Here is a 128,069-nt window from a genome sequence, read left to right on the forward strand (position 1 = left end):
ATGTTTCTTCTATCCATGTCTAATGTGTTTGATGCAGCAGGGAAATGTCACTAAAAAGTATATTTGATTTTGGTAAGGTTCATACTCTCTGTATATTGTGATGGCATTTGCTATCTATGCTAATGCTTATAAATATGCACATATACAAAAAAAAAAGAAAAAAGGTCACAGCATGAAATATGTATAATTATCAAGTGCACCAGCAGATCTAAAACATTGAGTTTCTCACATGCTGGAAGAAATGATATCAGAGAGATTGGGCTCTTCCTGTGGAGGATTAATCATATTTAGTCCAGTCTCTAAAACTACTGTTGCCTGTAATGACTGTGGGAGCTTATTTCGAAAAGGAGCTAACTTGGCATGTGTCCTGATTTGCAATGAATTATGCTTTTGAAATGTAGTTCACTTAAATAGAGTAAATTGTTATACAGGCATTGTCAGTGAGTGTTGTAAGTTTACTTCATTGCAGCATTTCTCTTCCAACAGATGTCAACAGCTGGCTAGTGACGTTTGGTTTCCAGCTATACAATGTCATCCCTGGCTACCACAAACCTGTCACGGACGCCATGGAGCCGTCTTACGAGCTCATTCACACTCAGATAAAGACTCAAGAGTGGGATAGCACCAAGGTAATTTATCCAACAAATTTCTCTGTTTGTTTGCCCACCTCTTTAAAAACACACCTGGCCTTTGACTTTAACTTCAGACTTTATTTGCAGTAACTTGACCTTTCAGTTTGCCACCTCCCTGTGGAGTCCACAGCAATCAACCCAGATGCTCGCACGAAAGAGCTTGGCCTCTGCTCTGGCTCCTCGAGCCGAGGGAAAAGGGGTCAAGCTAAAGAGCCCTTGTAATAGGACTGCCATTAGGGAAATTCACTCCAAATTTCCTCCAGCAGCAACCATTGATTTCATCTCAGTCTTTCACACTCTTTAGCTCTTTAAAAGATGTTGTCTCCCTCTCTTTCCTCTCTTTATGCTTCTTTGTCTCAATGCTCTCTGTTTTTCTCAGTCTCAGACATGCACTGATTATCGAGCCTCCTTTAAGCCATCTGAATAATTGAGAAGCTAGTTGGACACGGTGGCGGCTCTTTTGGCGGTTGTTAAGGACACCTTACCTCTTGAGCTCTCCTAGCTGAAACGAAATTTTCTTCTGAAAGAATAACGGGTATATAGAGCTGGGCTGATTTAGGTGACAAATCAAATACTTTTTGGGAAGTTGACATATCCTTTGGTTTGACAGGCACACCATCTAAAATTGTATATGGAAAGTCCAGTCCCCTTGTTGATAAGGGCTTCCATTCCAATGTGTCAAACAGTATACACAACCTCAAGCTATCAAGCTCTATAATAAGGGAGCATTTGAAGCTGAGCGCCATGGGTGTGCCTCAGACATGAGATATGAGATTTTAAATGTACTGTGATGGAGCTATTTGAAGCCATCGGCCTGCCAGGTTTCATGTGGCTTTAATACATTCAAGGAAAAGTGAAGTATCCAAAAAAAAAAGGACTTTCATTTTTCAGACACCCCAGATTTTGTTTTTATTTAGTTGAGTTGTGAGGGGAAAACTCTTTTTCGAGAGTTTTGTTAGATTTTCTTGGCAATGCAGACCTAACTCCCAAAAGAGCCTTTCTTTTTCTCTTTCTCTAATAAATTCTCTTTTGGGAACCAACCATGATAATTTAATCAAAAGCACAGAGTCTTCTCTCGTAGTGTGCTCTTGCATACAAAGCTGTTTAAATTGTCAGGGCATGCGTTTAAAAAGTCTCAATTAATGCAGCACAAAAATATTAGGTCTCAGTTACTTGTGGCCATTGGATCCAACCTTCAACTCCAGAGTTTAGCGATCAAAAACAAGACTATGCAAAATGTACAATGGGAAAGTAGAATTTTCTAGTGTGACCACTTCCCAAAAACCTGTGAAACGTTAAAAGAATTGCACGGGAAGGTTTGTTTCTCTGGGAGTGATGTGGGCTGACTTCAAATCAACTTGGACACAATGCAAAGATGCAATGATGGACTGGGCAGCAATCTCAGCCCTCCAGGGAGACTCCCCCTCTATCATGTTCCTCGTAGGGTTCCTCTCCTATGGGAACCTTAGAAGTGCATCCAATAGCTCTTTCAAGGCACTTTTCAAAAGAAGAAAGAGCCCAATTCAATTCAAAACCCTAGCCTGAATTTTCCATTTCAAATATGATATATATATATATATATATATAAAAAAAAATTCTCAACAACACAGTATACACTTTTGAATGTTTACTCTGAGATTGAATCTTTACTGTGAAAGTGAGACCAAAAAAGAACTGATTTACCCATAAATCAGCTCTCTCAGGCTCAACCCCACAAGCAGATATTTTCCCCTTTTATTAGGGTGCAGTAAACAATTCTAATTGCCAACCAATTTGCTTTTTTGGCAATGTAATCGTGGGGTCATTAATGGGTTTTTAAAGCAGCTGCATAAAAAAAAAAATACTAATGGGCTTGCAGCTGCACTGCTGTTCTTTTAAGAGTCTAAAGTGGGTTATTTATACCATAATGCCCATGTTACAAAAGTCCTGCAGTGCAGAGTATCTAAAGGCATAGAGGAAATGACCCTTCATTACAAATAGCCTTTTCACCGCTGAATTTCTTTTATGGGTGAAATTTGCTATTTTGCAACTATTAAGAAACCTACGACCTACACAGTAACAACTGAAGGAGGGATGATCAAGTGAATCTCACAAATAACATGATTCATGTTTCACCCATGTTTCATGAAAAAAGAAATTATATTTTGCGTACAAAAAAAATTACTGTTTTTGAGACCAAGTGACATTAATTTCATTACAATTAAGCACATTCATTCTAATTAAGTTCCCATTAATATGATGTACTTACCAAATTCTAATGCTGATTAAATAATTAAAGAGAGTACAACCGTGGTGTATAAATTATTTTTTTGCAGTGTTAAAAGGACTGACATTTTCAAGCTTCTAAAAGGACAAAATCATATCATAAAAGTATCATAAATGTGGTCCATACAACTCATGCGCAATGTTCATGTCATACAATAGTTTAGTTAAAATTTAAAATAGTTTAGTTCAAATTTAATTTGTTATTCACTGAAAAACACCTGACCGAGAACCTCTGCAAACAGATCAGTTGAATTAATGAACAAATCTTTAAGATTTGTTAAAAAACTAACTTTTTTTCTGAACTGGATCAACTGGTTCATTGAAATTCTTAAACTCAAATGATTCCTTCACAAATCAGACATCACTACTTCTATCAAGGAATTTAGGATTTAAAAATTAGAATAAAATAAGAATTTTTTTTTAACCCTTTAATGTGAATTTAGTGGAAAAAGTGCTTAAATGTCATAACGTCACAATGAAATTAATGGTTGTAAAATGATGCCTTGTTGGCAATTCAAAAAAATACAATTTAATATAAATATGATGTTTTGGCTGAAATATGACCTTGACTTTATGAAGTAGTAGCTTTATGAGATTCACCTGCCAGTGCTGTGTTCTTACTCTTAGCCAGCACTTCTTAATTCAATTGGAGTTTTTTTGGAGCAGTTCTGCTTCTTACACCAAACATGATGGATTTAGTGCTCTGAAAATTTCCAGCGAGGCTGGATAGTGAGTGCTGACTTTTTACTTAGACTCCCAGGGTTTCGAAGACCTGTGTGGTTGAGAAGTGATGTAAATGTGCAGATATCCGCTGGATGTCCACAGACTGATCTGGACTTATATCAGACCCCTGCACTGATAGGCCTCCGTGCTGTCAGACTGCCTGCCCAGTGCTATTTGAATGATGGAGTATTTTTTATTTTATTTTTTAAAGTCAGATTGGTAGGTTACAGCATAGACAGCCAGCCGTTTATCTCTCTGTGCCCTGTGAACTGTGACCAGAATGAGAAGGATGGTGGAGTAAACAAACATACTGTGGCGAGGTCTACGGTATTATACCTCTAAGCCAGGGATTTTATTCACTTTTTTGACAGCAAACACTTTTAATACTTAAAATATCTACTTGAAGTACCCTTGAGATTTTAAGTTTAAAAAAAAAATTACATTTTATTTTTATTAAGTATTTTATTTTAAATATATATTAGTGCTGGGCAACGATGAATTGCATCCAAAATAAAAGTTTGTGTTTACATAATATATGTGTGTGTACTGTGTATAATTATTTTGTATATATAAATACACAGACCAAGTGTATAAGAGCATGTATATATTTAAGAAATAGTTGCATGTAAATACTGTATATATATTTATACATAATTTATATTATATATAAATATAAATATTTAAAAAATCTTAAATATTACATTCATATTACTTATATACATGCATGTGTGTGTATTTATATACACAAAATAATTATACACAGTACACACATATATATTATGTAAACACAAACTTTTATTTTGGACATTTGGACACTAAAGATGCTTTGAAGAGAGAACTTGACCTCCTCATCTTGACATCTGTTATCACAATCCAATCTACTTATAAAAATCCCTCCCTGCATTTTTATTCATAAGTATTGTTGAATACTTCACGTTACAGAAGTAAAATTCATGGTTTGTGAATGCTGTTTAAACCACAGCTGATGTTCCTTTTTAAATACTGCAAATCGTCTGCAAATGATGCTTTAATAAAGAGAACTCCAAGCCCTCTTCGGAAGCTAGTGGGAGGTAAAAATCACGGGAACCTGTTTACTCCCTACAAACTAAAAGTTTTTTAAGTGTTGAAGAGTCAGATGGAAGATCTTCAAAATAAATCACACGATTCACACCTGAGCATAAGATAGAATGAGTTCTGCCACGTACAGTAGTTATATCAGGAAAGGTGAACTTTGAAGTGATAATGAAGCAGCATGATTCTTGGTTGAGGGGAAAGTTGAGCAGCTGAACGCGGGGGTAGGATGAGTTTCCCGCTGAGATCACCCATCCTGCACAAGCCATCAGGAAACGTTACTTACTCCCAGGAAATAGCAGAAGCAGCAGCGAAGGCGGTGGGCGCAATGACGCCTGCCACTGGAGGAGAGAACATAATGAATGTGAAAATCACACGCAATGATTTACAACGTACAATGTTTTGCTGAGATGAACCATGTCATAATATGTCACATTTCGATCAGTAGCGCCAATGTTGTTTTGGAGATGCAATAACATATGTTTAATTTGATCGCTCAATGAAAGTACACTACCAGTCAAAAGTTGTAGATCGGTAAGATTTGAAATGTTTTTAAAAGAAGTCTCTTCTGCTCTCCAAGTATGCATTATTTGATTAAAAATACAATACAAAAAAAACAGTAATATTGTTAAATATTATGACAATTTAAAATGACTGTTTTCTATTTTAATATATTTTAAAATGTAATTTATTCCTGTGATCAAAGCTGAATTTTTAGCATCATTATTCCAGTCTTCAGTGTCACATGATCCTTCAGAAATCATTCTAATATGCGGATTTGATGCTCAAAAAACATTTATTATTATTATCAATGTTGAAAACGGTTGTTTTCAGGATTCTTTGATGAATAGAAAGTTCAAAATAACAGCATTTATTTGAAATAGAATATTTTGTAACGTTATAAATGTCTTTACTGTATCTTTTGATACATTTAATACATCCTTGTTGATCAATAAAAGTATTGATTTCTTTTATTTACTCCCCCCCCCCCCCCCCCCCCGACCCGACCCCACCCCAAACTTTTGAACATAGTGTTTAATGTTACAAAAGCTTTCTATTTCAGATAAATGCTGTTCTTTTGAACTTTATATTCATCAAATAATCCTGAAATAAAAATGTAAATAACTGTTTTCAACATTGATAATGATGAGAAATGTTTCTTGAGCAGCGAATCATCATGATTTCTGAAGGATCATGTGACACTGAAGACTGGAGTAATGATGCTGAAATTTCAGCTTTGCATCACAGGAATAAATTACATTTTTAAATATATTCATATAGAAAACAGCTGTTTTAAATTGTAATAATATTTCATAATATTACTGTTTTTGTTAGTTTTTTTATCAAATAAATGCAGCCTTGGTGAGCACTTTCTTTAAAAACATAAAGAATGTTACCGATCCAAAACTTTTGACTGGTAGTGTAGTCATCCATAATCACAGTGAAATCCACAAAAGGTTGATGTCAGGACACTCACAGGGTTTTGTTTGTCTCTTTGCAGTCCATTCTGGGGGTACAATGTGAAGTCCAGAGGCAACTGAAGTCTTTCGTCCGACTGGAGCGTTTTGGCCAGATCTACGGAGCGAGTGATTCCGGCTGCCCCCAAACCCCTCTCTATACGCTCTTCGCCACAGGGGGGTCCCTCTTCGGGAAAGGGGTGAAAGTAGCCATCCGGGAGGGCCGCGTTTCTGCTGACATCATCAGCCTGGCCAACGAGGACGGGCGGCGAATCGCTGCAGTCCTAGACAAGGCAAGCTACCTGCAGGATTTACACTTCACCATTGCGGGACTGGACACGCACTACTTTGTCAAATCGGGACCGGTAGAGGGAGACCTATCTCTTCTGGGAATGACGGTGGGCCAGCGCACGCTGGAGACGGGCGTCAACGTAACCGTCTCGCAGGTCAACGCGGTCCTCGGCGGGCGTTCGCGCCGTATAACCGACGTCCAGCTGCAGTACGGGTCACTGAGCCTCAACGTCCGCTACGGCAGCAGTCAGGACGAAGAGAAGGTGCGCGTACTGGAACTGGCGCGCCAGAGGGCCGTCGCCACCGCCTGGGCTCGCGAACGCCACAGACTTCGGCAAGGAGAAGAGGGCTCTCGAGTCTGGACGGACGGCGAGAGGCAGCAGCTCCTGAGCGTGGGACGCGTGCAGGGCTACGAGGGCTTCTACATAGTATCGGTCGATCAGTTCCCCGAGTTGGCCGACAACGTAAATAACGTCCACTTCTTGCGACAGACTGAGATGGGTCGCAGGTGACATGAACGCAAGGGGAACCCGTGCTCGGACTCAGCGTCCGGGACTTCTTGCCAAAGACAAGTTTCGTTTGTGACCATATTATGTTACTTTATTTTTATGTTGACTGTGCCAGACTTATTTTTTTAATACATGACGTACATGGTTGCAAACAGTTGCACTGTTTCGACAGCAGAGTGCCCTTCTCTCTTTTGGTAATTCTTAAACCCTCTTCGTCCTGCTAGAAGACGGCGTGTGGCAGTGTCCGCGGTTTATTCGGTTCTGCCTTCGTGTTTTGTGGGTTTGCTCAAAGGAATATAGGAAGAAGGCTGGTAATGCATTATGCTCACTGGCTCAGCCTGCTGCCAGACGAGCAGATTGTTATTCACGAGCTTCACTCCACTCTGCCTTTTTCCCCCCCGCGCCTCAGCCAAGGAGAGACCTCTTTTAATCGCTTCTTTTTATACTTGAAAGCCTACCGGCTGTGTCATACTTAAACAAGGACATTGGTGTTTGCGGTTCAGATACCTAGCTGAATCTCATTTTCAAAAACTTGCTGTGGTGTCTTGTAATATTTTGGGACTGGGTGGCTTGCTGGTAACATCCATTTTTATTATTATTATTATTTCTACCATTTTGACCAAATGGCTTAAAACACATTTAGAAAGAGAAAAGACGAATAAAGAACGCTACTTAAAATCTGAAAAATGGACAAATTTAGTAAATAAATAGAGAATAGGTAGCCCCATGGTCTTTAAAGATGCTTGTGAAAATGAAATCGACACTGTTTGGGAAAAAAAAAAAAGCTCCAAAACCTAGTGATCTGCCCACCTAGACAACAGTTTAAGGGTTGATCCTGATGCAACAGCTGTTCTAATAGGCAGGTAGAAAAAAATTGTTCTTCAAGGCATCGAAGCAAGTATAAAAATCCAATGAGGTGAGAGAAATGTTGACATTTCTTTTTATTATTATTTTATTTAGTGCTCAAAAGTAGTCTGAACTAATTGGGCACTTACCCAATATTTTGTGCTATGCTGTTTTATGCACTGTGCATTTAGCATATCAACATGCTAACATCAAACTCTATTGGAATTGATTCTCTGCGCAAAGCGCAATTTGTGTGCACATCAATCACTTATGAGGTTACATTTTGTTAGGATGCCTATGAAGGCAGCTCCCTATGAAGGCGGTACACAGCACGGCAGCTCGCTAGGTTTTGGAATGGAGCTACTAAGACTTTATGAAGAAGGATTGTTTTTTTAATATAATAGTTTGAGATCAACATGTTATTTTATGGAAACATTCACAATGCACAGTATAATAACAGTTGTGAAAACATACAAAAATGTGAACATTTGTCCCTTTTATTGCTAATTGTTGTACTTGAACAATGTTTCAACACATGGAATAAAGTCCAGAGAGTTGGTCGATTCGGTTTATTTGTTTTCATGGTTAAAACAAAGAGTTGCATATGGACCATTCCTAAGAATGACAGTATTTATTTTAGTGCTGTGTTTTTTAGAGGAGTATACGTCCTCATGTTTGTCGGTGAAATAAACGCTTCAAGCGTAAAGCGGCATGAATGCTTAAAAAAAAAAATAAGCACATTACTTAAACGTGCACTCAGACTCCTTTTCTTTCTTTTTTTCTAAGAAATGTACTTGGTGCTCCAAGCACTGCACATCGTGGTAAGGAAAGGTGACAACCCCTGTGAGTAGCCTTTGCCCCGAGGATCTCCCAAGCATGAGGTGACGTTGAGAGTGCTCTGAATGTGAAAGTCTGCAAGCTGCCTGAAATGCATTAAGGCCTGAAGGTGCGTCATTTAGAGGTTGAAATGCACGTCAACCCACCATCTGGATATGTGAACTTCAAAGAGCATCTATTTCTGGTTGGATGATGTTAATATGTCGGAGATGATGGCGCTTCACGTTAGCGTTCGGTGTTCGCTGTCGCTCTTGGGGAAATCACTTTGGAATGGTCACCAAGATGAATAGATCAAGTGTTTTAAGCTGTATAATATTGTCGAGCATATTTTGGTTTCTTTTACTGTCATTGAATGCAGTGGCATCATGAGTCTGACAACACCGCTGTATTTAAAAAGAACAACGCTGAATGAAGGAAAAAAAGCTATTTGTGTTCAATTGCACTGAAATGCATTGCAAGGCTTTTTTTTTTTTTTCTAAACTTTCGGACTTATTTGGACTTTTCGTTTGTTCTCAACACTGTGTTTCTAAATGCTTCTCTTTGAAAATGTAAATAAGATGAGGAGTAGTGGGCTGTAAATAAAATGCAAATGTAGATACCTTTTAGAGCTACAGCAGTGAATCTGTGTAGTCTAGACGAAAAAAAATAAAGAATATTTTGTGTTTACATTTATTTCACGTCATTGTGATTTGCACCGCAATTTTTCTTTTTTTAGAAACGGGTTTCCCGAACACTCCCGTGTGTTTGCATTGTTTAACTTATTTTGTGTGAAAACTATGGGGAGCAAAAACCTCCCTTATTGACTTTATATTTCACAATTACAGCAATTCTGTCCCCTAATTGCAGCTTTATCACAGTTATGTCCTGCAATATGACTTAATATGGTCCACTTGCGACTTAGTTTCTTGTAATTGTGACTTTAGATGTTGCTATGACTTTAAACAAGTATATAAAAACTGAGACTATTTCTCATAACTTAGACTTTATTTTCATATTTGAGACATTAAACCTCAGAGTGTGCCTTCATTTCTTATTTTAACCTTTATCACATAATTACTGTTTTACATTTTTACTCTAAAGTGGACTTTCATTCTCTTTGCACTATGATCATATAATGAGTCAATAGAAAGATAGGCTACAATAATTGCAGTTGATATTACCGTTTGGGTCAATGTCACACTAGAATAATATGTTATTATGATATAGTAGGCCTACAGTGCACATTTTAGATATGGTAAATGCAGTGGGTCATCAAGATATTCCATGAATGCAGAAATGTGCATACTGTATGCTACAAAACTATAGAGATTAGCATGTTAGTACTAGTATGGTTCAGAATTCACATCCTTTACATTTAATGTTCCTGGATTACTCTATTTTACCCGAGAGCTCCAGCTTGAAGGATTTCTGATGCATGCAAACACTATAAATCCAAATATCGCCAAACAAAGTGGCACACAGGGGGGAAAGTACACTGTCTGACTCTATTTCATGTCAATTTGCTTCCAAAGTGGAACTGCAAATTAATGCCTTTAATGTGGAATGTGACGTTAAGTGGTTCTGGCATCTAATTGTGCATTGTTTAATGAGGTGTTTACAATTTTCGGAAGTTTTGCACAAGTGATTGAAATATTCATACAAAGCAATGAGGTTGGGGAGGAGGAGAGAGTTACACAAAAACAAAATAAAGCACCACCACCAAGTAGTTGTCATTTTTATAAGCATGAATGTATGAGTCATAATGTAAATGTGTACAGTGTTTTAGCACTATTGCAAAAGATGCATTTTGAGTAGACTACTTCAGAAAGAATACCAAAAGTTGGATTAATATGTCTTGATATACTTGTCAGATAGCCTTAGAATCTAGCGAGCATCGGTTCTGAAGACACGAGTCGTTTAGGCATCTCAATGTAAACCATGAGAAAGCGTTACACTCAACAGCAGTGAGAAACCATAAATAATAGATGAATATCTTCAAACATGTCCAGATGTATGTGTTGCTTTATTTGTTCCGTGATTTCTTTTAAAGTAATTTTTCCAGCTTTGGACTAGAAAAATGAATTTAAAAAATACCAGAATAAAACTATTTATACAACTACTTGTACTGTAAAACAACCAGATTGCAAGCGATGCTAGTGGTGGGTGGCAAGACCTTTTTGAGTATGTAGTCAAAGAAACAACAACAAAAAACATAGTTCTAAGTGTTTTTCTGATGCAAGACTTTGAAAGACGTGCGTGAACGAACGCTGTTGAATTTCTGTCAGGTGCAGTTTAGGTAAATTGTGCCTAAGAAAAAATATTTCATCAGTTTCACAGATAAGGCTTAAATCCCAGTATAAAAAACACATTTGAGCCGTTTTAACTGGAAGTAAAGCTCTGACATATCTTAAAATATATCAGTGTCATTGTTTTGTCTCAAGATGCACACCAGTAATGTTTGATTCTAGGGCATGGTATTAAAAGTCCTAATTGAACTAAGGTCTAATCCTGGCTTAATCTAAACCCTGTCTGTGAAACCAGGCCTTTATCCTGATTCAGTATCTGCTGTCAGATGAGATATTGTCAGGCTATATGTCAGTTTTATTATTCTAACATTATTTTCGTAGCTTGTTACAAAAGAAAAAGTCTCTCACCTCTCACAAAAACTGTCAGATGTTACACTGTGCTCGCGGCGCTCACTCACGCATGCAAATGTGGAGGCATATAACTTCACTATATATAAATATAAATAATTAATTAAACAAAGAGCAAATTTAATTACGAGCATATACAATGTCGTAGTTAAGTTGTCAAATAGTAAGTCATGAAATAAAAGGATTTGCATGCAGGATCAGAGCCGCCTTTTACAGTTCCTCTTGAACCGAAACATCAAGCTTATGCTGTGTTCACGCCATGTCATAACCGTAATTACGAGATGGCAACTAGTGACGTTCTACCTGAAGCTGTTCACATCCTCAGACTCAGATTTATGTGTATCTATGTCAACACTATCAACACTGAAATGAATCTGCAGCAGTCAGGTGGTACAAGTCAGAGCTCTGTAAGTAGTTTACGTTCATTATTATTGTAATGTCATGTGCTTTGAGACACGAGGTAGTTTAACGGCGTCTCTCGTGACGCTTTGCAGACTCTGATCTGACTGTACGCGTTCATGTGTTTTGGAGGAGGCGTGGTTTTGGAGACGCTCTGAAGGGAGGGTGGGATCTTATGCTTTCAAAGCTAGCTTGCTAATGCTAGCCTCTCCGAAATTGCCTACCCTGCCTTTAATGACCATGGGAAAATGTGGGTCCCATGGCCAAACCGTTTGAGAACCATTGCTATAGAACAACCATTTTAGCTCCCGCAAAGAACCTTTGAGTGAACAGTTCTTAAAAGAACCATTTATTTCTTGTTGTAAAGAACAATGTAATAAAGAACCTTTAGTGCATTGCAATGGAAAGCTTCCATGATTGTTAACCATAGATTCCATTAAAGAACCTTTATATTTAAGAGTGATAAAATGCAATTGTAGATTGCCTTATAACATTAAGAATGGATAAGGTGTCACTTTCCATATTTATATTAAATATTGCCGTATGTGTCTAAAACGATAAGTGCAGTATTCAAGTGATTGACAATTATTTCTGAAGCTCTTAGCCAGAAACCTGTTCATAAATGAAATGATTTTGAAGTCCTGCCTCAAAGCTGAAATATAGTATTACTCCAGGACTTCCTCTTGCTATCCATCTGTTCCTACTTGACTGTAAATTGAACCTTGAGAGAGTGTTGAGAAAACATTAGACAAGTGGGTACTATTAAAATCAGTGAAGAACTGATTCCATATGCATGCATTGAGAGGCAGTCATTTATTTTTCTCTATAAATACAGAACTTGCATAAACCTGATTTGTTCACTTTCAAAAGAAAGTTCAAGAATTTGAAGTCAACATGAAACAGTGTTCCCCAGCCATTTTATTTCTGTAATCTAATTCCCGAGTGTAGTGAAACAGTCCGCAAGAAAAAGTCTTTATCCATAGGGAATTGGTTGAATTGTAGAGGTATTCTTGACACCATTAGAAAGAGGCAAAGCAAGTTATTTCGATTTTGATTAAATATTACAAAGACAAAATTTTTCTTTGGAATAATATGCACTGGTTAATCTACAATAATTATGCGTATTAAGTACTAGAGTCCATTTTCATGTTGACTTGATAAAAAAATATTTCAAATGTGATGCAAAATTTTCAGTATAAAATTCAATGACCTACAGTATAGTATCCTAGATAAGGAATCTGGCTTATAGCCAAGTCATAGTCAAGTTATAAGTCAAGTTCTTATCAGAGTAAACTACTTTGAGAACATTTTCCGTTACACATCAAATACATCTTCCCTTTATTGCAAGCGTTTGATGTTTCCTATAACCACTGCTGTGCTGTCCCACAATGCACTTGATGAAATGTAAACAGAAATTTAGTGAAACTTAAGCAGAAACATAACAGTTTGAAGACAAAATGTAACCTGAGATCTTTGAAAGCCAATCAGCCACCTGTCACTGAAAAGCACAAAGCCGAGAGAGAAAAGAAAGAAAGAAAAAATAGAAAACCAAAGAGAACTTGTGTTTTTGCTTTGTGTCCAGACGAGTAAAACAGGAGGAAGATGGAAGGAGGGAGGGAGATGTCAACACTAATTTTCTCTCATCTCTTTATTTCTCTTGTTCCTGCTGTCTAGTTTTCACAGGTCAGCATGAGGTCACATGATGTTCCTGCAAGAAGGGACACGTTTTCCCTGACAAAGATGTTGCCTGAGGATTGTCTGCGTGAATGTCAAGAGCACTGCAGGATGCAAATTATCTGCATATCCATCATTATATCATTAAATTGAGCCCTATTATGCTATTTTAAATGTTTTGGAGATCTCCTACAATAGATTTACATGCTTGCAATGGCAAAAACACTTTAACTTTCACTTTAAAGGTGCTCTAAGCAATGTTGGGTGACGTCACTTCTTGTTGACGTTCGAAGTATTGTCAAACAAAACTAAGGCTAGCTCGACCCTCCCTCCTCCTCATCCCGTCCCCTCCCCCTCCCCCTCCCTTCCGTGCTTCCTGAAACAGTCATGAACGAGTTGGAGGCTTTCCCAATGTAAATTCAGGACTTTGGCCGTTCCTTCTCCTTTTACCTCTTCTTTGCTATTTGTTCATCGGAACGTCGTCAATTTGGTCGTGTGTCGGAATACAATTTTAACGTTAGTCGTTGTTAGGACATCTCTCCTCTAGCTAACTTCCCTCTTCATGCTTCTCTCCCCTCCACTCCCCACACCCCCCTTCATGTGCACACGCACTAACCCCCCAACCCCCACCCCCAAATCATTCTTGTCGGTTATTGGCTGGAGCACTGTTTGTTATGTTTCGTGGTCCAGGCTGGGCCAGTTTGTTTTTCTTGCCGTTTGTGGAGCCTGGGCTGTCTACAGAGACCGCGTTTGTTTACAATGTGTTCAGGGTACAGGCAGCTAGCAGATAGTGAGGAGATGTTTGCTGGATGTGACAAAAAATGTTTTGGCCTAAAAAACGCGTGACATCGCTTAGAGCACCTTTAATATACATTGCAGCATTACCTCTTTCCTCACAGAGTCTGAAACAGTTCTATAAAGGATTCATTCTCTCTAAACCCCTCCTTTCTGAGAACCTACTCTGCTCTGATTGGTCAGATGAACCAGTCTGTTCTGTTGTGATTGGTCGACCGCTTATTAGGGCTGTCAAATAAAAATGCTAAATTTGAATTTCCGTTGAATAAAAAAAAACCTGCACATTCGAATGCAAAAACCGTGCATTCGAATTTTGGTGTGTCAAGATGTGCACGAGACATGATGATGACGTAACTGACACAGTTTGTTTTTGTTAGCTTATGCAATATCCTGCGCGGTGCGGCTGCGATGTTAATTAGAAAAATGCCGGGAAAAGGCTTCCTGCTGATGAAAACCCTCTCAGTTGGTGGCAAAAATCGTGCAATGACATACTTGACCAAACCTGCACATCTGTCAGAGCTGAGTGTGTGTTTCATCAGCTGGAAACATTGTCAACAAAAGGCGCTCAGCACTCGCTGCAGATCAAGTTGAGCGCCCGGTGTTTTTGACAATGTGTATTGAGTAGAAGTGGATTGTTTCTGAATGGCAGTTTGCGATCTTGTGTTCATGTAGTACATTACGCTGTCTGTTGAAGCGTGTTTTCTCAGGTTACATGTACACAGTTTTATGCACTATTGTAACCTAATTTTCCTTGCATGCACATTAAGGAAAATTATATTTTATTTAAGAACAATTGCTTCAAAAGTTAATTCACTTAAAAAAAAAAATGAATGTCATTTCATTTCAAATAAAAGATGCAATGCTTGATTTGGTTTATATTTGCTCATTGCACTCGCTTGCGCCCTCTTGTGTGCATAGGAGACAATACAATTCTATTTTCCTCTAACAGTAAGTATTGCCTTTAGAATTCGAATATAATTCGAATTATGCTCATATTTATTTAGCAAATTTAGCTTTTCAGCCATTTTGACAGCCCTACCGCTTACAGTGCATTACCGTATCTGAATTTCATCTCCGGAGGCTTCCTCAGCGCTTGATACACACTGATATGAACAGTAACGATGGCGTCAGATGACGTCGTATTAATTCGAGTGCAAGTCCTCATTCTTTAGAAGTGCAGCAAAGTGGATTTGCTTTCACAGCGCAGAAAACAGCATCTTCTCGACATGATGAAAATACGAAATAAACTCTTCCACTCCTCAGCTATATAACTACAGTGTTTGAGGGCGGGTCAAAGTAGACGTTGTTCACTGGCAGCTAATGAAGGCCATAGAAGGGAATTATCAACGCTATCTTACGACCAATTTGTACGAATTCGTACGAGTGATAAAAAGGTGGCTAATTAGTACGAATTCGTACGACCTCACTCGTACGAATTTGTACATTTGTCTAAACCCACGTGATGAGTAGGTTTAGGGGCGGGGTCAGGGGTAGGTCATTCATATGAATTCATACGAATTGGGCAATTCATAAAATATGTACGATTTAGCAAAAATCGTACTAATTCGTACAAGTGAGGTTGTATAAATTCGTACGAATTGCCGTGAGATCAGGCTGGAATTATGCAGACCAGAATTACTGACAACTCGCATCAGGCAGTTCAGAATCAGTTCTTTGTTTTGGAAGACAATGGCTGCATCCAAATAAGCATTCTTCTCTATATAGTCGGCGAAATGTGATAAAAGAAGTGTGTCCGAATTCACAGTACTCATTATAGAGTAGGCAAAAAATAGCCGGATGACCCACTACTTCCGGTGAGATTCTGAAATGTGCATTCGATGGACACTTTACTAGGATTTATGAATGGCAGTAAACCAACGCAACTGACACTGTCACATGATAATGCACTCTCAGAAAAAAAAGGTACAAAAGCTGTCGCTGTGGCGGTACCTTTTCAAAAGGTACACTTTTGTACCTAAAGAGTGCATATTAGTCCCTCAAAGGTACATATTGATACCAAAAGTGTACATATTAGTACCTAAATGTTACATATTATAACCCTTTTGAAAGGTACTGTCCCAGTGACAGATTTTGTACCTTTTTCACATGGCGAATGTACGTCCGAATTTCATTCATACTACACACATTAATATTATATAGAACATACTTTTTAGCGGTTGCAAAGTGATTACTTATTCAAAATAAGTATCTACTCGAAAGTATACAATTTTGGACCCAGCTAATAACTCCATTCATCGTGCACTTTGCACACTACATGAAAGGTAATATCTGAATAAGCATAATAGGGCCACTCACCCAAAAAATGATTGTCATTTACACACCCTCATGTCGTTCCAAAACCTTTTAGATTTTCTTTCTTCAGTGGAACACAAAAGACGTATAGTTCAGCAGAATGTGGAAGAAGAAGGGACGAATAGTGTTAAAGCGGTTGTTGATGTTGACGGACATCTGGACAGACGGACAGTGAAGGGTCCTCAGCTGTGTCTTATTGTCCCCAATCCCCCCACATTCCTCGTGACAGGTGCGAACAACGCCAGGGCCCCGAGAAATGTCTCTGCGCCATGTCTGTAAACCCAACTGACACTGTGTGTGTTCGCCAGTAAGACCGACTTCACACATTATGCAAATCATATTGACAGCATAGCTAATGCTTTTTATTAAGCTAATTAGCCTTAAGGTCATTTCTGTTTTTGGCACCAAGGCTAGACTCTAGTAAAGGAGAAAACTAGTTTGGTAAGAGAGACAATGTTAAGAGCCTGTACTTTTAATGAAGATCATTTTATCATTTATCAATGTTTAATTTCATTTTGTTGGTACTTAAAGGGTTAGTTCACCCAGAAATGAAAATTCTGTCATCAGTTACTCATCCTCATGTCGTTCCAACCCCGTAAGATTTGTGTTCATCTTTGAAACACAAATGAAGATCTTTTTAATGAAATCTGAGAGATTTCTGTTCCTTCACTGATAGTCTATTCACCCAAAACTCTGACGGTTTAAAACATTCATAAAGAGATCTTAAAATAAATCCAAATGAATCGAGCAGTTTAATCTTCTGAAGAGACTCGATCGCTTTATATGATGAACAGATTTAATTTAGGCTTTTATTCACATATAAACATTTATTTCAGCTAGTGGCCTTTTTCTTTTATTACTAAAATAACAGGTTGGTTTGGTTCACATTATAAATCTCTCTAAAAAAAAAAAAAAAAAGACATTTTGAAGAATGTTTCAGCTGTTTTTGTCATAGACTGATAGACCCCAGACTTTTCATTGTATGGACGAGAAAAAAAAGAAGAAAAAAAACGTGTCAAAATATCTTCTTTTTTGTTCTGCAGAAGAAAATGAAATACGTGTTTGAAAGGGATATTTTTGTGCGAACTTTCCCCTTTAATGTTTTTCACCTGCTCGTAAGTGCTAATCAAGATGCTGGATTTCTTTTATCTGAAAATGTAATAAATGTGAAGATTTTCTTCTGCTAACCTTTTGTATAAAATGAAAATCCAGTAATTGTGTGCTTTAAAAAAAACCAAGCTCCACTCTTGATCTACTTCCGCATCTAAATGGCTCCTGGAAAATGAGTCCAATCTTTGCACCGGCTTAACAGGATTCTTGATGCAACCCTTTTTTATTTTCAACAGCTTTCTACGTGACTGGCATGATAGGCATAAAGTGAGTTGCATCCAGTAATGCGCATTCTGAATCCAGTAAGACTACCAGAATTACATTTCTATGTGTGTAATTGCCATTCATTTTTACACTCTTGTCCACTTAGACATGTTCACTTGTCAGGGTTGGCATGCACTAATTTCCAGAGGTTTCAGAACAACGTAACAGATATTGCGTCAGGCAAGCACAGCATATTTGAGAATATGCATAGGTCAAAAATCATGCGTAGTTTGGGAAGAAAAGCTGTCCGTGATCACAGGGGTTTCAAATACCCATTACGGTCATATGATGCACCAGTATGAGCGGTTTGCAACTTCAGAGCTGAGTTCAGTGCGTACGTGAGATTAAAATATGATACTATTAATACAGTCCTATCAGTATTAAGCTCAATTTCTATGAGCATGAAAAAGATTCAGACACACACTTTTTTTCCAAGCATAGCATATCCTTTATTATATGCTATAGGATAGGGTTATTTAAATGAATAACTGTAGCAAAGACCTTGAAATTTGATCTGATTTTTATTATAGAATATATTATCTCAGTTCTAATAAAATAATATAATATAGCTAATAAAAATACGAATAAATAATAAAGCCTTACAAGGCCCCAGGCGGCTCTGGAGTTACATTCTCTGTCATTTAAATGGTTTCTTCTAAGTATTAAACCCAGTTCTTCTGAATTTTAACTGCATTTGGGCTCTGATCCAAAACCTAGCGAGCTTCCCGGCTGTCTGCTGCCTACAGAGGCATCTGTATTCTTACAGAGCAACTCATCTATCACCCACACATCACACATCACACAAATAGTGCTCTTCAAATCAGTCACACAAGAGACTCACAGATTTCAGTTGAGTTGGTGGTTAGCATATTGCTAAGCTAAAAACATTTTAAGTGTAAATCACTAGTTCACAAGGTTTTGGAAATAAGCCTTATTCAGATTCAGACATCACTAAGGTTGTTCCTCTCATTTTTCTATGCAAATTTGATTGGGCTGGTTTATTATGTCAATAGCGAGCCACAAAATGTTTTTTTCAGGATTATTTTTTCAGGGATTTTTGTTCCAAATCTTATTGTACAGGAACGTGTGCGCTCACCACTTAGGGTGTTTTAAAAGGTACAAAATGTACAAAAGACATTCATAGAGGTTCAATATAGTTACAACATAGACTGCTATACCCAAATTTGTATGTGCGATCTATTTTTATGCTTCTTAGATTATCATGTTAGCTTAACAACAGGCTAACGGCAGACTCTATAGAGTGCTGCAGGGATTATGTATTTTTGTTGGCCAAAACCTGGAAACTCGTGATTTTTTAAGCTTTTATATGTCTTGAAAAGGCGGTTGCTGACAAATTGCTAAATGGGATTACAGTGGTTGTTGTGTAGTTCGTTTATAGCCTAAGGTTAGCTTTTTATTTCTGGTGATTGTATTTGGGCTTCAAAGGTCATAAAAGAGCTTTTTTTTATAATTCAAAAGATAATGGAAAAAAAATCTATTGGGTTTTTGTTGAGGGAACCAGTATGATCATGCAAACTTCCGGGTTGGCCTACAAAAAAACTCAATCTCACAGGAAAACACAACTACTTTACGAGGTGGCATTTTGGATGAATTTGTACGATGTGAATCATGCGAAAATGTAAGATTTTAATTTTTAAAAAAGCATTAAGCTCCTCCCCTAAACTTAACTGCCACTGGATTTAAGCACATCATAGGAAAACATACGAACAACATTGTATAAATTCATATTCGAATTAGCCAAATGTAAAATAGCTACGATTGCCATGATATTGTGTTGAACACAGTAAAAATCTCATTAATTTTCTCCATAGGGGAATTGATTTTTAAAAATGTTTTCAACAAAGATTGTTAATTGGTGGTATATGCTTTTGTTGAAGTCATCAGCCTACATTCTTGAAATGTATTCTTCTTCTTTAAACTGTTTAACAGCATCATTTCTGATGAAAAACTATATTATCCATGGTTCTGCATGACAACTTCACCAATCAGATAATCAAAAGAAGCAAATCACATCAAATGAGTATTTTAGATCCGCCCACTCCCATGTCTCCCCGACCATTGAAATAAACCAATTAAATTTGTATGTAGGCTAAATGCATATTTTGCAATAAACATAAAATATATATTGTTCCTAAAGTCATCATAAAATTTCCATTGTTTTTATTTGTAGTTCACAATGCTTCTTTTCCTCATTAACACCATTATACAGAGTCTTTAACCTTAGTCTGATTTTCTAATAATTTTTTTATTCAAATCAAACTTTGTAATGTTGTAATTAACCTTGTAGCTTGTTGGTTTGTTTTGTAGCTTGTTAGTTTGTTTTGTTTTAGATGCCTTTGGGAGCCAAAGTCTCTAGAAAGGTGGCCAGGCACTGTTGCACTCGACTGAAATCTGTCGTAAGTCTTCTTCTTGTGCTTCGGGTGAGGTGAGCCATTTGTATGAACCTATATAGAGCGTTCCAAATCAGTCACTTGTGTTCCAGTTCAGTTTGGATGTTTCTTAGAAAGCTCACTAGACTTTGGAACAGAGATTGATTCACTACACACACAACACTTTCAATTATAATTGAATGAATTACTGTTCTATATATATATAATATATATATATATATATATATATATATATATATATATATATATATATATATATTTGTGTCTATATTACTAAATATAAAATTGGGCCATGCAGTTTTGCCAACAGCTCTACCTTTAGTTAACATATTTCACATGTGTATTGAGGGTACTCTTCAAATTAAGCTCTGGTGAAGGCCAAAGCTCTGTAATTTATATTTGGGCTAATTAGTGAGGTGTGGGTCTTGTCTTATAAATAGAGGCAATTACTCATGAATATGTGTGGGGCTGTCCACTGAGGGTGAGCACTCGGTATACATGATGTTGCTTACTGTGTGTGTGTGTGTGTGTGTGTGTGTGTGTGTGTGTGTGTGTGTGTGTGTGTGTGTGTGTGTGTGTGTGTGTGTGTGTGTGTGTGTGTGTGTGTGTGTGTGTGTGTGAGAAACATCCCCACAAGGATAAAACCTGAGATCACCTACATTGTGGGGACCAGCCAGCGGTCCCACTGGGGAAATGGATCAATAAACAAACCAAATTATGTTTTTTGAAAACATAAAAAGTTTTCTGTGATGGGTAGGTTTAGGGGTAGAGTTAGTGTAAGGGGAGATAATATACAGTGTGTACAGTATAAAAATAATTATGTGTATAATTCTATGAAAATTGTGTGTGTGTGTGTGTGTGTGTGGTAGTGGCCTCAAAAAGCATTTGGGCACTGCATATATACTCTTAAAAATGAATAATGAATGTCAGTGCATTAGATAACGCAATATCAAACCAAGTAGCCGATAATTTAGGGTTTGTTCACACTTGTAGTTCTGTTCGCTTGGTTCATTTGGTCCAGACCAAAATAATAGGCTAATAATAATAATGTAGCCTATCGCTTAGTGTTCGCATGGCCATTTTTAACACCGAACCTAAAGGCATAAGGATATGTTCAGAACCTGATTGATTGGTCGGATTTTATTACATATATTTTGTGATAGAACAGAACGTCCAAAACAATGCTGTGTGCTGGGTTAAATTAACTCGCTGTATGTGCGAAGCCTACATGGAATTTTGACCAGCTGAGAACTCGTGAAGAGCTTATAAAATGTGTAAAGGAGTCAAAACAGCGGCAGGAATTCCTCCGTCACACACACACACAAACATAATATAGATCTGATGTTGAGGAGACGCGATTCTGATGCCTGTACCAAACTATGATCAACATTGCGACTACAACAAGAAAAAAAAAAAAGGAATGCTTGAGCATTCTGTCCTTTTTAGGCTCTCATCTTGTAACATCAATGTTTTTGGTTCGTTTACATGTCTGTGGTGTGTTGCTTTCATATTTCATTCGACCCGCACCAGAGTTTGTTTGGAAGCGGACCGAGACTCATCGTTTCAGCGGTCTCTCTACTTGTTTGGTATGCAGCAGGGTTCGTTTTAATCGAACCAAACATGCCAAGTGTGAACACACCCTTAAGTTCACTGTAAACAATGATCGTAATTTTAAAGGTAAAAGGCTGTAAAAATGCTACAGTGAAAAACTGTTAATAGGTTAACAGAAAGTTTCCGTACTATATACGGTAAATAACTGTGATAGATCTAATGGTATATTTAATGTAATTTTACTGTAAAATACCATTAAATTTACAGTTTTTGAAAGTGAAAAAGAACAACTTACGGTGAAAAAACGTAAATTGACATTCCCACAATTCCCTGCGTGCACTTCACATTTGATGTATTTTTGTTGAAATAACTATGTTTCTTCATAGTTTTCTTCGTTTTTTTCTAATCAGTTATGTACATTAGGTTTTTATGTTACATTTAATGTTGTTAAATTAATGTTTATTGCATTTTTAAAATTTCATGTGTTACCATGATGGTGTTTAATATTTGTGTGCATGACTGGGCACCTATATATTAGTATTAACTTTCTAATGGAAGAGCTGCTTGTGATGAGCTTTGATTGATCATGTGACTCTCATCACTGCTGTGATTGGTGGTTATCAGTGTATTACAATTGTACAAAACAGATATTAATGCTTCAATAGGACGGTAAATTCACATTATATCAGATAATATAAAATACGGTTTATTACTGTAAATTTTAAGTTAAGTCTGTAAAACCAATAACGTTGCTACCGTATTTTTGACGGTAAAGGTCTGGCAACCACAGCTGCCGTTTTTTTACCGTAAAAATCACGCTTTAATTTTTTACAGTGTTCCCCTGCGGTGAAAATCAAGCTTTTAATGTTGTTTACTAATATATGTGGTGTTTTTAATATACTTTGTACAAACCATGTACAAATTCATAAGTCAGCACCATTGCTAAATATTTCCTAAATATTTTTATATCTCCTTAAAGCGACAGTGAACCAAAGATAGTCTCAAAAACGCGGTTTGAAATACGTGTTTCTGACGTCACAAGAAACCAATCAGATCAACGAGTGATGTCAACGAGTGGATCTCTGGGTGAGTGGAGAGGCGGGGCTAATTTGCATATTCATAGAACTGCGTAAATGAGGCAAGGGTGTAGAGTTACATTCAAGCTATTTTAAGGCATGCAGATTGAAGGAAAACACGTTTAAATATGCCATTTTGGTGATCAAAGATGAGATTTAAGGGATACGATTATTGACTACTGGGGAACTTTAAGGGAAGCAGGAGTTGTCTGTATGGAAGCTTGTTTTTGCCTCGGAATAAAAAAATAAAAAAGGAAATTGACATTTTATCTCACAATGACTTTTATATATATAAACGCACAATTATTACTTTATTCTCGCACTTGTTTACCACAATTTTTAAAAAGTCAGAATCATGAGATCAGAATTGTGAGATTAAAAAGTAGCAATTACATTTTTTATGTAGGCTATTTATTTTGTGGCGGAAACAAGCTTCCACAGGCGTGCATCTCAGCCCCTCCTGAAATCTGCAATATTTTTCCCCTTATCAACAAAGAGAAATGAATAGTTCTTGCATCATTTATAATATTCTAATTGCTTTGACGTTATTGTTGTGACCTTGTTATCTCGGCGGCTTTGTTTCTAAAGGCGTTGTCTTTTTCCTTCACCTTAAGACCTTGCTCAAGCTTTCCTCTGCCAAAAGCTCACAGAGCGTTATGTACGGCATATTTTTCCCAGTCTAACACGAGGGCATATGGCCTGCTTTATGAGCATGATGCTGCTGTAAATAAGAGCAATGCCACAGTACTGTGCTTTAAGCAAACCGACAGCAGCAACAATCTGTTCTTTACTCTCTGTGAAGGGCTGGCAGCAGCAGACGCATATGTTATCTTGAACTCCTCTGAAATGTTAAGAACAACTTTAGCTTTTCAGGATATAGTTTTTCCCAATCAAAATGCAAATTTTAGCCAGCCTCTCCATTGGATGAATACAGGCTCACAGTGATTGGTAATGACCTGACCTTGACATAAAAGTATAGGTCACCCAAATAATATTTTTTTTAAAACTCTGTCATTAGTTAAAGGGTTAGTTCACGCTAAAATTAAAATTAAGTATTACACTCCACTTTGAAGTGGCCTACACTACAAGTGAAAATTCAATACAATTAAGTGGACTTCTTTTTAACAATTGTCTGTTTCAATAGGAAATTCAGGAAAGAAAATATATCCATCAAGGCACTTCAGTAAATCTTTAAAGCCTCAAAACTTACATTTGTTAGTAATAAAAAAGAGTATTTTATATTCTGTGACTTGCTACAGAGCCAATTACTGAACTACAAATCCTGGACGAAAATATAGTTCTCTGTCAAATTTTTATTTTGAAATAATGCAATGCTAAATTAATTAAATGTGGCATTGATTAATGCTCGTTCACAAAATTATACAGTTTTAATTCCAGCGTATAATTTTAGTTAGAATATAAATCAGCGCCACATTCAAATAATTTTCCATTTCAGTCCTCTTCAGGAAATTGAATGCTATTTTACATTTATTTAATTTAGTACAGTTTTTTTTCTCATTATTTCCAGCATAACAGTCCATTGATGATCATGTTCTCCAGAATCATTTGAGAAAGTTTCAAAGAGCATCTTGTGCTTCAGTGGAACCAAGAACATCAGACCTTCGGTAAAAACATCTATCACTAATTTACATTTCTATAGTGACCTAGAAATCTGAAAATCTCATTCAATTTACACAATAATGTTGCTTTGTTTATTTTATTTTTTTACTAAAACTTTTGTACTAAATTTCATTATAGGCTTTTGAACCCCTCTGTATACCATTTGCTGTTTGTGAAAGTATTTTGTCTCTGTCTTGCAGAAGGACTGCTTTCGCACAGATGAAAGATTGCCTTAATGAGGGTACAGTTGCCTTACATTTGACCTCTATTTGTGAGTTATTAAAATAACCATCACAGTATGATATAAAAAAACTAAGTTTTGAGGTCATTATAAAGGGTGTAACCTGCAGGAAAACTGTGAAACCGAGAACTGAAGAACATTTGAAAGAAAATACCAGAACTTCCACAAAAAAAAAAAAAGATCTCAAATGAGACTTGTGAAAGGTCAAAGGTCACTCTTCAGGATCTCCAGAGAATGGAGTAAAGATGCATCAGTCAACCATATCAAGAGCTCTGCATAACACTGACCTGTCTGAGACGGCGGCACAAAAGAAGCCAGTTCTCAAAGAGATCCATGTGAAAGCATAAGTAGATTTTGCATAATAATGACCAAGTTACGTGGGAAGATGTTTTGTGGTTGGATCAGTAATATGCATCATGGCACAAACCCTGTCCACACTCTGAGTACTAAACCTCCGTCCCATGATATTTTGAATAACAAGCTGATTTGAATTTTACCACTCTTTCATGTAAAAGATGTTTCAAATGCTGTGGGTTAAAACCCATGATAAAGTGAGCTCGATCCAGCTATTTCCGATGATGAAAAGCTGGCAGGAAAAAGAGCAAGATGCTGCAGAGAGAAAGCAGTGTAATCGGCAAATTGAAGTCCCACTTTCCCTTATCAGCTTCTCGCAAACAAAAGGGACAAATTGATATGTTGGAGTTAAGGTGCTGCTGTAAAGATATTGGGCCGCTCCTGAAGGATTTGTCCAGTTAAGCTCATGAAACATTAAGCAGTGACAATTCCATAAGATCAATAGAGCGCATCGCTGTTCTCTGCTGCCTTTGTTATTCTTTCCTTTCGTTTCTGTCTCAGGATGTTTGTTTTTTTTCCATTTTACAAAAACTTCCTTCAGAACCAAGTCAGATCTCAGGTAATTTTTATTAAAATGCATCTGAGATATCATCTTTTTTATTTTTGTATATTTCTGATTAATTTAATCTAATATAGAAACATTCCTATAATGTCTTTGAAAGAGGTCTCGTATGCTCATCAAGCCTGCCTTTATTTGATCAAAAATATAGAAATATTTCTATAAAAATATAGAAATAAGATATTGTGAAATATTATTACTGTTTAAAATAATGGGTTTTCTATTTGAATATACTTTAAAATATAATTTATTCCCGTGATCAAAGCTGAATTTTCATCAGCCATTAGTCTTCAGTGTCACGTGATCCTTCAGATATCATTCTAATATTAAAAAAGTCACAATTACCTTATACTAATATACTTTATAAACTTAAAGTATAGTTTTGTATAATTTTAATATCATTTTTATATACAGTAATACAGCTTTATCTGGTTTAGAAAGAGTAAGTGCACTATCCTTCTGAATTCAGCCTGGAAAGATTTTGTATTTGCTTTCAAACAGAAATTGCAGTTAAAGAAAATGATGTTTGTCAAAAGAATAAATCATTATTGGGTATTATTATTATAATGACTGTATATTTGACTATAAGTATGTCAACTAACTCTCATTAGTTGAGTATATGTCTGCTAGGTTAAGATTAGAGTTAGAATAAGTTGACATGTAGTTGCAAAGGAGAATGTCTGTTGGAGGAGCATCATAATAAAGAGTTAGCAGATATGAAGCAGACAGTCTACTAATACTCTAATGAGAGTTAGTTGACATGCAGTTTCATAGTTACCTATATAGTCTGTAGAATAGTGGACTATCGGGATAAAGTGTTACAACTTTAACTAAGGAATTAACAATGAGCAATTCATTTGTCATAGTAGTATTTATTAATCTACTGTATTAACATTAGTTAATAATAATACAACTGTTAGCTGAGATCCATTAAATAATATTATTACATGGCTTGGTTGAATTCTAATGTAGAATGCGGTCTGTTATGTAAGGGATAATGTATAGCGAGGCGGTTGTTAAAAGGAAATAAAAATATTGATTTAAAAAGGAGTTTATTGATTTAAAAACGACTGTATTGCTTCCGCTAAAGAAAATAGTCCGTTCCGTCTCTACGGTTAGAATCCTGCGTCCATAGCAACGCTCTGTTTTTCATGGCAACGGTGTGTTATACTTCGCAGCGGTCTGTTATCAAGAAATAACAGACCGCATTCTACATTGGGATTCAACCAAGCCATGTAATAATTCTTGATAACAGACCGCTGCTAAGTATAACACACCTTTGCCATGAAAAACAGAGCGTTGCTATGGACGCAGGATTCTAACCGTAGAGACGAAACAGACTATTTTTTTTTTTAGCGGAAGCAATACAATCGTTTTTAAATCAATAAACTCCTTTTTTAAATCAATATTTTGTGTCAAATTATTGATTTATTTGGTAGGTAGCCATGTAATAAGCGGGATAATGTAGAGCGAGGCGGTTGTTATAGCGAACACAACCCCTTCAGGCTGATCAGGACCCTGACGCGAAGCGGGAAGCTCTATGCGAAGCTCTACATTATCCCTTACTTAACAGATACAACTTTTGTATCCACAGTATCAATGGCTTTTTAGATTAAGTCATTGTAATAATGGCATTTGATCATGCTAATGATAATATCCAGTTTAATATTTAAAAAGAGAAACACTTTTCTGGTTGGGTGTCGGTGAAGGGGTTGCTTACTTAAGACATATTTTATGTGGTCGTGGGGATTGACAAACAAAATTTGACAGACAAAAAAGTTGGGAAGCTCATATACATGGGCTGCATCTGAAATACTTCCCTACTATATAGTTGGCGATAACAGTATGTGACAAAAGAAGCATGTCTGAATTCACAGTACTCATAAAAGAATAGGCAAAAAGTACCCAGATGACGTACTTCCGGTGAGATTGTAAAGTGTGCATATGGACACTTTACTTTCCCATGAGGCCACGGGAGAGGATTTATGAATGGCAGTGAAGTGACCCTGGTAGGTCACATGATCATGACAACATGTAGTCTGTCCAGATTACATTACTACACAGATTCATACTATTTAGAGCATACTTTTTTAGCAGTCGTGAAGCAATTACTTATTCAAATGAAGCACCTATTCGAGAGTATGCGATTTCGAACGCAGCCATGGTCTCAAAGCTGACAAAACTGCAGTTTAAAACTTAAAACTTCAATCATGTAGTCATTGATTATGTTATCACTACTACACATTCCTTTTTCTTCTTACTCTTTTTGTGTACACATTTTTTGTGCTTTTGACAAAACTCTCCGACTCGGTGTCAGTGCAGTGGACAATAGAACATCATCAAACGCTGAGGTTACAAAGGCTTCTCTCGGCAGGACCTGTTTTGATCACTGTCAGGTTTGGGGCGAGAGGCATCTGAAGTCTTTCCCTCGGATGACATCACCATTTTGGCTATATCAGAAGTAAACGAACAGCGTGACGTGAAATCAATGCTGCTTACGGTGCACATGCATATCGTGAGCTCCGCAGGAATTGATGATAAGCCGCTTGAATTAAGGGTCAATACAGCTTGTAGAGTCAGTCAGGAGAGAGGCGAGGACACTGCTGAGCTCCCAGCTTTTAAAACAAGATCCATGTTTGTGTTGGTTAATCACATATTGATTCAGGCCAAGAAACAGAGAAATAATGATGCCCTGAACTTGACTACACAATGTCTCTCTTTATCATTTGCATATGCAATAAATACAGAGATAATATTACCTAGATGTTGGAATTTGAAATAAACAGGCCTGTTGCTGAAAGGAACGAACAGCTGACAGTCACACAATCCTTTTCTGTAGGTTAAACTTTAGCTAATGCATCACAGATTCATCAAATCTCTGTCAAATTGAATAGCACCAAAAAGCAAACAAAGGCTCAGATAAATACAATGATATCACATGTTGTAAAAATAACATTAGCATTGCCTTTGGTGAGATGCAGTCCTCAGAGACGCTAAACATGCATTAATAATTCACTGCTGAAGATGCTGAGCTAATAAATAAGTAATTAAATAGATTTGTCTTGTGAATGGCTGCTCTTGTAACTCCCTGCATAGCGGACTGATGGAGGTACAGCGCCATCGTGTGGAATAGAAATGGTTTCGTGTGAATTTACAGTCATGTCTACTACACAGGAATAAGTGTTAAGTGCCATTTAATGATTTTAAATAAATAAATACATACAAAATAGATTCAATAAAACCTGAGTAAACCCATAGTGATTTGTATAATTTATCGCTAATTTACATGGAATGGCTTATGATGCACCATTGTTTGCTTTTTTTATTTGTTATGATCAATAAATTGCCATGACCATTCCAGTATTTTATGATTATTGGATAAGGATTTGAAAGACATCAAGCATACCTGGAAAAATTATATTCACTACAGAATTTTTTTTTTTTTTTTTCAAGTGTGCAGACTTTTAACATTTACAATTAATCTTACAAGTAAATGTGCTGTTTTGAAAACATTCAGCCAGCTAATGTGAACTTGGATAATCTCGGATAATCCCCCAAAGTACCTGATGATGCTTATTTAGAAGCTTACATCACAGCTGCACTTACCTTTACAAAAGTCTTTAAAAGATTGTTATTGTATGACTTAAGGCCCATTCACTGCAAGCAAGAACCATAACGGGTGTGAACGGGGGTTTAGGTGTGCTGGGGTATTTAAATTGTAATTAATTTTAAATTGTAATTCCTGCTAAACATGTTGCTATAAAGTATGTATGCCTGAGCTTCTGTTACCTTCTGAAATTCATGATTTTTGTTTTGTCAGTCGTGACATTCCTAGGACAATAATCACTGTAGGCCTATTATTAAAACCTTTTATTATTAAAACAGTCATATGTGGCTATGGCGTTACTGGAACGTAATGTAATTCATGTAACAAAACAATCCAAAGGTGTGTTTTTTTTTTTTCTTGCTACATATTTTTTGAAATGGTTCTTTTAAATGATTCTTTTAAATGATTCGTGGAAATGATTCGGACACTTCACTGCGCATGTCCGAGTTCAACCAATGGGATTCTACGTACATGTTTCGTTCCCCATGACGTCGATTCGATTTCAGGAAGCGCATGGAGAGCAGTGAATGTCAAAAACAGAGACCGACGAGACTAACCAGTCGAGCTGTTGTAGAAGTGCATGAGTTTTATCACCACACATTAACAAAAATAACATCATATCCCATTTACAGGACGTGAACTGCACTATTATTCAAAGCGGAAGAGGCAGAGAACATCAAGCTGTGTTGAATCTCTCGCTCATTTGACATGCTGTCGCTCACATTACCGCGGATTCCTGCTTTCACCACATCATTATTCTGCAGATGTAGCTCAAAGTTCCTTCAGCGACACTGCAGTCGCATGTTGTCCGAGAAAACGAGAGTATCCGATGCGCTCGCAAGCAAAGAGACAGGATCACATGTTAGAATACAGGTGAGAAGAACAGTAGGCTACCCGAAATTATTAAGGTGTTTCTTCAATTTGGGTTCATTTGAATTTAAGATAACAGTTTATTTTTTATGCTCTTTATGTGAAGATCACGTTAAAATTATCTTTGAAACATTTTTACCATTCTCTCATTTATTTTCGCTATTTTGACTATTATGCATCGATTTTATTGTAATAGACCCAGACTTTACTTTTTATTATTACAATATTATTAATTATTTCATATGCATGCACATACAGAGTAAATCCATTTCGATATTAATTGTGTGAATGGCTGTTCCTTCAGTCTGTTTCATTACTACCATAAATTTGGTCCTAATAAAGTATTTGATTTATTTATTATTATTTAAAAGTTGGTGTACTTGTTAACCAAAGAGACAGAAGGATCAGTGAAGAGCAGAGATTAAATATTAGATGAAGCTAAATATTATTGTGAACATAATATTATATTATTTCCATTCAAACTGTAAAATTATGCAAAAATGTAAAATAATATGTGTGTGTATTATTTAGAATACATACTAACAAGACAGAGTTAAGCTTTTTACTCCAAAAATGTTTATAATGTAGTTTACCCCACGACAAATTATATCTACAGAAAAAATTTTATTTGAGATTGAAATTTATTGAAGTTGATGGCGTATACATAAACCAGGGTTATCAATTTTAGTTAACCAAAATTAAAACCTATAAATTTAAATAAAAGAAATGTATTGCACCTAGTTAACAATGCAGCATTTATTAATTGAATCTATTTGATGCTCTAAAATAACAAAAACTGAGATAAAAAAAAAAATATATATATAGACATAATTTAAAAACTAATAAAAATGAAGAATAAAATAAAACCCACATATTTACTAAAACTTTAACTAAAATGAAAACTAATTCAAAATATTCATTTTAACACTGGCATACACTGTTGGAGATTGTTAATGGACAAATGTAAGTAGCGAGAGGCTCAAAGTCCACAGGGCGGAAAGTGCCCAGAGCTGTATAAACGTGATCATTTTTTTGTATGTGAACATGTATGCTGTTCCTGCAGGGCTGGGTTCGATCCGTCAGGCCACAGAAAGACAACCTCTTCTTACATGTGAACGATGGAAGTTCATTGCAACCTCTACAGGTTGTTGCCAGCTCACACCTGAATACCAGGTGCTATTCTGTTCATGTGCAGTTGTGTATTTAACACTCTTGAATGAATATGAATTAATATTTCAAATGTCATGAAAGTCTTGATATATACAGCGACTTCAAAAGGTTATTTGGACACTTAAGCCACACAAATGTGTATGAATGTCATTGCATTAAAATAACAATCCAAGTGACATTTATTTTAATTGCATTTAAGCACAAGCATACTTTTCAAACAAATTTCACAAAATTAGGTTTTAAAGTATTAAACAATAAATACAGTTTCGATTTAAATGTAACTTTTGGCCCTCTAGCGGTTAAAAATCAAAACTGCATGCATTTTGCAGAAGAACATTGTTTTGGTTTTGCTTCGGCTTTTGCGCGATGAATATGAAAATGACATTTGTATGTGTTCAAATACTTTTTTGGGCCAATGTAGATGTGTATTCTTTATATCCTCCCTTCTTGTGAAGAGACCTCACGTTCGGCTGTGCTGTTGACATCACTGGCACCTTAGAGAAGAGCCCAAATAAGAAACAGAATGTGGAGTTAAAAGCTCAGCGCATTGAAGTGGTTGGAGAATGCAATCCTGTGGTGAGTCTTTACATTTAAATTGAATCAGTCAGATAAAACTGATGAAACGTGATTTATATAAAGTCATGAATAGGTCACACTTGCTATAGTGACTGTGTATGTCTGCTCTAGGACTTTCCTTTCAAGATCAAGGAGCGTCATTCTCTGGAGTACACCAGGCAGTTTCCTCACCTCCGATGCCGAACAAATGCCTTCAGCTCTCTGCTCAGGATTCGCAGTGAGGCTACAACTGCTATCCAGTCGTTCTTCAGGGTATTAATGTCACTTTAAACACACTAGTGTTCAAAAGTTTGGGGTCAGTAAGATTTTGAAAGATGTCTCTTATGCTCACCAAAGCTGCATTTGATTATTGCAAATATTATTACTATTACACTATAACTGGTTTCTATTTTAGTATATTTTAAAATGTAATTTATTCCTGTGGTATTAAAGCTGAATTTTTAAAGGGGCATGTCCACTCATGATGGGGAGGAGAGAGTGAGCCAATCAGCAGCAGGGGGCGTGTGTACACTCATGATGGGGTGGAGAGAGAGTAAGCCAATCAGCAGCAGGGGGTGTGTTCACTCATGATGGGGAGGAGAGAGAGTAAGCCAATCAGCAGCAGGGGGCGTGTCCACTCATGATGGGGGAGGAGAGAGAGTGAGCCAATCAGCAGCAGGGGGCATGTCCACTCATGATGGGGGAGGAGAGAGAGTAAGCCAATCAGCAGCAGGGGGCGTGTCCACTCATGATGGGGGAGGAGAGAGAGAGCCAATCAGCAGCAGGGGGCGTGTCCACTCATGATGGGGGAGGAGAGAGAGAGGGAGATTTGAAGAAAGACTGTAGAAAGGGAGATGGCTGAGAGACATTACAAAAGAGGAAAGGTCAGAGGAATATCACTGGAAAAAGAAGAGTTATGATCAGGCAAGAGCTTGTTAATATTAGAAAAGCTTTCCAGCGCTGGAGAGACTGAAGCGGGAAGGCCTGAAAACAGACGCACAGGTCGAGTTGTTTCTTCTCCATATGTGAGTAACATTGGTTTTGCTGTTTCACAGATCAAAGATATGCTGTTATTGTAATGTTAGCTGTAGTAACAGGACAGTTTTGAGGGTCATTTGTCTGGAGCTGCTGACGACTAACAACCAACTCTTGCTTGTACTCTTGTGCGCTGTATTTTCATTTTTTGTGCTTCCTTGTCGTTTGTATGTCATCTTCAGCTATGATAAAGAGACATCCACTCTTGAATTGCGTGTTCGTGCATTTTGGGGGCGGAGCAATAAAGGGAGGGGTGTGTTTTTAGTTTTTAAATGGGACCTTATTTTCATACAGAATTAATTATCATTCTTTAATTTATTCTATATACATTTATATCCTGTAGAATTTATACATTGCAAATGAGTGAAAATGTAATTCTCACGCAGCTTGTATGTGAACACCTCTCTTGTAGATTCATTGTGTTAATTGTTGTTACAGGAGAATGGTTTTGTGCAGATACACACACCAGTGATCACCTCAAATGACTGTGAGGGAGCTGGAGAACTCTTCCAAGTTGAGGTGCATCTCAGATTTAGATCATTTATATATTTTAGTATGTATTGCTTAGTTAAAGGGTGTACTGTGAGATGTAGCAGCAAGCAAAATGATATTGTTTCAAAACATGGTACATGAATACTTTTAATTCCTCTTTGAATCTACAGTAAATGATCATTCTGCGTGTTCTCTAAAGCCTGCAGGTGATAAAAAAGACTCAGATGACCCCAACCCACATTTCTTCTCAGTGCCAGCTTACCTAACAGTCTCAGGACAGCTACACCTGGAGGTGATGGCAGGGTAAAGCCAAAAACACTCGTACACACCATTTATCAATATTCAAAAGTTGATCTTAGTTTTATTTAATTATTATTAGGGATGTCAGTTGATTAGGAAGTTTAATTGTTGTATTGCATATCAATATTTGCTGAGAAAAGCCCCTAATGAAAATAATCTAATAATTCAATCGGCATTGAATAGTCATTGCAAAATGTATTTATGATAAATCAGATCTGTAGCTTTATGAGAACCTTTAGCTAAACTATTTTGTGATTGCTGGTTGTCTGTTGCAGGGCTTTTTCAGCAGTGTACACATTCGGTCCTACATTCAGAGCGGAGAACTCTCAAAGCAGGAGACACTTGGCAGAGTTTTACATGGTAGAGGCAGAGATTGCCTTCACTGAGTCACTAGACGACCTGATGAAGGTAGAAAATGCACTACTCCTCACCCATTGAATTACATTCACTGTCAAGCAAATGATTATGCTTTAAATGGATTTGAGACTGTGTACAGTAGGGATGTCCTGATCAAGGTTTTTTTGTGCCCCTGATCCAATCTTGAGTCATTGAATATTGAGTATCTGCCGATAATGTCCTGATCTGATACTTGTATTTTTCTAGTGCTTGGTGCATATTAAAGTTATTAAAATCAATCCAATGTATACAGGGATGTGCAGAGAGTTTCAGAGATGTGCAGGTGCTCAAATGTTAGAAAGGGGCATCTACTGTATCACTACAGATAAATATATATATATATATATTTATATTTATATATATATTTATATTTATATATTTATAGGCCTAAAGACATTGGTAGATTTAAACATCTGTTACAATGGTAGACATTGTAAACAGACTGTGCGGTCACAATTATTAATATGGGACTACTGATATAAACTTCTTGTATTTTATATGTACAATAAGCAGAATAATTGCAACAAAAAGAAAAAAAACTACATTTTATTTTACAAACTAAAAATGTTTTTTGCTAGTACTCACCTGTATTTAAATGTCAGAAATCTAAAATAAACATTAAGGTTAGAATGTTCACTGTGGTGTTATATGAGCGCTGAGAGCTTCCGTCTCTGGCTCAGCTCCAGCCAAAGAGCGAACGCAGATTCTGCATTCTTTTTTAAGCCTGTTTCTTATTTTCCAGGTAATGGAGAATTTATTCAAGGCGACCACAGAGCATGTGCTGTCCCATTGCGCTGAGGATGTTGAGTTATTCCACAAATATATGGCACCAGGACACAGGGTAGAACAAACAATACTATTGTTTCTAATGCAAGGAGCAGTAATAAGAGCATTGAGAGTTTCTCCACCATAATGGCTGTAATAAACTGTTTCAACTCTTTTGAACATCCTCAGGACCAAGTGGATCTCATGTTGAAAAGAAAATTTGAAGTGTATGTATTATATTTCAGTTCAGTCGGCTTTTCCCGATTTTTAAGTTCTTTTTACTTTTTAAAATAGGCCTTGAGCTTGGGATTAGGCTGAATACAAGCTGTTACAAGTAAGAATTATCTTGAAAATTAAATAATGAATTAATTATTTGTAATTTTGTAACCGTGAGCTCTGTGAACTATACATGTTTACCGCTCTCTTTTAAATCGACTTGTATTTGCTTTCTACAGCATTTCTTACACTGAGGCGATAGACATTCTGAAGAGCAGTTCACAGAACTTTACATTCAGTACTGAGGCAAGTAAATTACATTATGTTTGTGTTTAAAATAGTTACTATACAGTACATAGAGAGGCACTATATATGAAATGCATGAAGTAAAATAATGTGCATTATCATTCAAAAGTTTGGGGTCCATTAATACTTTTATTCAGCAAGTATGCATTTAATTGATTCAAATTTACAGTATAATTTTGCAAATGATTTCTATTTCAAATAAATGCTGTGTCACGGTTTCCACAAAAAATACGAAGCAGCACAACTGTTTTCAACATTGATAATAATAAGAAATGTTTTCTGAGCAGTAAATCAACATATTTGAATGATTTCTGAAGGGTCATGTGACACTGAAAACTGAAAGCTTTGCCATCTTAAAAAAAATTTTAAATAGAAAAGTTATTTTAAATTGTAATAATATTTCACAATATTACTGTTTTTACTTTATTTATGATTAAATTGGTGCGCACAAGAGACTTAATAAATGTTAAAAAATCTTACCAACCCAAACTTTTCAGTGGTAGTGTATAATTCAGTTTGAGAATATTTATGTTTTTATATACCGGTATAGATGTTTTAAGACTATCTATTCTGTCTTTGTCTTTGACATATGCGTTGCATTAGTGGGGCGGTGATCTTCATACAGAACATGAGAAGTTCCTAGTGAAACATTGTGGAAACGTCCCAGTGTTTGTCATTAACTATCCCTACGAGCTAAAGCCTTTCTATGCCAGAGACAACCAGGACCAGCCCAAGCACACTGTAAGATTCACTCAATGACTTTTCATATGTGTAATAATGTTAAATATGATTATATTTGATGTGTTTGAAGCCTATAGAGTTAATGCTAAATATCAAACGGGGTAAAGATGTTATGAGTTGTAGCTATTTTTAATTCAGCTTGTCCATGAGGCCTATTTCTTCTTTCTTTTCCTCACCTCCATGCGCTCACTGCTCATTCAATCATTCCTGATGATTTTTTCGGACAGGCAGCTGCCGTAGACCTCTTGGTGCCTGGAGTCGGGGAGCTTTGCGGTGGATCCCTGAGAGAAGAGAGAATAGAAGTTCTGAGCCAACGACTAGCACAGTAAGAATTAGAAAACAATTCCTCTTCGTATTGATATAAGTAATAAGAGATAACATTGATAAGACATTGATACACTATAGTTCAAAAGTTTGGGGTTGGTAAGATTTATTAATGTTTTTGAAAGAAGCCTTTTCTGCTCACTAAGGCTGCATTTATTTGATCAAAAATACAATAAAAAATGTATTTGTGAAATATTATAACCATTTAAAATAACTGTCCAGTCTTCATGGTCACATGATCCTTCAGAAATCATTCTAATATGCGGATTTGCTGCTCAAGAAACGTTTATTATTATGAATCCTATTCAGATGGTAATTGTTGTGGACGTAAGGTGATGAAGCTGTCAAGAACAAAAAGAAAGAGAACAAAATCACATAAACATTTGAAATATGCATGGTTCATACGGTCATGAAAAACCTGGGAAAGTCATCCAGAATGTGTATTCGTCGACAGAAACGTACATGAGCACTGTTTGTTAAAAATGGTCTTTTTTTTTTAAGAGATTTTATTTGAATTTTGTACACAAATACCCAAAATAGAAAGTGATGCTTTCCAGATGATGCACTTTCACAGATGTATTACTAGGTTCTATTCACTCTCATCTCCTGCATATTTTCCCTTTCATCACAGGGCTGGATTGAAGGACACATATGAATGGTAGGTTCAGAAGATCAATTTTTGCATTTTTATTCCAAACTGAGGGTATTTTTACACGACAACAATGTACTAAAAACTGAAAAAGTTTTCACTTTGTGTTTTTCATGTACAGACGACAACATTGTCAAAACGACCTGTTCACACGGTTCTGCAAAAACAAATAAAAACGCTGTATTCTGCTGCCAGGCCAGTAGTTGGCGATGTCACTTTGTAAATAAACATTACGAGGCTTTAGACTGAACACGTAATGCGCATGACGCCACCGTTTTCACAAATTAATGGTAGATGATAATGGTGTAGTTTTTAAAATCTTACACTTTAAAACACGCTTTAAAGTTTGCGTTTTCAGACCCCCAAAACTTATAAAGATTTAGTTGAAAACGTTGTCGTGTAAACGCCCTCTGAGAGCATCTTTGTGATTGAAAGGTATCTGCAGCTGAGAGAGTTTGGCTCTGTCCCACATGGTGGTTTCGGGATGGGCTTTGAGAGGTACCTGCTGTGCATTCTGGGACTCCACAATATCAAAGATGTGATTCCATTTGCAAGGTTCTCACACTCCTGCCTGCTTTGAAATAAAAGAAGAAAAAAAATGATTGAATGTGCTTTGTCTTTTTTCTTTTCTTTTTTTTTTTTTTTTTTGTTTTTTTTTTTGCATTACTGAGGTTAAATGAACGTTTTTCACTTTTCATGTTTCAATTTATTGCACATTCTATACAGAGTTGCCAATATTGACAATATTTTTTTTTCCTGACCAGTGTAAAAGAAATGACACATAAAAAACAAATACATACACAAACATAAATATATAAATAAAAGAGAGTTAATGATATAAGAGTTATTATAAAGTGCTGTCTTGACCAGATTTGCCTCGCTGCAACAACACACCACCTAAATCATGAGTCCTTTCTTCATCAAGAGGGGAGGCTCAATACTGACAAATGCAAAAATCAGTCATGATACAGGCAGGCAATTTGCATCCTCCTTTATAGGTAAGTGCCATATTTTCATCCTGTGGTCAGCTAATATGTTAGCACTCTTCATCAAGATTCGATTCACATTTATCGATAATTAAACTGGTTCTAATCAGCAGACATGCACAACAACAGGACAAGTATACTGTATCAGAGTCTCTCATTTAAGAGTGAAGCTCTGACGGGAACCTCTGCGGCTGTTCAGATGAACTAAACTCAAATTATTTACAAAAGTATGTTTATTTATTTTCACATCCTTCTGAAAGCAATAGCGCCAGATGCTAATGTTGCTTCTTCAAGCCAAGATGCAGAAGGCTAAAGCGGATGATGGAGAGAACAGTCGATTCAGTTCGCCGGACACAGCTGAACAGAAGACACTTCTGGAGTAACTGTCTTACACCTGGAACAAATGAAACACAAATGAGTTTTAATGCATAAATTCATTACTCTTAGAACATGTGACAAAAGATCCAGTTTCCAGGTGTAAGAAGTGACTTTTTCATGTTAAGTGCTCCAGGAAACTACACAGAGTTCAATATTCTCATGGTTGTAATTTACCGTCTGTACTTCTCCTGGATGTTTCATGTCTCAGGTCCTTCATCTCATCCTGAGCTCTTGTTTTTGGTGGATTTTTTCATCAAACGAAAAGAGATCTTCTGAACAGATGACTCTTCTGGAGTGGCTGTGACCGGTTTTACACCTGGAACGAAAAACAGAAATAAGGGTGCTAAATTCATTACACTTAGAACAGTGAGATTTTCAAAATATATTAACCCTCTGGGGTCTAAGGTGTTTTTGGGGTCCTTGAGATGTTCTGACATGCCCTGACATTTGTGCTTTTTTCAGTTGCTTATAAACATATTAATGGCAAAGGTGTAATATTTAGCACTCTATTTAGCACAAACAGGGCTACCATAATATGTGAGCAACATGTATGTACATGACCCCATAGTTTTTGGCTCATGGCTCAGTACCTAAAACCATTTGTGCTGAACAGTCCTGCCCAGATCAAGCCGACGCTCTGGCTTCTGCTGCAGAAGAGAGCAGATCAAATCACAGCATTCTGTGAGAAAGACGTCTGATTATTACCACAAACTTTACATCCGCTCTACTTTCATTCTTCTAAGCTGTGAGATCTTCAGGTCAGACACCCGGGACAAATTCCTGCATTATCTATACAGCCATCTCCTATAAAGCCTATGAAGTTTTGCATTAGAATTGTACTTGAAGTTATAAACAAATCACCTTCTGTCAAGCCAGGTTTGTACCAGGTGTTCATATTGATCCTGTAGAAGTCGAAACTATCTGAAAAGATTCCACACAGCATTCTGAACAAGAGGATCCCCAGAGACCAGACCGCCACCGGCTTTCCATGAAACTCGCCCTTCATTCTGTGCGCGGGAGGGCAGTACAAAACTGTGCCTGGATGAAAGAGAGTTTGTCCGATGTGTAAGTCTCTACCACAGCATGTCTTCTCAGCATCCATTAGGATACGAGTGTTGAGTTAACTGATTGACAAACGTTTTTAGAAATAATACACACCAGAGTAACTCAGTCAGGAGATCGCCGCATCCAAAGTCAATGAGTTTGACATCGAGTTTCTTAAAGTTTATCAGCAGGTTCTCTAATTTGATGTCGCCATGGTAAACTCCACGGCGACAGCTCGCATCGTGTTGCCGACCACATGATGAGCCAAAAAGCAATTAATGTGTGTAGAGATCATATCATAAATTCCAAGCAAGAATTTAAATCATAAAAGGCCCTAAATAATTAGCCCTAAATACTGAATATATGATACAGTAAGATGGCTTGCATAGGATATAAAGTGAGATATCAAAAGGATGAGAAATGATTCATATCAAAAACAATTTTCTAAACTAGAAGTGGTAAGTAAAGAGAAAAAAAGTCAAACCTTCTGGCCATCCGCCAAACGAGTGCCTTCATAGACGGCACCAAATCCACCTTGCCCCGGCTTATGGCCAATTGCATATCGGCAGAAAATGTCGTCTGTTAAAAGATGAAGAGAAGAAGACAATGTTTAGTGGTGCTTTGCAGATATTGTGAGATTATTGTTGGGGACTGTGTCAGGAAACTCACCCTCAGGTCTCATGTTCACTTGGTTACGGTCCAGCTGTATCGTCAGAGGAGACGTTTCACCTGCTGTCAGACGGACTGGAGCGTCGTGGACTTGAGTTTGAAGCTCTTCTTGCACCAGAGGCTCAGCAGCGGGAAGGACTTCAGGATCATCGACAGGAGGTTCCTCGAGATCAATGACCTCTACAGATCTAGAGACTGTAGAGACTTTTGATCTAAAGAGGAGAATATCAGCACAAGAAGTTAGCTAGCAGTCCATTAACTGGTAAAAGAAAATACTGATTATTGGGAACAGCGATTCTTTGATATTAAAGTAAATTACTAATTGTAATATTGATTTACGTCCAAAGTATAATTTTATGGATTTTTATACCTTTGACTTAATTTTTCATGTAGAATATTAAATATATATATATTCTCTAACATTTAGAGTTAAGTGAGTGTTTGTCATTTACCGTCAGTAGGCCTACCTCTCCTGGATGTTTCCATCTCTTGATCCTTCATCATTTCACCCTGATCTGAGCTCTTGTTTTCGGTGGATTCTTTCTTCCGTCTGAAAGAGAGACTAAAGAAGCCCACTTTCTTCTTCTTCCTCTTCAGAAGAGAGATAGGAAGCTGGTCTCCTTCTCCCTCAGGCTTCTTCTCGTCAGGCCGGTGTGGAGATGTTTCTCCGCCGTGCTGCTGCTGCTGCTGCTGGGGTTTCAGGGTTTGCAGTCACAGTGATGGAGGTCGTGAACCTGCTCGCTCTCCGTCAACGGTTGTACTCGTGAACTTCTGTGTCCCATGATGATGAATCGCTGTTGTGTATCATCACACTAAAGCAGCTACAAACTCAGTAAATGAGTAGTGTGGTGAGTTGACGTTCTAAAAATAATCGTCTGTTATGTTGTGTAATGTTTCCTTTAAATATTAGGCTCTATGAAAATTTCACGGCATCCACATGCTTATGATTACATCTGAATAATGACTGTCATAACTTTAAAAAGATGATCAACTGAACTGCACATCAAACGCCTATAACGGCTAAAAATATTTTTAAACATTGTAGCCTATTGTACATTGTACTGTGTAGTTAACATGTTTGTTACAAATATATTTTAGTAAATATATTAATTTGTTAAATACATTTTGTTGAAAATATTCAGATTTGAAGTAGCCTACATCTTTATACAAGTGCATCTCCTATTTAAGCGGCCACTGCTGCAGCAGCAAGAAAATAGTAGCCTAACAAAGCAAATTTTCCGTTATATTAATATTTATTTTGCCATTTTGTATTTACAAAGACATGATCAAAACCATAGCCTATAATAGCCTAGATATATATAAAGCATTTTTCATTGGCTACAACACAGTGTCGCATTACAGTTTTATATTAGCTAGGCTATTTATTCTTGTGTGTTTATAAAGGCTAAAAATTCAGTAGCCTACGCTTAAATAAACTTTTAAAAAACATAGCCTTTTTTTTTTTTTTTTTTTTGCATTCCTTAATTAAATGTTGACTACACGCATTTCTACTCATCTGCTATGAATATTTCAAATGGATACATTTATGAATCTAAAGTCAATTTAGGAGTCAGTTTTAAACAAACAATGGCCATATTTATACCAAATAATATATTTTTTTCCAATAAAGCAAAAAGGTGCCAGAGGTCTAGGCTGTCTAAATGCATGTTCTCTTTCTGACAACTTTCTCCATATTTATATAATATAAATGCATAATTAGTAGGCTACAATTACATACAGGTCTGTCATAAAACACTAAATCGCCTGTAGTCTTACATACATCTGTCCACTAGGTGGTGCGTTTCTCAAAATAATGAATAGGCTACTCTCGGTAGCCTAAAACTTTTTTAATTATTAAATTGTTTAATTAAGGTTTATACATGCTAGTTTTCATGACAGGGTTCAATATAAATATTTTCATCTTACTACTGGAGCTGCCAGTTTGTTAAGTTTCAAATGATTATTAAACAGCAAGCTCAAACTAAAAGAAGCAAGCAGCCTTTCTGGACCACTCAGTGTCCGAATTCACTCACTCGTTTTCATACACTCTTTCTCCTTCAAGTGGATATTAGTGCAGTGGAGTAATGTAAGGAATAGTGAGTGAATGGTTTATTGGGTCTTGTGTGTCAAGCAGGTTCTGTTGAGCTTCTGTTTATGTTCCCTGATCAATAGGCCTACATGCGAAATTAAGCCTAAATTCAACCTGCAATCGAGTCTCGTTAGAAAATTTGGACTAAACAAATTCATATTAGCTTTATGAACTATTTAAAGTGACAAAATGGTTGTTGCGTGGACTGTCAATGAAGGGACAGAAATCTCTCAGATTTTATTTAAAAAGAAAAATCTTAATCTGTGTTTCGAAGATGAAAGAAAGTATTGGGTTTGAAACGACATGAGAGTGAGTATAATAATAAATAAAAAATAATTTTTGGGAGAACTAATCCATTTAAGACAGTGTTATTTTCTGAAACGCCCTTAGTGTAAGGGGAACTTAATGGCGATCTTAAGGGATTACACTTAAGGTGCTTAAATTTATGCAACTGGGCACAGTTCTGCTGTTGTTCATACTAGTTGTAAAATGAGGACGCTGTCAAGTCACCGGAAATGGAGTCATACATGTGTAGTGAGTCAGGGTCCTTACCACAACCCGAATATGTGATATAGCCTACTACTGATTCACGACCTAGGGAGCTATAGGGATCGATTGATTAATTGACGCACCCAGTGTCTGTAGGTCTAATATATTATACAGAATGAGTCATTCCAGCCTCTGCCAGAAGAGGTCAGTGGGGCTTTGGGGATGTTCAGACTGCAGGAGTCACAGGGAGTGGCCCACTATCTGCACTGTCATAGTGTGGGCAAATAACTCACATCATCAGCCTGTTACTCATCACAACAGCACTGGACTGCCTTCTGACAACAAACTGACAGCAAGAAGTTCAAAAGATGCAAGTTTCATGTTTAACACCTTGAATCATAGTAGACATCATAGTAGCTTATAATAAAATCTCAAGAATAGTTTGCTATTTTGAAGACATAAGATGGAAGGACTACTGTATTCACAGATTGTTTTAATATTCAAATTTTGTTTTAGCATAATTAAATTCATAACTTGGTTGGAAACAATTGCAGTCTATTCCAGTGTTTCCCAACCCACAACAGTGGACATTTTGGATGTCTCTCTTAGGGTATGTTTATACGACGATGTACTAAAAATAGAAATGTTTTGCATTTGCTTTTTCGCATACCCGTTCACAAGGATATGAGAAAAAAAACGACAAAAACGCGATGTCACTAAAAAAAAAAAACACTATGCACTTCTAGACACAACACGTAATGAACATGATGTCACCGTTTTCAAAAAATTGTGTTTGTGTAGTTTACACAGAGACGATAACGGTATCGTTTTCAAAAACGTGCACTTTGAAACCCGTTTCAAAAGTTTACGTTTTCACTTTTCAGGCCCCCAAAACGCTGTTGTCGTGTAAATGAACGGCCAAAAAAGTTTTCCGTTTTTAGTTGGAAACGGTGTTGTGTAAACAGGCCCTTAATAACTGTCGCACCTATTACATGTTGAAAGTGGCATGGTGATTAGGGAAACATAAAATGTGTGGTATTGCCAGTAGTACTCCATTACCAGGGTCACTGGGGTCACTTAGGAGTCGTTTACACAACACCGTTTTCAACTAAAAACGGAAAACTTTTTATAAGTTTTGGCCATTCATTTACTCAACAACAGCGTTTTGGGGGCCTGAAAACGCAAACTTTTGAAAACAGGTATCAAAGTGCAAGTTTTTGAAAATGATACCGTTATGTCTGTGTAAATTACATAATAGCAAATTTGTGAAAACGGTGACATGCGCATGCGTATTACGTGTTCAGTCCATAGACTGTAAAAAAAGGACGACGCCCCTTCGCTCTCTTCCATTGGTGAGAACTGAAGCCGCCAGTGTCCCGATATGGCGCTGACATCTTGGGACTTGAGTCTGCGCAGTAGCGATCTCGGGACCAGACCTACGCAGTAGTGAGCAGGAAGTAAAGTAAATCAACGCTCCGCCCTCACTCTCGCAGAATGCACTCTCCTTGCACTTTTTTAAGTGGCCTATATGTCTGCTCCATTCCTCCGTTCTGCTCCAATTTTGATGTCTGTTGATTGCAGTACGACAAGAGGCTTGTTAAAATAAAGTAAATACAATCTCCTCAGTCCTTCGAAGATCCCGAAAAAAAGTATGTTGGTGCTTCAGTGACTACTTCGCTCAGAGAACCTGTCAATCATAATGTTACACCACCCCACCGTTTTTATAGCATGATAGCATCGCGTAACTAACTAAAAACAAACTTATTTTAAAAACAGACACTTGAACACATCAGCGTGATAAAAACTACAGTAAATGACAGAAACCACCTTTGGAAAAAAGATACTTGAAGTGTAATTAAATTGTTTAGTTGGTCTCACGTCCCGTTGAATAACATGGGGAGGCGGGGCTTATGACCTATACTAGGACCAGTCACCGGGGGGCGATCGAGACGATTTGGCTTCACTTTTCAGGGCTTGTGCGGCACGCTTGGTTCAGTCTGTAGGCTCGTAGTGTTTCTTTACAAAGTGACATCGCCAACTACTGGCCTGGCAGCAGAATACAGCATTTTAGTCATTTTCGCAGATCCGTGTGAACAGGGATCGTTTTGCCAACGTTGTCATCTGTATGCAAAAAAAGTAGTAGTTCTTAGTACATCGTTGGCATGTAAACATGCCCACAGTCTCAGCCTCACACATACGGACCGTTGGCTGATGCATAAGACACACAAAATTGGAAACGCTTTGGAAGTTTCAGTAATTTCAGTCAATGAATTCTACAGGATTTTTGGGAGACGTGCGTGTCGCGTTCTTTAATGGTCCACCTGGAAACAAAACCCGTTGTTGTGACGCCAAACCCCCTCATGGAAGAAGAAAGCATTGCGTTTACAACAGTGATAATGAGCGCTTATCAGGATCAACTAAATGTTGGAATTTCAAAAGTATGTGATGAAAAGATGTCCAAGAGTTTTACACGCTGGTCTGTTATTAGGGACATCGACTTTACATGTTCACGCCTCTAAAACATGATGCTGAACAAAACAAACTGTGATTGGTTGCCTGTGGGCGGTCCTTGACCAATGAAAGTTGCCATGGAGTTCAGACCTTCTGCCGTCAGTCTGAAGGTTTTGCTACGCGAGACTAGCGCTCGCTTAGCACGAGGAGGCTTATCAACATAGTAGGATCAGAGAATGTCTAATAAGGGGAGAAGTTCCACTCTCAGTAAACTTCCGGCTTCTGAACTGGTTGCAGTTCCACTCTGGTTCCATATGAGGGCGCTCACAGGACGAGTGCAGAATGAATGGAGGTCTATGGCGCTATACCCCTCAAAATCCACTTTTCTCAGGATATAATTTTTTGTCTAGTAATTTGAATGTTGTATTCGAAAGGAGATGCAAAGAAATTACACATTGCTGGGTGTTAGATTTTTTAGAGACACTTATTTGCTTTAAAAAGTCTTTTAAAATGTCAATGACGTCATACACATTGTACGACCAGAGATACTGCAATCCTTCAGTCGCTTTGGTGCTTTTGCGCTCTGCACTTTCTTTTCTCTCGAGGCATCGACAACACAGCTGACACAGGTAAATACACGTGCTAGAAGAGTTTTTGTTTTGTTTGTTTCTGGTCCCGCTTCGGATGCCACGATGCCATCAAGCGGTATCTCTGGTCGTAATCAGTCCTTCACTGACCAATCAGCGTTCATTAGCAGAATGCTAGCGTGTTATGGGCAACAACAACTCAACCTGTAAGAAATCGAAAGGACATAAGTACTCGTTCATTCAACTTTCGACCTATAACCCATGTTGAACTTGCAAAACCTACAATAAAATCTGAGATTTCTCAACAGCATTCGGGTGAAAGAGACAAATTTATCCGTCTAGCTCCAAAGACTCCCATTCATTCTGCACTCATGGGCGATCGCCCCCAGTGGAGCTCTGGTGGAACTACAACCAAAATTCGGTACAATAGGACTTAATAGGGAGTGGCCAGGCTCTCCGTAAACGGGCTCTGGTAGGATCCAGAGCTCATTAGCAGAGCAGGCTAATCTCAAACACCATTTGAGAACTCCATACTAGTGTCTGTATTGGAGGGGAATGTGAAGGAATAGAGGAGGAATGGAAATAGGACAGTTTACAGACATAACTGAAAGTAACACTTTTTGCTAATCAACACTTTGGAAGTATACAAGTGTACAAGCTTTGAATGATGTTCAAGTGAAGTAGATCTCAGCCAGTGACTTTGTTTACACAGCAGACTGCATGTTTTTCAGATCTGATCTTTAGGACTGACTGTTCATGCTGTTATCAGTCAAGTGATTAAATTGGATCTTTTTTGTTCAGAGAGTGTAGTCAGTTTCCATTATCTACATCAGTTGCCATAGTAATGTCATAGACATCAGTCTCCACACCATGTAAGGATGATTGTATTGAAGCATCAAGTGCAATGACATAACAGTAGATATTCAGTAGAAATTCTGGATTTTCAACTTTGCAAGCTAACGGATATTGTTTATAATAAGTTGTAATAGTTTGTATGATTCAGTTTGTGTACTGTTGATGAAGAATGGAAATAAGGTTTGCAAGAAAATGCTAGTTTGGCACTAGTCAAGTCCCGAAGAAACAAAAGCTAAATCTTATTAATTGTTTCCGCTTGATAAAATGTGTTTTAATTTTTTGCAGTTTAATTCATTTTGGTAAAATGAAGTAATAATATCATAGAACAACACCACAAAGGACAGACATCTCAAATGTACCACATTTGACCATTTTACTGGCTTTGCTTGGCATATTGCTTCACAAAATCAGCACACATAGCATAAATTAATGTTAGTAGAGCCACAAGTTCATTCTTTGTACATCTTTCGTCCACCTGCAAAAACACATAATAAATTAATAAATTAATTCACAAGCGACAAAGAGTTGAACAGAAATGCTATACAGAAAAATCCACTCAATGAAAGACATTAGTAGTTTTTCTCGTCTGCCCTGCTTTGGCCCCTTAAACTACAGCATAAGTTCCACTACAGTTCACACACACAAGTATTATATTCATTTACTAGTACTCTCCCATAACAATACATTACATTTTATTTTCAGAATAGAAAAAGACATTAAGAAACCAGTTTCAGCCTGTAAGTTCACTTAAACGTTAATGAACCGTTAAGGCCAATGCCAGTGCCACTAAATGTCCCACAAAGTTTAACATCATAAAATAAGGTCAGTCTTGTAAAGCACATTTTTAAACTGATGAAAGGATTTGGATCTAACAGACAATCTACGCAAGGTTTATTTAACAAGTCCAGACCACTTACAACCTCATATGCAAAGTTTCAACTAACTTAATACAAAATGGTTTTTGGAATATGAAATGATGTCGAGTTCAAAGGCAAAAAAACCCTCCTAAACTGTTAGAATTGGAGTATTATTCGGAGGTCCCAGCCCACCATAAAATACTGAATGAAATGACAAATTCTACAGTCTTCTTCTTGACTGAGAATGAATATGGCGCTTTTTTCTTTACCCCTATGCTTCAGCAAGCACATTTAAATATAATTGCATTTCTAGAAAATCTCCCTAACCTTAAATGATGCTAATATTGTTGTATTATCACGCATTTAGGCTGCTGAAAGAAATGCCATCATACTCGTTCATAAATAATTAGCACTGTTGTCCAACAAAACAGTGTTCTAACTCCACGGCTAAACCAATGTTTACAATGAAATAAATTATCACAGTTTAACAGTGAAGTGTGTCATTTCTGTGCCCCTTCCATTATGCTCCCTTATCCCAAATTGTTTAGTCCAGCCTAAATGGACACATTGTCCACCATAAACACAACATGAGTCCTTCCACTAATCTCAACAGGCATACATCAGCACTGATTTACAGCTACAGCTGTTCACATTAACCAGCCAGTTTGCTGAAACTAGGAAAGTTTATATTTGGAAGCCTTTTTGCTGTAATAACTGAGCGTTTGCAGATAAATGTGAGCGTTTTTACCTGTCCATACATACATCCCCTCTGACGAAAACACATAAAGGAGATTAACAAATGTATGTGTATTATTATACATATTTTTTGTAAGTTTGCTCTAACCTATTACATAATGACAGCCAAGGAAGAGATGTATTATAGGGAAAGATAGTCACATTATCCCTTATCAGATAGCAAGCCAAGTAAAACACAGTTCACTAAATTCTGTTAGGGGCCGTTTACACGAGACCACTTTCAACTAAAATCGGGAAACTTTTTGTGTTGTGGCCATTTACACGACAACAGCGTTTTGGGGGCCTGAAAATGCAAACTTTTGAAATCGGGTTTCAAAGTGCTAGTTTTTTAAAACAATACCATTATCGTCCCTGTGTAAAATACAAAAACGTGAATTTGTGAAAACGGTGACCATGCACATGCGTATTACATGTTCAGTTTATAGGCGCGTAGAGTGTTTCTTTACAAAGTGGCATCGCCAACTACGGGCCTGGCAGCAGAATAAAGCGTTTTTAATCGCTTTCGCGGATCAATGTTTGTCATCTGCACGCAAAAAAAGCAAAGGAAAAACGTTTCCGTTTTTTAGTACATCATTGTCGTGTAAATGTGCCCTTAGTACGTGTTGCCTTAAAAAAGTTAGTTAAGAAGGATCTGTAACCATTTTGACATATTGCTGGAAGCCTAAAGGAATAGTTCAACCAAAAATACAAAATTTGACATCACTTATTCACGCTCATGAACTAAAGGCCCGTTCGCACCAAGAACGATAACTATAAAGTATAACGATAACTATATTGGTGTCTGCCGCTTTAAATGCTTAAGCTCTTTTAAGTCGGCTGGATTTTGATTGGCTGTCAGTGTTTCTATCATTCATCAGCTGAAAGTGATTCCAACAATGTCATTGGTGGTGCAGACTTTCCTATTCTCACTGAATTAAAACGATTATTAAAACTGTATAGTTATAGTTCTTGCTGTGAACGGGCCTTTAGTTTTTTTTTTTAGGAGATTATCGTGGCCAAAAGAAATCACAATATTTTCGCGATATCTACAGTATAGAATTTGCATCTTTTAAATATTTATTTTGTGTTCTCTCTTTTTTGGTAAATGAATCATACTCAAAATATGAGTGTAGGGAAGCAGAGAGAGTTTGTAACAATAACTATACAAATGCGTACAAAGATCTGAAAATGAAGAACTTCTGTTAATCGGCACTTTCTTTTTTCCGCAATCCCAAAAACTCCCACACTGGTGAGCTAACTTTTTTTGAGAGTGTTTGTCGTCTTCTTTTTTCTGTTTCGTGACGGGTGGCAACCAGCATTAATGTGGAATGCTGCCACCTACTGTGTTGGAGTGTCAACCTCATATGTGCAGTATTAACATGAATATTTCTCTTTTTTTTATCCACACCAGTACATTACATGCAAGAAAATAAAGAAGGCTATAAGAATTTGGAATGACAAAATTTTCTTTTCTTTTTTTTGTGAACTATCTTTTTAAAGACCCCATTAATAAAAAAGAAACACACCTTTAGTTGTTGCATGCTACCTTTGATTTGACAATGCATAATATAGGCAAACTCTACACGTTCAGACCACCTCCTAAAATGATCTGAGTTTGGTTTGATTTAAAGGGGTCTAGCTTTGCATTCACATATAAGCCAATACTCATGTGAACCATTGTCAGACCAAGTGTGAATCTTTTAATGGAAAAACTACAAGAATCTCTTTCTAACTTTTCCTACATTGCTTGACTAAAAATTGGAAAACAATGCATCATTCTCTTTGATGAATCTATAAAAAATTGCAATGGCAAGGCAGACCTCCGTGATTTCAGAAAATCTTTTGTTTGAAGTGCTATTCTGCTTTTGTAACACTGTTAAAGTTGAAGTGTGTAATTTCCGCACAACTAGCGGCACCAAACAGATTTGAGGTTATCTGAACACTCGACCTGTATGCTATTGGTCAGGCTGGCCTCAAACTAACGGCACTGGTTGAGCCAATGGTGCAATGTCAGGCTGGGTTGGGATACTCAAATGAACAGAGCAATGATAGAGTCACAGAGTATACATTTTTCAGGGGGGGTCAAACTACAAATGGCTTACTTAAGCCGCTTTTCCATCGTCGGGCAAAACCGTTCTCGTTGCTTAACCGTTCCATTCCATGCCGATCCGGCCCGCCGGTACAGATATGGTTTCATTTTCCACTGTGCGGCTGATAACAGAGATATTTGGAATTTAATACAAATGCGTCAGTCGTTGCCTTGAGTTTACCGACGATATGAGATGTAAAAAGCAACCACATGGAGGATGATCAGATATTTCTGTTTTAAACTTGTTAGCCGAGAATGGTTCGTAATCGTGCCGTACCAAACCAAGCTCAAGTGGAATTATAACCGTTGCTTACAATTCTTAGAAACATTCGGCCCAACGGATGGAAAAGCAACTTTAGTTGTCTCTGACTTTTAAGCTGTGATGAAAGTATTTTAACATTGAATATTTTGCACACATCACCATTAACTAGTTTTAAATACGATTTCCAACATGTCAAATACCACAGAAGATTCACTACTTATAGTTCTTCGCTTACACTCACAGAGAGCAAGTAGCTAAAGTTTGGTTGCACTGAACTTTGAAAAGTCTAACATGCATGGCATGACAGTCCAGGAGGTTCAGTGGGGTTTTTGTCTTCAAAAGACCAAATGAATTGGATCTATGGCTTTAGTTGGTGCATCATTCGCTATTTTGTCCCAGGCAAACCACTTTGGATCACGGTGTAACGGTATAAGAGCATTTCGAGTGACAGGGAGAAACACATTCGGTGTGAACATTTGAACATCATCAGGACTTGATGCCTTTAGCCGGCTCGGTTGACTGTCGCACATCTGTCCACTCCTGCATGGTGTTCTGAAGGGCCTGTGTCTTCTCTTTGTCCACTTGGACGTAGTCCACTTTTTCATCTGAGGTCACTGAAGAGGTGGACGGCTATAAGAAAGATAAAATATGTTATAGATTGTGAAAGGATGTGAAGTGATGCTATTTCTAAGATACATTTTATTAACTCTTTCCTCTAGACTGGGTAAACCCAGCCCGATCTGCTGGCGATTTGATTTCGCCCTGCAGCTCAGGCTGGAAACCTGTACATTCTTCTATCCTGCTTCCGTTAAAAATCTGCGGGGACCAATCACAAACCGGCGCGCTATTGGCGTTTACTGGGTTTAATCCAATCCAATTCCTTTTAACCTCTCGACGATGCTCAATGGCTTCTTTAGTTTAGCAAACAAATCGCTCGAGTGTTGATCACATCACATTCAAGTGTTGATAAAAAAAGAATGCATGAAGCTAGAATAAAACAGGGTGGTTTTTTTTTCGGTCTGTTATTTCTATTGATATATTGTATGTTTAGATATTCATACAACAAAATATTCTGAGGGCCTTCTTAAAAAACGCTGGTGGGGAAAGAGTTAATATTTTTAAATAGTATTACATTGTAAAGAAACTAAAAATCCATCTTTGATTGTCAAATAATTCCAGGTACAGTTCAATCTCAACCAGTAAAATTTCATGAGGTAACATCTATCAATCGTGGAAGTCTATTCTGATTAGTTGATAACTTCTGACAATGTGGCATAGAGAATTAAATTCTAAAGCAAAAGATTCATAAGTGCACAGGAAACAGTTTTAACATGTTATCTTCTGCTTTTGGCTTAGCATACTGAAGGTGTCCACAGGGGACTCATTTTGAGTGCTTGATGATGAGCTTTTTAGTTGATATAAACTCAGTGTGTTAGACATACCTTTCTGTGTGGGCTAGGGGAACCAGGCTGAAAGTCCAGGGCCAAATAGTCCACATTACCACAATTCCTGGGTGCAGGACTGCTGGTACCACTCATCGCTGGGGAGGTAGACACTGGGTTTTGCTGCAGAAAAAAACATGTTATTTGAGAAATAGCTCGAGACTGAAAAAGAACTTGGTACTAACTACAAGGTTCAGGTTCAGGTTCTATCTCCAATGCACATTGATGCCAGTTCATCACATCCAGAGTGAATAAAATGCTAAACCTGAAGTCATTCGCTCACCATTGCCACATAGTTCTCCTCACTGTCTGCAGAATCAGTGCTGGTGATGCTCTGGGTTGAGATGGGCCGACAGTGCTGTGACGAGATGGAGTTCAAAGGCCTGTAAAGAAAGCAAAACTGAATCACTCAATCATTTCCTTTGGTTAGAGCTGCACGATTAATCGTTAAAAGATCGATTGCATAAAAGCATTATTCGCTTTTTCATTTCAGATGGGTTAAAATTCTGAGAACAAACTTTATAGACATCTCTAACTAATTTTTAGGTGCTTTAATGCAGACTGTTGCACCACTATTTGCCTTAACTTTTATGCTGATATTGAATGAATGGCATATGATTGGTTGCATGGCGTGCACTGCCATGACGTTGAACAAAAACAAACTGTGGTTGTTTCACTTTACATGTCAGTCAGACGACCTCTTCCTTGTCTTTGGCCATATAAAGTGACTATAGAGCCCAGACCTCATGACGTCAAAAAAGCTACGAGACTACAATATAACTGACCAAAATTAGGTATGTAAGGAATAATTAACGACGGGCCGTTGAGTTATTAGAAATATAATGCACACCTGAGGTGGTAATGCGGCCACGACACGTTACACCTCGGGTGTGTATTATTTTATAGTAATTCACTGGTCCGGAGTCAATTATTCCGCTTATACTACGGTTACTACAGCTCTTGTGTGTAGGACAAATTTTTGACGCATTTCATCCCAAGACTCCGTTGCTAATCCCAAAACATAATTTTAGAGCTAGTATCGGAGGCTTGAGCCACTGATTGCAGACTAATGCAGTTATTAATGCAGTTATAGAGAGAGAGAAAGAGAGAGAGAGAGATTAAGTGTGTGTGAATTACCTGAGTCTGTTCGGCAGCAGCGTCTCTACTAATAGTGAAACTGTAAACGTATCTGTTCCAAGAACTGCGCAGTTATTACCTCGCTAGTGAGAAATGTCATTATAGTCAAAGTTGTTAAACTATTTTACTGATAAAATCATCAGAGCAGCGCTGACAACACGTTTCTGTGCGAGTGTGTGTCCGTACTGAATGTGTGTGCGTTTGAGTAGGAAAGAGAGCGGGAGAAAGAGAGTATGTGTTTTCCGTACATAATAAAAAGTAATTTTGTCACTCAAAAAACATGGATATAATTTGTCATTTTTTCCTATTGTTTCCTATATTTATTTTCTTGGTCAGTGTCATAGTGGGTTTTGCTTCTTTTGCTGTTGTAGGCTGTAAAGACCTTTGTAGGGCTGTAATCTCCTAGTCGATTAGTCGATTATTTGGTCGATACGTTCTGGCTCGACCAAAATTCTGATTGGTCAATTTTTTGCCGCGTTGACGCATTCATTTCATCAGGTGGAAAGCACTAATTGCTAATGGGGGTGTTTTCAGAGCACCCGTTTCCCAGGTAACAGTCTGTCTTCAGAACACCCCCCTTGTTTTCACTTCTTTTGGATTAGCCCAACCCACCGGAGAAGAGAGACAGACTGAAGAAAGTAGGCTACTAGAAGGTTTGCGAAATATTATTTAATTGTGAGAGCGTTTAATTCATAGTCAGTCCTCTTCTACCATGTCAACAAAGACATCGGCAGTGTGGCAGCATTTTTAAAAAAAAGTTAATAGACTATTCGTGTCTCAGTCGCGAAGCTGAGCTGCACAGAGCGGCTGAAATGATAACGTTAGTGTCTGTCATTATAATAGGGCCTACATATGACAAAAACAATTGTCTAAATTATGTTGCATATTCCTCAAAAGTGCTTGTGATGATATCACTAGTTTCGGAAATCATAGGCTCTGATATTGCGCAGGTGCACGTGATGCAACCCCGCTGTCAGAGCCGACAGACTCGTGTGTCAGACTCATTTCAGTGCAAAATAATTAGGTCAAAAACGATTTAATATACTGCAAATAACCTACTAGTTTTTTATGTTTATTTATAATTCAACAAGGCTACCAAGTACTGCGCACAGTGCGCAGCTAATTAATTTAACGTTTTTTTTCCTAACGTCATTTTTAGTCGAAAATTTCAGGACTTCAGTCGACCAAGATTTTCTTTGGTTGATTACAGCCCTAGACCTTTGAAATCATTTGGCGAATTGATATGGAACTGTAATGCGGTAAAAACCTGCCTGGAACTACTTTTGCCGTAGGTTTCCCTGAAAATAATTGCACAACTTAGAACGTTTATCAACCCACCAGATTCAAGCATTCAACAGGCCCGTAGTATAACAACAAATAAAGTTTTTAATAATTTTATCATGGGTTTGCTTGTAGATTTAATGTATTACTGCAAATCTTAATAATAGTACTGCAATGTTGTTCTAAACATGGAGACACACTTACATTGGTCTTGTCCAAGACATGGTGACGGGGCTCTTGAATGGAAGTTCATCAATGATGCCATTGTTCCTTAAGTCAAGAGGTGTTGGTTTTGCTGCAGACCAAGACAAACACCTTTGTTTTATATAGAAACTATTTGTCCATAACAATTGTGCAATTAATTAATCTATTCTTGTAATCTAGATTTACAGGTTTTAACCGAACAATGAAAATAAACATTGTAAGTTGTGCTTGTGCCGCCCACCTGTCCGGTTAGGTTTAAGGTTGCGGTTGATTGGTGGCGGTGTGACGTCACTGAGTCGGCCGGGTCGGAGACATAGTGATGCTGTGCTGCCCTTCCTGGCCGGCAACGTTGCTGAGAATCCTGGGAAGTCAAAATGGTGAGGACCTGGGCTCATGGGAATGTAATTATTTTTAGGACTGTCAGCCAGGGCGGCACTGAGAGGGGAGGAGGACGAGCCGGGATTCATGGGTACATAGTTATCCTCAGAGCCGGCACTATCGGAGCGGGTCAATGGGGCTTTAGTTCTCTGAAAAAAAAGAAAGAAGAACAATCCAGCTTACACAGTTTCCAGATCAGTGGTGGAAACCACTGTGACACACACCGTTTGTTCTTGTGTAGTTTGAATAGACTTGTTATTGTCAGTTTGTGACTCTGTGAGTTATGAGGTCACTATCAGGAAATGGTGCCATTTGTGTCTTTATGACTTACTACGGATATAATTAACAGAGTACTGAACTTAATCGCATTATTTAAAGTTAAATTTCCTTATTGTGCCTAATTTTCAATAATAAGGCACAATAAGGACATTTCAAATCTATCAAATAATGCGGTTAAGTGACCCTTCAAATGGCACTACTTTCTTGTGAATGACCCTAAGAAGTAGAAATGTTATAGAAGCTGCTTTACCAGGTAAGAGCTGAAGCCATCATTTACAGACTCCACTGACTGACCAGAGTTGTTGAAGTAGACTGGCCTCTGGTGACTGCTGGTCTCAAAAGAAGATCCTGAAACACAGGAGTGGGTATGAGAAAAAAATATATATGTAAAAACAAGTCTGCCATGTGATCAGCAGTTCAGGGGGGTGGACGGTCATAAAACCCTTGAGCATTTCATCCTGTTCAAATCAGACCAAGCTTTTTATTCCTACATAAATTCTGATTTCACACAAATGCGTTATTTGTGGCCATTTCTTCATATGTCGTGTTACCTCCCGATTTGCTTCTGTGGGAGCATGGCTACCAAGCGCAGGTGTGGGAATCAGGCGAGGATGGTCAAAAGGTCACTTCCTGTTCCTGCAGACACACTAGTCTGAGCGCAAACCACTAGGAAATCACTGAATTGTGTCTGCTGTTTTTTTTTTTTCTGCTTATCAGGCCGGAACAAGCCATTCTGGGGCTGCCTGCATGGCTTGAATTTCATTAGCCTCCTAGCAGAGCAGAATAAACCTCGACCAGATTGCCTCTTGGTTTCAAATCAGGCGTACACATTCAGAAAAGAACAAGAATGAAAGTTAGCGGAGAGGTAAAAACAATATTAATCGAACTGAAAGATTAAATTGGCCAGCTTCAAAGTGTAGAGACTACAGCCTTTATGTAATGAGTTCATAAAGTTGATTGAGCATTTGAGAAGAGGACAAGTCAAGTAGAGAGACAGGAGACGAGACGTTACAATAAACAGGCGAAAAGAGTAGAGCAATAAGGACAGGAGACAAAATGACACAAGATGAGAATGAGAAGAGATGAGGTTAAAAAACAGTAGATGAGAGGAGAGACAAGAGAAAATGAGAGGAAAGAAGAGATGAAAAGAGAAAAGACAAGACTAAAATAACATGAGAGGAGATACTGGACAAAACAAGAGGAAGAGGACAAGAGAAATGACAGAACGAGAAAGGATGTGATTAGACGAAAAAGGAGAGACGATGAGACAAGATGAGAGGAAGGACAAAGCAAGAGGAAAGGAGAGACAAAGGGAGAAAAGACGAGATGAGAAGAGACAAGACAAAAAGAAATTAGAGATGAGACGAGATGAGAATGAAACAATGAGACAAGATCAAAATAGACAAGATGAGATGAGACAAAATGAGAGGAATGGAGAGACAAGGAAATAAAAGACGAGATGAGATTGAAACAGAAAAGGAGAGATGAGAGGAGACAAAATGAGACAAGACTAGATTGTTTGATTTAATCTTCTCTTGTCTCAATCTAGTTTTGTCTAATCTGCCCTTTTTTGTTTTCGTCTTATCTTGTCTGTTTTAATCTTGTCTCTTATTGTTTCATTTTCTCTCTCATCTAGATTTTTCTCTTTTTGTCTTGTCTCTTCTCCCATTGTCTCTCCTCTCATTTTGTCTTTTGTTTATTTTAGTCTTGTCTCATTTTGTCTAGTATCTCTTTGCTTTGTCTGTTTCTTTTAGTCTCGTCTCTTCTCGTTTGTTCTCTTCATGTCACTTTTCGTCTCTCTTCTTGTTTTGTCTCACCAACCTTCTCTTGTCTCAGACAAAAATGAGAGGACAGGTGAGAAAAAACGAGAGAAACGAAAATGAAGAGAACAAACAAGAAGAGACAAGACAAAAAAGAAACAGACAAAACGAAAGGATACTAGACAAAATGAAAGGAGATGAGAAAAGAGACAAAACTAAAATAAACAAAAGACAAAATTACAGTAGATGAGAGAGAAACCGAGAGGAAAGGAGAGACAATAGGAGAAGAGACAAGATGGGAATAGGAAAATAGAGATGAGAGGAGACAAAATAATACCAGATTAAAATAAACTGACAGGAGATACTAGATGAAGCAAGAAGAAAGGTGAGATGAGAGGAGACATGACTAATAAAATAAACAGATTTAATAAAACTGTAGTACCCCTGTGAAGCTTGATGTTCTCCACCGCCGGCAGTGTGTTCCTCCTCGGGATGACGGACGCCGTGGAGACCTCTCCGTTCTGAGCCCCCACACACAGCGGGACGCCCCACCGTGACTCTGAGCCCTGGCTGGGTTTGGGAGGTCTGGGAGGAGGTGCGTTTGTGGAGTCAGCACTGGACGGCATCAGGGCGTTGTGGTTCTTATCAAACGTGCGGGGGATCTGGTACACAGAGCCAGGGTTGCTGGGTGAATCATAGTTGTCGAGGGCCCGCTGCTCATTGGTTTGAGGGGCTGCTAGAGTGTTATTGGGGGTCTTATAAGTGTAGACGTCTTCAGATTCAAGCTCTGATGGCCCTTCGGAGCTGTAACCCCTGGGCAGGACATAGCAAGCGTCACGCAAGTCAGTCCGCAAGGGGGCCTGCTGATGCTTGCCGGGTTTGGGTAAACTGTAGAAACCGTGAAGCTGGGCGCCCATCCCGTTCAGACAGTGAGAGAAACCATGAGAGAGTCTCTGAACCGCAGAGTCACTGCCCACCAGAAGACTGCTGCGCGAGGCCTGCGAGAAACTCGCACTCCTTTGGGACCAAAAAGCCATCCGTTAGTTATTTATGAGAACATATTTATACAGTCAAGCATTATTTTTCTCACATCCATAACTTCTTCACAGCTCAAACAAATGAATAATCTAATCTATAATAGCCAAACTATTAAATAACGCTGTACTAATTAATCATTCAAATGTTGACAAGGCAAACTACAGTAATGGCCAAAAGTGATAGAAAGTTTGACATCTTCATCCTTTAATCAAATATTATTAAAAATATAGCATAAGCATATTGCATAATTGTGCTTGGAGTCAATTGTTTTATTACTGATAACGCAATGAAACATGCCAAACTGTGTGGACATAGTTTATGACCAGGCTGTCATACAAAGACATTATGAACAGCAAGAGAGAACCAATAAAATATTTATAACTGATTATGTTGTAGTCAATGTATGCTTCTTCCTGTGAGCTTTTTGTTTTACTATGTATTTTTTACAACCTGTACTCAAAATTATATGATCAATAAGTTATTAAATGTTTTTACATTGCTTTAACTCATCAAAACAAGTTAAGCAACTTTTATTATACAAGATTCAACTTATTTTTTAAGTCAGTTTAATGTAATTTAAGTACGAATGACTTAAACATCTAAGTTGATTGTGCTTAAAAATTTAAGGCTGCAATTTTTTTTTTTTTTACAGTGTGTAGTTTGCATTTAACCAAGTTTAGTGTTTTGTTCTTCCCTCACATAAAAAAATATATTAAATTTAAGGTATTTTTCTCATTTTTTGATGGTTTAATCGAAATTAAACCCAAAACCCCAATATGTTACACATGTTTCAACATCTCATTAATTAAATGAATAAAAAAATGTAGTTTAAAAGTCTGTTTGCTTTGAGGTCACATTATTTCATTATGCTGCTTAAGCATGACATCCAGTTATTATCTTTAAGGGATTTTTTTTTTTTTTTCTGTATTTTATTTTGCTAAATTTACATGCATTTTATTCATCACACAACAAATGGAAGTTCAAGTTGAGTGCTGTGTATGCTGCATATTTTGAAAAGTCATACCGTATCCCATGCAGCACATTTGTATACTGTATACATATAAGTAAAGAATACATAAAAGTATGTGTGTAATGTTAAGATTCAACCACTGGAGGCAGTGATTCTCAGTCTCTCATATAACAGATGTACTCTGCCTAGCTCAAACAGAGTTTTTTTTTTTTTTTGTGGATCTATTGAACGGTCAGTCTGTTAGTAAATGATGGAGAGTGTTTATGACACTCTGTATTGGGTAGTGAAGAACATCATGGACATTCCCCCAGTAAAACTGGCATGGCTAGTACACATGGAATAGAACAATGTTTGTTTACTTTCTACAGGTTTTGAACTTATGGAATAGGTTGAATATTTGTGTGAAGAGACTTAGTTTGTGAATGATAGGTATAGTAAACATGGTTTGATTAGTGAGAGGGATTACAGCACAACTGTTTCATTTGGCATTATTAATTTACTGGGATTATAATCAAAGGAAGAGAATCAGGGTGAAATGACTGATGAGCACATCCTGTAAGTGAATCCTTCTGCAAACACTACATTACGTCACCGTATTTGTAGGAAGGTCTCATAGGTGTTTGTTTAAGGTTGAAAACGATTTCGCTTATGACCCAATAACATTAATATCACCGTAAAATCATCTTAAATCCCAGTTACAGAGTTAAACCAGTATAGACTGGTATGTCTGTACTGGTTTTAAATGCAGGTCATATTTTACCCCAAAGCTAAATGTTTTTTTTTGTAATATTTTTTTTTATGGCAATTAAGCATACTTATATAATTTCATAATGTGAGAAATTACTATAATGCAGAAAAAAAAAAAAAATATATATATATATATATATATATATATATGTGTGTGTGTGTGTATATGAAGACTTAAGATGCAAAAGCCTCTAAGTGCCATCTGAAATTTCCTTCTAAAATGAGCATTTTTATCAAGCTCGTATATTTAAGTTCAGTAATTTCACTTTAATGACAATTAATAGGTAATTTTCATTGCTATTAAAGCTAAATAACTGAACATAAACATGCAAGGCTGATAGGTTCTTTACATGCAATCTGCAAGCAATCTCATAATTAATCTCAGCCAATGAGATTGCTTGCTCAACATTTAAATAGTCTGGTTCATTGTTTGCTGTAACTAGTTCCTCTGAAACCTTCCACCTCCCCCAGCTCCACCTGCCTAGATCTGCTATGGGATTCATGTATGTCTATTTATGTAGCAGCAGCATATCTTACATCTCACAGCAGTGTGTCTGTGTATCTATTAGCAGCAGCTAGTCCATACTTGCTCTACAGCAGCAGCAAGCGCATAGCAGATCTAGTCCGCCAAGATCAAATACATTAACATTGCGATATTGCTTATGCAATTTTTTACATTTTATGTCCCAGTCATTTACTGACAGTTTTTGTGAGATAGAGGCATTTAACAAACATTGTATTCTTTCTGTTATATGCCCACCACCAGTGACATCAGCAACTATTTTCTGTCATAATGGTTTATCAATATCCTGCATAATTGTCATGACATTTCTGATTTATGCAGGGTTCTCTAGAAATCATACATCAGTACATGACAGCTCTTTATATGAAGGATGATTTGTCTCTGGATGCTGGCACTCTGCATGGATGAATATGTGTGTGAGTGGAAGGGTCAAATCATTCTTCTTCTTGAGTGAACCTGACCAGCATCTCACAGGTGACTGATGTGCATCATCATCATCATCATTATTATTATTTTCAATTATTAATTTTAAATATATTTTTGAAGGTAAAAGTATTTTTTAACAAACACGCTTGCTTGTTTATTTATGTATATTCTGTTCTAAGGGAGTCACACCACATGACATTTTACAATCTGAACTAACCATGCCTGTCCTAAAAAAGATCTGATATTTTAAGAGACTTATTGACGTTGAAATCTTTGCTGGTTGCACCACTTGATTTTGCTATATATATTTTTTTAATTAATAAGCATTTTCATTTTAATACAATCATATTTTTTTATAACAAATACTAATATAGATTATGCCAAGGTACTTCCAGTACTGAACACAATATCTTGTTAGTTTTTTTTGTTCTGTAAGCTATAAGGGGTGTAACATGAGCACATCCCCAGACATCATGGCTCTTACCGTGCACTCTCACTTTTGCGACTCATGCATTGATGGAGGAAGAGGTAGTCCTGAGGAGCACTGTTAGACAGAGGACCATGGGAGTGGCGTACAGGTATGTCGAATGTGAACAGCATTGGCTGGCTGGAGTGGGCGGGCACAGACGTTTTACGTTCACCAATCAGTGGAGCCAGAGAGCCACCCAGATCATTAGCCAAGGAGCGGGAAATGTGGGTGGTGGATGATCTCTCCTCTATAAGAAGGAACAAGAAAAACAAACCTTTAGGAATTTGAACAACCAGTTTTGCTTTCATTTTAGGACACTTTAAGTCACCTCACAACCCTTGGGCGAAACCAAGCGCACAAAAGCAGCAGGACGTTGATCATCTGAACATGAGATTTTCACAGTATTTGATTTATTGACCAGCTGCTTTTTCAGATCGTACAGGAACAGCATCGTACAGAAGACCACAGAAATTATCATGAGCTGCAAGTTAAGACACTTGATCAGTATCTGTATTTCTACGTCATCTCAGCGCTATGTGAACAGCATGGCCTTTGCTTTGGGCTGTTTCTCTGTGACATCCATGATTTGTACTGTATGGGTTCGCTAAAGAAAAATCTCAGGCCTCTGAACTTAAAATAGACCAGGCGGTGAGCCAAAACCAGGAAGTGCATATGACCCTCCTCCTACTACCACTCCGATCTGCCCCTGAGAAGGGCAGAGAGTAAGAGGGGAGAGAGAAAGACATACAGACAAAGAAAGGGAGACAGAGTGAGGAGGTAGAGTGGGCGGAAAAGCAGGTCTACTGCACTTGCACTGTTGAACTGCATACTTGCTGCAAAACTTCTATCCATGTATCCTGGGAATTGGTGGGCACATTAGACTGAGCTATTCTTCTATGTTTTAAAATTAAGATTACAAAGGCAGCCTTCTAACTCGGCTAACATTCGTCACGCAAATATCACTCCTTGAAGTGTATGAGTGACTTAACTAACACATGGTTAATCTCAATATAGTTTGACATTAGCATGTGGCTATGTTAATGTGATACTCTAATAGGCACAAAAATACACAACACAGAGAAATATGGAACACCAAAAGTGTGTCCCAATCTATGTACTTGTACAATATTCTGAGCCATTCTGTAGTGTAAATAAGAAAAACAAAGTGTGGAATGTGGACAGTTCATGCACTCAAATGTTGCATCTTTCCTTATGTAGCCAAAGGGGAGGAGCTATAAGACTCTGATCCTGGATGACAAAATATCCTTGCTAAGCTAACATAATACTCTAATACGCACAAAAATATTGTACATAACACAGACTGAAAGAGATTGATGTACACATGTCGCTAAGTTAAAGTAATACTCTAATAAGAACGAAATTACATAGTACACGCAAATATTGACTTTCAAAGTGTTTCTGTTAGCAGGTTGCAAAGCTAACGTGTTACTCTAATAACTACAAAAATACATAGCACACAAAAATATAGAACTACAAGTGTCTGACGTCTACATGTTGCATAGTTATTGTGATACTCTAAGCACATAAAATACATAGCACATACAAATATTGCATTAATTTGCATATCTTTTGGTTGAACTGTGTATTGATACTTTGTAGGAATGAATATATTACAAGTAGGGTGAATTCAGGTTGATTGGGACACTTTTTGCAATTGAGATGAATGGGGGAAAAGTGTCCCAATTAACCTTAATGCTTATGTTTATTAAATTATATTTCCTTCTGGGATTGCATTATCTGTAAAGATGCACGCTGCCAATTTGGCCAAAATGAGGTCTTACAATGCAGCATTTGTCCACAGTTTGAGACAGCTTTAGATTTGGTGATGCCTTAAAAAAAACTTTAAACATAGGCCACACTAGGTTGAGAGTTTATAGGGTTTCCAAACCTAACAAGAGATGTTACAACTCTTCTCAGTTCTGGTTGGTCATTGGGGTCTGAATGCAATGCACATGACAACAGTTCGGTACAGAGGATAGGAGTGATTTTGTGTCATAAATAAGGTCACACCACTGCCTGGGGCACAGGAAGCGATGCACAAAGAGAGAAGACAGAAGATAGTCTTTCTTTTTTCCTGTCTTTTGAACAACAGAGCATGACCAGGCCTGGCCACAGTGTCAGGGGTCTGCTGAAGGTCTTCAATTAGCCCATTGTTTCTCGGGAGCCCAAAGCTCCCAGGGCTACATGGCGCAGCGCTCCTCTAGTTGCTTCAGAGTGCTTTGTATATGCGCTCAACCATGACAGGGAGCTCAGAGTCCACTAACCGCCATTACTGTATTGATTTGGTGAAGGAGAGCACTCTGTGACCCTCCTCTGAGAGAGGGAAAAGTGAGATAGGGGAATGAGGTGCTCAGATTGAGATGGTTCGCATCTGTCACGTAATACGGACTAATGCAATGAGGTAAAGGCATTTTAGAGAAAGGAATGGCACACGGCTGTGTTGTGTTTGATTATCTTGAAGCTAATGGCAAATAGAATGACAAGGTATAGGGAACCCAACCCATCAAGGATCTATGATTGCTCAAAGATAGAATTAGGATGAGTAATAGGCCTTCTGTTATGCATCGGCTTGACCAAACAATGCCGGGTTCTACACGATATCAGCCCGATTTTGGCACAATCCGCTTGACGTAGAGTGTTGTGGTGATTCAAAAATGACAACGGCCGTCGAGACGCAATAATCAACCATTTCATCTCGTATAGTGTGTCAGTCAGTCAGCGATGCTTCACATTGTCATGACAGAAAGTTTTTTCCGTCCTTCATAACGAGTTCCATCACATCTGTGATGTTGCCCAACACAGCTTTCAAACATGTTGGTATTGTTGCTGCTAGGTGGAATTATGCAATTATGCAATAGACTGAGGAAAGGTTTGTGGAGCTATGGCAATGGCAACAATACTCCTACCTTTATGATGGTTCCTCGAAGGACTACCATGACAGAATGAAAAAAGATAAATGCTGGCGAACGATAGCGGAGGCGCTTCAGCAACCCAGTGAGTACTGGGATTAGCATTTAGCTAGTACAACCATTGTTTGTTTACGCTTTTGTTTCCAGAAGTCAGCCGCTAGTTCAGCCTTCTCGATGACATTACAACACTTATGAAGTCACAACATACCTTTTCTTCCATTTTGTGATGTAAAACTGTGTGAAATAGATTATCAAAAAAGGTAGGGCGGGGAGGGACTTGGTTCTGTTCATCGACTTTTGATTGGATGGAGGCAGATCTGGTAAGAAAAGGGCGGGGTTTAAGTGGAATAAATAATTGGAGAAGTCCTGTGTATGTCACCAATCTTTTTCACCGTTATATTGAATTATGACATTTTGATTGAAACCCTCAACATCAAAAATGCAAAGCATAATAACATGCATTTAGCAAATAGTTTTATTTATTTATTTCATGCTGACTTTAAAAGAAGGGAAAATTTTTTTTATATCTATACTTTTAGCCATAGAGGTAAATGTTAAATACTCTTCAGTATTTCAATCAAAATACTAAAGCACCGTTTTTGGTAACATACTAATATGCAGACAAGAAGCAAAAACACATCCAGTCATACAGTATGCGCAGAAATGTGAATATTAAATAACACATTCAGGCATTTCTTTAAAAAAAATAAGTTAATAAAACCTTGTTTTGAAACCTTATTGAAACCTTGTCCATAGGACTAAAAGTCCACATAAGACCACATTCAAAAAGCATTTTATTTTTTAACTTAAATTTGGATATTTTATATTTAATAAATGTATAATATATTTATATATATATAAATTACATATTTATTGTTTAGATTTACAATAATTTAAGATTTTATTACATTTAAAAAAATGCACAAACATGTTCAGTTGTTCATTAGAGATCTCCCCATCTGAACCTCAGTGTAGCCTATACACCACATTCTGTCTCATTCGTAGGGCATTCACAATCAAATACAATTAGTTTGCTGGGTCTCAGGAGTCCAAAATTAGTAGGCCCGGTGTGGAGAGGGACAAGGCAGCCTTTATCTTGATCTCATTTCCTGTCCATGTTGCCTCACTACAAAAGTCGTCCAAGGACAGAGGATAATGTGATATAAATTGAATACAAAATTAGGCATGACCTAATGATACAATTCGTTCTCAATGTAGGAGGGGATGCAGGGGAGAAAAAGGAAAACACGCACAGAGAGGCGAGAGGTTAAAAACGAAATGCCTTTTGATCTCGGAATGATTTCTGTGCTCCTTCAAACACCCACATTACTATCAAAACCAAAAAAGCTTATCTCTCCACAAGTGATATGAATAAAAGGCCTTTTGGACGGAGTGACCGGCTCACTTTATGCCTGGCTGGTTAAAAGTGAAAAGCAATTTCCCTAACAGTGTCTGTGTGAGACAGTACTTAAGGAAAAGTGCCTTCAGGGGTCGAGGGCAGAGTCCAGAAAATTGACTTCTGCACCACAACCTACGGCCAGACAAAACAGGCTGCTATTGTCTCCCGGGTCCCATGAACACTCAGACAATACGTCAAATCCCAAACGGCATGCCAGGAACCATTTGCATTCCCTAAATTGGGAGAATCCATTTTCCTTAATGAGATTGACGTCAGCCCTTAATAGCATCTCTGGTCATTTTGGGGTTACTCTTCAGCATAATGGAATGGCTTATCAGGGAACAACAATACTGGTGGTGTTATGATTCATATGTGCTCATCCATTCAGCCCTCTAGTATGTTAGTGCCCATTTGAGGAATCTCAGTAGCTGTATCCAATCCATTTACCGAAGAACAAGAAAATCTATGCTGCAAAATGCATCAGAAATTAGTGTTGTTAATATTTGACATTTGTTCTAACCCAAAACATTGAACTTCTGCACATTGTCTATGTTACAGACATTTAGGAGAGGTGTGCAATTGCTTTACAAAGAGATTTGGCGGACGATCAAACGGGCGAAAATACAGTACCATAGACTCAAATGAGTATTTAGGTATATTTAGTACAACTTAAGCACAATTGACAGCACTGGCACAATGTTGGCTATTATAGATGACTTCAATCTGACTAAAAACAACCTTCGGCTGGTTTAAATGGTATCATTTATGGTCATTAACTGATCCAAGTTGGTCCAGATGGTTTATCAGCTGGACTACCATATGGTGGGGCTGTGGTCGACCTGTTTGACCATTTTGGTCAAGCTGAGTTGGGCTGGTAAACCACCTCGGACCAACAACAATCAGCTACCATAAACCATTGTGCCAAAAACCACCTTATGCTACTGTGCCTTTGGTTCGAGATGTTGAACATCATGGGGAACGTCATGGGGAACAGGGAAGCTATAACAGAAATATCCACAATAATTTCAAACATATGCTGCTGCAAAAAAAGGAAATAAAAGAAAATATGTTGACGAACGTTAAAATGAGCATCATGTTCCAGTATTAGCCACTTGATCACATTGCCCCAACCCCCTCTCATGCCTCTCTGCATCATGTGAGCCGTGCCTCTGACCACACAGCAGCATTAATTAGAATCAGTAGCTTTGACTGATCAATTGGCGGGACAGCCGTGCTTTGTCAGGCCCAATAAATCATCTGGTTTGGGGTGATTTCATTCCTATAGGAGCTGCCTGCAGTCTATGCTGCATTTCCTGCAGATGTTACAGTAGCAGCATGTGCTAAAGCTATGAGATTAACAGAGGTCAGGTGAGAGCCAAAATGCACGGCTGGTCAAGTGCATCGCAGACAGACAGACAGACAGACAGACAGTGTTTCAGACAGACAGACAGCACCCGCACTGGGTCAATTCACTAAACGGTGCACTATTATTCACTAACCACCATAATCCAGTTTAACCAGGAGCCATCAATGCTGGTATAGCGAGGTGCCATTTGTACTTGCATTTTCTATGAAAATGAGACATATTAGTCACTGTATTATTTATATATATATATATATATATATATATATATATATATATATATATAAAAACTATTTGTCAGCTGCAATTAACGTTGCAATTTTCTATTCAAATATAAATTAACATGTCATTTAATAATCTGTACTATAATTTTAATTGATCATTTAATCTATAATGCCCCTTAAAGGCAAAACATTCCAATAGTCACAACCATAATTTTTCAATTAAAATTTGCCATAGCTATCAACTCTTTATCAACTTTTATTTTGATGCATTCTTTATTTATTATTTTTAGAATCCTTTATTTACATTTTAAAATTACATCTCAAGAAAGATTTTGTTTCCCATTGTATTTGGGACATCTGTTCTTGTTTTTAAATTATTGTATTTTGTGTTTTGTTTTATTTCCATGTTACCAGGATGTACAAACACCCTGTACAGCAAAAATACAGTAAATTTTTTTACAGTAAAAAATAAATAATAACAATAATAAATAACAATAATATAAATATAAATATAAAAATAATTAATAATAATAATTTTATATATATAATCTTAAAATAGAAAAATATAATGACATAAATAAATAAATAAATAACTAAGAAATAAATCTTTTTTAAAGCAAAATATAATTATAGCAATAAATAAAGAACTTAATTTAAAAAAAAGCTAAATTCTAATTTTAAAAAAAGCTATTTACAGTGATAAATAAATAAATAAATAAATAAATAAATAAATAAATAAGAACTTAATTTTAAAAAATAAATAGATAAATAAAAACTTAATTTTAAAAATGAATAAATAAATCAAAAAAAAAAATATATATATATATCTGAGACTACTTTTTGGTTGACATTACTAATCCCTCTTACTTTTTAACCCCATACCCTCCAACCACTTGTAATACAGAGCCCTTTTAAGATCTGATCAAATCCCAATAGATAAAAACAAGTCGGCCCTAATTTTTTCTCACTGAATATTTTGTTACACTCAGTCACATTATGGAAGTCAAATATGTTGCAAAAACAGCTTTGCTTTGGATTTAAGCAGAACCGAAAAATAATGCATCATTTCAATTGTCTCATCTTTTTATTTTCTCATCTCAATTATCTCATCACTGTGGCCCAGGTCTCGATGATCTCATAGTGTTTTCAGCAGTATGCGGTACATCCTAGCAACCCTATGTTACACACAACATGACTTGAAGTACACTCTTGAAGTAGAGAACTGAAAATGGGAAGTCAAGGGAGAAGTAATTTGACAGGAACTTCAGTTTAGTCAACAGTGTACTCTATCACCCCTTAAGTATGATCTTGAGTGGGAGACTTTTGCCTGTTTTGCCATCTTGACACCTGGCATAACATCTTCAAATAGCAAAACCAGAAGCTCCTTTTTTCAGCATAACAGTGCGAGTTCCACAATAACAAGCCCACGATGTTAGCTGAACAATGCATTCGACTACTGCAAGTAAGCTTTCAAGCAGATGCTACAGCTCCCATTAGGACCAGCGTCATCAGAAGAGATGCATTTGTTTTCAGATGTCATTGTCTGAGCAAACCTCCTTTCATCTCATCTTTGTTTGGTCAGGAAACACAAAGGCTTCGTGCTGAGGTGGCGGCTTTGGATAGATTTCATTCGGGTTCTCTTTGGCGTTTTGGTTGGCCAGCAATACAGCCGAGGGGTAATTAATCAACATGGACAAAATAAAGGAAAAGAGAAAAGAAGTAACGGACGTTAGGAACTGATTCCAACACAAGGCGACTATTGAGATGCTTGGCAACTAAAAAAGGCAACTGTTTATGTGAGAGTATCAACAGACAGAGAAGTCCCATGCCACACACAGTGTGTTTTGACTAAGCATAAGCTCATGAATGAAAAGGTAAACAGTGTAAAACGTGAGAGCTGATTCTGACATGAAGTGCCTTTAGAGGAAACAGATTATAGTGTGGATAAAGAACTTTCTCAGTGTGTACTTACTGTGGGTTGCTTAGTCTCTAATAATGCTAAAAATGTGTTTAAGAATGTTTTTAGGAACAGGCTCATGACATGCTCGTTTTAACAATTAAATTGTTTAATTCAATTACATTTAATTGAATTTAATTTGCAGTAATATCATTTAATGTAATTTAAAGATGCTCACTTATACTACTACTATTGTAAGTATTTTTAAATTCATTTTAAATAGTTTTTAATTAAAGGGTTAGTTCAAATGAAAATTCTGTCATTTATGTTGTTCCAAACGCGCAAGACTTTCATTCATCTCCGGAACACAAATAAAGATATTTTTGATGAAATCTGAGTGATTTCTGTCCCTCCATTGACAGCCATGCAACTACCACTTTGACGCTTCAAACGATAATAAAGAGATCATAAAACTAATCCATATGAATTGAGTGGTTTACTCCAAATTTTCTGAAGAGACTCGATCGCTTTATATGACGAAAAGATTTAATTTAGGCTTTTATTCACATATAAACATTGATCAGAAACAGAAGCTCAACCCAACCTGCTTGCCGCATGAGAACAAACCTCATTGGTTCTTTAGAAGCTCAAACGTGCTGCGTAACACGAGAATGAACCTCATTGGTTCTTTAGAAGCTCAAACGTGCTGCGTAACACGAGAATGAACCTCATTGGTTCTTTAGAAGCTCAAACGTGCTGCGTAACATGAGAATGAACCTCATTGGTTCTTGCTGAAGCTCAAACGTGCTGCGTAACATGAGAATGAACCTCATTGGTTCTTGCTGAAGCTCAAACGTGCTGCGTAACACGAGAATGAACCTCATTGGTTCTTGCTGAAGCTCAAACGTGCTGCGTAACACGAGAATAAACCTCATTGGTTCTTGCTGAAGCTCAAACGTGCTGCGTAACACGAGAATGAACCTCATTGGTTCTTGCTGAAGCTCAAACGTGCTGCGTAACACGAGAATAAACCTCATTGGTTCTCGCACTTCAAGCAAGCATGATTAAGCTTCTGTTTACCACAACTGATGTGTGAGTTGATGAATGTTTTAATGTGAAAAAAAAAAAGCCTAAATTCAATTTGTTCATCATATAAAGCAATCGAGTCGAATTTGGACTAAACCGCTCAATTCATATGGATTAGTTTTACAATCTGTTTATTAACGTTTTGAAGCGTCAGAGTGGTAGTTGCGTAGCTGTCAATGGAGGGTCAGAAATGTCTCAGTTTTCATTAAAAAGATCTTCATTTGTGGTCTGAAGATGAACGAAAGTCTTACGGTTTTGGAATGACATGAGGGTGAGTAATTAATGACAGAATTTTCATTTTTTGGGGGGAACTAACCCTTTAATACGTTATTTTATTATTTTAATTTACCACTTTTACCACTTCTATTGGATAGAGAAAGTTAAACTGAGATTTGACATTACTGAGGATCAGTACACAATATAGCTGGGAACGAACCTAAATCTCCCACTTGAGAACCACAGCTTATGTGTCTGAATCATGTTCACTAATAGCTAGGCCATTACTTTTAACTTAAAGAGGAAGTCACCTGTTGATAAACACACATTTTGATGTAGGATTTTGCTGTTTTCTCATCTATTCAGCCTTCTGTAAGAGGCCAGGTGTCTCTTTCGTAGAGAAGCGAATAGCTAGAGCTTGGTGACGTAAATGACACAATGATTGATAGAGGCTCTCTGCTCTTTCCATTTTCATTTTGACTCACTTTTCATCCACTCCCGGTGGCCAAGACAGATTTACATAAAGATCTATGAGCACACCGCACACAGAGCAAAATTACACCCCTCTTTTTCATTCGTCAGTGACATAAATGCGATAACGGTGCTATTTTTTGAGCGGATGATCTCATCGGGCATTAATGTCCAAAGGTAATATTCCTGAGAAGGTGGACTCTAGTCAAGGCTCTACGAAGACTTTACAAAGTTGAAAAATGTCACAATTGCTTTGTCTAAAATTGCATAATCTCTGAGTAGTTAATTCTTTTGTGCATACCTCACGACTGCTAAAAAAAGTAAACTATATAGTATGAATGTATGTTGTATGAATGTAATCCGGATGTACTGCATCAGTCATGTTGTCATTATCATGTGACCTACGTTGTCAGTTGTGTTCCTTCACTGCCATTCACAGCTCCTCTTCTGTGGCCTCGTGGGATAGTAAAGTGTCCAGTGGATGTGCACCTCATAAGCTTGTAGTATAGTAGGCCATCTGGGTACTTTTCGCCTACTGTTTTATGAATACTTTGAATCAAAACAGACTATTTTCTCATACTGATTTCGCCTACTATATAGTAGGGCTGTAATTTGGATGCAGCAAATGACTGTCATATAACGGTGATTTTTCAACTCTGGCTTTTATGCTTATAAAATTGTGACTTACAATTATACTGTACTATAACATGGCCAACTGTGTATGCTGTAGAGGTCTGCAAGTATAAAAACATGATTAAATTAAACATGAAGTGTGCATTTTTTTATGTGAATACTTTCTCCTACCTCATCTTAATATGCAGAATCATTTATAAATAGGGCCCTATATGAAAACAATATTTTCCCCAATTTTTTTCCCCTCAAAATCTGTTTCCACCAGCCCCATATTTAACGGATTCTGGATTTAAGGATTCAATTATATATATATATATATATATATATATATATATATATATATATATATATATATATATATATATATATATATATATATAAAGCATGTCTAAGTAGAATAATGACTTATTAAAAGTTTATAAAAAATAACATTTTAGGGCCCCATAAAATCCCAAATTCTTCCCAAGTTTTCCGTTTAAATTTGTCTTGATTCCATTTGAATTATTTCATTAAATGTTATGTATAGTCATTTGCATGTCTAGTCATTTGAATTCATAAAACTTTAATAATTTAATTATGTATTCACATTTTTACAAAAATAGGGCCCTATGAAATGTTTTAATTTTACAGAAATTCTGTGTTGTCTGCCTTAATTGTCCTGGATTTATGATTTCATACAAAATGATCAAAAATAATCCAATTAAGGCATAAAACATTAACAATTTAATTAATCTTTTAAAATGTAATCAAATTAAAATATAATTAATTTTATATTTTTGCCAAACAAAGTGCTGCACAAAATTGTTAAAAAAATAAAAAATAAATAGTGTGTGATATTCCTTAAAAAAATTAGTTTTACTAACTTTATTATATTGTTATTATAATTATTTGTTAAAAAGGATTACAGTCAAATTTATATATTTGTTAATCATTTTATTTGATTAATTACAACCTGAGGCATGAAAACCTGGCCCGCAATCCAAAGGTTTATCGGGTCCCATCAGGCTTGGATTGGGTAACACACTTCAAGTATGCTGCTATGGCGATGAGCATGGGGATTCTGGGATGCTGAGCAGCAGTCCCCGGCAGAGCACTGAGTGGCATCAGCAATCTGACCCCAAAGCAGCATGGCGTCTCGTTATTTCAACAAAAATCGATAAGATTGAAGGGCATTTTGTGTGTGTATTTGGGAGGGGCCATCCTCATGCTGCACTGGGCTGGGTTGCCCTTGTCTAACCTTGGTGTTTGTCCCATGAGCAGCTTGCCATCCCATCCCCATGCACTCCAACCAAACCCTGACAGACAGATCAGAGCATCGATAACAGCCTTCTGCTGCCACACCATCCCCCACCGGAGCACACAGCCTTCCACACACACACACACACACACACACACACACACACACACAAACTCAAAAGAGCCTGTAAATGCATAACCACACACGTACTGTAAAATGTATTTGAAAACACTAATGCAGTAACAAATATGCTCACAAGTAGGTATCTTATATATTAAATGTTATATCTTGGTTTAAATAATCGTTTTATTTTTTGTTTTTTTTGTCCATACAATGAAAGTCAATGGGGTCCAATGTTTGGACCCCATTGACTTTTACTGTATAGACAAAAACGTAAACATTCTTCAAAATATTGTCTTTTATGTTCCACAGAATAAAAAAAGCCATACAGGTTTAGAACGTCATGAGGGTGAGTAAATCATGACAGAGTTTTCATTTTTTGGGTGAACTATCCCTTTAAGTAAAACGTGGCACATCTTACCCCACTCCCCTAACTGTCATAACGCCCAACCCTACACACACGCATGCTTGTTCAGAAACGCATGAATTTTAGAACAAACATACTATTCTTTGCGTCAGCACAGGGAGGCTCTACATTAGTCAGAAGCTCTTCGGTAAATACTGAGAAAATGAAACCTGGAGGCAGACACTCGGGCAGACAGATAAGAGTCACGTCACACTTAAGCGCTGAATCATTGTTTTGACTATCCAGAGGGCACAGCACTGCAGTCTTCAACTTCAACCATCAGTGTCTGCTTGAAAAATAACTTCTGCTAGGCAAAATAACTTACTACCCTACTCATCCAGGGAATCCCCCAAGCTTCCCAATGGGCAGGGATTGAAATGTTACTGTTGTTCTTTTTTCCCCTTTGATTTAATGCTAGAATTAAAATCCCTATGAATAAAGGGGGAGGGGGGGGGGGGGGGGGGGGGGGGACTGTTTTTGTTTTTGTATGTTTAATCACCTCTCCATGTCACCCCAGACTATCAACTAGTTTTTGTTTATGTTCAAGTTGTGATCTTGATAAAACGCAACAGGGACAGACATAACAACACTTTAAACAACAAAAGTGGCCTTTAAACATATTTGAACGTGTATGAAACAAAAAGTAAAAAGAAAGTTATGCAAGATGCCTGAAGGCACATTCCTGAAGCATGCCATTATTCATCTGTAAGGTCTAGGGATGCATCGATACCGATACCGTATACCATATTGTATTGGGCCTGATACTGCGCTTATGTACTCGCACTCATTAAAATGCTCCGATAACAACAACCGATAGCATACAGCATGTACAGTACAGTGTTTGTGACAAAGAAACACGACAACAGAGCAAACAGAGATCAAAATGGATGTTTCAGAATAAGGATATCTATGAAGTAGGGGTGACAAGAAGTTTGCTGTGCGCAAACATCCGAAGCGCGCGCCCAGAAAGCGCTTTGAATAACTGCATTGAATTCTTTTTCACGTCTTCTTGCACTTGAACTGATGAATTCAGACAAAATTATGTAAAAAACTACCTTCTTTACGAGTATCTTAGTAAACATAATTGGTTATGTCTTAAGTGAACGCAAACAGTTGTGAAATAAAATGCATGTGTATCAGTATATTGGATCCATGTATTTGTTCTTAAAGGGACAGCAGCCTAATTACTTGCCACTTGCCTGATTACTTTATTCAAATGATGTACCTGAAAACAACTGTTAGACCTACCAGAAAACCTGAAAAGCACAGTTTATTTTATTTGTATCTTTGTTCTATTGAGCCCTGCTGAAGCAGCTCTAAATATGTGCTGTGTTATTAAATGAAAGATAAAATAAGATAGAGCAATAGAATGAAAAGTGAAAGTAACAGAAGCTTGAACAATACATTTTAACAGGCATAATTAATCAAGAAAATAACTGAAGGAAATATTTGTTTGCTAAACAAATTAAACCAATGAATATGAATCATATTTTTTTGGTTTCTCTACCCAATATATTTAAAAATTACAAATGCAATGAAACTACAGGTATCGGTATCGGCGAGTACCAAAAATCGGTATCAGTATCAGCCTAGTTCTGGAAAAAGTGGTATCCCTATGTATAGCATTAAAGTCAAACGCCGTTCACAACCAACTGTACTAGCATAATCTGATGTGTTTATGGGTGAAACAGGTTATTTAATGGGGAAAAAATGTAGGACTTAATTTTATACATTGGGAATTGATTAGATCGTGAAAAGTGGGCGTTACAGATCGGTGTGGTTGAAACAAAGAGAAAGCAAACATTTTGGTCACAGATGTGCAAGAAAAATATATTTTTTTAATGAATTACTTCAGTCAACTGTTGAACGCACTTTCACAAGACGATCAAGGTTACATTTGACGTAAATGTAAGTGCGTTGTATGTATTGTGAAGCTTGCGTGAGAAGTGATGCGGAAACACTGTGGATCGTCACTTCTCACACAAGCATAACAATGCATAAACTCAACCCTCTCATAACCGTGCATATGACAGTTGGCCAGTAGTGATGGTTTATAGTTAAAGCATATTTTGTATCCCTTCAGTAGACATAGGGCTTCATTCAATAATAATTGCATGGATTATTTCACATTTGTACACACAGGAGAACTTCTCACGAAAAATCTCTGCCTAATTCACAACACACACATGAATTTATTCTTAATCTCATTCTAATATGAGTGAATTTGGAGTGCACAAGGTAAGTCATTTGCAAAAAACACGCCCAAACCATCTCCATATAAGAACCACAAATGCCAATAAAGGACCATTTGAAGAGCTTACAATACATCTGGGATGGCATGAGGGTGAGTGGGTGGACTAACGCTTTTAACGCCATTCCCAAAACCAGAGCCATGACAAGACAAAATGGAGGTTGTTTAAACATTCCAACATTATTCCTTCACTGGTATAATCAAAGATCAAATCAATGAAGTCATCCTTAAAAAGAGCTAAAAAATCCACCAATGTCTGCTGTACCACCTACACCATTCATAGTTGGCATGGATGAGACTAGTAAGAACAAGTTCAAAGATCTCCCGCTGTTCACAACAGAGACCACAACCTCAGAGATCAGCTGGGACACTTACAGAAGAGTGCTGATGAGATTATGTTTTTTTGTAGGTCAACCCATAAGTCTGCATAAGTTCCCTCAACAAAAAGACAATAAAAAAATGTCCATTGGCTTTTGGATTATTGCAGAAAATCAAACCTAAACGTTTGATTCTTACATGTTTTGTTCATCATGATAATATTCACAAATGAACACGACTTTTATGAATTATGAAGCCTAAATACATCCACCAGAAGTAAAAAGCTGAATGTAGGCTATAAACTAACTAAAGCATGACTTCAACGTCACCACCATTACGATTCAAACAACTCTTTTAGTCTTTATTTAATAAACATTTTCCCTGAAAGTTTGAGTTATAATAGTTAGCAAGAGCATGATTATAAACACAATGAGGCTGTAAAAGCGGACTATAACTTTAACTGTTTAATGTAGTTTAATGTCCCAGACAACCTCTGTGCTAGTCCCATTTAACCACTTGTCAAGACAAGTAAAAGCTTTAGGGGGTATGTGTTTTATTTCAGAATAAAACATGAAAATATCGTTATCTTGTGTTCTCCAAAGACCTTATTTCAGGCATTTAACCAAAAACCCGCTCAAAAAGCCTATTGATTTAAATACAATGGAACGGAAGAGCTAAAATGCTATCGTTTCTGGGTTTTGGCCTACAAAAATACATCTTCCCTGCAGAACTCTATACAAACAGAAGACCAACTAAAAATCAGTGAGTGCTGGAGTGACATGAGGAGAACAGATGTCCATTCTCCAGTGGCCAGACACTTTACCGACACCAATCAATCTGTTGGACGGACACAGAGGGGTGAGGATATTGAAAAAAGACTTTTACAATGTGAATATGTATTGTAGATGGATTTATGATATGAAATAAGAAACTCACTCAAGCTTTCATGTGTACATTCTTTGCATGCACTGTATAGTGTTTCTCTAAAGATGTCTAGCTATATGTTTTACGCTCTATCCTAGGGATGCGCAAAACTTCCACGGGCCTTTCCTTAGAGGAGGCAAGGGGGGCAGTGCCTCCTCAAAAAATTGGAAGAGAAAATAATCCAAAGTACACAAGACCCCTCCAATATTATGAAAAACGCCATTACAAAGTTCTAAGGTGTGCCGTGGGTTTGGTTTGATGGGGGGTAATAGAGAATGAATGGGTAAAAGTCATGTGATAGGAGGCAATGCCTCTATCACGCTATGATTGGCTCTTCATGCTATAAATCCCGCCTCTTGTTTTTCTTGGTGTTCTGCATCCTTAAATTCATCAAATAATAGAGTTAATGGGAAGACTAATTAAAAAGTAGGTAAAAAAAAATAACCCACTTAGATATCACCGCTTTATGTAACGTCAAAATCAAACCTGATATGACTGAAAACATAATCTGAGGGTTTTATTTACAGAATCTGAGGGTTAAAAAATCATTTATAACATTGTAAATGTCTTTACTGTCACTTTTGATCAATTTAATGAATCCTTGTTGAATAAAATAAAGATAGATCTACTGTAGATAAGTTGACCTCTGTACTACTGAAAGCCACAGTTTCATTTGATTTCCATTTTATCTAGTCATGGCTGTCAAGTGACATTTCAGTCATGTGATATGAAATTAGCTACGCTTAATACACATTTCAACAATCAGCCACACACATACAGAAACAAACAGTCTATTTGCACTTGACACACTCTTGTTTCATCCCCTTGAAGCACCACACGAGCAAGACAAGTCCCCAAAGCCCCGGCAAACAGACACAATGCGCTGCGGGCCGACTATCAATGCTAACTTGCTCTGAGGCAAACTGGGCTCTCCCATTTTTCATGCTCACAGCACAGCTGACAACTTGATACTTGCTTGGGGAAAAGAGAGGTCGAGCGCAGCATTTATCTGGGGAGGGGAGGAGAGCCGCTCTGATCTATAGTGCAGTTGCGGTGTGTGTTTTATTCTCTAAGAGACTGTGGCTGCATCTCATAAAAAATGGTTCTGTTTCAAATCAGCCTTTACCATTTGCCAGAGGAGGTAAGTGGATGTGAGCACATCACTGGACACAGTGTGTGTGTGTGTGTGTGTGTGTGTGTGTGTGTGTGTGTGTGTGTGTGTGTGTGTGTGTGTGTGTGTGTGTGTTTGTGTGTGTGTGTGTAAGAGCACAGAAGGTCATGAGGCGGCTGGAGTTTTCACCTACAGATCTATGGACAAAAATGTGTGTGTTTGTAAAACTGGGTGTTAATGGGTGTTATGTGACAAAGGTCATTCTAAAACAAACCCAGCAACATTTTGCTGTTTCGTCATGAAATCAAAATTGACCCCTTTGTTAGCGTACATTACTAGTCTTGTGGTGAACAATTAATCTGTGCAAGTTAATACAGAGAAAAAATGCGCTAAAGTAAAACCCCGCCCTCTATTCAATATTCTGTTTCACTTGGAAATACATCACAACACTGTAACGTTGCTGTTGTAAAGTAAAGTCGGTTGCAACTTCCGGTTCACAGGGACTTTCAATGATTTTATATTATTTTTATATTAGTAGTACTAGTATTTTTTAGATTTTTTTCTTGTCACGAGGCTTTCTGAGAAAGAACCTATTAAAGGAAGCATTCACCCAGATATAAATATTAACATCTATAAATATTGACATCTCGTCATAACTGGATTAGAAACTGACCTCATCGCTAACTTCAAACCCGGTGAGTATATGATGACCAGATATTCATTTTTAGGGTGAACTATTTTATATTAGTACTAGTATTTATTAGATTTTTTCTTGTCATTTTAATGTTTTTTATCTTTATATCTAATTATTTTATCTTTATTCTCTCTATATTTTTCGATTTCTATTTCTTAAAATAAAAGAAATAAAAAAACTCAAAAGTATGTATTTATATATATATATATATATATATATATATAATTTTTTTTTTTTATATATATATATATATATATTTTTACATGTATAAAAGTAAATATAATGTAAAACTATTTTAATATATTAAAATACAACTATATAAAAATAATTATTATAATTTTCTTTTACAAAAAGGGTGAGGGTGTATTTGTTTTCGTGTGACCCACAAGTCAAGCGCTGCTGGCTGGCCTGTTGAAAAGGGTCAGATAAGGTTCTCATGCTTCGGACGGTGACTGCCAAAAACCATGCATGACTTTCTCATTACCAAGACCGTGATAATGTACACACCTCAGTGGGTGGAAACTGATCCTTTTAACAAGAAAACATGGAGCAAATAATACAATGACATCTAGGACACTGGCTGCAGTTAATGTACACCCCCTAAAGACCATGTATCAACCATCAAACATGAAGAATACAAATCTGTGTGAAATTAATTCAAGGGAGAATCTGTTTTAAAACACAATGCAGAGAGAGAATAGACTGTTCTATCAGAGAAACTGCCCTAGACAATAAAGATGACATATCATTTAAGTCATAATTGTGTATATTCCCCATTGATATAGAATGACATTACATAGATCAGTGATATTCCCACACCTTTTTACCAATAAACTTCAATGACTTTTCTATGATTATTCCCATTGTTCAAGAATAACATCACAAACAACAACATTTTCGTCCTCTTGGTTTGCTTTTCCTTTATACCAAAAGGTCCATTGGGTGCAAAATGGCCCCAAATGTCACACTCTTAATTAATAATAACCGGTAGTGTCTGGATTGATATAAGCTGGATATTTCTGGATTTCCACTGAATTACACATTCAGTTTCACATCAGAAATACACAAGGCTTTCTGAGAAAGAACCTATTAAAGGAAGCATTCAACCAGATATAAATATTAACATCTATAAATATTGACATCTCGTCATAACTGGATGAGAAACTGACCTCATCGCTGACTTCAAACCCGGTGAGTATATGATGACCAGATATTCATTTTTAGGGTGAACTATTCCTTTAATTGTGCAAAGAGTAGCAAAGAATGGAAAGCATGATTTAACTATCTTGGGAAAAACAGGATAGTTACAAAACTATATGCACTGCACTGAATCAATAAGACATCTATGCTTTACATTACATCCATGATGGAAACGACTGAGCTGGTGAACAAAAGAAGAGAAAAACACCATATTCCTGTATGAATGGAGTTCTCAGTTATGTTTACATTTATTCATTTTGTAGACGGCATCCAAAGTGGCAGTGCATTAAGATTTGTCAGAATGTGCAATCCTTGGAAACTGAAAAATCTTCCGGTGTATTATACAATGTTTATTACTACGTTGTTCAGCTACTTATTATTCGTTAATATATTATTTTATGAATATATAATTTTTTTAATAATTGTCCCACCTACAATTCTGTCTTTTATTTTAATAGAAATATTTACAATATTTCAATAGAAAGTGATATAAACTACACCAGAACTGACTGTAATACACAAGCAAATGAAAAATATTTAGTTAAATTCCTTATTTAAAGTCTTTAATATCTATCTATCTATCTATCTATCTATCTATCTATCTATCTATCTATCTATCTATCTATGCATCCATCCATCCATCTATGCATCCATCCATCTATCTATCTATCTATCTATCTATCTATCTATCTATCTATCTATCTATCTATCTATCTATCTATCTATCTATCTATCTATCTATCTATCTATCCATCTATCCATTTATGCATCCATCCATCCATCCATCCATCCATCCATCTATCTATCTATCTATCTATCTATCTATCTATCTATCTATCTATCTATCTATCTATCTATCTATCTATCTATCTATCTATCTATCTATCCATCTATCCATCTATCCATCTATGCATCCATCCATCCATCCATCCATCTATCTATCTATCTATCTATCTATCTAACAAAAAACACATTCCTCTTTACAATAAAAACAATCAGCATTTAACTGTCTCTAGAATATAGATACATATATATGTGTGTGTGTGTGTATATATATATATATATATATATATATATATATATATATATATATATATATATATATATACATACATACATACATACATACTGTATAGTTTATAATTTACAGTTCTGTCTTTTAATGTAAATTAAAGGTGCACTGTAATCCACTGACTGTAATACACAAGCAGCCGGATCACAAACATAAAGTCCTCTTCATGTCAAAAACAACTGTCTCTAGAATAAACACCAGCGCTGTTCCTGCGTTGATGGGCAGCGTTCACTCCCTTTTCTTTAACAAAACAAAAGGAGAAAAGAAATCAATAAACCTTTCAGACACTGCATCCATTTGGCAGGGCTGGTCCATCCCGACTTTCTCAAATGACAGAGAAAAGAGGTGGTGGTGGGTGGGAAAAGGAAAGCAATAAGAAATGGTATCAGGTTACTTGTGATCGTATTCTATCTGTCGTATCATCAGCTCAGAGGGGGAAAGAAAAATAGCACATTGCTCCAGATGAGAGCACCGTTACTGTAAAACCACATAGATAATGGCATGAATATACTACGGTAACATTGCCTATAGGTGAACATGGATACATGAGCTGTATTGATCAGAATCAACCCCAAAGTGTTGATTCTGAAGGCAGAGATTGATATGATTCTCCTACCGTGAAGATTGTCCTCTGACTGGTTGAATCCGCACAGTTGGCAGATCGAGCGAACCCAGCGGGTCATCTCCTCCTCCGTTTCTGCCACCAGGTAGAAGGTTCTCTCGGCCGTCTTGATGTCGAACACAAAGCTGTCCTGGAACTCTTTGCGTTTGAAGGTGAGTCCCGCGTCCACCTGCTCGCAGCAGTGCAGGTCGATGATGCGAATGGGCTTTTTGGCATGGTCACTTTTGTAGTACTCGAGAACATCCGGGTCTCCACTCATGCGCCCGCTCCGCAGGATAAACCAGCGCTTCTTCCAGGCCTGGAGAGACAACGAGAACAATGATGCAAGAAGGATTTAATCACGTTTGTGGTTAACCAACTATTCAAATTTAAACAGTAATTAAAACACTAAAAACAGGCACATTGTAAAATGTCATTACAGTTTAAACTGTTTTCTATTTGAATATTTCTTAAAACGTCATTTATTCCTATGATGATGAATTTTCAGCATCATTACTCCAGTCTTCAGTGTCGCATGATCCTTCAAGAAATCATTATAATATGCTCGTTTGCTGCTCAAGAAATATTTATTATTATATCAATGTTGAAAACAGCTGTGCTGCTTCATATTTTTGTGGAAAACTTAATACATTATAACTGTCTTTACTCCCACATCTGATCAAATTAAAGCATCCTTGCTGAATAAAATTATTAATTTCTTACTTACCCCAAACTTTAGTGTATATCATGCTAATTAATTATAATAATATGTATAATAATTGTATTAAATAACAGTTTACAAAAATACAGTTTTAAATTATAAGTCTACATTATATACAACAACAGTTCAAAAATGTTATGATTTTAAAATTATGTTTTAAAAAACAGCTTAAAGTATTATTTAAATTTCATAAGAGTGAGTGAATTCATTTGAATTATTCCTGTGAATAACAAAATTGTGGCTAAAGATATAGGCTAAAGATAACTAAAGATATAGGCACTGTATTTCACTTTTAGTGAAAAAATGCTTACGGGTATCTATTTGTATTATTTTGTTTTTATCATGTTCTTTTTCCATAATAGTACATTGCAATTTCTTGTCTCATAGTACTGTTAATTTCTTGAACTACTGTTCAAAATATGAAGCTGAAGTGAATTCAGTTAAAGTCTTGAGTTTGTGCTTAGTTGTCACTGATCAAAACCAAGATTGGGCTGTAAGTGTGTTTCTGTGGGTGTGTGTTTCATTTATTTTATTGTGTGTGTGTGTGTGTGTGTGTGTGTGTGTGTGTGTGTGTGTGTGTGTGTGTGTGTGTGTGTGTGTGCGCGCGAGAGTGGCTTATTTGAGACAGGTGCTACTCCCACACAGTTTCCTGCTCAGATCGAGCTTTGAGGGGGAGACAAACACACACTCACACGTTGTGTTTTCATGTTTTATGTTGACTTTCCAAAGACATAATGGTTTTTATACTGTACAAACTGTATATTCTATTCCTTTAGACCAGGGGTTCCCAAACTTTTTCATTCTAGGACCCACCTAGACAAGTATAATCAATCTCAAGACCCACTTGCACTGGTGCTACCAACTTTCTCAAATGGTCGCACCAACATGATTTGGTTGCACAATTTTTTCTTTTTTTTTTGCTACATGCAATGGGATTAATCAATGCATGCTGATGGTCTTAATCTGCATACCCTAGTTTTGCACTGATGTAAAAAGACTGACAGTGACAAGACCTCATGTTAGCAAAATATTTTAAACTTTTAACTCTTAAAAAAACTTTTAAAAAACATGTATGTTCTTTAATGTTTGATTATAATTTTACCGTCTTCACATAGGGATGGGAATTGATAAGATTTTATCAATAATAATGCCACTGACGATTCTGATTATCGATGTGATTCTTTAACGATTCTCTTATCGATTCTTGATAGCACATGTGTGGAAAAAAGTAGTCATATGCTTTAAAAAAAAAACAAGGGGTTTTATTTATTTTAAAGCTTAAGCTTTTAACTGTACTTTTTATGTAATTTATGTAATAAATAGAACCTTATTGTAAAGTGTTACTGATTCAGACATCTCCTGAGTTCACTGTTGGAAAGATCAGTTTTAACCATTCATTAAAATAAATCGTTCAAAGGAGTCATTAGTTCGCGAATTGGACGTGTGCGCATTGTGTGATTATTCCAGCAGTTAGGACATGGACATCCAAGATTTGTGTCAACACAGAAAACATTTCATCACTGGATAGTTTGTTTCGTTTAATTAAAGTGTTGTTTTATGTCAGCTGAATGTCTGGGACGCTTTTCAGAGAAGATAAGGCAACAACTTATTTAGCACAATTCACACACATTCAAAAATCGCCGAATGCTCCACATGAAACTTTGGTCTTCCGACCTTTTACCACCGTGTCGATTTATTTTGATTAATATGTGCGAGGGAGAGAGAGCAAGACAGCGCTTAGTACTTTGGAGACGGTGAAGTCTTGTTTACACTTTCGCCTGGCTCCGAAGAGAGAGAGAGAGCGCGCGCGCGACCGAGTCGGTCAGGGTTAAACATGCACTGTGACTCTGTCACCAGCGCAGCAGTTCATCTACATTCCATCCTCACCTATCAAATAAGACTTTGGCGGGACAAAAATTCACTTTGGCAGACGCTAAAACTCACTTAAGAGTCATTCACTCATCGTAACGTAAATTTAGCTGCAGCTAAGTGCCTTTGTGCGACCCACCTTTTCTCACTGTGTGACCCACAAGTGGGTCGCGACCCACAGTTTGAAAACCACTGCTTTAGACTAACACTACCCTTAAACTTACCCATCACAGAAAACTGTCCTCATTTTTACATTTTCAAAAAACATCACTTAATATGATTTATCAGCTGTTTTCTCATGTGAACCAAAACATTTCCCCACAAGGACAAGGATTTCGGATCTTTGTGGGGACATTTTGTCCCGATAACGTAGGGTTTACATGACACACACACACTGCATAACCTCCATTATGACACCAGTAATAATGGCATGCACACTCCTGCGACTGAGTCTACTGTTTGATGATCCATGAAATATTACGTGCCACACATGCACACAAAACGTTCTCAGCAAAAACAAATACAAGGATTCCCACTCATACAAACACACAGGTGCTGCATTAATAGTAGTAGGGGATTTCCCTGATTTGAATGTAAATGGACTCTTCTGCTGTAACCACATAAAACAGAAAAACATTGTAGGACTAAAGATTTTTGAGGAATAAAATATAAATATATAAATATATAATATACACATATAAGTTTATACTACAGTTGACACACCTCAAGATAATGTTCAGATGTATTTCAAGACATTTGTCAGGTTTTTGACTTTGAAACGCTTGTGTGTAGGACTAAGTTCTTACGCATCTCATCCGACGCCTCCGTTGCTGATTCCAAAACACACACACACACATATATATATATATATATATATATGAAACTGTAAGTTTATCTGCTTCAAGAACAGCGCTGTTATTACCTTGCTATAAGAAATGTCATGTAGCTTTTATGTTGCTAAACAATTTTACTGATAAAATCACCAGATCAGCGCTGACAACTTGTTTCTGTGTGAGTGTGTGTCCGTAGTACTGTATGTGTGTTTGAGTGGTAGAGAGAGCGGGAGCTGATGTAGGCTTAAAGGCATTTGAAAAAAACTGAAATCATTTGGCGAAGTGACTTGGACATGTTATCCATGTATTTCTCTGAAAATAATTGCACACCTTAGAATGTTCGTCAACCAATCAGATTCAAGCATTTAACAGCCCCCCCTAGTATAAATGATTATAATGTAAAACTGTATATTAAATATGATGTTATTTTTGTAAACTATTCCTTTAAATGTTTACGATAGAACGATAGAACGATAGAACGATAGATAGATAGATAGATAGATAGATAGATAGATAGATAGATAGATAGATAGATAGATAGATAGATAGATAGATAGATAGATGTTGTGCACTGTAGAGAGTTATTTTGGCACTGACAGAACCAAGTACAGAAAGAAACAGCCGGATAATGGAAAGAGGTTCTGTGGCCCAATGCCAGAAATTTTCTTCCGCCCCATATCACTCACTCACTGTCTCTCTCACTGTCTCTCTCACTGTCTCTCTCACTGTCTCTCTCTCTCTCTCTCTCTCTCTCTCTCTCTCTCTCTCTCTCTCTCTCTCTCTCTCTCACTGTCTCTCTCCCTCTCTCTCTCTCTCTCTCTCTCAGTGGGTCTTGCTGACACACAGTATCCCACAGGCTCTCTTTCTTCCATCAACACACACAAACACACACACACACAGAGAGAGCCACCTCCGCCACCAAACCAGGGAACCAAGGACACTGTTTCCACTAACCACTACACCCCCGCTCTTCCCGGTCCTGCATCCAGCCTCACTGTCCGACAGGAAGCGGAAAATGGATCCCACTACACATCCTGTGTTTTCTCAAGCCTGCTGTTGACCTACCCTTCACATCACTCCTCTCACTCCATTCGGCCTGTCGCTCACAGAACAGAACACTGGCGCACTGCATACTACCTAGTGCACTAGCACACTGGCTAGTATTTGTTTTGTTTTTTAAATAGTATGTGGAATAGTGTGCAATATGTAATGGTCGAACTATTAAAAAAGTTATGAAAAATAGGAATTCTAGTTGGTCATCCAACAGAAAATGTCTTAAACACTGAAAAGAGTTGTTCTCCTTGATATTTTGCAGAAACATTGATACTTTTTTCAGGATCCTTTGATGGATAGAATGTTCAAAAGAACAGCATTTATTTGAAATAGAAATCTTTTGTCACATTATAAATGTCTTAAGTGTCACTTTTAATCAGATCAATGTAAATTAATGCAAAAAATAAAAAAAGTGTTCCACTGAATTTTTATTATTATTATTATTGTAAATTGTAATTTCTTAAATGTAAATCATGTTTAGCGAGTGCCAAAAATGGGTTGTGAACACCATTAAAAAAATGGTAACACTTGTCATTGTTACATTACATACTGTAGTAATAACTATAAATTAAGCATAATTACATGCAACTAATCCTAAACCAAACCAAACCCTAATCCTAAACCTATAGTAAGTATATTATTCAGTACTTAAATGTATAATTACAATGTAACAAAGACACCTCAAAATAAAGTGTAACCAACATTTTTTTGGAAAACTAGGAATTTTAGTTGGTTGTCCAACAGACAAATTGCATACTGTGTACGGTGAACACACTGTATACTACAGAAATAGTAGTTTTATAGCATACCACAATATGAGCATTATAACATCACTGCCTGCCACTCATTTTCTGCTGTATCCTCTGAATATGACCGCTATCAGATCACTCAGAAGTGAGGATGTGCTGACAGGAAATTAACACTGCCTCCAGATTTAGATGCAGTTTAGTTGTAAATATCTGAGAACTGAAGTACTTTCTGCTCTCATGCGATTTCGGAGAATTAAAAAAAAGGAAAACGAGATTTACTTATTACTTTACACTGGTATGCATGCTTGCTAATTTTCTGTTTGACGATCCATGAAATTTTATGAGACACACATGCACACTTCCTCAGCAAATATACACAAGGGTTTCCACTCATGTATAAACACACAGGTGCTTCATGCCTAGTAGTTGGGAATTTCCCTGTTTTGAATGTAAATTGATTCTTCTGCTGTAACCACATGCTACAGAAATATAACACAATGATGAAGTTCACAATGGACATTTTCATCAACCACCCAAGGGATAGTGTGCATGGTTTATTTTGCAACAATGGCTGTATAACTGCATAAGTCTGACATAAATGGCGACTTACCAAATAAATGGAAACAATGGAAAACAAATATACAAACAGTCTCGACTAATCGAGTCACGAACACCGTGCTAAGTGAGCTGGTCGATAGGAATTACCAGAGAATGTCTAATAAGGCGAGAAGTTCCACTCTCAGTAAACTTCCGGCTTCTGAACTGGTTGCAGTTCCACTCTGATTCCATATGAGGGCGCTCACAGGACGAGTGCAGAATGAATGGAGGTCTATGGCGCTATACACATCAAAATCCACTTTTCTCAGGATATAATTTTTTGTCTAGTAATTTGAATGTTGTATTCGAAAGGAGATGCAAAGAAATTACACATTGCGGGGTGTTAGATTTTTTAGAGTCACTTATTTGCTTTAAAAAGTCTTTTAAAGTGTCAATGACGTCATACACATCGTACGACCAGAGATACTGCAATCCTTCAGTCGCTTTGGTGCGTTCGCGCTCTGCACTTTCTTTTCTCTCGAGGCATCGACAACACAGCTGACACAGGTAAATACACGTGCTAGAAGAGTTTTTGTTTTGTTTGTTTCTGGTCCCGCTTCGGATGCCACGATGCCATCAAGCGGTATCTCTGGTCGTAATCAGTCCTTCACTGACCAATCAGCGTTCATTAGCAGAATGCTAGCGTGTTATGGGCAACAACAACTCAACCTGTAAGAAATCGAAAGGACATAAGTACTCGTTCATTCAACTTTCAACCTATAACCCATGTTGAACTTGCAAAACCTAGAATCAAATCTGAGATTTCTCAACGGCAATCGGATGAAAGAGACACATTTAGCCGTCTAGCCCCATAGACTCCCATTCATTTTGCACTCATGGGCGATCGCCCCCAGTGGATCTCTGGTGGAACTACAACCAAAATTGGTACAATAGGACTTAATAGGGAGTGGGCAGGCTCTCCGTAGACGGGCTCTGGAATTACGTTTGTGAAATCTAACGTAGCACGGCGTTCGTGACTCGATTAGTCGAGACTGTTTTCCAAGATGGATCCTGTCTGTAAACGCGTAATGTACTGTCTTTATAAAGTATCTTCTTATTAAACTGTCTGTACACTTACAAAGTTCTCAATGCTTCGGTTTGCATGTAGGGACCCTCATTATGCTACCGTGTTAGTGTGAGGCTATTTTGAGCCTTGTTAGTGGTATTAACTAGCGATTTACTTTTACTTACTCTGTGCCCCATATACTAGCGTTATAAGCTAACGTTAATCTGTTTTTAGAGATAAAACTCTTTACATTCGATTTTCATGAAAACGCATCCCAGGGAACGATCGACTCGGTGACCATGTGTTAATTACATCACATAATGTATTTAGTGCATCACTAAGTAGTAGATTTTAGAGGGCAGGCAGCAAATGATGATTGAAAATGGTTTGTTGTAGCTTGATGGAATAGATGGATAGAATTAGGAGTGACCTTTGTCTTGTTTAATAATAATACAAATGATGATGATAATAATAATATCATCATCATTGATTTTTTTTTAATTATTACTGTCAATATTAATAATAATAGTTGATTTTTTTTGTTCAAAGGACTTTAAGTTTCATATCTTAAGTTTGTATTTTTAATATACATTATATTTATCAGAACTTTAATATATTCTGTTCTGATGTGACAAAGTTAATTTAAAAAATATATATATATTTTTAAACTGCATTATATTATTTTAGTAAGGCTGAGGACTCTTAAATAACTACGAATAACTAATGTTATGGAAAATCTGTTCATGTTTTGTTACACGTTTCTGGATTTAAAAAATATATATATATCGGCCGATATATCGGAATATCGGATTTTTAAATCACCAAATATTTGTATCGGTATCGGCCTTAAAAATCCTTTATCGGTCGGGCTCTACATGTAATCAATAAAAAAGTAAGTACTACGAGTACTTTAAAATGTAATATAACATATTTCATTTTTGAGTTATTGGGAATAGATCACATTTTCTGATACTGTGATATTCTTTAAAATATATATATTTTTATATATAGTTTAATATAGCATTTTACTCCAGGTGTAACAAATATGTCGTGGTATAATTATTTTAAATTGCAATTAATATTTAAATATTACAGAACATAGTGACAGCATGTAGACGTCAAAGTTTCTTGCAACCATTAGTATGTCTTCAGAAAAATTTAATGTAATTAATTGTATTTTTTTTTTGCTTTTTTTGGTCAGAGAGCACCTTTTAATTGTATGGGGAAAACAGCAGCTAGGACATTCCATAAATTTTATCCTTTTGTGTTTCACAGATAAAAAGGTCAAACGTGTTTGGAACGAGTGGAATGAGGATGAGTAAATGACGACAGAAGAGAAACGATCTTTACTGGAATAGTGTTGTTTACTGTATCCGCAGCATAACACGTTTCACTTACACTTCAATCAATCATTTGTATGGATCGGCTAAAATCAATTTTAGTCGGATTTTTCTAGAAATGCCTCAGCTGGGTAAATCTTTCTTAAATAATGACAGTTTAACTGGACTTGGTAGATTAGTGATGGGCTTTTGTTGTTGTTCAAACACATCCGTAGTAGATCCTTGTTTGTGGTTTTTGGTGTGGCAGCTTTTGTGGTTTGAGAAGCTCCGCCCTCAAAAACATCTCTGGCCAAACCCATGTTACACGACGTCACATTCGCCTGATGACACACATATACACCCAAAGACATGCTCCTTGCCGTTAAATTAATTCTGTACACTCTACATCCCAGTTTTGTTCCTTCTAACCGATTGATTTGTTTTACATGAGAGCAAGTGAGTGCAAAACAGGGATGTGGAGAGGGAGATGCAATCACTTTAGTGCATCTCACCCTCTTCTCATTTGAATTTATGGCACTCTCATGGCTGTAACATGACTAAATGAGATTTGGAACGACGCCCAGATCAGTTGAAGGAGGTCTGCATGACCCAGCTGGCTTACAACTACCACATTTAGCCCTACTGTATATGTCACTGCTGGTCTCAGATTAGTTGAGCCTTTTTTATGTACTTCACAGACACTGAGATTTGTTCCATTTTTAACCGTTACCTAAACAAAACTTAGTTGTTGTTTTTTTTTCATATTAAAGGGATAGTTTATCCAAAAATTAATGTCTGTCATTATTTATTCAACCCTCATGTTGTGCCAAACCCATATGATTTTCTTCTACCGTGAAACACAAAAGGAGACGTTTTGAAGGATGTTCATTCATGCTGCTGCTCTTTTCCCTACTATTAAAGTGATGGTTGCCAGGAGTGATAAGGACAACAAAAACACTACAGCACATGCATTATAGTCTAAGTCTTCTAGAGCCAAACAATATATTTGCGTTACAAACAGACCAAATCTAAGTTGTAATTCACTGAAAAGCAAGTTTGACAGCCATGGTCACCATTCACTGTCATTGTAAAAGAGCATCTTAGGCCCTGTGTACACCTGGTATTAAGATTTGTTTTGGTCGAGCGGATCACACAAGTGGATGACACTAAATACAGGTGTAAACGGGGTCTAAAACGTTTTGAGCTTGTCCACTTTCAATCACTTCCAGAGGTAGTTGAAAACGCATTAGACCGGATTGCTTTCGTAGTGTAAACGCTCATGTGATCGAATGTGTTCGTTTCATCCTCCCTGGATCAAGTCATTGTTACCTTGAAAGCGAGAGCTTAACATTGGCCTCCCATGAACTATGAGGAATGATGGAATGGTGAACTGGATTTCATCAAGTATAACATGTTCCAGGATCAACTGGAACAACATTCCAATCAACCAATCCAATTTGATGGAGAAGTTTCCAGTTTCAGGTTTAGGCTTACAGTACAACCAGGGTGAGGTGCTTCTACATCAGTGTTATTCACCTATCATTTCCCTCTGATTTTAGGGATACGTTATGGTTATGGTTATGTTTAGGGGTGGGATAGGGTTAGGACTACGTTTTCAGACAGAAATCTATATTTGAATTAGTGCTGTCAAAGCACACGATTCATTGCGATTGATTGCATCTAACATCAAATATTGTGTTTATGTGCGTGTATATATATGTATACATACAGTGCTATGCATAAGTTTAGACACCCATGCTAAAGTTGACTAAAAAGAGGAATAAAAAATCATCTTTTGGAAATTGAACTTAATGCCTTAATTAAAAAAATTAGGAAAAATCCAACCTTTAAGGACACCAATTTTCTTTGTGAATGAATAATGTATCGTAAATAAATAAATGTTCTTCCTTAAAATACAGGGTGCATAAGTCTGGACACCCCTATGTTAAATTCCCATAGAGGCAGGCAGATTTTTTTTTTTAAAGGCCAGTTACTTCATGGATCCAGGATACTATGCATCCTGATAAAGTTCCCTTGGCCTTTGGAATTAAAATAGCCACACATCATCACATAGCCTTCACCATACCTAGAGATCTTTCCATAAGATCATCTCTCAATGCAAATCAAACCAGCTATTAGGCTAACTGAAATAAAACCATGCCAATCTCTAGGTGTGGGTGAAGGCTGTTTTGTAGAACTGCCCTATGAAGAAAACGACTGGGAAAATACTTCCGGAACCAAGGCTATTGAAATAGTGGACAGTCACTGACGTGCTCTATAGCAGATGATAGCTTATAATAAGCTATATTATAAAGAATGATGATAGCGATCATATGACTGATGTTTGGCATGTTACTAAAGGTGACAGTCAATGGGAAATGTAATGGCATGAATCCAGAGGTTCATTATGGATAATGGATTGGACACTCCTCGGCACACATGCCATCTTAATGAGACTAGATGGAATCTGAGGCTCATCATGAAATCGGTTATCTATGTGGGATACATTACAAAATAATTTCTTAGTCATCCAAATGCTCGATAAACCCCACACCGAGGTTAAAACAAGCGAAATCTATTTCAGATTTGTGTAAAGGAAACATCGAAAGAAAAGGGAAAATCTGAATTGTTTTTGAAAGAGTCACCTTCTAAAATTAGATGCTTTTGTTTATTCTCTGACCAAAAGCCTTTGTCTTTTCTGAGCCGACAACTCACACAAACTCTATTTATAGGGAAACCAAACAATACTGTAGGAGAAATAAACAAACAAGACAAACTCGGGTCATCTAAAGAGGAACTAAGGGAAGCTCTAACACACGGGATGGGAAACAAATCAAGAGCAGATCAAAAGTGCACTGAGGGTGATGAAAAGATAAATAGTATTTTATTTTTGATGATATCTGAGGATTAAATATGGGTTCATATGCAACAATATTTGTATTGGCGACAAAGTGTTTTGTGGGGTAAGTGATTGTGTTCAGTACAAATTAATATATTGTTATTAATAAATAATAATAGGAATGTATTAATCTATTCCCTCCAGGAATAATAAATTCCTATTATTATTTATTAATAACAATAGATTAATTTGTATTGTAATTTTACAGCTGCAATCTAAAATATATTATTATTTTTTAAATACTTTATATTTTTACATTTTACAGTTTAATATTACAATAGTAACATTTATTTTTAGCAATTGTTATGTTTTTATTTAGTAATAATACAAATTATTATTATTTTATAGCCATATTGATATAATCACACAATTTTGGCCAACAAACAAGCTAAGCAAATCTGGATTTTTTTTCTAAATCAAATTTTAAATTGCAATCACAATTTATTTTCAGAAAGAAAAGAAAGAAATTGATTTTTTTCTCCAAATTGTGAAGTCCTAATTATAATATTTTATAACCACATTGATATCATCACAAAATGTTGTCCAAAATGTGCAGCCCGACAAACAAGCACAACAAAACTGGATTTTTTTAAAATCACATTGTAAATCACAATCACTATTTTTTCAGGAAAAAAAAAACACGCAATTTGATTTTTTAAGTTCTAATTATTATAATTATTATTAAAAAAATGATTATATATATAACTATATTGATATAGACAAAAAATGTTGGCCACATTTTGCAGCCCAACAAACAAGCACAGCAATTTTTTTTTAAATTGCATTTGCCATTTTTATTTAAATTTTTTTTATTATAAACAATAATTAAAATAATAATAATAATTATTATTATTATTATTATTATTACATGCATTTTTGGTTTAAAAAATTTAGGACATTTTTGTTACATTACATTTTGTCATATATTTTTGCATGACAAACAAAGAGCACCATAAAGAGTACAGTCATCAACATCATTTCATCTTATTAAAGGGAAATAATCTACCTGAAGTGTCCCACCTGTAGTACCTGCTCCATACATACAGGCAAACACACACACACACACACTCACAGCTGAGCAAACACATGTCCGTTGAGCTGCGTCACTCATCTCGACTCTACTTCTAAAGGTCAGGCCTCAGTAGCACACAGGGCGGTTGGGGGCTTTGTTTTAAAGCAGACAGTGGCGGTTTGGACAGGTAAACTTCGGAGCGAGCAGCTGCTTTTATGTGGGTCGCATGGGTAAATCCTGTTGACTCCAATATTGCATATCTTTCCGTCTCATTGTCCTCTCCATATACTCTGTTCAGAATCAGTTATGAAACAAAATCTGTTTAAATTACTGAAGTTCTCTCATAATTCCTTAAAATGTTCATCTGACATGCAGCAAGCGAATCTCTGTGACCACAGAGGCAACGGTTAATCGATAACAGGGTCACATGACAACACACATTCCAGGAATGAGAGACAGAAAAAGAAAGAGAGATGTGTTAAAGAAATTGCAGACACAGATGGATGCATGAATTCGTATGGGGTTAGAATTGTATCGTAATTCCAATGTGATTGTCAACCACAAATAGGTGTAAAGAGATTCATAAGAAATTAACAAATTCACAAATAAATTAAAATGTCAGAAACATACTCTGCCAGGCATTAGCAGCAAAACTAAATAAATGTTTTATTCAAAATATGTATTTCCATATAAAATTATATCAGCCAGTTAAACAAACAAACAAATCAATCAATTAATAAAAAAAAAATCTTAATTTTCATTTCAAATATCGTAAAAATCACTGACAGTTAAATAATATAAATTAATGAATAGTGAAAAAAACGCTAAAATATAGTGTTATTTTAGTATGCACTATATACTTTTTTTTATACTATAGTATTTATTAGTATTTTAAATTAGCTTTCATAGATTTTCAGTTTAATTCTAAGTTTTATGGGGTTTTGGTAATTTTTTTTGTTTAAATATCTATTTATTTTTTATTTCATTTTTTGGTTTTAGTCAGTTTAGTACTTAACCTTAAACTAATTTATTTCAGTGAGCTGTCATGGCAACTTTTCACATTTTTATTTAAGCCTTTTAAGTTTTTCGTCATATATTTGCATTTTATTTTATTTCATCTTTATTTGAAAAATCAATTTGTAAAGGTTTTTGGTATTAATAACAATTACAACACTGGTTTATTCGAAATCATATTTTATCAAGCTCTACCAGGAATATAAAAACAATACTAGGTAAGCACGAACAAATGTTTCTTTCACAACACTTCTATGTAAATAACATAAATAGCAGCATAAGACTGCCAGAGTTTCACCATCATCATTACCACATCAACTAAGCTGTGAAAAACCAGATCAAAAATAAGTTCACCCTTGCCTGGATTCTCACTTCTAGGGAAAGATGGAGTTAAAAAAAGTTTCAAGAGAAAAGCAAAAGGTTCTCGTGTCACTAAAACAAACACCAAACTCCCACGTAGTATTTCTTGAAGAAAGAGGAAACATGCACTTTATGTCTGTCTACATTATGCAAGGCTGTTAAAAGCATTTTTAAAATATCATCACCAGGAGCATTTCTGAGGCCAGTGATAATGCATCCCTCAGAAGTGTGAACACTACAGTTAAGTGTGAATTAACACAAATCACACTGCCTGATAACTACAGCTGTCCTGTAGCCTACTGTATTAATGCATTGTATAATGTCACACCGGACACCCACAAACAGGAAGTTTAATGACTATTTGTCTATATTATCGCTCTTATGCAAAAGTTTTTACAATACCGACCATTTTAACTGTTTACCGAGCAAAATAAATGAATAATATTAGCTCTGCATAGGCAACAGCTGAACAGCTCTGCACACTTGACTCACAATTGATTCCAATAGGGTCTGATGTTAGCATGTTGCTAAGCTAACAATGGGATAAAAACCAATGTTATGAAAGCCAACTACTATTTAATAACACTGAACCTTTTTAGTGATACTTTTCAGCATTAAAAGTCTTTAAAGCAACACTAATGATTATTTTTTACCTTAAAATAATGTTTCCAAAATCGTATCAGAGGTTCATCAAGTCATAACAGGATGAAAGGCACTTCTGTATTCGCTTTGCGGCCCTTTATCTGCTATAACCGCACTATGCAAGTTTGCCAGATTGGGTACTACTACCCAGATAGTACACATACGTCTGCAAGATGTCTGTTAAAGATCACTTCATCTGGAAAGCATCTGCTGTTTACTAACATCTGATAGACATCTTTAAGATGTCAGTTTAACATACATTCTAAATCATTACATCTTTAAGACATTTTCTAAACGTCTATTTGACATCTGAAAGGAAACGTCCTATAGACGTATTGCAGATGAGCAAACACTCTAAAAAATACATCATCCAGATGTAAACACGCACATCAAATAGACGTCTCCGTGATGTACGCGTGCTATCTGGGTCGCGTTTCTGTAGTTCGAATGAGACATAAGAAACTACAAATTTGACTTGCTTTACGGCAAGCGTTACAATAGTCATTATTTAGTTTTTCTTCGTTTCTGATGTCGCAATACATCATACTTTCATCACATGGTTCATTCCAAAGCCGGTGCTAGATAAACAGCGAGCGTGCGTGCGACGGTAGGCTAAATTATTTACGACAGCGGTAATGGACAGTTCCGCTTCCAACCTGTAGGGGGACCGAAGAGGAAAAGTTCTTTGGTGTTGCTTTAATTTGGTTCATAATCAGCGTTTCTCTTGACTTGACCCGCCATCTTGGATTTAAGTTTTCTCCGAGCTTGTCGAAATGCATTCTGGGATTCCCTTTTTGCACAAGATACATGTGACAGTTGCTTTAGAACAAACTGCTTTTCAGAGGCAGCAGGCAGTTAGTCTTGCCTTTTCATTGTGTAGGTGATATTTTTCCTCATCTTTTTTCCTTGTCTTTTTTTTTGCATACGAGGAACAAGCATTGATTTGTGGCTAAAATCTGTTGTACTGGACTTTCCCCTTCACACTTGTTTTAACAGACATGTCTAGTAGATGTTTTGCATGCGCACCACAGACATTTACTCTACAGGCAACCACACACACACGCACACGCACACACACACACACGCGCACACGCATACAGCTGGATGTGACTGATTCAGGCTAGTTCCTGCATGCTGAGCAGGTGTCACATCTCTGTGTTTACACAAGTGACATCAGTTTATGACACTGGAAAGTCGTTAAAATAAACTCAGCAATGTCTCGGCGTGTGACTGTATGCTCTGAAGATGGCTCATCATTTACATATTGTCCTGAAAGTTAATGTACATGCATCGATAAAACATAAGACGTCAATAAAACATCTCTTGTAAACAACGTCACATAATGTTACATGTACATCTGAAAAGCCATTCATTGTCTATAGTAAGCTAGAAAAAATAACTCTAGACTAGGGCATTTTAATAAGTATATGCACTATATTACATATACATTCTATTTGAACTTAACCTGTTGTCTTCATTTAGTGTATCAATAAATCTGTCATGAAAACAAGTTATTACAGCCACCATTTAAATGTTTATATTTCAACAACAAAATGGAGTAGAAACATCCTTATTTCATTAAGAATTTGGTATAAAAATTTCTTTATGTGCAATATAAATGATTATATACAACTTCGTTTTTTTGTGTGTTGATTATTAAAGGCACAATATGTAAAAAGTTTGGATTACAATGTCCAAAAACGGCTGAATGTAAACTTTAATTTTGGTGGAAAAAAAGAAAGAATTCAGTGCAGTGCTTGAAATTAAAAAGGTGTATGTGGTCGCAAACCTGTTTAAAGGAATAGTTCGTCCGAAAATGAAAATTCTTTCATCATTTATGACATTGACACCCAATGTCAATGTAATTCTTAACCCAAAGACTGACTTTCTTCCAAAAAGCACAAAAAGAAATGTTAGGAAGAATGTCCAAGCGGCTTTTTTCCATAAAATGAAATTAAATAAAATAATACAATGTGGGAGCAGGCCTCCCTGTCCCACATATAGCCGGAGAAGCAAAGAGGAAGTTAAACATTTGTCTGAAGATGTCAGGATTCTAAAGTTAATGCTTGAGAGTTTCACTGCCATTCAGATTAAAACTCTCTAGTTCCCTAATAGTCAAAGCAGAAATGTTAAAGGTTCAGCAGCTGTGTTGCGTAACATGTATAGATAAAACTCCCTGACCTCACACACTCAGACGTTTGCTCATAAGCACCTCATAAGGATATCAACAACATTTATCACAGTAGATACCAACATACAGGTCAAGGCTTTAACTTCGGCTCACTGTTGGTGTACCAAGCAAGTACAGTAAGGCTTTTGTTTATCATATTTGATGTGCTCTATGTGTGTGCATTGATCAATGTTTATATATGGGAAAAAAATGCATAAATTAAATCTGTTTATCATATAATATTATCGTGTCTCAGAAGATTTTTATTAAACCGCTCGACTCATATGGTTTACTTTTACAATCTCTGTGAAAGTTGTGGTGGAATGGATTTTTAATGGCAGACAGAAAAGATTTCGTTACAAATATCTTAATTTGTGTTTCGTAGACGAACTGGAGTCGTTTGGGTACGACGTGATACATGATTACAGAAACTTTAAAGGGCACCTTTTTATTTTACCTTTCCTTTAGTGTGTAATAAACCTGTTTGTACATGTAAACAATCTGCAAATTTGCAAAACACGAAACCCTCACCAAAGGCAGTTCATAACAAAGAGAGATATTAACAAAAAAACTTGCTTGAAACACCTTGTTTGTAGTCCTGCCAGCTATGTTACCATGTTACACATTTACATAATGCTAGTCTACTGGCTGTTTTAGCTTGCTGTGAGGCGAAAACAACGTATAAACTTCCACTAACGAAGCCAGATATAATAGCTACTGTTTACAGAAGACTCAGGAGATTTAACTTGATTATAGAGGCATTACATTTTGAACACAAGCTCTAGGCGTTAGACAATTCACAACAGACTGGGCCATCTGACCAATCAGAGCAGAGTAGACCAATCACAACAGACTGGGCCATCTGCCCAATCAGAGCAGAGTAGACCAATCACAACAGACTGGGCCATCTGACCAATCAGAGCAGAGTAGACCAATCACAACAGACTGGGCCATCTGCCCAATCAGAGCAGAGTAGACCAATCACAACAGACTGGGCCATCTGACCAATCAGAGCAGAGTAAACCAATCACAACAGACTGGGCCATCTGACCAATCAGAGCAGAGTAGACCAATCACAACAGACTGGGCCATCTGACCAATCAGAGCAGAGTAGACCAATCACAACAGACTGGGCCATCTGACCAATCAGAGCAGAGTAGACCAATCACAACAGACTGGGCCATCTGACCAATCAGAGCAGAGTAGACCAATCACAACAGACTGAGCCATCTGACTAATTAGAGCAGAGTAAAACAATCACAACAGACTGGGCCATCTGACCAATCAGAGCAGAGTAGACCAATCACAACAGACTGAGCCATCTGACCAATTAGAGCAGAGTAAACCAATCACAACAGACTGAGCCATCTGACCAATCAGAGCAGAGTAAACCAATCACAACAGACTGAGCCATCTGACCAATCAGAGCAGAGTAAAACAATCACAACAGACTGAGCCATCTGACCAATCAGAGAAGACTGTGCTTTTCAGAAAGGTGGGCTTTAAAGAGGCAGGAACTAAAAGCGAGTGTTTCAGGCAGAGGGTGAAAATAAGTGCTGTGGAAATGTACAGTATGATAAAAATGTGTTTTATGAACTTTAAATCATGTAAATGCATTCTAGCAGAGCCCAAGCATAATATGGGCACATTAAGATTAGTCTTCACTGGAATAATGGGGTCTAGGCCAAACTGAAGGCGTTCAAGAAGGCATAGCTTTCTCCTGGCATGCGCTCAACCAATATTCATCCATCAGACTACAAGATGGTGAAGCGTGATTCATTGCACCAGAGAATGCCTTTCCACTTCCCTAGAGTCCAATGGCGGCACACTTTACACCATTCCCGCCAAAGCTTCACATTATGCATGGTAATGTGAGCCCTACTGATAAGGGGAAAAAAAAAACCAGCCTAAAACCAGACTCTGGTTTGCTGGTTTGTTATTCTCAGCTAGTCCCCAAAACCACTCTAAAACTAGCAAAACAGACCATCGTAACCAGGTTGAGAGTCCAAAAAACCAGCTTAGGCTGGTTTAAGAGCAGGAAGTCCTGCTTGCAGCAGATCAGCCATAGAAACCCAGCTCATCTATGCAAACAAATCTATGCCGTCTGGAACTCAGGAGTGAGTGTTGATTTTTACGCACACAGCGGTCCTGTGGTCGAGCTGTTGCTACCTAGACATTTCCATTTCACAATAACAGAACTTGCGGTTGACCACGGAAGGTCTGATTTGTTTGGAAAGGTGGCATCCTATGAGTGTCACTTTGGTGCACCCTGTTCAAGTCTGAATGCTTGACTAAGGAGTTTGCCGTAGCTGAACGTTTGATTTCATGCACCTGTTAGAAATGGATGTAACTGAAATAGCCAAAAGCATTAACTGAAAGCAGGTGTTCACATTAATTTGGCAATGCATGTAGCCTATGTACATCCTGACTTGCAAGCCAATGGCCAAGCTTTCATATCTGGGTCAATAAGCCAGCGAGTGCACAAGAGAAGAAAAGAAATCTATTAAAAAATCTGTTTGAATGCATGTACCAAGCTTTTAGAAATGTACTATTTGTATTCATGTTGCTTTCAACAGTTTTTGGACATTTTCTATACCATTTTTAACAAAAGTTTAAATTTAGTGACAAGTAATAAAAAATAATAATAATAATAATAAAATAAAATAAAAATAAAAATATATATATATATATGAAGAGTTCAGATGCAAAAGCCTCTAAGTGCCATCTGAAATTTTCTTCTAGAATGATCATTTTTATCAAGCTTAAATATATATATATATATATATGTATATATATTATTTTTTCTTACATCTTAAATAGATGTGTTAAACATCTTAATAATAATACATTTTCGAGACATTTTTACACACATCATGAATTATCGGGGTTTTTACCATGTAACATTTTTTTTACACAAACTAATTAGTCAATGTACTTTCCAAAGTTTTGGTACTATATATGTATATATCTACAGTAGTAAACATTTGAAGTGGATCAAAACCTTTCCTCAAAGTTATACATGAGTTTCGAACAATACCCGTTCTTGTCTTTGGACATAGGATAATATATATATATATATATATATATATATATATATTGGTATTTGTTTTGTTTTTTCTAACAAAAAATAAAATAAAAATATTTAATAATATAAATATAATAGAAAGATTACATTCTACATAATTAACCCCTGTTACACTCCTAAAAAATTCAATACATTTTTATTCCGAATGTAAAATCATGTTGAACAGTTGGTTTAAACTTGTAAGCATTTTTAATGTATTCAAAATAAAAACATTTTGTTAAAAAAAAGGGCGTTTCTGGCTCTTGCGTTCTACTGCGTCATGACGTTTGGGATAAGCAGACAAAATGAAGAGTGCTTGCATTAACTTACTGAAAGAGAATCTCATAGCTCTTGCAAAGAGGGAAAGACAGAAGTGCAGATGAAAAAGAGAGCGAGACGAGAAGCGAAAGACTGACAGATTAAAGACAGAGGACCGTTTAAGCTGATTAGTCTTATTCTGCTTGATGAGCCGAGCTGCAACTGCAACCTTCTGCATTCATCTGGCCAATAGTCTCTTCGACAAGTCGCAGAGTGCCAGCAACCATATCAAACATTGAGCCCTGATGAGCAAAAGACACACGCGTCACCTCTGAATGAAGCCATTGGATGCTGATAGCTAGATCCAATCAAACGCATTTAGTCGACTCCCACTCGAATTCGAAAAAGGAGTTGAAACTCTAAAGCTGGGGTTGAATGCGCGCCCTGATCAATTCATAAAGCCATGCATGAGAGTGTTGAGTGACAGTAAAGCATTCTGGCTCATCAGAACTCTTTGTGTCACTTCCTCTGCTCTCTGCCATCTGTGCTGTTTTTGTGTTTGAAAGCTGAACTAGAATCAGCAGGGCACACTTCAGTTGGGTTCGACTCAAAGCATGACAGCTTTCTAATGAGGACAAGATGTGCATACAACAACCGCCTGAAATCTCTCTCGTTTGTCAGGTTGACTTCATCTGAGGCAGATTGTATCGTACGTTAATTTGCCCTGCCGAGAGAACAGTCGCAAGCCTGAGGAGACAGACACTGTCACTTTAGACTTTAAAAGGTTGAGCTTAACTGTTACAGTGGACCACATCCTCAGTCACATAAACAAACCAGGCTGACCTGTACATGCTGGTTTAAACCGCATGTTGTGCAATAGGAGATGTTGCAACCAAGCACACCTTTGATGCGCATTGAAAGTTGAGGAAAGATGCTTACAACATGCAGATAATCAGGGTTACGTTCCATATCCTTGGCCCATTGTTTAATCTTTCCCCGCCACTGATGAGATTTTCCATCACTTATGACACAACGTTTCCTCGACATCGACGAGATGTTTTTTCAGCCAATCCATGTTTTCACTGTTATAAGGCAGGGGGCGCTATTACGCGTCTTCAAAAACATGCGAAGAAGACGCAGAAACAAGCGATAGAAGCATTTACGCACATGAAATCTAACACGATCATCAAACAGTAAACTACATATAAATCAAAACTGCCTATGAAATGTCGACCCATGAAGTGATATAGGACTGTAAAGCTTTTGGAGTGTTGATGGATCCGATCTACTCCATCCATATATCGTTTTCACATATATTTAAACATCGTACTAACTCCTAACTTTAGGACCATATGAACAAATTGCTGCATTTGAATTTTTCCTAATTCTTTAATATTCACTGTTCAAAAAGCTGACAAAAAGAACATAAGTGTGGTATAAGGCAATAAAATAGTATTATATGAAAGAAAATACAGCACTTCTGTCAAATATCAGTCTGTTTTTTGTGTTTTTCAACTTTGATATTTTAAATGTCATCGATTAGAGCTCCATTTTGTGGCATTAGCTGCCATACATAAAGCTTTGTATATTACATGTTAAGTGCAAGCAAAACAGCAAGTGCAACAGCAAGCATCAACCATTTGAAGGACTTCACGCCCCATTTTGGCTTGATTCTTGATGCAGATAAAGACGTTTGAAATTCAGGTTGCTCACAGACAACAAGAATGATTAACCAGTCCATCAGGAGTGTGTGAACTGATCCACACAGGGAGAAATGCAACAGGCTGCCTCTGCATTTCAATGGTGGGTGATAATGATTTAACAGAATCAGTGGGGAGTTTCACAGGGTGCTTTGTTTTTACACGGGCACACATTTACACATCAAATCTGCACACGCTGCTAACATATTAGATGTTTTAAAGGTGCGTGCAAGTAACTTTTACATTTTCAAGATTAGGGGCTCTATTTTAGCAATCTAAGCGCATGGTCTAAATGTTCAAAATCACCCTGTGTCTTGAAAGGTTTATACATTTTCTCTAAAAATCAGCTTGTCTATGGAGAAAATAGAGGAAGGGTAGATAGGACTACTTTTTTTTTTACCTATTTATCTTGCACCACAGATATGACAAACGCTTTCAAACGCAAGTCCTTCCCTAGTTGTGCTTACAACCTTTTTAGATTTTATCACGCTGAAGTCATTTGCTTGTGGGGGTTATATTTCATGCAAGCCTGTGATAAGTAGCTTTAGGAAGAGAGTGCTTTGTCCTGGAACCGCGTCTAAAGTAGATGTGCTGCAAAGACAGTGCTTCCCCTTTCCAATTATGACCAAGCAGCACAGAGCACTTTTCATCAAACATGGCCCTTCGTGTGCCATGTGACCAAACAGGAGCTCATCCAATCGCATGCGCCATCCTTAATACGATGACATCACCTGTGCGGGTGCCCTCAAATGTCAAAAACAGATGACCGTTTTAATGATCAATTTCCATAATAACTGCTCATCATCTCCAAGCGTAATCGACTAATAGATCTGGACAAACCCCTTGAGCACTGGAGCATTAGGACACAGAGAACATTGGGAATTTCTGTCCATTTCAATAAACTATTTTCTGGGAAGTGATATGGAGGTTATAAGGGTCATTTCAGATATCAATCGATACCAGTGTGGCATCATTATCATATTGCATCCAAAAGCCTTTGTATCCTAGGGCTGCTAAAATAATATATTTATTGCTATTTTACGGCTTTAAACAAATTAAGTTAATGGTAATGCATAAATACAAGGCATCTTCCAAAGAATCTTCATAATGTTTGTCTGAATACTGAAACACACATAGGCAAATATCTGACCAAAAATGTATGAATGTCCAAATGAATTAGAAATAACGTCAGCATCATTTACACGAGAACATCAGCAAAATAATTCAAAGACTTTTTTTCACGATTACTTCCATAATCCGATTAATCTTTTAGCATTCACGAGACAAACATGATATAGATGTTCATTTCATTTGTTTATCAACGTGTTCTTAACCAGTCTACATAATTAGTCAGCGTACTTTGCAAATTTGGAAGACTACAGACACATGCCTAAGACTTAAATTAATGTCACCCAGTTGTAAATTAGCTTCTAAAAAAGGCAGCAAGACACAATAGAGGTTTTGAGAGACAGTGAGAAAAGACCTTATTTTGACATTGAGTTCTCTTGGGGTCGAACTTCTTCAAGCCCCATATTGTCATATATATAATAAAATGCACTTTATATATGTGACCCTGGATCACAAAACCAGTCACACGGGTATATTTGTGGCAATAGCCAACAATACATTGTATGGGTCAAAATTATAGATTTTTCTTTTATGCCAAAAATCGTTATGATAAATGATATTTAGTAAAGATCATGTTCCATGAAGATATTTAGTAAATTTCCTATCGTAAATATATAAAACATTATTTTTGTGAGTAAATGCAGCACAATCGCGAACATAAATGCACAACTTTAAAGGCGATTTTCTCAATGTTTAGATTTTTTTGCACCCTCAGATTCCAGATTCTCAAATAGTTTTATCTCGGCCAAATATGGTCCTATCCTAACAAACCACACATAAATGGAAAACTTATTTATTCAGCTTTCAGATGATGTATAAGTCTCAATTTCAAAAAATTGACCCATGTGACTGGTTTTGTGGTCCAGGGTCACATATAATAAAAGGGACTCAAACTTATTTGAGTCAGAAGATCACTATCAGTGGAATTCGATTTCCTATGATGAAATCACACTTTAATTTAGTACTCTAAAAAACAGCAGACAAGAACCCCCAAACACGTCCCACTCATTTCCCCTCCTCATGAGACCCCGGGCTGAACATTTCCTGTAGGTGCCATCAGAGGAAGTCTGGAACATGCTACTGCTGCTGTTGAGCTTTCAGCTTATAACACAAACAGGTAGCTCTAGCTTCACAGGACACGCTGAAGGCCAGGCTATTTACTATATAAAGATCCTCCATCTCGACTGTAATTTCCTGGCTAAAGAGAGGTCAGAAAAAGTGTGTCAAATAAGAGGCTTAAATAAAGGAAGCCATAAACCATTGTGGATAAATTATGTAATTTATATCTCAAACCAAGTAAGCTAGCGACATGAAGGAAACAATCGTCATCCTACTGTTTTATCATCACCCAGCAGGTGTTATGATATGAATGTTATAGATATGGCACTGGTCCTGGGTTCTTTCCTCAATGTACAGTAAATGTATTTTTCTCTTCATTTCCGATTTTTCTGTTCGTAGCAGAAATGTTGCGAAAACTTTCAAGTTCAATACTTATTCAAAAATATTTTGGGTTCAATACAATATTTAATAATCAAAACGAATTTGTGCTCACCCCCCAAAATTATTTTGACTCAATCCATGTTTACTTTTAAAAGAGCAAAAGTCAAGGTTACGCTGAAACACTTACAATGGAAGTCAATGGGGCCAATATTTGGAGGGTTAAAAGCAGTAATGTGAAGCTTACAATTTTATAAAAGCATGTGCATTAATTCTTCTGTTAAAACTTGTTAAAACTGTTAATCTGTTAATATCATCACTAGCTATGTTTTCGTCCTCCTATTTTTATGTGCATTCTGGGATATTGCATTAAAAAGAAATGCTGGATGGACACAGCAAGATGCACAAGATGCAATTAAAAAATAATTATTTGAGGTGGATGTTTTTATCCAATAAGAAGACATGCGCATTGTTGGCGCCGACATATAGCGTCGTTGCTCTTCAGGCGACCCGAGTTCAAATCTCATCCCCCTCTCTCCCACTTCACTTCCTGTCTATACTGTCCTATTATAATAAAGGCAAAAACACCAATTATAAATCTTTTTATAATTTTTTTTTAAAGAAGATGCGCATGAACTACGATGGAAACTCGATGCGCAACAAAAAAAACTCACATGAATTTTCCGCAGCGGTGGATGTGATTGGATAACTGGACTAAACAGCGGACCAATCACATCATAGCATCTCAAATGTTGGCTTGATGAATTTGAATTTGGTTTAATTCCTTTCCTTCCCAGAAGCGTCTCACATGATTACATTCCCAAACACCAGAATCCAAACGCAAGATAACATGACAGCGTTTATTTCGTTTCGTTTTTCAAAGTAATTTATGATGGAGGAAAATAGTGGCTTCCCTGATTGTAGCAATTTTTATTGCAGATCTTTTGCACCAATTTGAACACATGGGATGGAAACTGTGCTTTATTCGCAAATGTTTTAATGCGATATTCCAATTTTGTGCATAAGTTCAATTCAAAACTTTGGATGGAAACAGAGCTTATTTTACAGTTTAAGGATTTACATCGTTGTGTTATCACAAAAAAACAAATTATTAAAATGAGATCTAACTTTTAAAATGTGATAAAACGTTAGTGAGTGATTTTCAAACTAAAATCATGTTAACACTCACTTTACATCTTGTGGTTATACTACTGCCCCAGTGAGTATTTACAACATTTAAAGGGTCACTTCACCCAAAAAATGACATTTCTGTCATCAATTACTCACCATGTCGTTCCAAACCCGTAAGACTTTCATTCACGAACGAAGATATTTTTAATGAAATCTGAGAGCTTTCTCTCCCTCCATTTAAACTCTAATGCTTCAAAATGTTCATAAAGAGATCGAAAAAGAAATCCGTATGAATTGAGTGGTTTAATCCAAGTCTTCTGAAGAGACATTGATCAGCGAATGTACATAAAGCACTCAAATTTGATAAAGCGAAGCTCAAGCATGCCAATGAACCAAAGAGGTTCATTCTCTTGTGTTACGTCAGCACGTTTGAGTTTCCGCAACAACCAAGAAGAGGTTTGTTGCACGTCAAGCAAGTACAGCCATTTATGTTTACTGATCAATGTTTATACATGAATAAAAGCTAAATTAAATCTGTTCAGCGTATAAAGCAATCGTGCCTCTTCAGAAAACTTGGATTAAACTGCTCTATTGATATGGATTCATTTTAAGATCTCTGTATTAATCAAGAGTTTTTGGTGAATAGACTTTCAATGAAGGGACAGAGACTCAGATTACATAAAAAATATCCTCATTTGTGTTCCGAAGGAGAACGAAAGTCTTATGGCTTTCGAACGACATGATGACTGCATTTTATTTTTCAGATCTGGGTGAACTGTCCCTTTAAGGATTGGCCCCATTCCCTTGCAATGCAAGTGTCTCGCTGCAACCAAGATTTTTGATTTTGTTTAAAGAAAAGTGGAAATACATGTTTGTATTGGTGATCAACATTATAATGCCTTACATGCTGTCTATTAAGTTGTGCAAATCCTGGAATATTCATTTACGGTAAGGGGTTTGTTCAAATCTCTAGAAAGCACCACAAGCTGAAGAAACTGAGTATTGCTGAAGTCCCAGGCATGGAATAGTAATCTATACAGGCTCATTAACTCATCCCGAGAGGATTGAGCTGAGCGTCTCCCAGCACTCAAAAGGACATCCAGCTGTCTGCAATTTGGGTATTGAGAGCAAATCCAATGTGTGTCAGATGATGTGGAACAAGGAGAAAGCCTGTTTGAGCGTTGGTTTGTCCGTCAAAGCAGGAACTGGGAGGTGTTCGCCGCTGACCTCGGAGGGCAAGGACTTCCCAGCGCTCCTCTGCAAAACAACAGCACAGGAGGCAGCTGACCCCCACCCAGACACACAAACAACCTCAAATGCACATGAAGTACACTTTCCAGACGACGTTTGGAGTAGGGAGAGAACGCACTGCAGTCACCTTCCCCTGATATGATCATGCAGGAATGTAGCGATGGATTATGCAAACAGACATGTTTGGGAGATGATGTCAGATCAGGACCAGGAGAATGGGTGGTACCAACTACTGCTATAGCTGCCGAAACGCTCATGTTACACAAGCAGTTGAGATATTCTCACCTCTTTCTGCTCAGGCGCTTTTAATGGCTACGAATGATCCTCAGATTCGAATGAGAGCGGACACGGAGGAAGGCAATGGCAGTTGTAGGAAAAGGAAATGAGAAGCTGTGGTGGGAAATGCCAGAATTGTCCATTTCCGACCTTCGGTTTTATTGTAGTCAGTAGTGACACAGCCTTTGGCACAGCTTCACAGGTTAGACAGGCAAGTGGGACAATCTTACATATTAAATATACGTGGGCGAATATCGCAAAAAGTACTGTCAAGTACGTACATGTCCGAGGCATATTTCTAGGTCTATTTTTTGGATTATATTAGGATCATTTGATCTCATTTCTGTATTGAAAAGAATTAAAAAGTAAAAAATTAAAAAAAGAATCATTTATACTTAAAAAAAAAATCATGGTACAACAATACTTTTATGTATATTCAGTGCTGGGAAGATTACAAATTGTAGTCTGTTACTGATTTCAAATTACATGAGGAAAATTGTAGTTAGTAAGGTAATCTAGATATTGTATTCTGACTACTTTTTAATTACTTTTAGATTACATTTGACCTAACACATTTAAAATCTCAGGGGTCTCCAAGTAAATATTTTAGGTCAAGTTTTCCAGGTTTGAAATATTTTTGTCCAGACTTTTATTCCTGATCAATAATTAGTGAAGGTCACTGCATATGATAAAGACAGTGTTTCACAGCTATATATCAGCAGTGTTTAGTAGCTTGCATAATTATTCATCTCATACATGGTTTAAATGAGAGATGCTTTTGTTTGTACATGACATTTACATGGCCATTCTATATTGGGAATACAATCAAAGCTAAATAGTATGACACACAATATAAAAGAAATTTTAAAAATAAGAATTAGGGAGAATCAAAAAATAATGAATAATTTACTGTCATTTTGTGAATAATATTTAATGATGTAATCCATAAAAAAGTATTTTGATTATGAGCATTTTAAATGTAATATAATCTAATTAAAAGTACTACAATTTTGGAATCTGATTACATGTACACTCTATATTATATTTAATTTAAAAAAGAAAGAATTAAAAAGTCCTGACACTGCAAATTAATTTAAATGAATGTCAGAATGCAAAATATTATTTTTCTTTTCTTTTTTGCAGTTAAATATTTTGTGTGTTTTTTTTCCTATTGATTTTGTGGTTAAATATGACCTGGACATGTTTTCATGAGATTCACTTGGTATGCAGTATTCCCATCATGAATTAGGAGGCTATTTAGGACCATAAAATACGGAATGTTCCATCGGATAAAAGAAGAAGGGAGCTGAGACTGATATTGCTGTTCATTAACTCATTTGCTTTCATGCTCTCTCTAATGCAAGCACCAGTATCGTGTTCTCCAGATATATAAACAGAGATATCATTATCTCAGTCATGCTTTTATTGCAAATACATACTTCGATAAAAAATTAAATGAAGAAAAATATCATGAAAAACACAAGGGCAAATATAGGTTGCTCTGCCAAAAAGGTCATAAAAGCCATCAGCAAACTTGCTACATCAGTTTTCAACTGCTGCTAGTAGGCTGTAATTGCCCATGGGTGTTTGCCATGTGTATTTGCATACTATTTACATGACAGGATTGACGTTAAGGAGATACCCTCTAAAGCGTGTATTTACCTGTTCCACTTTAAGGACAGCTGAACTTGCATGGAAAGCGTGGAAAGCTTGGTTTTTTTTTACTATGAAAACAGAAAATTTATTTGAAACTGAGGTAAACAAGTTTGAAGAATGGAATAGCAAGAATCTAAATCTAAAAGAACGGAATAGGGAAATACTAAGCTTTCCATAAAACATTCACTGAAGTCTCACAATCACTATTGCAAATGCATTAGTCAAATTCCCTTTGTAATGCATTTGCCCTGGGAATTCAAAAGAACCCAAGGAACCCAACGTATAGGCCAGCGACAAATTATATGAGTTGAACTCTTCATCAATCCAAAAGCATGTGGAAGAATTTAAACCAATCAATCATTAACCACCAGCTCTAACTGTCCAGTTATTTTTCTCCTAAAAAAAAAAACACCTTACAAGAGGAATGCTGAAATACTCAGCTGCTTAAAATATCTCTCTACATGAGGATGTCAGTAATGTCAGATGACAGCAATTCAGTGCCCTTAATGGCTGTCATTGTCCAGCACCAGCATCTTTAAGTGGAAGGAATTTTTTTTAGATGGGAGAATTAGTCCTTTTGGCACAGTGCTTTTCCCTGTCCAGCTGATTGGAGAATGTCTACAGAATGTCCATGCCTGGCTTTTTTGGCCTTTTGCTATGTGGACAAGACATTTTTGGATGTCCAGCTCGTGGACAAAAAGGAATAATTCAGCCAAAAGTGAAAAATCTGTCATTATTTACTAACCTTCATGTTGCGGCAAACTTGTTTGCTGTTATTTTTTATTAAAGACAAAAATAGAAATATTTTTTAGATGGTTACGCAACTCTTGATAAACAACAACAGAAAAAAACATCAATAAAGTACCATCAAATATTTCACATTCTTACTAATTATTCTGAAAAATAATCATGTTTGCAACGCAGGTTCATTGGAAATACGTACCTGTGGCAACATTTATGCAAAATGATAGTAGCTAAATGATAAATGAAATGTAGCTTCTTGCACGACACTGAAATGTCCAGTGAAGTGCTGCTAAAAGTGCATTTAGTGTTATCCGAAACAGATGAATGTGAATCTGTTTGTTGTATTGTGGAAGTATTGTGGACGTACCTACACTCAACCTAACCGATAATGTTAACAAAAGCAAACACCAGATAAAAATGCAATTGCTGATGCAACCGTGCCATTTTAGCTTGCTTCTACAAGTCTTTGGGCTCTCTCGCAAACGTTGTACCAGGTGAGCTATACTGAGCAAGTTTACTACATCAGAAATACCAAGTGTATACAACTGAAGATCTAAGTTCGGTTAGAAGACAAAAAAACGCACCAAGCACGATGTTCTCTCGCCATTCCTGATTTATAACACACACTCACAGTGTTCGGCAGGTCTTGCGGCTGTCAGAGCAGAAACCAAAGCTGATGCTCTATGTATGTTTTTCTGTCATCTCCGGCACGTTCATATGTAAAATACACAAGCTTATTTCATCCATTAGATCGAAAGATCTGAAAAAGCCCACATATTTATCCACCCATAGACCCTCCCCTCGAAGAAATCAGGGCAGAAGTGGTTGAAAGTGGACAAAAGAGACGGATTTGTCCCCCTCGTCTACTTGTGATCCGATCATCCAAAACGCATCTTAATACCAGGTGTAAACTAGGCCTAACTGCAGCTAGTGTTCATTTCAGCAGGAAACTGCAGTGAATTGTACGTGCATGTTATTTTTTGGAGTTTTTTTCAATGAGCCTATGTTGAATTTTTGAGCGAACTATTCCTTTAACAGTGTTTTTTTTTATTCAAGGAGTAACCTTCACTTATAAGGTAAACATGTGTCTGCTTTTCCTCTTCCCAGCCCCAGCTGCCCACTTATTTTGACATGAGCAGTTCCTGTACAGCTCCACATAAGACAGGGCTGCTTTATGTGGAAGACAATGAGGAAATGACCTAGCATGTGTGCATCTGAGGACATGCAGATACGGGCTCTCCCAATGAAACCGAGAGAGAAGGAAGGAGAAAGAGAGAGCGGGAGAATGAGATGACATCATGGCAAAGTTAGGTAGGAGGATGGAGAAGTCCTGTAATGCAACACTGTAGATAAACATGAGACAGCTGTATTTATGAGATCTAAAACCGTAGGCCTTCCCAGCTTTTGTGCGGGACGCATTATCTGCTCTGGCAAACCGGAAAGCAACAGTCCCCAACGTTCAGGCACCAAAGAAAGATGTAAGGCCTCCACATGTCCAACGGTCCAAGGTCTCCAGTTTACAATAATCCAGCAACTGGCTTCTAGCAAACTAACATCAGATGAAAGAGGGGCAGTAAACAGTTTCTGCCCTTTTAATAGGAACAGTTGCGTAGACAGCTGTCCAAAACAGAATTAGGAGACAGACGGTGTCTCCGTGGTGTCTTCAAACCCCATTGTGCTCAGCTTCTTTAGTTCAATTAAGTCCAGATTATATTAGTCATAATCTTATTATAAAGCAGGTATTATTGGTGGTCATCCGAAATAATAAATGTGTGTGGTTGTGTGTTTTAATGATAGTACATGAACTAGTTTGTCTGTTTTACATGACAGATGCTAGTGCAAAACAGGCTGCACCTGCTAAGGTTGGGACAACAATAAAGACTACACTGACCAGGGCTGCGTTTCCCAAAAGCATCATGAGCCTAAGTGGATCATAGAGACCATTTGTGGAAGTGGTTCTACGATCGACTTACAATAGGCTTACAATGCTTTTGGGAAACGCAGCCCAGGCCGATTAATATTTGGCCAATTTGAAATGATATGCATTGGCAAATAATCAAGTCCTGACTGATATACAGTATGTTGGTCTATTATCAGCAACGGCAACTAAACATGCCAGCATGACCAATAAATAGCAGTTAGTTCCTCCTTGTGTCAATTCTGAAATGTAATGACTGCGCATTTTGGTTTCAATACTTTTAATGTACTGATAATTAGCAATTTTGTGTCTCACTTGTCATCATTAAAAAAATTACTCAGTAAATTTTGTTAACGTTCAGATAGCTAGATTCGTCTCAAAGTGTTTTGGACTACACTGCCACCTATTGGTCTGGATGCATGAAGTTTAGTCTGTTTAGCCATTGCTATGTTTACTAACTGCTGCAGTTTCATACCACACTTTTGTTTTGTTCCTTTTCATCTTATACTAGACATTAATGTTATGCTTTGTAAAACATGAGTACTGACTGTAAAGAGCATTATAAAGGAAAACATTTTGTCAATTGCATGACATGGCATCACCCACGACTTACGAGTAGGCACTGCACGCTATATAGAAGGCTTCCTTTTTTTGTTTTAGAAGTGGTGAAATGCTGATAATTTATTTTCTTTGTGTACCATTACCAATAATTTACTGACTGCACCTTTAATGTGTGTAATGTATAAATCAGCTTTATATCTGCCGCCCTGTTCCAGATATTGAAATCATAATCTGCATTAATAATCAATATCAGTTGGCCGCATTTTGATTTTAGTAATTGTGAACAAATGTCAAAATCTCAAATGTCATCATTATATGACTATATGACAATATATTAGTGGCAATCAGAGACCCTGCTTTATTATTGCACCCTGCTCTATTATATATGATATTTAGATGATCAAAAAGTAAAAATAAAAAAAAAGAAGAAGCTTGGACCAGTCTGTTTTGTAGGTTTGGGGCACTTGATAGCTGTCCGACCAGTTAAATGCATGCTTAACTAAGCAATTCGACCACCTAGTCCAGCCTAAACCAGCTAAGGCTGATTTTGTTTACCAACAAAATTGTCATAAAAACACAGTGAAGTGCATTTTGTTGACTTGTTAACTAATGTTCACCATTGATATTTATTTCATGAGGACGAATAGATTGCAATCAGAGAGTTGGTTAATAAAAGTTAAGTTTTCTGCATCACTGTTACTGTACATATACAAAGCACAACATTCTCAAATAAGAACATAGCTCCGCAAACACTTACATATCTCCGCAGCTTCTTCTCGGGTGGCGACTTTCTCAACCATCCCTGACAGATGATTTCCCCTCCGCTCATTTTACAAAAAGAAAAGGGAAAAACACAAGCACAACAGTAATATCACTCTGAAGTCCTCAGATGATGCGGGTCCATCTATGTGGAACGCGTGTCGAACTGTGGAGTGGATGTAAATCTGCAGCGCTGCGGCGCGTCATTTAGTGATGATGGGACGCGCGTCCTCTGAGCTCAGCCGGACTCACTGTAAACACTACGCGCGAGAGAGACGCTTGACGCGAGATAACGCTCGAGTAGTACGAAGATGTAGGAAGTACTGTTGTTTGTCTGCTGTTTGTTTTCCCACTCACACACACGCACACCACGCCCACTGAACTGAAGGGACGGGACTCTCTCTCTCACACACACACTGTAGGGATGAAGAGAGACAATGAACCACAAGAGTGGAGTTCACTGTGCCGATGCCGGCTCACACATATAGGCTGGTTAGTTTCTAGTACTAGATTGCACACTTTTGTGCACTTTTAAGTCTATATAAAGTTTTAAAGCATCTGTCAAAAAATCTAATTTACTTCAAGGGATATGTCTAATGTTATTAAATTTGTAATAAATTAATTGTTTTCCCAGGATTAGAAACAGCCGTCACGAACTTTACCGAGTATGAATTAGTTTGAGAAACACGCCATCTAGTGGACAGATATACGTCATGCAGGATCTTGCTACTATCAGCTATACACGCGCTTCATGTTAGGTAAATAACCTATGATTATATTACATATTTAAATATGGATTACGTTTTCACAAAGGGAACGTGTCTTTAAACAGTCTATGACTCATTGCTTCATTAAATAATATGGTCAATAGGGGTGGAAATGTTGAGTAGCCAATATAGCTTTGTTTTTCTTTACATTAATTGACTCACATAAATTAATCAATGACAAATATTCACTGCAGTGGTTTGACAACCTCAGGTGAGCGGAAATGCTTGTGCACATTCGACTAGTAAACATTTAATCGAGGGATGTGTGCGCAGCTGTCTGTGTGGTTGATAGATGCATAGGATACTTTTTTTTGTTCTTGTTGTTTTATGAGATTTTTGTGGGTCAAAGTATTTGTTTTTATGTAGGCCAATTCTGCAGAAACAAGATTAAAATGTAATTCTATAATCATATGGATGATATGATGTTTTATTAACAAAGTTTGGGAGGAGCACGTTCAGATAATTACGAGTGGAGAGCACTCAGCAATCAATGGTAAGAGGTATGTATACATTCAGCAGTCTCACCTCAATCAACTGACAGTTTAGCAGCATCCCTCCACCACCCCTTCTCCACACTTCTAGTCCTAACCACTTACATACGGGGGGAGTACTCTGGGGTCGGGCCGAACTCTGAGCTTGGAGCCCTCCCCCAGGACAGCCTGCAAATACGCATTAAACTTTACCCCCTCTAATTGTATGTAAGTGTGAACTCGTGAAATAATATTACACATTGTTATGATGTTGTTTTTTTAAATTCCTCAGCTACATGAACTAGATATGTTGTAACAGTGACTTTAAGTGTAAGACTTAAAGCCATGTAACTTTCCACACTTTACTCATTTACTGAGTTTGTAGCTGCTTTAGTGTGATTTATACACAACAATGATTCATCATCATGGGACACAGAAGTTCACGAGTACAACCGTTGACGGAGAACGAGCAGGTTCACAACCTCTATCACCGTGACCGCAAACCCTCAAACCCCAGCAGCAGCAGCAGCAGCACGGCGGAGAAACATCTTCCTCATCGGCCTGACGAGAAGAAGCTTGAGGGAGAGGGAGACCAGCTTCCCATCTCTCTAATGAAGAGGAAGAAAAGAAAGTGGGCTTCTTTAAGAGTCTCTCTTTCAGACGGAAGAAAGAATCAACCAAAAACAAGAGCTCAGATCAGGGTGAGATGATGAAGGATCAAGAGATGGAAACATCCAGGAGAGGTACTGACGGTAAATGACAAACATGTTAGAGAATATATTTTTAATATCCTACATGAAAAAGTCACTTCATATTTTACACCTAAATGAGTGACCGTGAGTAACTGGAACTCCCCCCCCCCCCCCCCCCCCCCAGATGGTTTTAAACAGACCTTTTAACTTTTTCTCTATGATAAATTAATTAAGAAACCTCAAACAGGATGGACTCAAGGACAACAACACAGGACAAAGGAATAAAGACATCGATAATACAGTGCATCTGTGGCAGGATCTGCAAGAATGAGAGGGGTTTAAAAATCCATCAAGGCAGAATGAGATGCTTGACAGCGGCAACAATGACACAACGGACAGAAGCGACTTCTGGTAAGACGCAGAAGCAGCCAGGCCCGGAGGCAACCCACAGTGCTCAGAGCCTCCTAGTGTCGCCAATACCTGCTGTCAGCAGCTCACCTGCCACTATTACCCAAGAGACAGCATCTCCCGACAACACACAGGGCCTCCAAAGCCAGCAAGCTGCAGCCATAAAAACTGGCTGTGCCCCTGCGGTCCAACCAAGGATCCAGTGGCCCAAATCCTACAAGAGAGTTGAGTGACAACAATTTGATGAAGATGTAAGCCAGGTCCTGGAAGGGACAGCCAAGGGTGACGTGGACAACCGATTGAGAACGATGACCACCCTCATAGTGAACATCGCAGCTGAGCGATTTGGAACCGAGGCACCCAAGCCTGCTCCATCGGCATATGCTCCAAGCCACAGAGTACGGAAAATTCAGTGCCTCAGGGAAGAACTCAGGCTGCTAAAGAGGCAATACAAGTCAGTGGGGGAAGTTGAGAGAGCCGGCCTAGCGGACCTGAGAGCAATCTTAAGGAAACAACTCTTGACTTTACGGAGGGCAGAGTTCCACAGAAGGAGGCGGAAGGAGAGAGCCAGGAAGAGGGCAGTATTCTTTGCCAACCCATTTAAGCTGACCAAGCAGCTCCTTGGCCAAAAGAAGGCTGGCCGCCTCACCTGCTCCAAGGATGCCATAAACGACCACCTCAAGGCTGGGTCCATGCGATGCGCTGATAACACCACCAGAGCCTTCATCAGACTTCGACCTGAAGGAGCCCCGCCTAAGGGAAGTGGAGGAAGTGGTGAGGAGAGCAAGATCGATCTCAGCACCAGGCCCAAGTGGAGTGCCCAAGTATAATAACTGCCCAAGAAACACCATGTACCGCAGAAGGTGAAAGATCTCATCCTGGACTATTACAGAAAGTTCAGCTTGAGAGTCTCCACTGGCCAGCTGGCACCAGCTGGAGGTGGGGATAATCACTGGCTGTACAATCTCAGTGACCCTCTTTACGCTGGCAATGAACATGCTGGTCAAGGCAGCTGAAACAGAGTGCAGAGGCCCCCTCAGCAAGACTGAAGTAAGCAACCTCCCATAAGAGCATTCATGGATGACCTCACAGTGACAACAACGGCGGTACCAGGAGCCAGGTGGATCCTCCAGGGGTTGGAGAGACTCATGTCATGGGCACGCATGAGCTTCAAACCTGCAAAGTCCAGGTCTCTAGTCCTAAAGAAGGGGAAGGTTACAGACAGATTCTGTTTCAGGCTGGGAAAACACCAGATCCCGTCAGTCACTGAGAGACCAGTGAAGAGCCTTGGGAAGGTCTTCAACTGCAGCCTGAAAGACAGAGACACTATCAAGGCAACCGGTGCTGACCTGGAAGGATGGTTGAGAACAGTGGATAAGTCTGGGCTCCCTGAAAGATTCAAGGCCTGGGTCTCCCAGCATGGAATCCTCCCAAGAATCCTCTGGCCTCTGCTTATCTATGAGGTCCCCATGACAGTGGTGGAAGGTTTTGAGCAAAAGGTGAGCAGCTATATACGCAGATGGCTGGGCCTGCCGCGTAGCCTAAGTAACTTCGGGCTATATGGGAACACCAACAAGCTCAGGCTCCCTTTTAGCTCAGTCAGGGAGGAGTTCATCGTTGCACGGGCATGGGAACACCTGCAGTACTCTGGATCCAGAGATGCCAAAGTGTCTGGCGCAAGGATTGTTGTGAGGACAGGGAGGAAGTGGAGGGCAGCCGAGGCAGTCCAGCAGGCAGAGAGGCGGCTGAAGCACAAGGCCATCCTTGGAACAGTGGCGCAAGGCAGAGCCGGACTTGGGAGCCTAACAGAGACCTGATAAGACTCTGCCAGCGGAAAGGAGAGGCAGAGGTTGGTACAGGAGGAGGTGCGAGCTTCAGTCAAGGAAGAGCGAACCAGCAGAGCAGTGGCCATACGGCAGCAAGGCACCTGGATGAAGTGGGAGCAGGCGATGGAGCGGAGTGTCACCTGGAAGGAAATCTGGAAGTGGAACCCCCAGAGAATCAAGTTCTTGATTCAGAGGGTCTATGACGTCCTCCCAAGTCCATCCAACCTGTGCACATGGGGCAAAATAGAAACACCTGCATGCCTCCTTTGTTCCAAAATAGGGACATTTGAACATCATCTTGGTCTCTGAGGCCACAAAACATCTGATCTTGTTAGAGCTGACAGTGCCCTGGGAGGAGAGGATGGAGGAAGCTCAAGAGAGAAAGAGGGAGAAATACCAATAACTGGTGGAGGATTGTCGGAGGAACGGATGGAGGACCAGATGTATGCCAGTAGAGGTGGGCAATAGGGGATTTGCCAGTCACTCCCTGAGCAAGGCCTACGGCACACTGGGCATAACAGGTGCTAACCGAAGAAGAGCCATAGGAAACAACGTGGAGGCAGCAGAAAAAGCATCCAGATGGCTCTGGTTAAAGAGGGGAGAGCAGTGGGGGCAGTGGGGGCAGAGCAGTCTGATCAGCCTCGGTCGGGTCGCCTGGACGAGGGTGTCTGTTGTAAGACCCGAAATACCCAGTGACACCTGGAAACAACACTGATGAAGTGTCCAAGGTCGTGCATCAGAAGAAGTTTCTGTAAACTGAAAATTGTACAAATTTGTAATATTATACTTTGCACTTTAAAAATCAATCACTTAAAAATCAATTACTTTAATATCAAAGAATCGCTGTTCCAAATAATCAGTATTTTCTTTTACCAGTTAATGGACTGCTAGCTAACTTCTTGTGCTGATATTCTCCTCTTTAGATCAAAAGTCTCTACAGTTTCTAGATCTGTAGAGGTCATTGATCTCGAGGAACCTCCTGTCGATGATCCTGAAGTCCTTCCCGCTGCTGAGCCTCTGGTGCAAGAAGAGCTTCAAACTCAAGTCCACGACGCTCCAGTCCGTCTGACAGCAGGTGAAACGTCTCCTCTGACGATACAGCTGGACCGTAACCAAGTGAACATGAGACCTGAGGGTGAGTTTCCTGACACAGTCCCCAACAATAATCTCACAATATCTGCAAAGCACCACTAAACATCGTCTTCCTCTCTTCATCTTTTAACAGACGACATTTTCTGCCGATATGCAATTGGCCATAAGCCGGGGCAAGGTGGATTTGGTGCCGTCTATGAAGGCACTCGTTTGGCGGATGGCCAGAAGATTTGACTTTTTTTCTCTTTACTTACCACTTCTAGTTTAGAAAATTGTTTTTGATCTGCATTATTTCTCATCCTTTGATATCTCACTTTATATCCTATGAAAGCCATCTTACTGTATCATATATTCAGTATTTAGGGCTCTTCTTGACCTGCCAGGATTTCAATTCTTGTTTGGAATTTATGATATGATCTCTACACACATTAATTGCTTTTTTTTTTTTGTCCATCAGGTGGCAGTGAAATGTATCCAAAAGACGGAACATGGAATGTATCAGCATTGTGAGTATAAGTGATTTTTCAGCAGACAAACTGAGTTAAATCCCTTTTTAAAACCATCTGACATCATATTATGTTTCTTTCTTCCAGCCTGATCATCCCAAACCCCTTCCCAAAGAAGTCGCTCTGACAATCCTGGCCAAAAAAGGTCCAGCGATGGACATTATCAAGCTGCTGGACTGGCAGGACCAGCAGGACTTCTACGTCATGGTCCTCGAGCATTTCTTGCACTGCATGGATGTGTTTGACTTTGTGGAACGCAATGGCGGCAGCATTGACGAGAAGTTTGTGTGGCTCATTATGTGGTCGGCAACACTAGCCTCTGATGCGTGCTGTCGCCGTGGTAAACTTACCATGGCGACATAAAATTAGAGAACCTGCTGATAAACTTTAAGAAACTCGATGTCAAACTCATTGACTTTGGATCCGGCAATCTCCTGACTGAGTTACTTTGGTGTGTATTATTTCTAAAAACTCTTGTCAATCAGTTAACTCAACACTCGTATCCTAATGGATGCTGAGAAGACATGCTGTGGTAGAGACTTACACATCGGACAAACTCTCTTTCATCCAGGCACAGTTTTGTACTGCCCTCTGGTGTGTACTGAGGGCAGTACAAAACAGTGTTGTACTGCCCTCCACAGAATGAAGGGCGAGTTTTATGGAAAGCCGGTGGCGGTCTGGTCTCTGGGGATCCTCTTGTTCAGAATGCTGTGTGGAATCTTTCCAAATAGTTTCGACTTCTACAGGATCAATATGAACACCTGGTACAAACCTGGCTTGACAGAAGGTCATTTGTTTATTACTTCAAGTACAATTCTAATGCAAAACTTCATAGGCTTTATAGGAGATGGCTGTATAGATAATGCAGGAATTTGTCCCGGGTGTCTGACCTGAAGATCTCACAGCTTAGAAGAATGAAAGTAGAGCGGATGTAAAGTTTGTGGTAATAATCAGACGTCTTTCTCACAGAATGCTGTGATTTGATCTGCTCTCTTCTGCAGCAGAAGCCAGAGCGTCGGCTTGATCTGGGCAGGATTGTTCAGCACAAATGGTTTTAGGTACTGAGCCATGAGCCAAAAACTATTTAAGAGGAATTTAAAAATCTCACCTGTTCTACGTGTAATGAATTTAGCACCCTTATTTCTGTTTTTCATTCCAGGTGTAAAACCGGTCAGAGCCACTCCAGAAGAGTCATCTGTTCAGAAGATCTCTTTCCGTTTGATGAAAAAATCCACCAAAAACAAGAGCTCAGGATGAGATGAAGGACCTGAGACATGAAACATCCAGGAGAAGTACAGATGGTAAATGACAACCATGTTATGAGAAACCCTAACCCTAACCCTAACCTAACCCTAACCCTAACATGTAGTTTCCTGGAAATCTTTACACGAAAAAGTCACTTCATAACTTACACCTGGAAACTGGATCTTTTCTCACCTGTTCTAAGAGAAAATGAATTTATGCAATAAAATTAATTTGTGTTTCATTTGTTTACTCCAGAAGTTACTCACAGTTACTCCAGAAGTGTCTTCTGTTCAGCTGTGTGTCCGGCGGACTGAATCGACTGTTCTCTCTATCATCCGCTTTGCATCTTGGCTTGAAGCAGCAACATTAGCATCTGGCGCTATTGCTTTCAGAAGGATGTGAAAATAAATAAAAATCCTTTTGTAAATAATTTGAGAGATGATTAGTTGTTCTGAACAGCCGCAGAGGTTCCTGTCAGAGCTTCACAGAGATCTACTGTCAACTCAAAAAAGTGATCAGACATGATGTTACCATACTGTGCCTTCAACTTGTGTAAAATTGTATATTTTACATTTCATATTTACAGAATGAAAGACATGGTTTTGCTGGTAACATGTAATTAATCATAATTGATAAATATAAAAAAAAACTTTTCTACATCACAAGATGGAAGATTCAGTCTTAGAAGTTCAAGAGAGAAAAATTAAAATTTACATTTTGCACTCTTTAAATTTAATATTAAACCTAACTTTAAATTCTAACATTGACCTATTTCTTATTTAATTCCAAAAAGAAAATCATTCATAAAAGACTAAGAGAATGATTTGGTGCAGCAAAGGTTCAATGTATTTTATTTTGAAATGGTCACTTCCGGTTTATTGACACATCAATTGGGTATAATTTACCTGTTATAATTTTGCTGTGCATGGAATGAAGGAAGGAGAAGTAGCTGGGATGCTCACTTCCTGTTGTTCCGTTTCATTTTATTTCTGTTTATTTTCCGTTTTCTACCGTACTGTCTTCATTCAACATCTCATTTCGACATTGTAATTAAAACCTCCTGAGTGTCACGCTGGATTGTAAAAAGGCAGATGAAGAATTATTATTAGTCATATTGATATAGAATTGTCTTCCTAAGTGTGAAACCCATCAATATTAATGAGCATTTACACCTCCTCATATACAGCCTTTCTAACAAAACAATTTCTTACAATTTTTAAATCAATATATTGTTTTTATGTGAATGAGTGGGCAGGATGATTTTCATTTTGAAGCAAAAAAATTCTAGGCTTCAAGATCCAGTTCTCAAAAGTCTTGTGAACAAATATTCAGTATGGTTTTTATGGCCTTATTTCAGTGACCTTTTTCAGTGTAGTCTCAAAACTACAAACTCAAATCACCAATTGCATTTTATTTTTGAATTTGACAAGGACAATGCATTGTGACCTTGAAAATGAAATAATTTAATTTTCAATTTTGTCACATAGGCCTATATTTTGCTTACAGCTTTCTATAATGAAATGGTTCATCTGGTTTACATTTTTATCATTTAATTGATTGATTTAAAATTGGCAGAAATTGTCTTCCATATCAAAGCTGTTATTGTCAAATCAAACAGAACACGCTACACATTCTATAAATTGGTGTGCATAATTAAACACTTGTCACTTAGGCTATAAGCTTAAAATGCTCTACGCAGTTATCCGAAAGTCTCAAAACCGATTATTTCAGAACTCATTATGCAAATGTAGTCACAGAATCTAGTTGCATTGAGTTAAAGGGACAATGTGTAGGTTTTTAGGTATTTTATTATCTAAAATCAATATTTTTATTCATAAATATGTTCTCAATGGTATACAAATACCTCTGCTAATTATCTGACTTATCCTCGTAAATGAAGAATTTATTATCTTTATATACATGGGACGGGTAGGTCCACGGAGGCTTCCATGTAGTTCTGCCATCTTGAAAAACTATAATAGCAGAGAGGGACAAAAAGTACTAAGCCAACGCGTTTCCACAACGCGTTTTCATTCAGAGCCAGCGTCACGTGACTGAAGCCAGCAGAAGCGGAGGACCAGAGCAGAGAGAGGCGCTTGTCACTGCCCCGGGAAGTTTAAAAGGCTGCACTGTACGGTTATTTATACACCATTCATTCATACATATGCTGAGTCACAGGATAAGGAGTCCTCGTCGAAAAAGTCCGAAATAGACCGTAAAAGGAAACGTGACCGGAGATTACAAAAAACAAGGGTTAATGTCGGGATAGCTAATGCAGGAGAAAGCTTTCAAAAGAGATGCTGAAGTTGCCTGCTTTCTTCTCGACAGGTAAGTCAATGTTACGGTCTTAACACTAGAAGTGCCAGAATTCCATAACTACTAGAACTGCCGCAAGCGGTCACATAGATTCCAAACTCTATATCTTTAATGATAAATACCCAATTGAGAGATTAATGCATTTATTGTATTAGGATTTTCTTTTAAAAACAAAACAACACCAAACTGTACATTTAAACAACTTTAATTATACATTTATAAATAAATAATATCCGTAGATGTCCTGAACAAAATGACAGAGTAGCCTAGCCTGTTTTCATGTTTCCACTGTTCGATCGCGCCCGCGCCCGCCTACACACACACACACACACACCATATTACAGCATTGCAATCTTGACATTGCAGCCTGTTCATTATAGCCATAATAAAATAGTCAACCTAACATATAAAAATTCCACTGCTCTGTTTATATAGTCAGTAGCCTAGTACAATTCGTACCATTTTTGCGCGTGTGAAGAGGATGATTTTTCCGTCGCTATTGGAACGTGAGTGAAGTACAAAGCCTGTAATAAAGAATAGTTTACCATCCAAATACATTGCAAATGTTGAAACATTTTGATTCTAATTAGAGAGTTACGTGAGCCTAACGCCGCTTACTTTCACTTTCGCTTATAAAGTATTTCATTTTGGCTTGTTTATAGTTATTTTTTCATTCTTGTTCTGTTCTGAATATCATTACATTTAAATGATTTGTTGTTGAATATGTTTGTGTATTTTTTTACCACATTTTATTGTTGTGTATATGTATAGCCTATAATAATACCGCGGAATTCATTGCGGTCAATCTGACCATCTATGGCCGAAATATAGGTAAATGTTCATTTGTTTTTTTGCCTTATGTGTAATTTATATGAAAAACATTTTAAATGAAAATACAGACACTTTTAGGAAAAGTCAGGTACCGGCTGGATTTTATTTATTTTTTCAACAAAGTTATTGCAGATATAAAATTCAAAACGGTCAAAATGACCGCCATGGCACTTCTAGTGTTAATTACAAGCTTTTTTTTCATTGCTTGGTTGTGAACTTTATTATATAGACAGTAGAACATTTATAGTTAAAAGTTAAACAGGCTCTTTGATGAATAGCAGCTATTGAGTAAAGTAGAGAAGGTCCTAAAAACAAGGTTGTAAGTTTTGTTTGTTCAAAACTGTAACATTCGTTTGTTCGTTGTGTCAAGTTGCAGTTTGTTTGAAATAACAAACCAGTTCACCCGAAGGAAAACTCGATGAAGTGCTATTATAAGCAGGGTTCGAATTATGATTTCATCTTTGTGGGGGTCTCTTTAAAAAAAGAGGAAAAAAAAGTAGCCTATGAGCAGGCGCGGTAGCTTAATAATGTAATATAAAAATATAAAAATGTGTAAATATAATAAAAATGTAATAAAAAAGCGTTGGTAACACAATTCAATTTAAATAGTACATTTGGTTTAATTTGTCGTGTAATGAGGTCTAATATATGCTGTTAGTTGTGAGAATTAGTTCCGACAAATTCGACCGTGTACTTAAGTGGTCCAGTGGTAGAACATATGCTAAACGCGTCAGAGGTTCTGGGTTCGAATCCGCACTCATATAAGCTTTTTTTTTTTTTTTTTTTTATCAAATCCGATTATGTTTATAAGTGGTTCTATATCAGGCAGAGACACGTTTGTGTGCATTTTGTTTTGTAATTTTACTGGAACGAATAGAGAGTCTCCACAACGGATTGAAGCGCGCCCGAGTGAAGACACAGTATCCGCGCCAATGATCGCAGCGGCACTTTTATCACTTGATTTAAGCATAAGGATGTACCGTAGTGTGATGACGATCCGAGATCCCGCGAGATCCATGTGTTTGGCATCTTGTTCTATCTTTTAAGTCATGCTACAGTAGTCTGAAGGAAAAAGTGCTTTATTTGTAATTTAAAATAATGGTGCTGATGATTTTTAGAGACCCCCACAGGTGTATGATTTTACTGCTTTCATGGGAGCTCATCCTCTCTCTATGGGAGCTCAGCTCCCACTGGCTCCCACGTAATTCGAACCATGATTATAAGACATCCTGTCATAGCTTTTTGGTACATAACAGCTACCGTAGATGCAACACGCATTTGAAAATGCGAGGCGCTGGAGAGCACTATTTGTTTGAATGCAAAATACTATTTCACCGCTAGATGGGAGAAATTCCTACACAATGTCCCTTTAAGAAAAAAAAAAAAAAAAAAAAAAAAATCTCCATGCTGGACTGTTGTGAAATCATGATTTATTTTTCTACCTAGCTTAGATGCCTTTTTATTTGTGTCTGTTTCTTCTTTTTATCTCTTTTCTTTTCATATTGGGATCCACTTAAATTAAACATTCCAACCTACAGTGACTAGCTATATCCCTCGTAGCCTCGTTTTCATTATATCTATCTACTCTAGGCTACGTCTACCCTCCCTGACTAAGGTGTTTACTGTACCTTTAAGAGCTCTGGTTTTCTCAAACAGCTGATGCAGTGATGATGAAACGGTGACTCGCAAAGAACTGCTTTATTTAGTCTAGTGTATAGTGGGCATTATGCATTAAATGATATTGCAAGTGCCATAAACAACATCCATACAAGCACAAGATACCGCAGCATGCTGCAGGGATGCGTCTGAAGAACATGATCAGTTCAGCAGATCAAATCACACTGACCCTCGGACTGTCCCGTGAGGAACTGTCTACTGCAGCACTGGATTTACAGAGGAAAACATGCTGAGACATGCTTTGGATTTGCTCAATGTCATCTACTTCACTTTGCGCGATTTCAGCAACTGAAAAACTAAATAAGGTCATAAAAGGTAGGATACGTTTTTATTTTTATAACATCACGAATTCATTCAGTAGGTACAAATATATTATACAAATATACAAATACAAAAATATTTTTAAATGTTCGGAAAATTGCCAGTGTTTGTCATTTGTTGGCATCTCCTTAATTTTTTTTTTTTTTTTTTTTACCAATGTTTAGTAGGCTAATGTTAGTATATTGGTGCAATGAGGTTCGGTGACGTCATTCGGTATATCCAATACTGCGTCATAACTCCTTTTCTTATGATGTATGTTTATTCTTTTGTATTTTCCCGTTCTCTGCAACAAAAAAAAAAAAAAAAAAAAAAACTGCTGCATGGTGACATTTTTTCACTCTGACTTTAGATGCATTCAACATTTAATTCCCAACTGTAAGTGTGCATATGTAGGCTATTTAACTTATGGTATAGGCCTATTATGCAAACTGTATTCTTAAATAAAAAATTAAAAAAATTAAAAGAGTTTGTGAAAGTATGTGTTTTATTATGTTTACAATTGTAACTATTGTGACACTTAACAGTAAAAAATCACTCAGTGGCTCAATAAGACCCAAGTTGCCAGCAATAAAGTAACATAGGCCTAATTTAATCATATATATATATATATATAATTAGAATAAAATAGAAAATTAGGTACCTTATTTTAGTGTTACAGGTTACTTAGTAATAACAGTAAATTATGCATAATTACATGCAACTAACCCTAAACCAAACCCTATTCCTAACCCTATAAGTTAATACATGTTGTTAATTAATATTACTCAGTACTTAAATGTATATTTACACTGTAAAAAAGGATACCTTATAAAAGTAATATTAAACCCAATTTGGTTGATCGGTTATTTATTCAAATTAGAATTGACCATGCATGTTCTGAGATAATCTGAACTTTTAGTTTAGGCTATAGTTGTTTAACTCTGTGTAAAATACATAAATTAATTTTTTAGACCCTTCAAACTCAAAAGTTTGGTCATAGATATTCTTAATGTCAACCTAAAGAATAAAAAAATATGTATTTGTATATTTTATGTAATTTCTTATTATTATAGTGTTCCTGTACGAAGTGCATAATGTATAGTAGGCTACGTAGGACGAGTTTTCTGCCCATATCAAGTACATAACACATTAACACTAGACTAGAGGACTTCAACTCCCAGCATTCATGGCGCGCTCAGTCAGAGTAAAAAAATCCGCAGATACACAAAACACATACAGCCTAGACATTCATAGAAACGCTCTTAAGAAGGCGTTATAATTGCTGATGCTGTTTTATGACATTATACTACTTTCTTTCTTCCAGAATCCTTATTTTAAAACACTGCGCTAAAGCGTGACATCTCTCTGGGACAAACCGTTGCCTGAACACCGCGAGCCGTTTATTAAACCGCATCAATACCTCTCAGTAGTGATGGGCGATACTGCAAATTTCGGTATCGATCCGATACCAAGTAAACACAGGGCCAGTATCGCCGATATCGATACCGATACTTTTTCATTTTAAAAGCATGCACTTGAACTTGTATGCACTTTCCTGTGCTAGAGCAGTGTGTCATGATTTATGAGGTGAATGCATCATTAATATACTAAATCTGAATGTTTTCATGACTACTAAATATTTTGTGATTTGTGCTCTCAACTCGCCTGTAATTAGTCAGTGACTTTTACAAAACTACCCTAATTATAGTACTAGCCTACTACTAGCCTACTAGTTCTAGCCTAGTGTTCAAAAGTTTGGGGTCTGTAAGATTTTTAATTCTCTTCTGCATTTATTTGATCAGAAATACAGTAAAAACTGTAATATTACAATTTAACATAGGCTATCTGTTTTCTATGCCATAGTAAACTGTAATTTATTCATGTGATCAAAGCTGAATTTCCGGCATCATTACTCCAGTCATGATGATAATTCATTTTAATATGCTGATTTGCTGCTCAGGAAACATTTCTTATTATTATCAATGTTGAAGACAGTTTCATATTTTTGTGGAAACCATGATACATTTTATGCAGAATTATTTGATGAACAAAGTTGAAAGAACAGCATTTATATGAAGTAGATTTTTTTTAACAGTGTAAAACCCTTGACTGTCACTTTTGATCAATTTAATGCATCGATCCTTGTTGAATAAAAATATTAATTTCATTAAAAAAATCTTACTGATGTCAACATTTTGAACCGTTATGTACACTTTTGGTTTGTTTATTGCGAAATAACTCCCGATTGTTTCTCTGTCATCTAAGCAAGGCTTCGTTTCCCAAACGCACTGGGCCTGTGAGCTCAGCGAAGCACCAGCATCGAACGCTCTCTGTGATTGATTGGTTTCGTCTTGTATCCAGATGACTAGGAGAAAAAGTTCTATCCTACACAATTATCCGCTAACATTCGCTTATTTTTCCACTTAGAAGCTTATTTTATGCACTGAATTGCGTGCT

General features: G+C 37.3%; 3 protein-coding genes across 4 annotated transcripts in view; 2 read left to right on the forward strand and 1 right to left on the reverse strand.

Annotated features, from left to right (window-relative positions):
• The window catches only part of tenm4 (teneurin transmembrane protein 4), a 242,867-nt gene extending 233,570 nt beyond the window's left edge, over positions 1–9,297 (forward strand). Inside the window, exons 29-30 of the mRNA XM_084126175.1 lie at positions 487–629; positions 6,193–9,297. Coding sequence (XP_083982301.1) covers positions 487–629; positions 6,193–6,951 — 902 coding nt within the window. The 3' untranslated portion in view covers positions 6,952–9,297. The remainder of the gene's footprint in view (positions 1–486; positions 630–6,192) is intronic.
• Positions 9,298–29,731: 20,434 nt separating this feature from the next.
• On the forward strand, positions 29,732–37,651 carry nars2 (asparaginyl-tRNA synthetase 2, mitochondrial). 2 transcript variants are annotated; one of them, XM_084125299.1, is made up of 14 exons: positions 29,732–30,111; positions 31,172–31,281; positions 31,734–31,854; positions 31,966–32,106; positions 33,307–33,387; positions 33,560–33,663; positions 33,936–34,068; positions 34,799–34,897; positions 35,011–35,048; positions 35,277–35,343; positions 35,947–36,084; positions 36,312–36,409; positions 37,040–37,066; positions 37,493–37,651. In XM_084125299.1, exons 1-14 carry the CDS (start codon positions 29,947–29,949, stop codon positions 37,635–37,637), a joined length of 1,467 nt encoding a protein of 488 aa, XP_083981425.1. In that variant the 5' UTR covers positions 29,732–29,946; the 3' UTR covers positions 37,638–37,651. The 2 variants fall into 2 exon arrangements, with proteins under 2 accessions (XP_083981425.1, XP_083981426.1); XM_084125300.1 differs by having other exon boundaries at positions 31,172–31,252.
• Positions 37,652–49,494: 11,843 nt separating this feature from the next.
• On the reverse strand, positions 49,495–113,866 carry gab2 (GRB2-associated binding protein 2). Its single transcript, XM_084126133.1, has 10 exons — positions 113,481–113,866; positions 81,371–81,674; positions 61,218–61,449; positions 57,472–58,046; positions 55,520–55,617; positions 54,854–55,139; positions 54,613–54,703; positions 52,274–52,373; positions 51,991–52,113; positions 49,495–51,178 (listed from the first exon to the last, which is right to left on the reverse strand). Exons 1-10 carry the CDS (start codon positions 113,550–113,552, stop codon positions 51,035–51,037), a joined length of 2,025 nt encoding a protein of 674 aa, XP_083982259.1. The 5' UTR covers positions 113,553–113,866; the 3' UTR covers positions 49,495–51,034.
• Positions 113,867–128,069: the final 14,203 nt, after the last annotated feature.

The sequence above is a fragment of the Abramis brama genome (assembly GCF_963993115.1).
Source record: "Abramis brama genome assembly, chromosome: 10".
In the NCBI taxonomy this organism is placed as follows: Eukaryota; Metazoa; Chordata; class Actinopteri; order Cypriniformes; family Leuciscidae; genus Abramis; species Abramis brama.

What these genes read in the sequence shown, in the direction of transcription:
- nars2 (XM_084125299.1), top strand. Translation starts at nt 29,947, where the DNA reads ATGCTGTCGCTCACATTACCGCGGATTCCTGCTTTCACCACATCATTA. An exon ending in TTGAAAAGAAAATTTGAAGT is followed by an intron (nt 35,049 to 35,276) that starts GTATGTATTATA and finishes TGCTTTCTACAG; the next exon opens with CATTTCTTACACTGAGGCGA. An exon ending in ACTTTACATTCAGTACTGAG is followed by an intron (nt 35,344 to 35,946) that starts GCAAGTAAATTA and finishes GCGTTGCATTAG; the next exon opens with TGGGGCGGTGATCTTCATAC.
- gab2 (XM_084126133.1), bottom strand. Translation starts at nt 113,552, where the DNA reads ATGAGCGGAGGGGAAATCATCTGTCAGGGATGGTTGAGAAAGTCGCCA. An exon ending in ATGGCTTCAGCTCTTACCTG is followed by an intron (nt 55,140 to 55,519) that starts GTAAAGCAGCTT and finishes CTTTTTTTTCAG; the next exon opens with AGAACTAAAGCCCCATTGAC. An exon ending in CCCCTAGCCCACACAGAAAG is followed by an intron (nt 51,179 to 51,990) that starts GTATGTCTAACA and finishes TCTTTCTTATAG; the next exon opens with CCGTCCACCTCTTCAGTGAC.